Here is a 122,248-nt window from a genome sequence, read left to right as displayed (position 1 = left end):
TCATCCTAAGTTACTTATTTTTTTCATTATTAGTGGTTGTACAATTTAATGTAAGATTATGACAGATTGTTATAAACTAATCTTATATAATAATTATTATTATTATTATTTTAAAATCAAATAACTTCTAAAAATAAATATATTATTTTATTTTTAAATGAAATAAGTTTTAATTGTCTTTATTTTTACTTTTTTTTTTATATCTATCTGATTTCTACATACTTTATATGATAGTTTGATATCGTATGGATTAATTGTTATTGTCATTGTACATTGGTGCAATGAGCTTGACTGAGAAATAGTAAAGACCTTGGTTTAGGGCTTTTCATCGGAATTTGGAAGAAGACAACGAACGAAAAGAGGTAGAATTGGACTACTGATTGCCACATCCCAACCATCAACGTGCATTGCATCTATCCACACACTCACACACCAATTTTGACTTCTGCTACATAAATCCCTTTTCATTTCTATTCTAATTTTCCTTAATAAACCTATTTTTTAAGAGGGTTTAAATCAGTTGTACAGTTACCACTATTGTTAACAAAATTATTCAATAGTTTTTTAAAATAAAAGTTTGAAACTAAATTTTATTATTTCATAAACGATTGTTTGAGTCATATGATAAATAAATATAATATATGAGGTCATTTTCTAAGCCGAATCCCCATTTTGTAACATGCTTAATATTAGGGTTTATAATTACTTTTACATTAGTTCGACCAAGTGACTGGTGATCGGCTCAAACGAGTATTGGCTAGATCCAAGAGTGGGATCCTAAATGGAATTGGCAGGAGATCCAAGAGTAGGATCATCCCTTGTACTGAAAGTCTCCCTAGAGATGTGGAAGACGTGTGTCGTTGAAGTGCAACGATAGTACAAGTAAGGCCACCATTGAATACTCGTGGACGAAAGAAAAAAAATTCTGCTTGAGGGAGAGCGTGACCATGTGGAAGGGATTTTCACTTGAGGGGGAGTGTTGGAATTCAAGTGTGAAGCAAAGTCCCACATTGGTTAGAGTTGGGCATGTTGAGTAATATATAAGTGAGAAAGACCCACCTACCTAATGCCTTAAGGTTTTAGGTTATGTTGTGGTGTCAAGCTCACTTGTATGACTTACTCACTACCCATTGTGTGAAATGCTCCCCCGATGTTAAAAGACTCCCCAACATATATTGGGAAAAACCCAAGTCCCACATCAACTAGAGATTAGGCAGTTGAATAGTATATAAGTGGAAAGCAACCCTCACCTTACAAGCCGGTTTTGTAGGGTTGAGTTAGGCTTAATCCACTATTCTAAGATGGTATCAGAGCCATTTAGATCCACTTTAAAAATGGGTCACCCACCATTGATGCATGCCTCATAGGCATGAGGGGGTGTATTAGGAAAAAAAAACCCAAATCCCGCCAATCCTAGATCATTAAAAAGGGCCACCCACCATTTATCCACGTACCAAGCCCAATAGTGTTGGACGTGAGGGGTTGTATTGGGAAAAACCCAAGTCCCACATCGACTAGAGATTAGACACTTGAATAGTATATAAGTGGAAAGCAACCCTCACCTTACAAGCCGGTTTTGTAGGGTTGAGTTAGGCTTAATCCACTATTTTAAGATGGTATCAGAGCCATTTAGATCCACTTTAAAAATGGGTCACCCACCATTGATGCATGCCTCATAGGCATGAGGGGGTGTATTGGGAAAAACCCAAATCCCGCTAATCCTAGATCATTAAAAAGGGCCACCCACCATTTATCCACGTACCAAGCCCAATAGTGCTGGACGTGAGGGGGTGTATTGGGAAAAATCCAAGTCCCACATCGACTAGAGATTAGGCAGTTGAATAGTATATAAGTGGAAAGCAACCCTCACCTTACAAGCCGGTTTTGTAGGGTTGAGTTAGGCTTAATTCACTATTCTAACAAAATATAATATATAAGGTCATTTTCTAAGCCGAATCCCCATTTTGTAACATGCTTAATATTAGGGTTTATAATTACTTTTACATTAGTGTTTGGGTCAGAGTGACAAAATGCGTTTGAGAAAATAAATTATCTTTATTCTATAATGTCTTATATTCTTATTAAGAAAAAAACTGTTATTTAAAATCGTTCAAAATAGACTCTACTCTAAAGTAATTTTATCATCACATTTCTTTTAAAAAAACACTAATACTAAAATATTTAACACTAATTACATTGTCTCGATCTTTTCAGAACAATATTTTATAAAATTGACTAAACAAATTCAAATAATCAATAAATTTTTTTTAAAAAATAGTCTTTAAAAATAAATTTTAAATATATTTATAATTCTTTAAATTAAAATTTGGTATTTTTAATTTTAGTAAATTGAAAAATCTTATTTTAATTCATATAATTAAATTTCACTAATAAATCCAGGGACCTATCACATTTTTTTAAAATTTTAAATAAGTTAATAACTATATTATAATATAAATAATATATAAAAATAATAATTAATAAAGAACTTATAAAACAAAAAATTTAAGAATTAAATTATATTTTTAATTGTACATATAATTTTAAGTTTATTAATCAATTATTGTTATAATTTAAATTATTTGTAATTATTAAAATAATTAATTTAAATTTTTAATACATAAATATTAAAAATTAACTTCTTTGTGTGTGCACATGCGTATGTCTGTGAGTTTAATACATAAAAATTAAAAATTAACTTCTTTGTGTGTACATGCATATGTTTATATTTGGTCAAAGTGTGTGTGAGTGTGTGTGAGCGTGTCTATACTTGGTCAAAGTGTGTGTGGATGTGCGTGTTTGTACTCGATCAAAGTATGTGTGCTTATATGTGCGTGTATGTGCATGCATGTGTGTGTACCAGGCAGGTATAGGATCAAATGGAAAATTACATATTAATTTAAATCTATACTAGAACCCAATTTCTAAGGTCAAGAAAAACTCCTACTCAAATTTGTACTCGATCAAAGAGGGTTTTTCCCATCAAAACCAAGTCGAGGTCGGATAGATATTCACGAGTGTAAGTTTAGTTGTCATGCCTAAACTTCATCTACTTGTAACATGAAGATTAAAACAAATTTTTTTAAAAATATAAGTCTAGAAAGATCAGTTTTAAATTTGAGAAACAAAAAATAAATTTACTCTAAATTTTAAGAAAATAAAAAATTTATTTAAGTTTGAAATTAACTTATTTTTATTAATATAAGCTTTTATAACATTAAATTAATATTTTTAATGTTTTAATTCTTTGTCTCAACTTAACAGATTCCACTGTAAAATTATTTATAATTTTATTTATTTAGAGATGACTTAACACTACAACAAAATTGGTTATTAACGACAATTATTTAATGACAATAATTTAATTACTGTCATATATAAAAATATTAATGGCTAATATATAATAGCCACTAAAAATGTATTTATATTACACTAAATCTTTGGGCCAGCTATCCCACCTTTTGAGATGCCTCCAACGTAGCGAGGAGATTAGTCACTGCTGTCGGCGGTGGATACTCCAGGGACGAACCAAAAAAAAATATTACACTAAAGTTTACTATTAGCGATAATTATTTATTAAAAAAAATTTAAGTCTCACATCGATTAGAGCTAAGATAATTAAATAGTATATAAGTGAGTAATAACTATTACCTTACAGGTTCATTTTATAGGGTTAACTTCTAATTCACTATTCTAAATTGGTATCAAATCACCCATTATTACCAAATTCAATAGTGTTATAAAACAATTAGATAGCGACTTTCACCTTATAAATCTCACATTTCTTAAGAGACAAGACAATTAAAAAAATAAATTAAAAAATATATAAATAAAAGACAACCCTTATCTTACAAATCTCACATCGAGTAAAGATAAAAAAAAAGTATATGTTATGAATTTAGAAAAGGAAATTATAGGAATAAATTATTTAAAGTAAAGGAGACAATTGAAAAAAATAACTTTTAATAACCTTTAAAATGGCTACTAGAATTGTCACTAAAAAAAATAAGTTTTTCTGACAATTTAGTAGATCTTTACCAGCATTTTATATAAATGCCGGTAATAGTATTAGCGACATTGGATACACCGGCCTTTATTTAAATGCTGGTAAAAATAATAACGGTCATTTATATAATCACTAAATAATAAATTAATTGTCACAAAAAATTAATTTTGGTGTAGTGTAATTGATTCTAAAGTGAGTTTATTTGACTTTTTTTGTGTGTGTGATTTATAGTTCATTTGGGACAAGTGATTTGAGTGTAGGTGAGAAACGCAAATGGATCTCCGAAGAATTATAGAGAAGAGGAGAGTAGAGAAGAGAAGATAAGACTTGTATTTAGTGTAAAAGAAAAGAAAAGAAAAAGTGAGAAGATTAAAATAGTGAAATCATGCATGTCTAAGTGCATCTTTGATTTTGTATCATATATATATATATATATATATATATATATATATATATATATATATATATATATATATATATATATATATAAAAGACGTGATTAATAAAAAGTTATATTATTTATTTCTTCATTAAATTAATGTAAATTTGCTAGAAAAGATGAATCGATATCACTAAATACTTCCATACTAATATGAGAGGATTGAAGGGAAAATACTATACATCAACTCTATTTTATTTTATAGATTACATTCTTCGGGTTTATAGATTACGTTTACATATATATATATATAACATAATCAATTATTTTCAATAATCGTATATACTTTTATAATTTTACTAATTTTTAAATAAATATTTTAATTTAAAAAATGTAAATATAATAATAAATAACTGAAATAAAAATAAAAAAAATACCAATATGTTAAAATTTTATTAATTTCATTTTTAATATAAATTAATTAAAATATGTAAATATAATAATAAATAAAATATTAATAATTTAAATTTTATTAATTTAATATAAATTAATTTTAAAGGACTCAAAGTCTTTGAAGTTGAGAATCTTAGGATCCTTCCCCTAAGATAGTTGGGTAGTTGTGTAGAGGTTCAAAGTCTCTAGAGTTGAGAATGGAAGACTTGAAGTTGTCATGTAGAGTTCTTAGAGGATTTTGTTTTTTTCTTTCTTCTACCTTTACTCTAGGTTATCTGAGGTAAGAAAAGGTCTTAGATGTTATTTGTTGAATTATTCATTGACTGGTTAAATTATACAGCTTTGTTATTGTGTTGTTGTTGACTTGAGAAGTGGTTTCTTGTTCTTAAGATTTTGGTGTTTTGGAGAAGAATTGGTGCATTTGAATTATGTAGTGATTACATAATGTTGTATGCCCTGATGAAATTGAGTTGAGTAGGTTGTAATTGTGTATAATTACTTAGGTAATTCCTTGGATGTTCTCTTTGAGTAGAGGGTTTGTGTGCCCTTTGTACGGCCAGCCAATGAGGTATTATTCCACGTCATCTAGGATATTGAAGATTTGACCAGAAATTGGATCAGATCGGGCCCTTCCCCATGATCCAACAAACCAACCTGAACTTAGGTTCCCCTCTTTTGTCCATTTCGCAAAAGCATGCCATGTCATCTTCTTTCCCTTCACACGTGGCTCCATCTTCTTCTCTTAAGCGAAGGTTGTCTCCTCTCCCGTGATCGTGTTTCCTTCGATCCGCTCTCGCGTCTTTGTTTCCATTTTATTGCCATGGATCTTGTTCTCTTCATCAAATATTGTCTCCCTTACCCTATCTTTGTTTCCATTTGAAAAACATGAAGAGAAGAAGCTGCAAGGTTATTAAGTTGAGCCTTATACTGTTGTTGAATGTTGAGTTGATGAAGAAATTTTAAAGTTAGTTAATTACATTGTTTTCTTACTTACGAACTTATCCTTGCATTTTTCTTGTTGTTGAATTGTGATGATCATACTTGTTATACGAGTAGGACAAGAATAAGTTGGAAGATGAGCACGTTTTGAGAGTCATGCTAGAGAATGACAATGTTTCTTTTGGACTACTATGATGTAACTAGTTTAGAGTTGTCGTTTGACCGACAACTTAGGATATATGTTTTTCAATTAAATTATTATATATGTATGTATATGTTATTGTGTTGTAGTTCCACTAAGAAACTTTTGTGATTTCAATTGAGTATTTCCTTATATGTATAGTGTTACATACATATCCAAAAATCGTTTACATGATAAATCACAAGTAATTAAATTTAAGTTTTTTGTTGTCTAATTTGTTGAACTGTAAAGTGTAAGAATCTGTCAGGTCGTTACATTTTTAATCTATATTTGTCTTTATTATTTTTTTAATATCTATGGTTTAATATATATGATTTTAGTCCTTATATTTAACTTTTTGATTTTTTAATGTTTATTGTTAATTTTTTTTAATATTATCTCTTTTATATTAACATGGTAGGTTTTTTCAATTTTGTGAAGATAAAAAAAATATCTAAAAAATAAAAGTTATATATAAAGTAAAAAAAAATTAATTATCAAAAGACTTAATTTAAAATAAGTTAAACAAAAAAATTAATATAAAAAATATATAATTAAATATCATTATTACGCCAATATAAATTAAAAAATTACAAATATAAAAATTAAAAAGATTTATTTTAAATAATATAAATTAAAAATAATAAATATACAAATTAAATATTTATTTTAAATTATAAATACTAAAATATAAAATGAAATGAAACAAGAAAAAAAAAATATTTTTTAACGAAAGTTAAATTATAAATTGTATTTATTATGTCGCTGTGACGGATTTGCAACAAGCATCAATGGCTTCTGCGTCAGTGTCACGGGAATTATTAAAAATAATAATAAAATTAGGCACTTTCGATCTAAAACAACTTTTCCCTTACTTTTATATTTTATTTTATTTGAATAGTGAAAATTAGCGTTTGATTAGTGTTAAAAAAAGTATTCCCAAACTTTTATTTTATTTTATTTTATTTGAAAAGTGAAAATTAGCTGTTTGATTAGTGTCAAAAAAGTATTCCCAAACATGCACTTAAGCGTTGTAATGTGATGAATTGATATTTACTTTCCGTAAATGCAGAAATTCTTTCCCTGACCAACTGGACCCTGCCACTTGGAACTTTCTATCTCTATCTCATCAAGACTACTGCTTTGACTTTTCAACTATACTCTATCCTAGTTGTTAAGCAGTCCAATCCAACACTGTCCACAATAAATTTATTTATTTTTTAAAAAGAGTGCTTATCTCTAACTTTATGTTTAGAAGAATAGAGTTAACAAAGAAATAAAAGGGAGGGATGATAAATAACTGGGATGAAATAGATAAAAAATAAAAAAATTAAAAAAAAACAACTGTCAGATATGAATCATGTTAGCAATATTTTCACGGTTCTGCCAATTAGATTATTTCAATGAATTCTATATAAAAAATAAAGTTTTTTCGTGGTTATATTTTAATGTTTTTAATGAAAATCCTTTTTTTTTTTTTTAAAAAAAAAAACAGTTATTGATGTCCGTCGTCAACAAAAGTATGGCAACCGGAGATCATTAGATTTGGTATCACATGTCTGAACATAACAAAAGTGGAACAACCGCTTTCACTTTACAGAATGAAAAATGTTTTGTCGACAAGATTGAAGTGTTTTCATTTGAAAAGAAAAATAAAGGTTAAAATCTTAATTTGATCCTTATAATATTTATTTATTTTAATTTTATTTTATTTTAATTTTTAGTTTTAATTTAGTTTTTAATAATTTAAATTATTACAATGTTGGATTTCTGTCCAAATTATTTAAACGGAGTTAATTGTTAGTCACGTGGATGTCATATAAATGTATAGGTGGATGCCAAATTTCTTGAATACACCTGGAACCAGAACGGCCGGTTCTGGTTGCACATGTTATGTGTTAATTTTATATCTGGAATGAGTCATTTCAAATGCAAATTTAACATATCATGAGTGCAGTAGAACAGGCCATTTGATTTTAGAACGGGCCGTTCTAGATTTAGAACGACCCATTCCAAAACGCCAACCACATACGTACGTTCAACAAAATACCGCAATGTGATTCAAAAATTGAAAATAAAAATTCATAACATATCATAAATTCAAAGACAGAAATATGGTTCAGAAACCAAAAACAAAAATTCATAACATAACATATACTAAAAAAGTTCAAAGAAATTACTAAAAAATGAAATCATCTGGATAACGCTGAAGGTGTCAATAATACATCTTATCCACCATATAACACTGAATGACTGATAGGATATCATCATTATCTACCTGTATATGTGGTTGTGTGGTGAAATGTTGGTCATGTGTATCATCTTCCTTTACTTCAGGTTGTATTTCCTCAAGAACAGATTGTTATTGTTGGGGTACATCGTCAATGACTTTAAGGGGAAACACCGTTTCGTTTCATCCTTTACTGTATAGTATCAATTTTGTAGTAAGTGGTTCACTCTAGTTTGACTAACAATGAAATAAAACTTGCTACCATTGTCCTTAGTGATACACTGCATTGTCCTTAATGATACACTGTATAGCCCAAATGTTTAGCAATTGAAGTTATCAACTCCATTTATAATATTACCAAATCCAGTGTTTGAAATGCTTTGTACCTTGGGTCTTTTTCCTTGCACGATTCACAACAATGAACTATAATCATTGACCGTTTTTGTTTGGCATTCTGGAACCAGAACAGCCCGTTCTGAAACTAGAACAGCCCGTTCTGGTTATACTATTGGTGTGTTAATTTTGCATTTGGAATGGCCCGTTCCAGGTGCAAAATTAACACACCAAGAGTGCAACCAGAACGGGCCGTTCTGGTTCTAGGTGTATTCAAGAAATTTGGCATCCACCTATGCATCTATGTGGCATCCACGTGGCTAACAATTAACTCCATTTAAATAATTTGGACGGAAGTCTGAATTGCACTAATTTAAATTATTAGGGACCAAATTGAAACTAAAAATTAAAGTGGGATTAAATTAAAATAAAAAAATATTATAAGAGTCCAAATTAATATTTTATCCAAAAATAAATACAATATATGACATAATGTAATAAGAAAGAAATGAGAGAAATTATAAATGTTAAATGAATGTCCATGTTTATTAGCAAGTACATGGTTCAGATAAAAATTATATTAATTTGCTTAAGTAAAATTTTATATTTGATTTTTTTAATAACTTAATTAAAAAAATTCTACTATAATTAATTTATTCACATTTTCGATGGATATTAATTATTAATAAATTTGAAAAATTAAAATATTTATTAAAGGAAACTTTAAAATATGAATAAAAAGGAGAAAAATACTATTTAACTAGTGCATAGACAATTTTACACAATTATTCAATCATATAATATATATATATATATATATATATATATATATATATATATATATGATAAGTTTGTTATTATTTATAATAATTACCTTAAGAATTATATTAATAATAATTTATTATAAATTGTGTTAATCAAACTTAAAATGAATAACTTATATATGATGAATTTTGATGATTAGAGATGTATAGTTTAGAAGCTCTTGTAGTAGAGTGCAAATTTATAATTTGGTGTTTGTTTTTATTTTGTTACATGTTATTTTATGCATAGATTAAGTGTTAAATCTATACTTAGTTTTTAATTTTTCATTTAGATTGATATTTGATGATGATATAAGGTTTAAAAATGGCTTGAAAAGAGAGTCGATATAAAAAATTGAAATATTAAGTTTTTACTTAAAAATATTGACCTAAATATTAATGAATATATCTTAGGATTAAGAAAAAAAAACTTTGAAAATAATTAAAAGAAAAATACTTTAAAGTTTAATCCTTCCATTAGTTGGAAAAATAATTAAAGAGAGGAAAGGGAGAAACAATTAACACGCAATAATTATATAACACTCACAAAGATAAGTTTTTTTTCTTCATAATCCTATAAAAAATTTAAGCCTATTTATTTTAAGGAAAACATTTTTCCTTTTTCCTTTACATTTGTTATATATATATATATATATATATATATATATATATATATATATATATATATAGAGAGAGAGAGAGAGAGAGAGAGAGAGAGAGAGAGGAAGGATCTATTATTCTAAGAGTAAGTCTACAGGAATAAGTCTACTTAGACTTATTCTATTCAATAATTCATATTTTATATTAAATTTCAATGATCCAACAGTCAATTTAAAGTTCTTAATCCATAGATCAAATATGCAAATTTTTAGAAAATTTGAAAATTATTTGATACTTCATTTCATTAATTTAAATTGACGGATAATCATAAAATCATTTTATACATTGATTTAAATTAATGAAACGAAATAGTTGAATGGTCGTTGGATCGTTAAAATTATATATATATATATATATATATATATATATATATATATATATATATATATATATATATATATATATATATATATATATATATATATATCGTACATCGGGGCTAACTAGCTCAAAGTCGACAAACCTATACCGAAAGAAACCATCGATAAATCAACAATTAAAAGAAAATGAATCATGAAAGTAGAGTATAAAAAGCATGCATTCCTAAAGGTATAACACGCCCCTATTTCACCAAGCTATCTACAACTTGATTCACTTCTCTATAGACATGGTAACAAGTCACTTCATACCTACTACTCTATTCACCTCATGGTAACTTTGTGTATTATATATGTAACATAACTTTTGTACTTTAATAATTTTTCTAAATATTTATCGACAAAGTTAAAATTTATTCTCTAGACATAGTTTGAATTATTTAATAAATAATAGTACATTTACTCTTTATTATGTTAATTTATATTCACAACTTATGTATGAATTTAACTTTACTGATTTTATCATAAAATGATTAGTATAAGGGTGTTTTTAGAAACTACTCTTTGGCAGAAGTATTTTTAGGAATTTTTATAATTTTTTTTATAAATTAAATTTTTAATATTTTAAAATAAATTATTAATAATTAAAAACAATTTCGTGACACAATATAAATCATTTATCTTTAATTTGAAGTATAATTTATATATTTAAAAATATACACTTATATAAATTTTAAACATAATTTATATTTCAAATATAATGTTTATTTATTATATATATAATTTATCATAAATCTTAGTTAAATATCATAAATATCTAGCCTGTAAAATATACAAGTAAAATATTGGTTATTGATATATTTGTGACTAACAGTTAGCTAATAAATAGGGTTAATCATTTTTAATATTTTTGTGAGCATGAATTAATATAGTATCCTTTGGATACTAATCCCATATTCAAGGCCCAGAATGGAAGCCTAGTCTCTATACTTACCCGTTAATAAGTCTTGGAGGGCATTAATAATATTTGGTCCTTTGCCTAACACATATAGGGTATCTTTATATTTGATACTTTCCAGTTTCCATTCTTTCTACTTTAATTAATTTGTAACACATGGCACCACCAGTGACCAGTCCACAGCAAATGCTATATTGATGTTGAAAGTTACCCAAGTCACGTACTTTTCCCCGTGTCAGCGTTGCCAGGTGCACGTGTTGGATATGAGAAAATAAGTGTTACTTATGTATTTTTAGTCGTGTAAATACCACAAAGTTTTTTCTTTTCTCCTAATTAAATTTTCTTTTTTATCCTTCATTTGCATTAAAAATGTATTAGATGTAAGGTAAATTTGGTTTTAATTTTGTGACTTCATTCTTCACGTCAAGTGGAGCGGCTCCATGTAGCTTTTCTGTAAATTTGAGATTAATTTACACGTAGTTCTTGTTCTTCGAAAAAGAAATTGACTATTTTGGTCATATATTATTTATTAAATAAGGAGTATATATAATCCCACTTGAGCAAGAATGCTCTTTCTTACACTTTCTTCACCAACACAGGCAATCTCAGGTCCAAATTATTTATAGTAATCTCAACAAAATCCATACCTAAAGTAAGCAAATAAAAAATGAGAAAATCCCAAAATTTGGGCTGGGTCTAATACCAGTATCATTTGCCTTTTACAGACATTAATTAGCTGAAAACCCACCCTCAAGTTTTCTTCCCTTCTACTCAAGCGTGAATGAAAAAGGAAGCAAAAGCTCCACTTATTCCAACTCTGAAAAATCTCTTCCTCCTAATAAGTTACACCCTCGCTTTCCATTCCTTTCACTCCACATCACAGCCTGTCCAGAACCCTCTTTCTACATGCAACAACTCCTCTATATGTAACTCGCATTTGGTGTGCCAACCTACTCAACATAACCACACAAACAACAAAAGAGAAACACAAACAAACATGAGTCCTACTACGTGGTTTTTTGTGGTGTGTGTTGCGGCAGTGTTGGTGCTTGTGAATGGACAGTCATCAGTGAAGCCGTTGGTGAAGACGGTGAAGGGGAAGAAGGTGTGTGACAAAGGGTGGGAGTGCAAAGGTTGGTCTGCTTATTGCTGCAATGAGACTATCTCTGACTACTTCGAGACCTACCAGTTTGAGAACCTCTTCTCCAAGAGAAACTCTCCAGTGGCACATGCTGTTGGATTCTGGGACTACCGTTCTTTCATCACTGCTGCAGCACTGTATCAGCCTCTTGGCTTTGGCACCACTGGTGGAAAGACCAGTGGCATGAAGGAGGTCGCAGCTTTCCTTGGACATGTTGGAAGCAAGACCTCTTGTGAGTAACACATTAATTCATTCACATATGTTTGTTTTTGCTAACCATGCGAAGTATCTTAAAAAATTTGTTGATAACTAATCTCCGATGAAAAATTTGACTGAGTGAGGTGTCTTCTTTCAACCACGTTTAAGATGGCTGAGTCCAGTTCTATTTAGACCAATTTGATTCAGACAAATGACTTGTTGATTAATTGACATATGTTGTGAATCATGATATGAATATGTGATCATTCATGGGATGACCTTATTCTCTTCATGTTTTTTAATTTGTTGAATTCATGATCTCATTGCATGATCTGAATAATTTAGATATTTCATGTGAGATGATGCAGTAATATACAGGATTTGATTATCTGATTTTGATCTTTAAGTTATTTTGGTTAGGTGTGAGTGGAGATTTGTTTAAAGATCATGAAATTGTGTAGTGACAATTTGTTGGAATAATATTTCAGGTGGTTATGGGGTGGCTACTGGGGGACCCTTGGCCTGGGGCTTGTGCTACAACAAGGAATTGAGTCCTGATAAATTCTACTGCGATGACTACTACAAGTTAACCTACCCTTGCACTCCTGGCGCAGCATACTATGGTCGTGGCGCCATCCCACTTTACTGGTATTCATATAAATATTTAGATCTCTTGAATATCTTAGAGAAATTATTATATGGTCTGAGATTAGGTGATTCTAGCTGATTTTTATGTGACATGTTATTAACTCTTTTTTGGTAAATTGAAAAAATGTAGTTACATGATGTGTAAAAATTGGCCGAGATTACTTTGGTTCCGGATCATGTAATTAATAATTTCCCTTGATCTAGAATTGGACTATCATTAGATCTATTTACTCATTTTCACAAAGTTTGTGTTAATTTGAGATACTGGTTTTGGTTGTGTTCCTAAGAAGGACACAAATGATTTATACAAGTCTCTACATGTTTGTAGAAGTGGTTAATTAGAATCATTTTATGCAAGGATATAGCCAAATTTTGAACAATTCATGATCAAAATCCTCGTGTTTTCTTCCTTGATAACAGGAACTACAATTATGGAAAAGCTGGGGAAGCCTTGAAGGTGGATCTGTTGAACCATCCAGAATACATAGAACAAAATGCCACCCTAGCCTTCCATGCTGCAATATGGCAGTGGATGACCCCACCAGAGAAGCACCTACCTTCACCCCATGATGTGTTTGTTGGCAACTGGAAACCCACCAAGAATGACACATTGTCCAAAAGGGTACCTGGATTTGGTGCCACAATAAATTTGCTCTATGGGGAACAAACTTGTGGCCAGGGACCTGACAACGAGGCCATGAACAACATCGTTTCCCACTATCTTTATTACCTTGATCTCATGGGTGTTGGCAGAGAAGAGGCAGGGCCTAATGAGGTTCTCTCCTGTGCTGAACAAGCTGCTTTTAAGCCCTCTGGCCCACCATCTTCTGCCACAAATTGAGCTTTATTTGGCTGAGATTCTTGGCCGGTCCATTCTTGAATCCTGCAATGTCTTAATAAAGGAGGCAAGTAGAAAAGATATTTCAACTACTTTGGCCTTCACATGAGAGTGAAACGAGCTTGGAGTGGACATTTTCAATAGTTAATTTCTGTATAGATTGTTACTTCGCCATATATCTTGGCTTTTCATGTTTTCTGTCCCTTCTTGTATAATTTGAATATATATTTTGATATATAATGTATACAATTGAATATTTCATCATTAAGGATTGTGAACAATTTTGTTGATATTTGTATGTTGTGCAATCAAAATGATACAAAGTTTCATATGAATGATCACTAGTGAGTTGTGTCAACTCTAGCTTTTCTTCTTGGTCAGCTCATTGGCAAAAGAAGCTTTGAAAATGTGGTCTGAAAAACGCAAAAGCTTTTAGGCCTCCTATTTTAATTGTCAATATTGGTGATTAATGCAACCCTAAGGCACTCATATATGCTTTGGTAAAAGGAGCATTTGAATATGAAAATTTTCTTTAAAAGTCGTGATCCAGAATTTACCCCACGCTCACCTCGGAGTTTCTTAAAATGTTACATGATTGAAATATAAACTTAGTTTAGATTTAAATATATTTTCAGTTGTTTATAGTTGAATATGTTTTTTATTTTTAAAATTTAAAATTAACCTTTAGTCTTGTAATTTAAAAAAGACTTATTTCAATATTTTTTTCAAAGCTTAAATAATTATTTGACCAAGATTTCATAAAGACAAAACTTAGGTAAATTTCTTTTAAGTGTAGTCGATATTTTTTAAAACGTAAGTACATATAAATAAGATTTGCATTATATATAAAAGCAACTTTAATGGGAGTTGCTTGTTCTATGAAGCAACTCAAGTCTCGATTTCTTATCATTGGAGGACTTTGACGTGGCAATATGAGTTGCTTGAAGAAGAGAGAGAGTTGATTCCTCAAGCAACCGTTCCTTACCAGATTTTAAGCAGATCTTATTGAACATATTTGGAAACGTTTTGAAAATAATAATGATGAAAATTAATTTTGTATAATATTTATGTATTTATTATTGCTTTATTTTATTTTTAATATCTACTTATTGTGTATTTTTTCTCATAATTTATTTTTTTCTATTGTAGCGCAATTATCCTTTTTAATAAAAATGTAAATTTAGTCCATAAATGATTAGAAAGAAATTCTAAAAGTTGAATTTCTTAAAGTTTCTTACTATTGAAGTAAATTTGTGTTTGAGTTGCTTAATGTTGATATGACATACTAGGAACCACTTTTTTCATTTTTCAATGCATGAAACAACTCAATAAGTTGCTTGCATTGGAGATGCCCTAAGTGTATATTATTGAGATATAATTCTAATTTTAATGAGAGAACAACATCAACTGTATCTAAGGAATTGTTTCAAAATTTTGTTCATTTCATAATACTTCTAAAAGAGTAGTATTTTACAATTTTTACCTTTGCTTTATGTTGGTCGGTGAAAATATTCTGATTTAAAAGTATAAAAATTTATAAGTAAAGATCTTGATATTTTTTATTTTTATTTTTCCTCCTTTATTAATTTGAAACCCTTCTTATATATATTTTTATTCAAATACTTTTTAGAAATCAAAAATTTTATTTTCTTATGGGATCTAGTTCCTTTAAAGTGAAAGAATTATGATCTAGAGAATAAAGTGTAATAATAACTATTAATTAAAAAAATCAAAAATTAATATTATAATGAATTTTATATTTTATTTTGCAAGAATTTAATTTTATCATAAGTTTATTTTTAGAATAAATAATTATGAGAGTACTTTAATTTTTAAAGTGCACCTTCTCATTTTAAAAGAGTAAAATAATTTCTTGTTATAAAATTTTATAATTTTAATATTTATGTTTTTTTTTATCTTTTTATATATGTTGATAAAATTTTAATTATTATTTTCTAGAAAATATAGCCCACACATGACACTGACAAAAGATCATGTATCCCCTTATTGGCCATGGGCCAAACCCCTGGTACTTTTTTGTTTTTGATATTTAAAACTCCCTGTGCCAATGAACAGAACTATCCAGCTGAAGGTAATAAATAGGGTTCCATAATGCCTGCAGAAACATTTGTTGAGGGCAGAGGCAAGAACATGGGCCTGCCGGGATGAGCAAGTTCTAACCCTATGATACACAAACCATCAAAATAGACATGTGACTAGGATTGTTCCTTAATGTTATTTTGTCAATAATAAAGGTTTTTCAGCATTTTAAAATTATCAACCACAATACCTTATGTCAAATTAGTTTTTAACTTTTATATTGGTTAACTCATGTAATTGGACACTTGAATTTTTTAATCAAAGTTCAAAGTTAAAGATGATAAAAAGATATGTATTTACAGAAAAAGTTTGTTATAAATTTTAAATGAATAATTAAATAAGTGGATGAATAAATAGTAAGATATTCGTATTTTTAGTGCTTGCACTTTAAAAATATTAAAAAATACTCTTAATTTATAAAATAATTTAGTTTAATTTATTTTTTTTATATTGAATATATGTGTTATAAATATTTATTTTCAATACAAATATATATCACAATTTTTTTAGTTTATTTTATTTCATACCTTTTATATAAAATTTAACATTTTAACAAATATTCACAAATACTTACATATATATAAAAAATTTATGAATATCTATTAAATGGATACCAGCACTAAACATGACAAGTAGCAAAGGCTACTACTTATCTTATCACGTTCCATTATCATCTTTAATCGAGTTCTATTTTTGTCTTAGATATAGAGTTGCGATTAAAAATAAAACTTTATAGAGATCAATTAGATGAAAACAAGTTATATTTCCTTATATATAAAAAATTAGCTTTTCTAAGCGCTTACGATGACACTAAATAGAGACATTGGTAACAACAATCTATAAAAAGAATTAGTAAACATGAATGTCATTGTAAAAAGTTATAATTATAAAAACTGTTAATTCAAATGGTTCGACATTTTTACATTTTAATTAAGGATTAAGGTGCAATTCTCAATTTTGACATGGAGTTATAAATATTTTACCCTTATAAAGAAATTCGATGAAAGTGAAATATATCTCATGATTAAAAAAAAAATATATTTATATTTTATTGATTTAGTTTTCCTAATTCTCAGTTTTATCCTTTTATGTAATTGATGTTTATATTGATTTGTCAATTAGTATTTTATCTCATAAAAAAATATTTCAAAAGAATTATTGTAGTCAAATTTTTAAAAAAAATTGAGTCTAGCAAAAAGAACTAATCCATCAAAATATCGTAAATCAATTTTTGAATGCCTTTTAAAAGAGGTTCATATGAGTCTAGCAAAATTGTTTTAAAAATAAAATAACACACTTGCAAAACTAAAATATAAAAGCAGTGATAGAGCTATGTTGAGGACCTGAGGTGGGAAGCCAAGGCCTCCCTCTCCCCTCTCATTTTCCGAAAATGCGTATAAGTTTTCAATAATTTTAAGTATTTCATTTAATTATTGGGACAAAATCTGCGACTAAATAAAAGTTATATAATTCATGTTATAATCATAAATTTGTCTCTATAAAAAATGAATATAAATTAGAATATAAACATTCAAATGTCCAACATGTATAAATAATTAAATAAGTTATCAATTTTAAAGTAGTTTTTCACAAGAGAAGTAGTACACGAAGGAGTTTCCAGTTGAAGATGTTGGGTTCTGCAGGCCCAAAATGCTTGCTTATTGGGTCCAAAATCAGTTGGGCTTCGCCCTCTCCAAAGGACAACTACTAGGAATAGAAAAGGGGCTTGGCCCAACAGGTTCCTCATTTAACGCATCGTTTTAGGTGAGTCTCGTTGATAATATTTAATTCATGCTAACAACTTTTTTTTTTAATAAAATAAAAATAAAAAATTAGTACAAAATTTTGGATTTATATTTTATTTTAGGTATAAAATTAAAGTTATGTTTAGAACTCAATATTTATGTTTGGAGATGATTAATGAACATGTATCTTTTGGATAAAATCTTTTAGTGTTAGTATTGGAGGCAAAATAGTTAGGGAAATTGGATGAATAACCCAGTTTAAAATTATTAGATGCACATGTGAAAAAAAAATTATTGGTAGGATAATATTTTTATTTTTATATTTCTACTTTCTAAATTTATTATTTTAAATTTTGGTGGGTCATACATTATTATATTGGGATTAAGATGAAATAACAAAAACTATATGAAAGAAATATTAGAAAGAATAGTTTTCACCAAGATTGCTTAATTGGAAGAATATTATAAAAATTCTTTCACTTTGAAATTTACAACCTGTTTAAAGAAGTTGTGAGTTTTCAATTTTTAGTTTTAAAATGTAATTTTGAAAATAAAACTTGTTCAAATAAAATAGGATTTAGTTGGCTTCTTTCTTGGTTTTAAATCACTTTCTCTCTAATTTAAAAATACAATTCTAAATTACAATACTTGTAATTAATCTTGTAAGACCTCACTTTACTCCACCTGGCGGTTAAGTAATCACAATTCTATTCAACAAAATTCCTTGTCATTTTAATAATAATAATAATAATAATAATAATAATAACTTGAAAAAAACCATCCATTATCTACTCTTTATTATTGGCTGTTGATTTTTTTAAAGGTTTATTTAGTAATCAAGTAAGATTCTAATAAAATAAATAAAATTTATGGAGCAAATAACTTTCCTAAAAAAATTTTCCACCTTTTTCATCAATTATTTTGAGTTCGTATGAATAGTGAAATAATAAAAAGAATAAAATCAATAAGATATAAATAAAGTATATAAAATTCATTAAATAAAAATAAAGGTGAACAAAATAAATATAATAGTTATACTTGGATAACTGCAAAAGAAATCCAATAATCAAAATCCAAAAAGTTATGGTTGAAAGTAACAAACTAAACGGATTTTGGTCTGCCACTACTTCTTTCAGGGACTTATTTCTGACACCAAATTGTCCACTTGTACATAAAAATCTTTATCATTTTCGAAGACAAAGTATCAAGAACACAATTTTTTTAATATATTTTATTACTCTTGTTGTCTCATTATTACATTTCTCTTTGAGTGTTCTATTTGGTTTCAACATATATATTATTTTCTATATTTTAATTCTTTTAATAAGAATAAAAAACTTTTTAATATTATAATTTGTGTAATTAATATTTTTTTAAAAGAATGTGATTTTTAAAAAAATAAATAATATTATATGGAGGGAATATGCGAGTTTAGCAATGACCTGTAACATCTAGAAGATCAAAATATTTAAAAAAGAAGTGTCGTAGAATAGAATTTAAACTGCATGAATAATACAAAATTTTAATTGGTTATTCAAAGTAATCTTCTTTATAATGGATATCACAATTTCAATCTCTTAACTGCCATGATTTTGATTGACTCGATCTCTCTCTCACACAAAGATGTTCCTTGCAATATTCTTAAACTTGAAGTCCCAATTTTCCATCAAGAAGGACCCCACTTTATTCCATTAGGATATGTATCAGTTAGCACAAACACTTGCATATATATGAAATTGAAAATAGAGAACCAAAAGAATGGAAAATTTAAGGAACATATGATTAGGTAAGTACAACCTTTGAAAAGTCAACTCAATGTTTGGGATTAAAGAAACTAAAAAGTGGCGACCAGTGATGAGATCAAAGTTGATAACTCAAACGATGTAATAATGAATAAATTATTGTTCCTTCAAAGTTTAACATGACTTAACTTGATCTTGTGAGAAAACATCCAATTGGTTAACTAAAAGCAATGTCTTCACGTCACGTTGGTTTTAAGGATAAGAACTTGAAGAAAGGTATACCAGATGATTCAGCAACTACACCATGCTTATACCATGCCACTGTTTGTTCATTTAAACCGTTAGAGCAACAATTTTATGATAAGGTGGATCTGGTTCTCATCTATCATATATCATATATGAATCAACCAAGTAGCCTCTAATGATGGATTTGAATTCAATGGTGCATACATAACATAGCTACTAATATTTTGTTCTAATCCAAAAATCTTGGCAATAAAATCCACACACTCAATGGATAGGATTTGTGGGTGTGGGTGGGTCCACTTTTTTTCTGATCCAGTTGGGTCTGTTCAGGCCCATTACCTTTGCCACCTCTACAATTTATCCGTTCCCTCTTTTCGCTTTCATTAGACAGGCCAACACATCGTGCATGAAATTAGTTGTATATATACGCAAGTGAGTGAATGAACATGATATTGGTAATCACCACAAGAATCTAGATATTTGTATGGTTTTAATTTTTAAATTTGTAGCTAGCGTAACAAATCTACACTAATTATATAGTGAAGTTAAATTACACACATGTTTTGACAAAATAAATATTTCACAATTATTTTGAGTTTATAAGAAAATGGAAAAGGAATCTTCTCTTTCATTTATTAAATTTGGTTCAACGGATGATTGATTACTTTGTGTTGGCTATCCTTCCCTGGAAATGTGGTTCTTATATTCCAACAAATAGAAAGAAAAAAGAACGTGATCCAGATAATATATATACACACATGCACCCATAAATTTTGGATTAATTAATACTTAGGGTTTGGACTCTAAAATTGCTTAGTAAGTTGGCAAACTGAGTTCCTTCACCAAGCTTCCTTCTGCCACACTAATTTTGATAGTAAATTTTATCAGATTCCTTTCGTGACACATGAAAACTAACCATAATTTAATAAAATAAAAATAAAAATAAAAATAAAAACAAAACACGAGGACAACTTTAATTCAGATAAAAATTATCAAATTCCAAAATTTCTAAAAAGGATGTTTCGAAGCCGGAGTGTATCTTGTAATTAGTTATCCTATTTATCCGGTATATATACAGTTTCAGTGTAATTTACGTTCAATCACTTAATTATAATAGAATAATTTTATCCTAAGTCACTATATATAAATTTTCTATAAGCATGTGTTTATAATGTTTTAAGTCAATATAATTGTTTAAGTGAGTGCCTAAATTGTTTTAAATATCTAAAGTTGTTGTTCTAAGTTTTTAAAATTGTTCAAAGTGGGTGCTTAAAATGTTCCAAGTTTCTCTAAATTATTCTAAGAAGATGTCTATATTATTCTAAGTTACTCTTTTTTATATATAAAATTGAGGCTTTGTTGTAACATTTTATCAAACATTTGACGGGCATCCAATGGTTGTTATTTAATATATTATTTTAAATTAAATTATATATTTAAAAAAATCTTTACATAATCAATGAATGGAAATTCAGTAAATTAAAAATATTTTAATATACCTGTTAATTTAAAATATTGTAATAATTATACTTTAGCAATATTAAGTTAAATAAATTAAATTATATATTTTAAGAAATAATGTAATATCTCTTTAAAAAAAAAAAGTAATGTATTCTACTTTTTAGTACTAAAAGGAACATAATATAATACTTACTTCTCTTAAAAGAAAATGATATAATTTACTGTAACCGTATTAAATTAAATTATATATTTTAAAATAAGAGAATAAGATAATGTAATAATTCTTAGTGATGAACTAAATGATTTTATAATAATAATATCAATTAAATACTACCTTAATACTAATATATTATATTTAATAAATATTATAACAGCGGTTTGGTTGAATATTTTTAAAATATTATATTAGTAACATTAATTATATAATACTTTGTTTGTTTTTTTTTAGTTATATGTATAATTATTTCAAAATATATATTTTAAACAATAATTAAAATTATTTTTTAAAACATATAATTAAAATTGGCAGAGTTTATAATATATTTTATCAAATAATAATTAAATATATAAATAAAGAGATAAATTATTAATGCATAATATAATTATATTTATTAAGAGAGAGGAAAGATGAGAGTTGGTATTTTAAAACAAGGAAGGAAAATAATATAATGTTTAAGTCTATATGATAGTACATCAGCATAAATGATGTTTTTGTTCATATATATATATATAGAGAGAGAGTCTTGGTAAATTGATTTAAATTAATTCAAATTGATGGATAATCATAAAATTATTTTATATTAATTTAAATTAATAAAATAAAAAATATAAATTATTTTATATTGATTTAAATATTTTATAAACTTAATTTATGTATTAATTTTTTTTTAAATTTAACTGTTGAATTGTTAAAATTTAATGTAAAGTATAAATTATTAAATAAAGTAAGTTTATCAAAACATACTTTTGAAATAAGTTGATATATATAAACTAACAAAACTTTAAAAAAAATTAGGAAAAGAAAGGATACACAATGATATATATTCTTTGAGTCTAACTAAAAAAAATTATTAACATAAATGGTTTGATACTTATATATGCTTAGGAATGATATATATGAATGTTTAAAGTATGTATTCTAATATGATTTTGATATGCGTGTATGTTGATATGAGAATAGATGACCTTATGGATCAATTAATGGATGATTGTGTGTTTAGTAAGATTGACCTTAATGTTTGATATCATCAAATTGGAGTTGAGGATGAAGATATATACTAGACAGTTTTATACTAAGTTATATAAGTATGCTTTTTGATTGTATGAGTCGAGTTTTCTAGATCCTCTAATTTCTAGCAAAGGTATAACGTAGATTTATCTAAGGTAGAAGTTGTGCTTAAGTAAGAGATACCAAAATCAGTTAGTGAGAGTATGAATTTTTTTAGGTTAGCTTAACTAAAAATTAAAGTTCAATACATGAATAAATTAGAGATATTATTTTATTTTTATAGGAGTTAAAAATACCTCCAATTATAACTCTAAGATAAAAATTAAACTCTAAACTTTAATTAAAAAATATAACCATCAAATTATTGGTATTAACAACTTGATAATAGACAATGTAATATTAGTGTGATTCGAACTCTAAGTTAAGAAGCTAAGATATTTTTACTAAAATTTCCCTATCATTCGGATAGCATTTATGCCTTTTTTTTATTGTCTGTTGTTCCCTTTTTGGTTGGGCTAGAGATCGGTGTTAACTGTGAACACAACACGCATGATGATTGATGAGTTCTCAAACTAAAAACTATTACACGAGAAAAGTTCAACTATAAAAAGGATTTTACCATAATTGCTTGTACTAAGCTTCAAATTGAAGCTTTCCCTCACAAACCAATGGTGCCCATTTGATTTCTTCAAGTTTTGTCATCATTTACCCACTCATGAATATAATTAGATTTTTATGCGTAATTAAAAAAAACACAATAGAGAACAGTGTAATATGTATTTAAATTTCAGTTTGAAATTACATTTAATGAAAAACATACACATTTTAATATTAAAAATAAAAATTCATAAGTGTAACTTTTTTTTTTTTTTTTACCTCTAATTGAGCTAAACTTTTGAACTTTATTATTGTCAAATACACGTATAGTGATTAAAAAATTCCTTTTGTATTGCGTCCAAAGGAAGATGACAAAGGGATGTCATTTAAAGAGAGAAAATATTTGGTAAAATGGAAAGAGAAGGCTTACCGAAAGGGAATTAGAACTTAACTTATCTTGCTCACATAACACGCACAAAAGGCACATGATGATGACTCAAGTTATAATACGTTATCAATTAACATCTCAAAAATTAAAGTTGTTAGAGATGTCACATTCATGCTTTTATATTCGTATTCCTAACATCTTTGAGATGTTATAAAATAATCAACTTTTTTTTGTCACTCCCCCAATTTTATAATCTTAAAAAAGCGTATCATATATGCTCTTTTTTCATAATTAAGGAATATGATAAGTCGAAAAATTTGTTCCATGATTTTTTAAAGAGTAGAAGTTCAATTGGAATGATGAGCCTTCCGAATTAATGAAATATCTTTACAGATATGATTTTATTATATCAAATTAGTTCTTGGTCGGTATGGATTTGGCACGGTGTGCATGAAGAGAAGAGATTGGTGGTTACCATCATATATATATATATATATATATATATATATATATATATATATATATATATATATATATATAAAGATTTATTTGTATTAAGAACAAGTTTAATTAAATTTATTTTTTTCGATAATTTGTATTATACATAAAATTTTAATAATTTAATCAGTAAATTTAAAGTTTTTAAAGTATATATTAAATTTGTAAATTTTTAAAAATTTAAAAATTATTTAATATTTTATTTTATTAATTTAAATTAACGAATAATCATACAAATATTTTATACGTTAATTTATATATTAAAAACTTTAAATTCAATGGTTAAAGCATTGAAATTTAATGTAAAACATTATTGAATGAAGTAAGTTTAGGTAGACTTACTACTGGAGTAAGTGGATCTATCACCTCTATATAAATATGTTTTTATTAATCTTTCAAATTTTTTTAATTTGAAATTAGTTTTTTTGTTTGTTATATTTTAAAAAAAATTGTTTTAGTTTTTATATTCACATTTTGTTAGAAAATATGTCAAATACTGTTGCATAAAATCTTCAACTAATATCTTTATCGGTGAGAACATCACATTAAGTTTAACTAATGTTATATAACTAGTTATGTCAATCTATTACTTTTAGATATATTATTAGTGATTTAAAAGACTAAAATAAAATTTTTAAAAATTATAAGATTAAAAATATTAATTTTAAATTTGAGATATCAAAAATAAATTTATCCTAAATTTATAGGTCAAAAAAATATTTAAGTCAATTTTTTTATGAAAAAATTTAAATTTAAGTAAAATACAATTCAATATAAAACTAGAATCAACTATCAAAGTCTTTAAAAATTTACAGTAAAAATACATAGTTATATTTTATTCTAATTAGTCAATGATCAACCTTTTTAATATTTACTATGAAATTATAAGTTTAAATTTGAATAAACCCTCGTATAAAACTATAATCAATTATTAAATTCTTTCAAAATTTACAATGAAATTACGGATAATTATATTTTATATTATTCATTAGTCAATCATCAACTCCATTAAGTATTTACAATGAAATTATGAATAATTACGTTCTATATTTTTCACTAATAACACATTTAATAAAAAAATAACAGTTAACATAAATGATCACATATATTTTGTTTCTTAACCACTAGAGTTGTTCTAGTTATAAAGATTAAGAGATATTTGGATTAAGATTTTGAAAAACAATTTTAACATGAAAAAGTCTTGTGGATTTTAATGGATTTTAAAATTTTTTGTAAACTTGGATTTTAATCAAGATTTTTAAATTCAAATTCTAATGGATTTTCATGAATTTTGATAAATTTATATTATAAAATTTTAAAAGATTTTATAGATTTTACAGAAAAATATAGATTTGTAATACTACAAAATTTAATAAAAAAAAACAACACAAATAAGAAATAAAAGTAAAACCAACACACTTTTTCTATTTTTTTAACAAATATTTCTCTTTATTTTTTAATAAATAATTGACTTTAATGTTCCCCTAACTAACATTTCATATATCTAAAGTCATATTAGTCTCAATACATTAACATATCCACTTTCAAACACTTGATTGTGAATATGTTTAAAATTATGGTCTTCATTAACGAGTATTATTAAAGATAAAGATTCATCTACTAATTCAATTGAAATTCATTAGAACAACATTCATTGAAAAAAAAAGAAGTTATGTAATGTTACATGGTAATACAAGTTGAGTTTGTATCTTAAATCGTATAAAGGTCTTGTCTTAAAAATTGTGAAACATAATTTAAAAATACTAAATATTTTTTCAATCACATTTCTTAAGAATGTATGGTGTAAATTAAAAACTTTAATTTTATTTTGAGGATTATTACCATGACTTGCAAAGTTTTTTTTAATTTTTTTTTATATATTTCAATACTAAATTTCATTAAAATAAATAGTTAAATTTTAATAATTAAAAAAATTTAACAATGGATAATATTTAATAATACAAAAATTATTTTAAATATTTAATAATTCAAAAAATAAATATTGATAAATTATACATCAATTGATAGATAAAAAAGATATGATAATTAAGAAGAAGAGATAAATGAGAGACGAATAAAAAAAATAGTAAAGAGATAAAGAAGAAAGAGAAAGAGAAGCAAAAAAAGGCAATAGAGATAGAGAAGAAAAAATGAGAAAAAAAAAAGAAGAAGAAGAAGGAGATAAATGGGAGAGATAGATGAAAAGAAAAAGAGATAGAAAAGCAAGAATGACAATATATAGAGAATATGAGTGGAAAAAAAAAGTAGAAATAGAAGGAAAAAAGTCATGCAAAATCTTAAAGGTTTTAATGAGATTGTTTGATGAAAGAATTATAAATAAATTGTACTAAAAAGTCTTATAAATTTCAGTATTTAAAATATTTTAAAATTATATATTTTTGAATATTAATGAACTTTTTTTAAGTAAAAAAATAGTCTTAATTAAATACTATCAGATTTTGATGGATTCCTAATTTTTTTTATTATCTTAATTGAATACCACTAGTTTAATGAAATCTTAAAAAAATTCAAATTGTTATAGTTAAATACCACATGACTTTTTATATTATTTTTTTATTGAATACCACAAATTTTTTTTGCAAAAAAAAAGTTTTGATTGAATGTCATGATTTTTTTTTTTTACTTTCCTTTAATTTTTATTTTCATTTTTTAATGACAATATATTTTAATTAAAACATGTTTATAAATTTTATAATAATTATCGGTACTCACTTTGAGGTGAAATTCTTACTCTATTACTTCTTTCAACTAGCTTATTGTTTACCTTTTTTCTCCTCCCTCGTTGCACACTGAAATTACTTTCTTTTTTAATTTTATATTTTTAAAATTTAAATTATTATGAGTATATTATTATCTTTAAATTCAAATTAAATAATTCAACGAGTTGGTACTGTAATTACATGACATTGTAATTTTGTGGTAATATTCTATCTAGCAAAAAATCTCATGTTCAAAATCCTTCGGACTAGATAGTGATAATAATAGTATTATGAACAAAATTATTAATTTATAATCTAGATGACTAAGAATATTCGTTGTAGGGTAAAAAAGCAAATTAATTTATACATTATAAAATAATAGTGATTATTATTTTTAATTTTAATATTAAATTACATTAATTTTGTTATTAAGATTTTGCTAATAACTTGAAATTCACTTTGAATATTTTTATTACTTTAATTTCTAGCAAATCTTATTATCTTTTAAAATATTATTTTATAATTATATTATTGTCTTCAAATTTGAATCAAATTAAATATTATTATTATTGTGAGACCCCCCGTACGAACTTATTTTCCCCAAACCTTCTTTCACTCTAAGGTCTCACTCACTCTCTTGTTTCTTCTCTTCCTTGCTGACTAAAGGTGGTGGTGCGGAGTAGTCTTGGATCTCTAGCTGAGTGTTCGGAGTCTTCTTTTCTCCCTTTCCGGTCGTTCAAGCTCTCTTCCGTCCCTCTCTTCCGTTCTTCTTGTCCCGAAGCTCAAATTTCTGGATTCAAGGTAAGGGAAGTTAGTTTTATGCTGTGGTTTGGTTAAAAGGGGGTCTGGGGACTCATTTAACCGGCTGAGAATTGATGATTTTGGTTGAGAATTTCTAAAGTTAAGATTTTGGGGTTTTCGGGATTTTTTGAGAAACTTTGAGGAAATTCTTGGATTGTGGTTGCATGTGGAAAATGAGGTATTTTTCTTGATGTTTGATGAGAATGTGACATTTTGGCTGGATTGCATGCTTGTTGGCTGTTAAGATTTGCAGGTTTTGAACAACTTTTCGAACTTGGGGAAGTTACTGATGAGTTCGCGCTGAGCGCTGTTCTTCGCGCCGGGCGCGCGACCACCAGGAGACTCTGTTTAGGCAAGCCCGCCGGGCGCAAGGCTGTGTGCGCTGGGCGAGCTTGCGAATGGGGGTCTCTGGTTGGCCCGCGCCGGGCCTGACTCGAGCTGCGCTGGGCGCGATATCAAGAGTAACATGTTTTTGGGATACTTGGATTGCGCTAAGCGCACTTTTGGACTCGCTGGGCGCGGAGGCTCCTTGGGAGTCTCTGCCAAGGGCACGCTGGGCGCAATTGTGAATTGCGCTGGGCGCGAGACCCTGGTAGGTCTCTGCCTTGCCCACGCTGGGCGCGGGTTAGGCTCCGCTGGGCGCACGAGACTTCTTGAGTCTCTGCCAGACAGGCGCTAAGCGCAATTTGGAATTGCGCCAGGCGCGGGAGAGCCTTGGTGCTCTCGGGTTGAGTCGCGCTGGGCGCAACCTCGAGTGAGCCGGGCGCGCAAGGAGATGATGATCTATAGGTTGTTGACTGTTGAGTTGTGCCGAAATTGTTAATCAATGATGTTATATGCTGAACCAAGCGAATTTGATGAATATGTTGTGATGATTAGGGAATTAAGCTGAGATAAATATGTTAGTTGTATTAGAAGTGTATTGTTGAGCTGGAATCAATGGATTAATAAGAGCAATTATATAGTATAGCGGAATCATAGACCGTTGGGCTGAATTGTAGAAAGTAATAATTTTGTTGAATTGTTGTGCTGTGCTGTGCTGTACTGTGCTGAGATATGCTGGGTTGGGTGATATTATAGCCGCTAAGTCGGTGCTGTTGTTAGCCACACATGTGGTGCTGATTCTAACCGCTAAGGCGGTGCTGTTGTTGCCGCTTTGCGGTGCCGTTATAGCCACTAGAGTGGTGCCGTTGTTGTCGCTTTGCGGTGCCGTTATAGCCACTAGAGTGGTGCCGTTGTTGCCGCTTTGCGGTGCCGTTGTAGTCACTAGAGTGGTGCTGTTGTTGCTGCTAAGCAGTGCTGATATTGCCGCATTGCGGTGTTGATATTGTTGAGTGGTATAAGCTGTACAAGTGTGCTGATTGTATCTGTTGTTATTTATATTGCCAATTACATAATTGTATGATGAATTTTAATTTCACTAGCTTACCCTTCTGTTGTTTTCCATGTTTTTGGACTGCGATGATCATACTATGTATGGGAGCAGGGCAGGAATAGAGGTGCGTCTTGTGGTGAGGTTGGTGGACCTTGCAGCTGTTTTGCTTGGCGATGTGTTGTTTTGCTTGTGGCTACATGGGATAGTAGCATTTGGTTGTATTTTCCTTTAGTACACTTTAACTCTAGTCAGATTGGAACCTTGTATATCTATATATTCTAGATCCTATATTCATATACTTGTTCTATCTGTCTGGTGTTTCGAGTGTGCTATGCCGGGCGTAGTGACCAGTCGGGTCGTTACAATTATATGTTAATTTGATTCATTTAAATAATATAATACAATTACTATAGTAAAATAATCAAATTAAATTATATTAATCATCTAATGCATTTGCAGATATTAAAATGCTAATTAGTTAGATAAATAGTTGAAAGAAAATCTTAAAAATTATTATTCTATGATTTTATAAACTGAAAACAATATTTTTTAAACAAATACTCTATTTATTTTTTAAAGTTTAAACAAAGCAAACGCTTTTTTTTTTTTTTTTTTTTTTTTGGTTTTACGAGGCGTAAAGCATGGAAAATCTATATATAGCTCATGACCATTTGATTGGTTTATCCATATTTACTACAAAAGCAAAGAGACCAAACCATTACGTACACTCATCGTTTTTTTTTTTCCTGATACTTTTTCCTGAAGATGATGCATGTTTCTCCACATTCAGGCACGAATTAATGATTCGCTAATTAATTCATTTGATTTTCGATCCAATCTGATATATATTATGTTTCAATAAATAAAAATGCTCAACTTGGATGATAATATATCACAATCTTTTCCAAAAATTAACATATAACCCCAAGGAATTGCATTAATTCCGTGCTTGATTAAATATTTTGTTAATGTATTGAGACAGTGGTGGCATGTGGAACTCAGAATCTTGCTTCCCAACCTCACATGCTGTACTCTCAAGACAGCCCATTCCTCCTGCTTCATTTTTTTTCTTAATTGACAAAAAATAAAAAAGAAATGTGATATGATGTTCGAAGCTAATTTCAAATATTTTTTTGGTCAATGGCATCAAATTTTAAATTTGAAACGTTTATTAATAAAACTTATTATAGAGAAGCCATATTCTTTGTTCAATCTCAATTATTCTTATTGCGTTTGAAAAGATATGTTTTAATGTTTTATTTGTCTATCCCCTTATCCAATCACATACACAAAATGTCTACATGCTAATTAATAAATATGCACTTCTTAAAGCATGTGGGCCCCTTACAAGTTGGCATAGAAATTATTTTACATGCATGCATATATATGGTCACAACATAATGATATTCAATTGCATTCTTTCTTCCTAGGGTAAGGACTTGCGATGCTTGTAGTTCTCACCCACCTATGAAGAAAAATCAGAGAGAGTTGTTGAAAAAAATCAAATTGAAATGAGGTCCAGTCATTGCGTATTTTTATCTGTATATTAAGAGGTAGCTGAACCAACATTGATGTATATAGTAAAAAAATACATAAAAAAGTCTAGCATATATTCTTCGTAAATACATGCATATGAGATGGAGAAACAGAAGTAATTAAGTATAAAATAAACATGACAAAAACACATATTTTTCTGAAATGGGGTCACGGGTTTTGATCTTCTTTTTATGGTGCTTTAGTCAATTCCAGTAACATCACGGGGGTGAAAGCGTTATTTTTCGTGGATCATAGGTAAACACCCAACAGCTGAGGATTTTGAATAGTCTTCTTCACATGTCATTGTAACTGGTGGAGAGAACTTTCACAAACCATCAAATAGTTTGACTTACGTAGTTTTCCAATGTATTTATGTCAAACAATTATGGTTTGATTAATAGACGAAAGAGAAATAATAGAAATATATTCTTTTTAACAAAACACTAATGCTCTCTATTATTAATTGATTTTTTTTTAAATTATACAAGTCTTAATCTTCATTTAATGATTTAATACATTATTTTTAGTCTCAAAATATTTTATGATTTTTCAATAAAGTTCTTCTAAATTGTTTTTTTACAAGGTCTTTACTTTATTTTTATTTTTTGTAATTTCATCCTAATGGTTAAAAATTTGTTTATAATTTATGTAATCTCATAAAATATTTTTGATATATGTAAAAGATGACACCAAATAATAATCTAATATAGTTATTTATGTATGTAAATATTAAAAATATCTTGTAAGATATTTGAATGATAAATGAATTTCTAATCGCAGACTAAATTATAAATATATATATATATATATATATAAATATGAAATATATAGTAAAAAAAAAGTGTTTGTAACTCGTGGCGGTCAAAATAGCATCCAATATATAGGTAGGTAGGTTGTAAATATATGCACACGAGGAAGCTAGCTATAAATAAGCCACACCTGCGCTCGCGCATGGTACAAGTAAGAAAGCGAGAGATTCTTTAGTCCGGCCGTGAATGTCCATAACTTGCACTTCTCTAAAAGATTAAAAACATCACACACAACACTTTCTCTATTTATTTCTTTATATTTTTTGTTATAAAATATTACGTGTTAAGATTTTTTTAATTGTGTATGATAAATTTATTAATTTAAAAAAAAAACAATTAAGAAGTTTATATATATAATGTTTTGTGATTAGTTAACATTGTAAAAAGTTACATGACCCTTAATTAAATTTTTACACACACATATATATATATATATATATATATATATATATATATATATATATATTTGGGTAGGTTTCTCTTTCTTTATATATCTACCTTCCTAAGTTATGGCATATAGTATATTTTAGTCGATATATTTTAGCATCTAATACCATATACTAGCTAGGCCACAATGGGACCAACCCAGCCACCACCAGTCACCACCCACTGAGTCTAACTGCGCGTTACACTCACTCACTCTCTCATCGCTATTCAAGTTTAGCTCTCAGTCGTTATAAGCTTTATTCATATATAATATAATATATCCAAATGCATACACATAATCGACGTGGAAACCCAATCGTGAAAGCTTCTTTCTGTATGTGCCCCCTTCGTAATTATTCAGGAAATCGGCGGCGTATTTTCACGTTCGGGATTTACTTGTGTATGTCGTTTTTACGTTAGAATATTGAAATTTATTTTACTCATTGCTGGATCATCTCATACCCCTATTCTCCTATACAACCATTTTGTTCGGCTATGATAGTTAATTTTGTCCCTTATGAAATAAAACCAGCATAAATAACCCCCCCTTCTTAATATCTTTCCTAAATGAAAATTTCATTAAAAAAAAAAATCTTATCTGAAAATATTTTATTAAAACATTTTATTTTCTTCCCTGATCGAGTCTCACCCTCGCCCGCTAAGGTAAATATAGAAAATATATCTTAAAGATTAGTTCCAAGTGGTTATAAAAGGTGGTGTACGTTTGGGTTGTGATTTTTTAGGAACTATTGTTGTTGAAATTAACGAATTTTGGGTGTGAAAGATGGATAGAATTAATGAAGTACGTGGAAAAGCAAGGATGAGAGGTGAATTGGTTGAGTGTAGAGTGTAGGAAAGACGCAAGTCCCTCTATATATAGGAGGTGGCACGGAGCGTGAGTCCTCACTCATTCATTCGATTATACCTTCCTCAACATGGGTTGTCGAAACGACAAGAGGCAAGTGGTGGCCATTGTGGTAGTGTTGCTTAGTGTGACAGTGTCCTTGAGCGAAGGGAGGGTGCCCTTTGCATGCGACCCTCGTAACGGGGTCACGAGGGGGTTAAAGTTTTGCAGGACGAACGTGCCGATCCACGTGAGGGTGCAGGACCTCATAGCGAGGCTCTCATTGGCGGAGAAGATTAGGCTGGTGGTGAACAACGCCATCGCCGTGCCCAGGCTCGGCATCCAAGGCTACGAATGGTGGTCCGAGGCTCTGCACGGAGTCTCCAATGTGGGCCCCGGCACCAGGTTCGGTGGGCCCTTCCCTGCCGCCACCATGTTCCCTCAGGTCATCTCAACCGCTGCTTCCTTCAATCAGTCCCTCTGGCGCGAAATTGGACGGGTCAGATTCACTTTCCAATTCTCCTCTTTTTTATTCCATCAACTTTTTCGCTTCATCCATCGCTAACCCTTCCCTTCCTTCGCTCATCCTCATACATTATTTAAAGCAGATTCCTTAGCTCTCTTTTTCGCCCATTCATCATCAAATTAACCATTTATCCACTCAACTTTATGTGCATAATTAGTAATATTCATCATGCCTTTACAATATAATACAGAATCTAGCCAATTGGGTAAATGCATGTCTTTTGCATATACATATATTGTCTTTCATATATGTTACTTTTCTGTGACAAGTGAATTATTCATTACTTTTTTTTATTTATATTTTTATTCTTATATATCCAAATGGGATTTTGCATATATATGAAAATGAATGAAGGGATGATATTTGTGTTACAATTGGGTGATACTGGGCTTCTCGATACTCACTTGTTTTTGCTTGTTTACATGGTAGCTGACGAATTGTGTGTGTCCCAACTACCATGTGCCTTTACATGCATTTGGAATATAATATATATGAAACCTGACAATCAAGTCATTTTAATGGTTTAGAAAATGATGATAATGTTGAAAAATGACAACTTTAATTGTCAGCTACTAGAGGGTAAAACAAGTCCATTACGCCATTGTCTCATTAACTACGAAAGCAACAGCAGCGTCATTAGAAGGAGGTTTTGGTTGTCCTTGTTTCCGGTGGTTATTTTAGTCTATATTCACGTCATTTTAATTATATACGTATTAAGATCGGAATAATAATTAATTACGCTTTTGGTGGTAATTAGTAGATCCTTTTCATACTTAAATGGTCAAATTCTGTTAAATAAGGGTGTCAATATGGAAAAGGTTTTCACATTAAAATTAATTACGGTTAGTAAAATATAGAAATCAATGAATCATCTTAATTTTGCATGCTTGAAGTTGTTTTAAGGAAGAGTGAAAAATCATCTTCTCTACTTTCATTAATTATTGGTTTGGTGCATGAATAATTGAACAAACACTATAGGTGTTTGATGTTGCCCACCAACACCTTGCAAAACCTTGCGTCGACCATTCCACTACGTCTTTTTTCTTTTCTTTTTCGTCTTGGTCCCGGCGCTATATATACATGCATATGTAGGATGCTTTTATGGCTCATCATAATTAAGTTGCATTTGTTGTAACAATCAGACCCCAGAAATAGTCTAGCTAATTTAGCCAAAGTTGATATATATGTCGATATATATATATATATATATATATATATATATATATATATATATTATGTTAGATTATATATTATTGGTGGAGTAGTGAAAAAGTCCTTCTCTTAAGATAAAGTGATGTTGGGAAAGAAAAACCATTCGATATTCGATGAAAGATATTAGTTAGACGTAGTGCCATTTGGATTCCAGAAAATGTCAAAAATGGGGTGTTTCGTTTGTCTTTTAGTGTCAAAAATAACTTTATATTATTCCGGTTGGTAGTTTAGCTAAATGACATAGAGAATATGAACCAATAACAAGACTTTTCTTCTCAGAATAAGAAAATAATCTATTAAACCAGAATAATTCTGGCAATTAGACACAATCACAGTGACAGAGCCAGAATTAGGAGACATGCATATTAAGGTAGCAAACAAAAATCTCTTTGTAAACATATTTTAAAAAAATAATTGAAGGAACTACACAGTCTCTCTTCTTTATAATTGTTACTCGCCGCCGTCATGCACGGCTAGCTAGTTGTAGTGTATATATATACGTTGAAATAATAATTAAAAAGATAAAAATCTGAATAAAATTAATTTAATTGATTTAATGATTACCTAATTAATCATGTATATGCAGGTGGTGTCTGATGAAGCAAGAGCAATGTACAACGGTGGACAGGCTGGTTTGACGTATTGGAGTCCTAATGTGAACATTTTCCGTGACCCACGGTGGGGCCGCGGCCAAGAAACTCCCGGAGAAGACCCAACTTTGGCGGCAAAGTACGCCGCCAGCTATGTCCGAGGACTCCAGGGTGACGGCGCCGGAAACCGCCTTAAGGTTGCTGCTTGCTGCAAACACTACACTGCTTATGATCTTGATAACTGGAATGGTGTAGACAGATTTCATTTCAACGCTAAGGTATATCGAGGTTTTATTTCCATAATATTTATTATAAATATTAATATTAAATATTAGTAAAATTTTAATTATGATTAAGAAAAGATAATTAAAATATAAAAAAACATACATGAAAGTGCATGTAAGTTTTGTCTTATTATTTTTTATTCTTAGAAATAGCCTACAAGATTTTTTTTTTCTTCTTATTTAGTGTTATTATAATTGTGAATTGGTTGGTTAAGCTAGCTATGAGTGCATTTTTCATGTGCGTCCATGCGTTCTTGAATAGTCATTTACTCCACATGGATATACAGCCATGTAATACATGGCTATCTATCTATATGCTGAGGAAGCAAGGCTATATATAGTGGATCTACCTTCGGATTTTGTACCTTACCATTTCCTACATTCAAATAAGTTGTTATGTATGATGCAAGAGAAGAACAAAACCATGTTTCACTAAAGTGGAAGTTATGCAAGTTGTCGATGACAGGGACTTGAGGCCACTTGCAAAGTTGTTAGGATAAGTGACAGCGATGCCATTCAAACTAACAAATCAGCACTTGCGCACCGTAGGAAATAGGAATAATAAGCCCCTTTATTTTCCCTGCCATTCATTATGGTATCCCCTGTGGACGTGACTTTCATGGAAAAGTGGGAATATGGTTTACCTATAACTAGCCAAAATAAATGTACCTAGTTTGGTTGTGGCCACCTGGGCCCAAATTAAAACCATGGACCCAAATTAAAATGGTTTGGGCTATTGGTGCACGTGCAGGTGAGCAAGCAGGATTTGGAGGACACTTATGATGTACCATTTAAAGCATGCCTGCTGGAAGGGCAAGTGGCCAGTGTGATGTGCTCCTACAATCAGGTGAATGGCAAGCCCACGTGTGCTGATCCTGATCTCCTTCGCAACACCATCCGTGGCCAATGGCGCCTCAATGGGTAAGCCCAATATACTTTTTTTTTCCATCACTATTTTTGTTTTTAACCAATTTTGTCATTTGTGACATCTTTCTTGTTATGCAAAATAGGTACATTGTTTCGGACTGTGATTCAGTTGGAGTTTTCTATGACAACCAACACTACACAAGAACACCAGAAGAGGCAGCCGCAGAAGCAATTAAAGCGGGCCTGGACTTGGATTGTGGCCCATTCCTGGCAATCCACACCGATGCTGCCATTAGGAAGGGACTCATTTCGGAAAACGATCTTAACCTTGCCTTAGCCAACCTTATTACGGTCCAAATGAGATTGGGTATGTTCGACGGCGAACCATCGGCCCAACCATACGGAAACTTGGGCCCGAGAGACGTGTGTACCCCGGCCCATCAACAACTGGCCCTTGAAGCAGCTAGAGAGAGTATAGTGTTGTTACAAAACAAAGGAAACTCGCTACCACTATCCCCTACGCGACACCGTCTCGTAGGAGTTATTGGGCCCAATTCGGACGCTACTGTTACAATGATAGGGAACTATGCTGGTTAGTTAATGAATAATGATCACTAATTTAACCCTTTTTTTTTTTTTTTTTTCTCATTATAAATCAAAGATCACATTTCTTAATTCTTATTTAAAAAAAAAAAAATATTTGTAATTTGTTTTAGGATTGGCATGTGGTTATACGACCCCTGTGCAAGGGATAGCGAGGTATGTGAAGACCGCACATCAAGTGGGGTGTAGGAATGTGGCTTGTAGGGGGAACGAACTATTTGGAGCTGCGGAAACTGTAGCTAGGGAGGTTGATGCGACTGTGTTAGTAATGGGGCTTGACCAGTCCATAGAAGCGGAAACACGAGACAGGGTTGGGCTACTCTTACCAGGCTTTCAACAAGAGCTTGTGGGTAGGGTGGCCAGGGCCGCTAGGGGCCCAGTTATCCTGGTGATCATGTCTGGTGGCCCAGTTGATGTCTCCTTTGCCGTAAAGGATCCAAAGATTAGTGGCATCTTGTGGGCTGGTTATCCAGGGCAGGCTGGTGGAACTGCCATAGCTGATGTGATCTTTGGTACAAGTAACCCAGGTAAATTAGTCCCACACCACACCATTAGTCCATTATAGTAGAAAATGGAAGTAGGAAGAATGTTATTTATGGATTGGGGTTGTATTGTAGGAGGAAGGTTACCGATGACATGGTACCCAGAGAGTTACTTGGCTAAAGTGCCGATGACAAACATGGACATGAGAGCAAACCCAGCAACAGGGTACCCAGGAAGAACCTACAGATTCTACAAAGGCCCAGTAGTGTTTCCTTTTGGACACGGGCTAAGCTACTCAAGGTTCAGGCACACCTTAGCCCTTGCTCCAAAACAAGTCTCAGTGCTCCAAGCCTTGACAAACTCAACCCTTTCAAGCAAAGCAGTGAGGGTGAGTCACGCCAATTGCGATGACGAGGCATTGGAGATGGAGTTCCACGTTGACGTCCAAAACGAAGGCTCAATGGATGGGACCCACACCCTTCTCGTATTCTCGAAACCACCACCGGGAAAATGGGCCGCCATTAAACACTTGGTGGGCTTCCACAAGGCCCATGTTCCTGCGGGCTCCAACCAACGAGTCCAGGTTCGTGTTCATGTGTGCAAGCACTTATCCGTGGTGGACCAGTTTGGGATTCGAAGAATCCCAAGTGGTGAACATGAACTCCACATTGGAGATGTCAAACATTCCGTTTCTGTCCAAACTCTGCAACAAATCAAGCACTGAAACATGGATTCATAAGGTGTCAAGCAAATTTGACACATTCAACTACTTTTGCAAATAGCAAAAGAAATATATATCAAGAATTGAAAAAAGTTGTTACGTGTATGCAAATGTAAAATAAAGATATTATATATATAGTTGACACATGTAATTTGTAAACCAAATAATAGTGGCAAGTGTATTATTATTGATGCTTCATATGTTCTAAAAGGCTTTTAATTTTGAACAAGTTCTTTTTTGTTGTTTTTCCTCATTCCATTGGCCACCACATTAAAAGAAAATAAATTCTTAAAAACGATTTTCAATTAAAAAAGTAAAATGAAAATAATAGCTCGAGTAAAATATCTCTCAAAAGTTGACCTATACTTATATATACTTATTGATGTTAGTGGTTGTTTTTTTGTTGTGGGTTACTTGCTGCTACCAAAGGTTTTCACTTAATGGAAACTTCATGCATTAAAATCTTAAAATGGATTATTATTTGAAAAATCAAAGGCTAATTTATATCCCAATGGTAAAGTATCAGCGTCACGTGTACTAGCAATTAATTAAGAAGGGATAACGATAGGACTATAGGGGTTGGTCTATGATTTTGTATGGATTAAATCGATCATCCAATTATTTTAAAGAGCATTATATAACTATCTCCACAACCTCGCATTTAATAAAATAGAGAGTAAAATGAGAGCGTGATGCAAGTTTGTGGGCCTTTGACAAGAGGCCACTGTACGAAATTTTATAATTTTCACAAATATATATATATATTTATCACTTTCTCTATCAAATAAATGACCCTTTACGTTTTGCCGGACTCAAAAAAATTGTTACCATGTTTTATATTAATTGATCAAACTACTTGTATGCTAAAACATTATAAACAACACAAAATTTGTTTTTGTAATATCTTGATCAACATTATTAAAATTAACAAACTCAAATCATTTCATTTATCTTAAAATATCGATCATAATAATTGTTTAGACAATTCTCTCCATTAATATCTCAATTGAATTAACTTTGATAAAGACACTCAAATCATATCTTAACAAGGTACACACTCTTTCTATTTAAACTCATCACAAGAAGTTCTTCTTCAAGTATATTTATCTTTGCTCATTCTTTTGAATTTGAACCGACTTAAACATTAAACTTTTTACAAGTACCCTCGGTGTGATCTTATTCTTTACTCATGGATCTTCTCCAATGTGGTCAGCAAAGCCCACCCTGAGGGTAGTTTAAAAATGCAGTTTTCTAAGATCCCTGGTTGAGAAGGGTCCAATTTTATTTTATTTCAAACTCTCATATTAGAAGAAACAAAAATAGAAAATATTTCTTGTTTTATTTTCATACATATTAACACTCTCAACTCATTTTATATTTTGTAAACCTTTTTAATTAAAAGTAAGATTACACGTTCATATATACTTTAATTGTTATATATTCAATTTTTTATTTACGAAAAAAAAGTTGTCATTCAACTTCATACTGAACAATAATAATGAAAAAAAATATGATTCTTTTTAAATACTCTCTAAGTTTAGTGTATTAAAAAAAATGAAATTTGAACTTAATCAAATATATACTTAATACTTGAAGAAACTATTTTATGTTGTAGAAAAAGAAAAATAGTTTGATAAAAGTACAAAATAGTTGGAATGAAAAATTTTGTTGAAAATTAACCTATGTTGCACTTGTACCGAATTATTAATTCACTTTACATCTCTGCTAATTTATCAAGTCAAATTAACTTTGCACTATTAGATAACTTTTAGTTTAAAAGGGAAATAATTTATAGATATAATAACACAAATGAATTCATAGGCGGGAAAGTGTCGGTAATGTGGATTACTTGCACATGAGAAAATTGTACGTTGGAGGAATGAGATGGACCAAATGATGTTGAAAGCCTAACGTCTTAAACTAAAACATCCAATGGCTACAAAGATCTCAGTCCCTCTTCTTCCCCATTTCATTTTTAAAACTAATCCCACGAGAACAATAATTTAATTCAATTTGGTCACAGTTAATTGTCTTTAGTCACTTGAGAAAATAAAAATTCCAAAAGAAAATGAAATTTGTGCTAACTAGCCATTAGAAAACACCCACGTAAATGAAAGTGTTGGGGACTGGATATTTGACAATAAAGATCCAAATTTAAATTATTATTATCATTATTCCTTTTGGTGCCTTATTTCTTAGCCTCTCTTGGTATAAATGTAATCTCTTGGCATGCGTAGTGGATTCATATTCTTATCTAACCTTCTCACTCAAACTCCTTCTACCCTCATTCTCTCTACTTTCTCTTCCTTGCATCTCTACCTTCCTCTTACCACAAGGTAATTATCAACATCATCTCTTTTATCTCTTTCTTCCCTTTTTTTTTTGTGTGTTTTTCATTGGACATATAATTGGGCATGCCCTTACACCATTTGCTTGGAATTGGAACTAACTAGTTCTTCCTTGTGTTGTTTGGGAGAGTGCCTTGTTCTTTCTTTCTAAGCTCTTTTTTGCCCCCTCTTCTCCTTTCAAGCAAATTAATTAAAGGTTACATTTCTTAGATTGATAATACTAATAGTCTAACTTTGAATATTAGTTTCTGATTTGTTTGGTTTTGTTGAATAGGTAAACAACGGAGATGGCAGGGTGCGAAAAAGAAGACTATTTCACTGCCCCCAATGCTGAGGTATACGTAACCAAACTCCAACCATTAATTCACCCTTTATTATTATTTTATTTTACTTTTCAGTGGCTAACAAGTACTAGACTCGTTTTTTGGGTCCTTAATTTATTTTCCTCGTAATATCGCAACATTATTATATACGACACAGAAATTTGAAAACAGTTGCGTCGTTTCATGGTACGATGAATTAGGAAAACGAAGGTTTCCTTTGACGGCAAAGCTAACTAGTGTTAAATTACAATTAGCAATCAAAACGGCGAACAAGGTGAATCCTATGTGTGTGTGTGGTATGGCATTAATTTGCAAATTCGTAACATAACTACCTAACGTAAAAATAATGATATCAAAAATTAAAGGAGAATCACACGGAAAATCTAATTGTCCTATTTCTAATACATCGACATAACAGCACATGTCTATTTTCCTTGGTGTACATTACGTTGTACCCGTGTACTGTTTTTTTTTCATCATTGTTGTACCATGTACTTTTGTGACATTTATCATATGATTATGGGTACGTAAGTTTTTTTTTTTAATATATATATTTTTTTAATTTCTGGAGATTATTGATTGTCTAATTAGGTTACAGTCATATCAAACAAATTATTCCGGGAAATAGAGACTATTTTGTCCTTTTTCGTTTCTTTTGAACACTATATAGGTGATAAATGAGAGTGTTACAATTGTTTTATTTATTTTGATGTGTTTTTATTTTACTTTTACAATTGCTCGTCAATGAGATACACGTAATTAAATTGTTAATTGGAATTTATCTTATTATGTTTAGTTGAATTGAAGATATTTTAGGGGTGCTCCAAAATTGTCGGTTACTCGGTTTTATGCCTTAAGGTGTCCCTACCTAAAGTGATCCCACGACACATCTTACAAAACTCACTATGAAAAACAAAACAAGCCTAACTGGCTTTTGGTCTGTCAAGCAAATCATGTGAACTTCGTTTTCTCCCAAACATGAGGTTCTCATGGCCATCATTGATTCGTTTTTTCCCCTTTTTTTTAAAAATGAACATAATTAAGGTCTTCTAGAATATTCTCTTTCCCCACCCACGTGAAAGGATTTTCTTTCTGAATTGTGCGAATGTTTCACACTCTTTTGAAGTTGATGATATCAAAGGGTGGATTGGATTAGGTTATAATTAGGTTAAAGATAGAATTAGTCAAATGCATACTTTTATCATAAGCATCTCATGAAGTCGCTCAAGCATATTAAGGACTGGTTTTATGCAAAGAAAAACATAACAATTAAGACCTAGTCTTAGTTGACAAATATGTAATTTGAACTTGTTGGATTACTTTCTTACATGTAATTAGGATTCAAATTAATGAAGGATCCAATTGCATAACGTCTTGGGTAAAATCATTTTCCACTAGAGAAATATTGACTGTTTTATAATGAATACTTTTTCTTGCACCAATATCATGATTTTTCTTATTACAGTTCTATTTTTTAATTAGTTTTTTTATTTAGCCACAATCGTTAATTTTACAATATACCATTCTTTTTTGTTTCTTTTGGTTTGGTTTAACAATTATTTAATATCAGACAACATCCGCGGGAAAGTACGGTAGGCTTGCCCCAAAGAAGAAGCCTTTGATATCAAAAGTAAGCCCATAATAGAAAAATATTTTTTTTTTCTTCATACAATATATCACCCATTATTAATTTACCTTCTTCTTTACAAGTTCCAATTGTACCTAATTTAATTTAATTATTTATGCTTGTTCTTTTGACTAAAAGGATAATGAAAGGGCATTCTTTGATTCAGCTGACTGGGCATTATGCAAGGTATATTTGAATTTGATATGTCAAAACACATAAATGACTTCTGATGATGTCCTACAACCATTATCAAATTGAATGCTGAAATGTATACCAATTAAACCTGTTTCAATAATATTTTTCATAAATATAATTTTTTTGGGTATATAATCTCAACAGCAAGGTGCTGGAGTGAATCAACAATCTACAACAGCCGTGGAGACACTGCAACCAAAACTACAGGTACATGAAGTTTTAGTGCTAGCTATTGAGTTTTAAAAGAATCTTTAATTTTGCTTTAAATTTTAACCATTTTTCCTCTATTTTTTTTTTTTGAAACAGAGAACTCCACATCAGCAGCTTCCTCCAAGGCGACCTACATGCACACCTGGCTAAGATAATTTTGTTAATTACTCTAATATAATATGTAATGCTCTCAATTTAATAAAATTTTAGTAGTATTTGCATTACTGAATTATATATTCTATGCTTGTATTCAGTAATTGTTCATCCATTGTAATGCAAGGAGAGTAGCTTTAATAAGCAGAACAAGGATTTGCTCAGTCAATTTTACTATTCCAAAACTCATGATTTTCCTGATCATGATCTGATGTATATTACAATTTACCTCATGTTTTCTACTATTAACAGTTCAATAAAAACTTCATTTCAATTCCCTTTTGTTTCTTCCATTCGATTTGTTGGACGACATGACATTCCATTCCTGTAAAGACTAGGGCATGTAATCGATCAATTGATTTAGCCTCCAAGATTTTCCTTGCATTCGGAGAAAAATTTTCGCTTATGCCATAACACTTGGTGGCGAAATCTTTAAGGTTATCTATCTTAATGAAGTTATTTACTTTTATTATGTTTTAATTATAAAGAGCACCAACATTTCAAGTTTAAAATTAGATACAGCCCTAATAAATAGAAGAAAAAATTATATAAAAAAAGAGGATTTGATTACTCTCACGTGAAGATTATAATTTTTTAATAATTATATTATTAGTATAAAATATTTATTAATTTTATTAATAATTACTTTTTATTGAAATACTTGATTGATCATCTTAAGTGAATTCGTCTTTAATTACATTTTTTTCATCTATAATACTCAAATTAATTTTAACCTTTAATTATAAGTAAAGAAAATATTAAAAAAGTGTAACAAGTACTTTAATTCTAATATAGTGAAGCTATGTGAATAACTAAGTCTTTTTTCTTTTATTCAATAAAATTAATAATACAAAAATTTAAATCTAAGATCATATATATATATATATATTATTTAAAAATATTATGACCAATCCCACCTACTTTAAGCTATAAATTAAGACCAAGATCGGGTTATAATGAGGTCCATAAAAAAAAACGTAATTTTCTCATTATTAAATAAATATTATTTTTAACCAGGCATAAAATATTTACAACCAAAATACCAAATGCCAGAGGGGCTACAAATTGTATTTAATCTTCTTTCCTCTCAGCCAACCTCGATGTGGATATAATAATGCTCAGTACTACTATGGAAAAAAAAAAAAAAAAAAAAACAAAGAATCCAACACAATTATAGAAACAAGATCAAACCTTGTAAAGTAACAATTAGGTGAAGTAAAAGGTGGTCTGAAACCTCTTGATGGTTACCTCTGAGAGTTCACACATACTGGCTAGTCTCAAGCGAATTTGATGTAACCTTCCTATTCAACAAGTTTATAATTAAAAAAAATAAAATAAAAATTATCGAGCCACATTTTATAATAACATAATATTTATTATTAAAAATTATTTTTATTTATATTATAGGTATAATATATATTAATATATTATTAAAAAGTGTAAATATAAATTATAATAACACATAATATATATTATTAAATATTATTTAAAATCAATATTAAAATTATGCATAATTATATTTTAAGTAGATTTATATTTACATATATTCTATAACAACACTTTTTACATATCATTATCGTACACAATTAATCAATTGAAAATTGTTACTAAAAGATTAGCAACTTATTGGAACAAAACATTCATAGCAATTCTTAAAAATCTAACAAAGGACTAAACATGAAAACTAGGTTGAATTTGCATAGAAAGACAAACTTATCTCAAATAGTAAGCACTATATAAACTTTTTCATAAACATTTTAAAAAATTAATTCTCTTTTCAAAAATTAAAATTAATTTATGTACTTTAATTTTATAAAAGGTTTTCATCTAACTTCTCTATGTGTATAAGTTATTTTCAACAATTATAAAAATTATTTTATTTGTTATTTTCTTTTTTTATAAGTTTTTTTTTGGGTTTATTTCATAGTATTTGTTTGAGAGGATATTTTATCAGGATTCTTTTATAAGGTTATTACACAAACATACTCCACAATAATGAGATATTGTCCGCTTTGGATCTAAACCCTCTTACATTGGAATATGTGTGTACTTTATAAGTTGTTATTTTTTCACTTATTTTATCGATGTAGGATTGTATCCCAATAATCTTCTCCTCAAACAAGGAACCTATGAGGGTTATGAGGGTTGTTAGCGCGGCTTTAAGGGGATATTTTATGAGGTTATTACACAAGCATACTCCACAATGATGAAATATTGTCCGTTTTAGACCAAAACTCTCACAATTTTACTTTTAGTCATTATCCAAAAAGTTTTTCTAACATTAGAGTATGTGTGTACTTTATAAACTCTTATTTTTTTCTTCTTATTTTATCGATGGAACTTGTTTGTATCCCAACAATTATGAGGAGTTATGAGAGTTGTTACCGCATACAACCTTACGATTTATAAATTAATAAAAAATATTTTTATCAAAAACTAATTTATTCTCTTAAAGATATTTAGGCATATTTCTAACATTTTTTATATAAATATTTATTTAAAATTTAATATATTATTTCTTAACTAATTTTTTTTTATAAATCTCTTTGCCATCCTTTAATATTTTTATAATTTAATTTTCAAAATTAGTAATCAAAGAAATATGAGAATTTCAAGGTGTTTAGATTTAAAACTGATAGATACAGATTGTGACATAAAACGGGTATCTAATGTAATATTTGTTCACTATGAAGATATAAAAAAATATTTTTTCAATTTTTATGAATTCTAATCATACTTATAACAGCAAAAAAAATAATATTAAAAAAACACTACATTACAATTTTTTTTAAAAATTTGAAGAGCTAATTAAAATTTTAAAAAAAATTCAAGAAATATCTATTAAACTTTTAAATAATCACTAAAATTAGTCTAATAATTAAATGGAGAGAAATTAAAATAATTAAAAACATGAAAATTTAAATTTTATTCTGATTATAATTATCTTTATAATTTTTCTTATATTAAAAAAAGCTTTAAATAATAACTAAGCACATGAGTTGTCCAATTACCGTACCAATCAATCATCAGAATTTTCATTGCAAATGGAGACTGAAGCTGATAAGTTTTTCAAATCATCAAATAACTCGTACGTACTCCTATCCTGGGAATCTCTTCCTTCATCTTTGTTTCGTACCCAATCATTATGACACCAATCACCCATGTGGGCTAAACTGTTTGGACCCATCTAAAATATCGTGCCAAAATTTCATACTCTCTTAATTCTATATACGTATTTTCCTAGCCATTCTTTTTTCGAAACCTGTTTGCATTGGGTTTGTATGTCTCCCATATAAGGTCCCTTCACCATGTAGAGAAAATTTAAGGATTCCACTTATTATTGTCCATCACAAACCCAAACTCTATATCTGCATTTTAAGGTATTATACCAAATTAACAAGTTTTTTTCCCCCAACATGATAGGAGATTTCTTGTCGATAAATAAGATAACATAGTTGTATATAGCTGGAAGCAATTATAAGAAGCCTTCACTTTGGGTCCGTTTGCCTAGAAGGCTTAAATTAAACCACTCGGCTAGCATAGCTGACATCTTGATGACTAACTCAAGTTATCTTTTTCTTATCTTCATAACCTCTTCCACAAAAATGATCTTAATTGAATACTCCTAACTATTATTAACACTTTCATTGTCATTTGGAAGAAAGATATATAGAAAATACAATGACAAGCTAGTCACAAAATTCAAGATTACAATTGTCCATATATACCTTTCTAGATGGCTAATATTTTTATCATAGAAACTATGATAGGTTACTAATTAGCAACTACCTTTTTATATAAGTGATAATGTCAATTTTTATTTATAATTATTCGTCATTCTATATTAATAAAATTAACTTTTTTTTTTTTAGTTTTTTATCTAACTTAATCTTTTTTTTTGGTAATTATTTTTTGTAATTAATTAGAATTTGGTTATTACCAATTAATTATATCACTGATTTCTTTTTTGTCTAACATTTAATTAGGAAGTGAATTTGGAGCACGTCAAGTAAGAGAGGACACATGGAAGTGAAAAAAAGAAGTCCTCTTTGAAGATTACACAGCATTGGGTGCTACTCTACTCACGCTCGACGTCATCTTGGCAAAACAAACCTGTTTTGTTAGTGTTGGACGCCACTTTGCCTACACTCAATGCCATCTTGTCAGAGAGGCCTCCTTTTTCATTTGTGTGCTCGTGCCTGGTGTAGGTTAGTTTACATCATGCGTCATTTTTATTACATGACACTTTTTGACACACTTTATCCCTCTCTCTTTTAGGGGTTTGGAGCATTCATCACTTTGGACGAGTTTGGAGGATTTTGGAGTGTTACTAGGGCTTTCTTCACCTCCTTCAACCTTCTCCTTAGCTCTCCATCTTTCATCATTGATCTTATTTTCTTTTTTGTATTCTTTGTGACAATGAGGAACTATGTCATTCTTGTTAGGATTAAATGTAACTAACTAAACTCATGTTATTTGTACTAATTACACACACACACACACACATATATATATATACACACCCACACAAACATACACACACACACACACATATATATATAAGTCTTATTTCAATGTTAGTATTTTATTTCTAATCTTAATGCTTGTTATGGAGTGATCGACTATAGCTTGTTATTTAATTTATTAGGTATTGAAAAATATCTTTTGTAATTTTGAACTGGAACAAAATATCTAATAAAACTTGTATCTAAGAATAAAACTTGACTCATTAGTTATTTTAAACCCTTTTTATTAAGAGTTAATCACCTATACACTGTCAGTGTAAAGTTTTTTTACACTAGCAATCAATTATATCTCTTAATTGTGTCATGTCATTGTAAAAACATTTACTTTCTTCATGTCACTAGCACTGGTCGACGTAAATTTATGTCGGACATGGTGTAATCCGACGTAAAATCTCGAGTCTATTTTTTACCATTTCAAGCCCTTTTTTACGTCGGCCATAGGGCATGTCCGACGTAAATTTACGTCGTTTGTCACAAGCGACGTAAATTTACGTCTCCCGCATTAACGTCGGAGTCTTTTCTGACGTAAAATCCTTAAAATAGCCGACGTTAAAGACCCCTTTTGTACTAGTGTTTTCGGGATTTAGTCTTTTGTTATACTTGTTTAATCTATTATTTTATGTGATCTCTAATTGAAAATGATTTTTAAAATTTGGAATCAAATACACCTTAAATCTTCATAGAAATATATATACGAGAAAACAAAAAATAAAGATTTAGTTAATTTCTCCTAACAAAAAAAATGCACTTTTATTTATTCCCTCCTGACCATTTTGTGTTTGAATTTTGAACTCTAAAAGTAGGAAGGTAAAAAAAAAATGTTCATATATAAAATTATTCATGTTTTGAAATAAGTTATTAATAAATAAAATTGATGATTATTGATTGGGTCTTCATCAATTGACTAGGATTGCTCATATAGGGTTGATGGTTTTCATTGTATATTCTTCAAGCAATACTGACATATCATTTGGAGATGACATATGGAAGATGGTGGCTGAGGCTTTTATTATGGGTTATTTCAATCCAAAAATATCTGAAACTTTGATATAGTACTCATCCCAAAGGTGGACAATCCAACAAGCTTTAAAGAATTTAGGCCTATAAGTTTGTGTAACACAATCTACAAAATGATTAATAAGGTCTTCATGAATTGATTTAGACCTATGTTAAACAATCTTATTGGGCCTCTCCAAAACAATTTCCTACCTGGAAGAGGTACAATAAATAATGTAATTATTCTACAAGAAATTATCCATATCATGAATATATAAGTCAAAGAAGAAAAAAGGTGGCATGACTTTCAAGATCAACCTTGAGAAGGCATAGGATCTCATGAACTATTCTTTTTTTTTTTTTTTTAAGGTTAAATACCTATTTTGGTCTTTTATAATCTTTTTTTGTTTCAATGTAGTCCCATTTTTATTTTTGGTCTCAATTTGGTCCCAAACTAATTAATTAGTTTCAATTTAGTCTCAAATTAATTAATTGATTTCAATGTGGACTTCCGTCCAAATTATTTAAATGGAGTTAACTTTTGGGCACGTGGATGCCACGTAGATGCATACGTGGATGCCACGTGGATGCCATGTGAATGACAATTTTTTTTAAAACACCTGGACCCAGAACGACCCGTTCTGAAACCGAAACGGGTCGTTCTAGTTGCACTTTTGATGTGTCAATTTTACATCCGGAACGACCCGTTCCAGGTGCAAAATTAACACACCAAAAGTGCAACTAGAAAGGCCCGTTCCGGTTTTAGAATGAGCCGTTCCAGTTTCATTTTTTTTATATATAAAATATTAATAATTTTATAAAATATATATTATTAATTATATTTTAATTATGTTGTTATATCTAATAAAATAAATATATTAATATTTTTTTATATTTTATTTTATTATGTTTATCATATTAATTTTTATCATTTTATTCCTCTAATTTTAAATAAGTTGCAAAAAATTATAAAGTGATACTTAAATATTTCTTCAAACAGAAAGAGAAAAAGAAAAAATTATTACTCTATTTATAAAACAATTGTATTTTATAAAAATAAGTAATTTTAAAATTTTTACTATAAAAAAATATTTTTCAAAATTATTATATTTTTTAATAAAATTAATAAAGAATATTGGTTTAATTGCATTTTTTATCCCTCAAGTATTACAATTGTGCAGTTTTGATCCACAAGATTTTAATTGGGTAATTTTAGTCCTTAAAGAATTGCAATTAACGATTTTGGTCCTTCAATTTTTAATTGAACAATTTTAGTCCCTTGAATATCATAATAGTACGATTTTAGTTTCTCCCATTAAAAATTAATAATAAATATATATCATTTGATACATTAAAAAAATTATAATATATGGTAATTTAAATAAGCAAAAAATTATATAGTTTTAAAACATTATATATATATATATATTAAAATTTTCAAATTATTAAATTTTTAATGAGAAAGACTAAAATTGCACAATTATGATATTTGAGATATTAAAATTGTTCAATTAAAAATTGTGAGACTAAAATTACACAACTAAAATCTTTTAAGGACTGAAATTACTCAATTAAAATATTAGGGATCAAAATTGCATAATTATAATACTTGAGCGATCAAAAACACAATTAAGCAAGCCGTTCTGAATCCAGAACGGCCCGTTCTGCTGCACTGGTGGTGTGTTAATTTTCGCATCTGAAACGGCCCGTTTCAATTACAAAATTAACACACGAAGAGTGCAACCAGAACGGCCCGTTCTGGTTTCAGAACGGGCCGTTCTGGGTCCAGGTGTTTTCAAAAAAATTGACATCCACGTGGCATCCACGTGGCATCCACGTATGCATCTACGTGGCATCCGCGTGCCCAAAAGTTAACTCCATTTAAATAATTTGAACGAAAGTCCCACATTAAATCCAATTAATTAATTTAGGACTAAATTGAAACCAATTAATTAGTTTGGGACTAAATTGAGACCAAAAATAAAAGTGGGACTACATTGAAACAAAAAAAGATTATAAGGGACTAATATAGGGTTTTAGCCTCTTTTTTTTTTTTTGAGTCTTAAGGATTTTGGATTTCCTAATATTACTGTTTCGTTGGTTATGCATTGTGTAATTGCATCCAAACCTATTACTTTCATGAAATGGACAAGGAATTCCAATTTTTGGACCTAATCAAGGCTTAAGACAAGTATATCTACTGTCTTCATATTTATTCGTGATCTATATGAAAAAGCTCTCCCTGACAATCATAGATGCAGTTCGAGCTAGACTATGGAAACCCGTGCAAGTTAAGAAGGGTAATCTATCCATCTCCCATCTTTTCTTTTCCAATGATGTTTTATTGTTTGGCAAAGCTAGTAATACCCAAGCTCAGGCCTTGAAAAAAATATTTGCTTGTTTTGTTGCACAGTCTAGACTAAACATAAACTTGGCCAAGTCATGAGTATTTTTCTCTAAAGGTGTTCCTTGCCAGACAATGGAGAACATAAACTCTATTTCTTTGATTCATTGAGCTCTTTCTATGGGGAAATACTTGGGTTTCCTAATGTTCCAAGGAAGATTTCGCAAAGAGGACTTTATGTTCATTCTTGAAAAAATGTGCACCAAGCTAGCATCGTGGAAACAAAGACTTTTAAATAAAGAAGGACATGCTACACTTACTACATCTATATTCTATACTAAATGTCATGCCTTTATATGTTATGCAATTGTTCTGGATCCTCAAAATGTTTTCTCGGTGATGGATAACACTACTAGAAATTTTATATGGAAAGGAAATGAAAATAAAGGTATTCACTTGGTTAGAATAAAATCTCTCTTCCAAATTAACATGGAGGCCTTGGGATAAAAAATGCATGAGAAGCCACTACTGTCCTACTAAAGAAACTCGCTTTGAATATTCAAAATCACTCCTCGAAACTTTAGGTACAAGTTTGCCAAGCTAAATATTTTTGACATCGAGAATTCATGCAATGTAACCTTCCTAAAGGCTCGTACATTTGGAACTCTATTGTCTAGGTCAGAAATAGCTTGCAAGACAAATACAAATTACGTGTCAACAAAGGAGTCATACCTTTTTGGTATACACCTTGGGCAAAGTGTGGGCCCATATGTGAAAAGGTTGCATATTTACACATACATGATTTGACTCTAACTATCAAAGATATCTTTGTGGAGAATGAATGGCATCTCAAAAGTTTATTCACTTAAATCCCAGAAGAAGTACAAAACACTATCCTTTATCTTAAGAATGAAGTAGAAGATGTTTTTATTTGGAAGGATAAGTTAAACGGGGTCTATACAGCTTAAACTGGATATGGTTGGCTAATTTCCCATTGTTTGTCTACTAGAAAAAATTGGAGTTGGATTTGGAAAATTAAAGCACTAGAATAAAATCAAACTCCCATCTGGCTTATATATCTTCCATGATTTAGTCCCCATAATGAAGCTTTTTAACCATCGAGATATGGTTCTATATTAGCCTTGTGTTGCATATGCAAACAATATGAAGAAACTATTTTACACTATTTTAAAGATTGTGAGCCAACAAAAATATTTTGGGAAGAGCTGGGTTTTAGACATCCTCAATTCTTTACCGTCAACCATGCCAAGCAGTGGCTGGAATAAAAGACACACAAAACCCACAAATTATGGTTTCTAGTAGGATCATGGTGGACCTACCGGGCTCACAACTTTTTTGTGTTTGAAAGGAAGGAAATCCCTTTCTACCAACTTAAGATAAACGCTACCACTCTAGTAGAAACCATTAAGAATACTTTTTATTGTTGCACCAACAACACAAGAACTGTAATGCATATAAAATGGCATGATAAGGTAACTGAAGAAGTAGTTGTGCATGTTGACAAAAGTTGTATCAATAACAAACCAGGTTCAACGGGCTAATTTGCAAAGTTGATGGCTTATGGCTAATAGGGTTTGCAAGATCACTAGGTATGTCAAATATCCTACACACTTAGCTAAAAGCTATTTGGTAAGGGTTTTTCCATGCGTGGAACCTTGGTCACAGCTAGATAATATGTTATTCAGTCTCTATTCATGCCTTACAGCTAGTCAAAGATGGGAACAATACCTTTCACACTCAAGCCCCTTTAATTTCTAGTATTAGAGAGATCACTAGGAGAAATTGGAAAGTAAGATGTTGTCCCAAGCTTCGAGAAGGCAACCAATGCATTGATACTTGTTGCAACCGAGATCGCAGCGAAAATAAATTTATAAATTAAAAAATGAGCCGCCACCAATGTTATTTTTTACGAAAAAATATCGAAAAAACTATAAAGTATAAAATAGTCTACGAAAACTAGATTTTTGAGTTCGGGAGTCGATTACGTGTGAGGAAGATATTAGCACCTCACAACGTTCGTCCTAAAACAATTATCTTTAATTAATTAAACAAATTATTTATAGCTTATAAAATATTTATCTTACCGTAAATTAATTAACTATAATGATCAAATGTATTTATTTAACTAATGCATTAAAATTATTATTGTTATGTAAAAAGGAATATAATATATTTTTATTTTTTATTTTTTTGGCTCAACAAAATTTATTTTTTGCTCTTAAGTATCTCCATGTGTAATGAAGAATCAGAGTCACGCAGTTTTATATAGAAAATATTTGTGTGTTGATATTTTTTAATTAATTTTTAAATTTAGGATTTTTGAACTGTCTCAGCTCAATTCAATAAATATTTAACTTTAATTATAATCATTGTTATCAAAATTATTGTTACTATGATATTTTCTTAAAATATTTGTTGTTGAATATTTTCATTTTTGGGAAATAAAATCTAAAGATATCAAGTTGTCACAACTTGTATCTTAAATTTAAAGGTTAAAAAGATGTCACATCTAATTAATCATTCTTAAAATAAATTCTTTTATATAATAATTTTGAATACTTATGTTGAATATTGTGGTAATATTTTGATATTTAATTATGCATTTTTGAATAAAAAAACTTTAAGATAATAAGTTGTCACAACTTACATCCTTAAGTTTTAGGATTAAAAGAATGTCACATTCAATTAATTTCCCTTTTGATAGATATAATTAATACTAATATTGATAAGAGAATATGACAATAATTATTATTATTATTATTATTGTTTAAATGGATTAAAAAAATTATGTAAATATCTAATACATTTATATAAATAAATAACTTAATTAAATAAGATCAATTAAGCTAATTTTGTTAAAACAATAAACAAATACCATATCTAATATTAAGGGAATGCCACATAAAAATAATATTTTTAAGAAGATAGATATTAATAATATTAATGATGATAAAAAGTATTATTATAATAATAATAATAATAATAATTATTATTATTATTATTATTATTATTAAGGTTACGTAATAACCTAATATAAAATTACGTAAGAATCTATTATATATATTAATTACGTATACTACTTGTTATATATATGTATATAATATTATTATAATTATAATTATAAAATATTTTAGTAAAATATATTATCTGATTACTCTTTTTTTTTTTTAAAATAAAATAAAATAAAATAGTTAGTTAGTTATCTTGATGTGCTTCCACTTGGAATGCACATGGATGCTTCACACCTTCACGGAATTTCTTGGATGAATCTTCAAGGAATGGAGACGCCTCAAAGGTGCAAGGTGACCTAAGCTTGCATACAAGCTAAGTCCAAAGAAGACTAGGGTTCCTAGCTCTACAAAGAGAAGCACTCAAGGAGGGTAGAGTTAGGAATTCAAGGTGACTTCGGTGGAGATGAATTTTAAGAGAGAAACTCATCAATATATCCAAAGTAACTACAAGTCTCGGCCATATAGAATATATAGGGAAAATTAGGTTAAAGTGAACCATGGGTTAGCCTAAAGTTAAGTGAAACCATGGTATGGTTACTTAACCTTAGGCGCCCAAAATTTGAATTCAAAATTCAAATTTTGGGAGCCAAACCCGGAACCTCCCATGTGCTCATCATTTGGAATGTGATTAGCTTTTCATTTGAGTTGCATTTAGGTCACACCATGTGCATGTGTGCACATGGCCGAAATGCATATCAAATGCAAAGCTAATTACATTCTAATGATAATTCACATGCAACCTTAATTAACCCTAAATTCCAATGACCTCTAAATGTAAATCCTAAGCTACATGGCCGGAAATACAAGGCCCAAAAGAAAATACAAGGCACTAAGGCCCAATCCTACACTATCCCTAATCTAATGGGCTTGAGACAAAGCCCAACAAAATAAAGTGATGGGCCTTCCTTGGGCTTGGGCCCACTCTTCATGCATCCTTCTTGCCATAGCCCTCGTAGTTGGGCCCTTAGCCCATGAGCCTCCTCCATCATCCCTCCCTCTTGAAGAGGATTTGTCCTCAAATCCAAAGCATCCTCCTCTTGGCTAGCTAGTCCTGAAAAAAAGATATAGATCAGAGACATTGAAACTAGAACTAACACCATATGCAAAAGGGAGATCTAGGACATAAGCATTGTTATTGATTTTCCTAAGGATTTGAAAAGGACCATCTCCTCTAGGACTAAGTTTTGACTTTCTTTTGGAAGGAAACCTATCCTTCCTAAGGTGGAGCCAAACCCAGTCACCTTCATTGAAGATAACTTCCTTCCTACCCTTATTATTATATTTTTGGTATTTTTCTGTTTGGGATTGAATATGATCTCTAACCCTCTCATGTAATTTCTTGACAAACTCAGCCCTAGATGTGTCTTCTTTATGAATAAAGGAAGCAACATCAGGTAGGGGTAATAAATCCAATGGAGTAAGAGGATTAAACCCATAAACAATCTCAAAAGGAGACATGTTAGTGGTCTTGTGAACCACCCTATTATAGGCAAACTCCACATGAGAGAGATAGTCATCCCATGACTTTTTATTGCCTTTGAGGATTGCCCTCAACATAGTCCCTAGAGACCTATTCACTACCTCAGTTTGCCCATCAGTTTGGGGATGACATGTGGTAGAAAATAGAAGTTTAGTTCCTAGCCTTGCCCAAAGAGTTTTCCAAAAATGGCTAAGAAACTTAACATCTCTATCTGAGACTATAGTTTTGGGTAACCCATGTAGTCTCACTATTTCTTGAAAGAATAATTTAGCAATGTGACTTGCATCATCCACTTTGTGGCATGGAATAAAGTGTGCCATTTTGCTAAAACGATCCACAACCACAAAGATGGAATCCTTTCCTCTTTGGGTTCTAGGCAATCCAAGGATAAAATCCATGGAAACATCTACCCAAGGAGAAGAGGATATGGGCAAGGGGGTGTATAGCCCATGAGGTTTGGTGGTAGACTTTGCTTGTAAACAAGCAATGCAACTACTACAAAACCTTTGGACATCTCGTTTCATATGAGGCCAAAAGAATTTCTCTCTCAAAAGTGAAAGAGTTTTCTCAATTCCAAAATGCCCCATGAGCCCACCCTTATGGCTCTCCTTAACCAAGAGTTTCTTAATAGATCCTTGGGGTATACAAAGTTTGTTTTCTTTAAAAAGATACCCCTCAGAAATATAGTACCCTTGATAAGATTTTTGAATACATAAGGAATAAAAGTTAGCAAAATCAAGGTCTTTCTCATACAACTCCTTGATGTCATCAAACCCTAGTATTTGAGAACCTAGGGTGTTCAATAAAACATGTCTTCTTGACAAAGCATCAGCTACTACATTTGTAGAGCCCTTTTTATATTTGATGACATATGGAAATTGCTCAAGGTACTCAACCCATTTTTCATGCCTTTTATTTAATTTATGTTGACCCTTCAAATATTTAAGTGATTCATGATCACTATGGATGACAAATTCCTTGGTCACAAGATAATGTTCCCAAGTTTGAAGGGTACGAACTAAAGCATATAACTCCTTGTCATAGGTAGGGTAGTTCAAGGCAGCCCCATGAAGTTTTTCACTGAAATAAGCTATGGGGTGACCACTTTGTAACAACACAGCTCCTATGCCAAGACCTGAAGCATCACATTCTAGCTCAAAAGTTTTAGAAAAATCAGGCAAAGCTAGAACGGGTGCTTGAGTAAGTTTATGCTTAAGCTCTTGAAAAGCTAAATTATGTTTTTCCTTCCATTCAAAGGCCACATCCTTCTTCACCAACTCATTGAGAGGTGAAGCTAATATAGAGAAGTTAGGAACAAATCTTCTATAAAAGCTTGCCAAACCATGGAAGCTCCTAACTTCACTAACATTAGTAGGAATAGGCCATTGTTGGATGGCTTTGATTTTCTCGGGTTCCACATGAACCCCATTTTTGCTTACCACAAATCCTAAAAAAATAACATTATCCACACAAAAAGTGCACTTGTCCACATTGGCAAACAAGTGATTGTCCTTAAGGACAAGAAAGACTTGTCTTAGGTGATCCACATGATCACTTAGACTTTTGCTATAGATTAAAATATCATCAAAATAAACAACTACAAATCTCTCAATGCAATCCCTAAGGGCATGATTCATCAGCCTCATGAATGTGCTAGGTGCATTAGTAAGCCCAAAAGGCATTACTAACCATTCATATAGTCCAAACTTAGTCTTAAAAGCGGTTTTCCACTCATCACCTTCCTTGATTCGAATTTGGTGATATCCACTCTTAAGATCTACCTTGGAAAATATGGATGAGCCATGCAATTCATCAAGCATGTCATCAAGCCTAGGAATTGGGTGCCTATATTTTATTGTGATGTTGTTGATGGCTCTACAGTCACAACACATCCTCCATTTTCCATCTTTTTTTGGCACCAAAATGACTGGTACAGCACAAGGGCTTAGACTCTTTTGAATCCAACCCTTCTCCAACAACTCTTGTACTTGCTTCTCTATCTCTTTGGTCTCTTGTGGGTTGGTCCTATAGGCTGGCCTATTTGGAAGGCTAGCCCCAGGCACAAGATCTATTTGATGCTCTATTCCCCTAAAAGGTGGAAGTCCAATTGGACCTTCCTTAGGAAATATATCACCAAATTCTTTCAAAAGATTTTTTACCTCAAGAGGTAGAGAAGTTTCCAAAGAAGATGTGGCAGTGCAAGTTAGTGTTCCTCTACAAATGAGGATATGAGAAGATGGTTCAATAAAGAGAGAAGTTTTGAGTAAAGGTTTTGATTTAAAACTCTCTTCTTGAACTATCTCTAGAGAGGGAACACTAGTCTCTCTAGAATCCTCTTTTTCATCAATTTTTAGAAGTTTTTTTTTTCAACTTTTTTTTGTTTTCCTTTTTCTTGCTCACGTTTGGCCTTCATTTGTACTTGATCTTCTATCACTTGTGAAGGTGATAAAGGATGAAACACAAACTTTTTACCCTTATGTGTGAAAGTTATTTTATTAGTTAGGCCATCATGATGAGTTTGTTTATCAAATTGCATTGCCTACCTAATAAAATATGACAAGCTTCCATGAGAACTACATCACATTTAACTTTATCTTGATAGTTCCCAATAGAAAACTCTACTTCCACTTGTTGGTTGACTACCATATCCCCATCATCATTAAGCCAATGAAGTTGATAAGGTTTGGGATGAGATGTAGTAGTGAAGTCCAACTTCTCAACCATCCTAGTGCTACAACAATTGCACCAAGATCCACTATCCACTATGAGAGAACAAGCCTTGTTTGAAATGTTACATCTTGTATGAAAGATATTCTCTTTTTGGGATTGTGTATCACTAGGTTGGTTATTGATATGGGTGGAAAAACGGGCCAGCCCGTCCCGTTTTGGCCCGCCCCGCCAATGGCCCGCCAAAAACGGGTCGGGCCGGGCTGGCCCACCAATGAAAAACGGGCTGAAAATGCTGCCCGCCCCGCCTAAGGATGGGTTGAAAATACTTAACCTTAGGCGCCCAAAATTTGAATTCAAAATTCAAATTTTGGGAGCCAAACCCGGAACCTCCCATGTGCTCATCGTTTGGAATGTGATTAGCTTTTCATTTGAGTTGCATTTAGGTCACACCATGTGCATGTGTGCACATGGCCGAAATGCATATCAAATGCAAAGCTAATTACATTCTAATGATAATTCACATGCAACCTTAATTAACCCTAAATTCCAATGACCTCTAAATGTAAATCCTAAGCTACATGGCCGGAAATACAAGGCCCAAAAGAAAATACAAGGCACTAAGGCCCAATCCTACACTATCCCTAATCTAATGGGCTTGAGACAAAGCCCAACAAAATAAAGTGATGGGCCTTCCTTGGACTTGGACCCACTCTTCATGCATCCTTCTTGCCATAGCCCTAGTAGTTGGGCCCTTAGCTCATGAGCCTCCTCCATCATTAAATGGGCTTAACCCATATGCTGGACCAAAATAATTAATTAATTGTTTGTTGAACTAATGGGCTTAACCCATATGCAGGCCGAAAATGGAAAGAAAAAAAAGGGAATCAGATGGCACTTGGCCATTTCACTAGAACCCTAAAAATAGAAAAGGGTGAGGGGAGTGGGGGAGGCTCTACTAGGATTTTGCGCTCAGCCTCCCTCCATGGACATTGATGGCGCGGCGGACGCCGCCATGGCGTCGTCGTAGCTAAGGTGGTTGGCGGTCATGCGAAGGGAAGGAGAAGACGGCTAAAGAGAGGAACAGAGGACGGCAGAAGGTTATGACTACCACCGGAAGTCGTTTTCGACGGTGGTGTGCGGTGGTGTTATGACGGTTTGTCTGTGTGGTGACTCCTCGTAAAGGCGCGCAACAAGGGTGAGAGGAAGAAGATAAAGGAGTGCAATCGCCGCCACCGAAAATCGTCTCCGACAGCGGCGCACGGCGGCGTTCACAGGAACCATCATCTAGTCGCGTTTCCTGGTATATTTCACTCACTGTTGTTTTTTTATTTTGTTTTTATTTTTTCATTGCGGCTGGATTTTTACTTGCTGGTTCAAAGGGGAAGGGATTGATTCACAGTAAGATTAAATATTGAGTTGCATACGTATTATTTTCAAAAAAAGAGAAAAAAATGACCCTATACAGAAAAAGATTAGAGAAAATATTGATACCCAAATTTGATTGCACGTTGCTTTTATTCTGCTTCCTTGTTCTACTTGCTTGTTGCTTGAGCTCTCTTACTCTTGATCCTTGGTTCTCTCTATTTTTACAATTTTCTCTGCCCCCTTTTGTTCATGTTCTGTTCTATTATATACAAACTCACTATTGTTTTAAATTGTTCTTTGACAGTTGGTCCAAGCTCATGCTTTTGGAAGCATATATGGCAGAAGTATGCTCTTGGGGACATGTTGGTGGCTAGGGCAGAGGAGCTCAGCAAGCTTGTTGGAAGAGAAATAACCGTACAGAAAAGTGTAGGATGGCAGAAATTTTGGGTGCAAAGGAAAAGATTATTTTGTTATTTTCTTGTCTTTTTCTGATTTTCTTTTATTATTTTTTATTTATTATTTATGCTTATTGTGTGTATTTTTTGAGTTTAAATCTAGTTTGTAAATTATTTGTTCTTGAATCATTAATTTGAAAATTTTGGGAAATAAATTAGTAGAAAAATTAGTGGGATAAAAATTGGTGTTTACAAATACTCTTGCCAAAATGGAAGTTCAATTGAATGAGAGAATCAAAAGATTTGAATCTCCTTCGATGGAGATTATCATTTTTTGTTAGCAGATTGCCAAGGAATAAAGTTCACTAGAGTGTGAGCTTGGTCTTTTTTTGCTTTTGAACTTTCTTGATTTTTTTTTCTTTTTTAAGTCCATGTACCAAAAAAAATTGATTAGGAGTCAAACCCTTTTTGATTTTCAAATATGACTTGGATAAAATTTTCCTTTTGTTTAAGTTTTCCCTTTTTCACAAATAAAATTTTGCTTACTTGCTACAAGATTTATGCGATTTGACAAATGTTACTCTTGGTCAAATTTGGAGATTGTTTAGCCTTTTCATTTCTTACACATGATTTAGTTTATACTGGTAAAAAAAGGATTAAACAAAGATGGCCTACTATGTGATTGTAGTGGTCTAGGTAGTGGAGAACTATAATTGTATTTTTTCTAACACAAGTTTTGAGCAACAAGTTATTATGCAGGATTTAAAGTTCACAGTTTGAACTTGGTTGAAAAACTATCCAAAAGGGTTTACATATTAATTTTTACAATGATATTAAATCTAACATCACTCTGAATCTCAAGATGGGAATTGAAATTAGGTGATATAATATCATTCAATGTGTGAATGTCATTCAACATGATATAATTTCTTTTAAAATGGGAGTTTAATCATACTTAGAGAGATTGACTTGTTGAGAAAGGAATGTTACTCATGAGTTGCTATTCAAATTGTCTTTAGCAGCATATATGCATATCAACACTTATGTCAAATACTCTAAAGGCGAATTCCAAAGGAAAGAAAGGTGGTAAATAAGAGGTTTCTTTTTTGTGCCTATATGTAAAGATGAATTTATGTTAATATGTAATTTGTACTTATTCTAGACAAATTACATCTAACTTGAAGAGGGTGTTAGAAAATTTTCTTTTTCCATCACTTGTAAACACTACTAGAAAAATTAAAATTAGAGAGGGAAAAAATTCGTCACTAAACTTCATAAAATCCGTCACAAATAAGTTGGTACCTCTTATATATATCTTGATTAATACATCTTTCTTTGCTCATAAAAAAAATTCCTTATCTAAGATTAAGTTTCTTAAATTGGTGCAAAATTGGAAGAATTATATTTAAAACTCAAATTAAAATATTAAAATAATAACAAAATGTGAATAATTAAGGCAAAATCTAACATGAATCTCTAAAAAAAATGTACTAATTTCTTTATAAATACATTATTGTTGCTTCATTCCACATAACACACCATTGTCATGGGTGTGATGTAAAGTAATTATAAAGTTGAAACTTAAATGCCAAAATTTTAAAAGTTATAAAGAAAATATATTTGCGATGCCAGTAAGTTTTTATATATTTTTAAATGTCAATTTCAAATCAAAACATATTTAGTTAAAATGAAGTTAACTTAATTTTTAACTTAATATTGAAACATTTTTAATTCAATTCTTAATCCTAAGAAAGGTAGTTTTAATTTTTTTATTTTTAATTATAAAAGTAAATCCTTTATTTTATGTTTTTCCTTTTAAAAGAATAATATATATATATATATATATATATATATATATATATATATATATATATATATATATATATATTATTGTCTCTATCATCCCAAGACTATGATTAATACCATTGCTTCTGTTACTACGTACTATATTTTTTTCATTATTGTCTTAGTAGCTGCCCCTAATCATCCTTTTTGTCGCTGCAACTACCATCATGTTAATTCTACGTACCAATGCCTCAAATATAACGCTAAATGACTCTGAATAAGGAAACAGTGAGTGATTTTTATGGTTTGAATTTAAATTTGGCATTAATTAAAATTTGAAAACACAATGTGTTAAAAAAAAGGTTATATGATGGAAGGCTAATTTTAATTTTTAAAATTTGAAAATAAAAATTGACAATCACTCCAAGCAAAAAAACAAACACTATGTTAAACATTTTGAAATTACAAGAATTAACTAAAAACTTCATCAAAATACAATTAATTAAGGATCAAGTTACTAATATAATCATTTGTTATTATATCAAAACAGAGAGGCATGAAAGGTGGTAAAATATTTAATTAATTTCTAAGATCACATTATTATAAGAAATATTATATATAGTGATATACAAAAAATAAATATAATATGTTTGTAAATCTATTAGACATATATTTACAAATAATTTTAGTGTTTATTTTGAATTAGATTAAACATATATTATGTTTTACCATAATTTATATCTTCACTTTTTTTAACAATTATGAAAATATAATTATTTGTAATAGTAATTTTTAGTAATAAGTATTGTATCATATTAAGGTTACTATAGAATTTTTTTTTTTGTAATGTATTAATTTTAATGTGCATTCATGGGGAACTTCGAGAATCTACTCCTGTATATATAGCTATCTAGTGAATGAAATTAATTCCATAAACTATATCCCACTGATTCATTGTTAAAAAAACAATTGCAAAATTATGAAACGGAAAGCTAGCAAAAACTTGTGGTTAATAAATAAGCAAACGCAATTGTTTTTCCACAAGCAACAAAATGTTACCCAAGCTTGTTAGGAAAGTATTACAACCAATGGTTGGTTTGATTTATTGGACTGATCACATAGAGAAGTTGGTGGCTTACACTTCAACTGCTACCATGTCCTTATTTTTTCAAGTCTTGTCTTTCATTAATTTTAATCGCGACTCGTAGCAAACCCTTTGACTAGTTTCCCTCTCTAATGATATTCACCCAACATTTACACCCATTATTGTGTGTCTCATTCATTCCACTTAATTATATTGAGCCGTTTATTCTGTTGGAGGTTAAGCCTAATTAGAAAAACACATGCATGCAAGGAAAAGGAATGTTCGTGAGCACCCTCACTGTATTATGTTGATTAAAAAAATGAATGGTAGTGGTTGGTAAAGTTAGCAACTAATTAACTTTTTCTTGTAGTAATGTGCAAACGCGTGTAACGTTGCATTGCTATATAATGAGCTCCGATTCAATTCTTTTCTAATATGAAATTTGGATCGTACGTAATTAAGTTTGGATGATGGCATTCCGAGTTGGTGTTAGGCGTTGGATCTTAACTTTTGCTCTCCTTTACGTTTGTATATTCGGGAAAAACTTTGGTATGTTATCAACCACACTAGATGAAACTTTTTTTTTATAATTTTTTTTTTGTGTGTGTGTAACGCATTAAGATATAATTTGTCAGGAAATGCTGATGAGGATGAGTCGGAGGGCCAGACAGGTGGTGGTGGGTTCGGTGGTGTGGGGGCTGGTATAGGTGGTGCTGGGGGCGGAGTTGGTGGTGGTGTTGGGACCGGAGCTGGCGGTGGTGGGTTTGGAGCTGGCGGTGGTGGGCTTGGAGCTGGTGGTGGTATTGGTGGGTTTGGAGCCGGTGGTAGTGGTGCCGGTGGTGGTGGTGGTGGTGGTGGTGGTGGGGTTGGTGACCCTTCTCAAATTTTCTCCAAAGCCTTGCTCTGTTTTAATGATAAAAATGTGAGTGCCATTTCTACAATCTGATTTTTATGATTACCTTTTAAGGGAGAAATTAATAAGTGGTATTAAGAGAAAATTAAAAACTTTAACATAATGTTACATAAAAATTAGTTTAAATTAGATATAGTGTAGAACTATCTAATAATTTATGTTTATTATAAAAGTAAAGCAATATATTGATATTTTGGATTACGACTCTTTAAATCAAGTCCAAGCTATATATCAAACTCTAATTTTTAATTATGAAAAATAATTGTTGAAAAACTTGTTTTAACTTTGGTTACAGTTTTTTTTTTTAACTTTAACTTTATACTTGTTTTATGTCTTTTTACCACTTTTTTTTATTGCATTGATTACTTTTTATTTCTTCACTTATACGTTAATAGAGAATTAGAAGTATATTATTTTTTCCATACAAAAATACCAATAATATTTATTGAAAATTTTCATATTCAATCTCTATCGTGTGTGAAAATCTTTTAGATTAGTAACGGTCAAAATATAAAAAACAAGATTAATTTTAAACTCGATAAATCAACGGATACCCGTAAGAGAACACAAAAAATAATTAAAATTTAGTCAAATTATAGTTTATCTCCCCTTAACATTGGTCGAAAGATAGGCCTTATACAAGTGGCAAAGTGTGGATATCTATTTCTTTAGAGTATACACTACCTCATGCATGTGTAACGTGATCCTTGTGAGTGCATGCAAATGATGCAATGCAAGGCACAGCTGCTACTATATACAACGTGCAATTTGAAACATTTAACGCACCAATTTGAGTTTCTTAATTTCTTCTACCTTTTTTACATAATGTTGTCATACATGTATATATCGAAGACACAGATTAAAAATATTTGTGATAGTGTTTGGTATTTTGGTTTGGTTTCAGATTTATCGGAGCTGTGAAGAGTCGTGTAGATTGAGCGAGAATGGGAACCTGAATGTGCCTGCAGAGAAAACTGATATATTCTGCCAAGGGCCATGTCTGTCGGAGACAAACTTGGTTCTGAGTTGCCTGGATAACGTTTTCAGCAACTTCGTATTTTACAACAAGGCAACCATACAAGACATCAGGAAAACAATTGAAGCTGGATGTGGCTATGGCCCTCAAAGAGGTTTCGTATTTTACTTTATTTTAACTTGATGGAATTTAGTCCATGTAAAATTTTGGATTGTGATAAATGGGGGGTTGAAACGATGCAGGAGACTTCAATGTGGCTGAGCACATTCAGGCTGACGAAAGCAAAGCTTCAAAGGCTAATAGACATAATGTTGCAATGGGACTTGCTACCATCGCCATCGGACGCGCTCTATTGCCTCTCTTTTTCACATAATATTGCGTTTATGTGAATCACAATTACTACTCATGCTTACCACTTACTCATATAAGGGAAATATTTTAGGTTATGTCATGTACTTGTATTATATATATGTGTGTGGAACACGTTTGTGATATATAAACCTTTTAAGTATAGGAAATAAATTTTAACCCACAATTAAAAAAGTATTAGAAAACATTTATATATATATATATATATATATATATATATATATATATATATATATATATGAGGGAAGTTATAATTACACCAGTGTAAGTTTTACTAAGTATTACACCACTCAATAACTTTATATTAAATGTAAATTTTGTAAATTCAACCGTTAGATTAAAAGTTTATATCACTTTATACGTGTATATCAAATTTTGTCAAAATTGAACAACTTAAAGGCAATCAAAATGTTCATATTTTAGTGTATTTTGAAATGAATATATTACGTCAATTTTGTTTTATAAAAATGAAGTATCAAATCATCTTGCATTAATATAAAATTTTGTATATATGATCTAAAATATATGAACTTTCAATCTAACGGTTGGATTTACAAAATTCACATTTAATATAAATTTATTAAGCGGTGTAATACTTAGTAAAAGTTATACCGGTGCAATTATAACCTCTCATATATATATATATATATATAAATTTTGATACTGCTTTTGTTTTCTTTTCCTTTTGTGGGGAGGAGGGCTTTCATATTTAATATTTAGAAAAATTGCGTGAAATTTTCTTAAGGTATGTTTAAATGAGTGATATGTTTCTTTTAGTTTTTAATTGAACTTTAATCTTTCTTATTTATTTATTTAAGTGATACATACACTCTCTTATATAAGATAATATTATTTATCCATTATTAATAAAAAATAAGTTATTAATAATGCAAGTGTCAACAACTGAATGAGATTTGATCATTTACTCAATTTTAACTCTCAAATTATATTTTAAATATCATACAAGTTGTGATTTATAAAATATATCAATTTCAAGAAATAATTTTAAAAAATGTGTTAAAAAATTATTGTTTTCAAAATTGATGAAAGTGAAAATTTTTATTAAAAAAAAACATAGCATTGTACATTATTTAAAAACATGATAGATGCGTATATTGACAGAATATGAGTCAATTTTTATTTATTTTTTCTTTTTTTACTTTAACTAATAATATTATTCTAAAAAAGATGAGTAATTTTTAAAAATAAAGGAGAGTTGAATATCATTTAAACAAACCATTAGTGCAATTTCCCTTAATAGTTTGATGCTGCTCGATGGATGATTTGTATTTCTCTTGGCCCATGATGGGTATATAAATTGAGCCATTTGGACAAAACTCTTTAGCTTCATGATGTATTCACTTTTTTTCAAAAAAAAAACCACAATACACCTCTTTTATTTTTTTTTTAAAATCCTAAAATATCCATATTTTTTATTCTTTAATTTCTTAATGTTACACCTCCAACTTTCAATTTACTACTTTCTTCTTCTTTTTCACACACCTCTTTTCTTCTCTTTATCGGTTTTCACATGCATCATCTTGTCTTCCTCCAATTTCTCACATATTGCATTAAACATTCTCTCGATTTTTACATTAATCTTTTCTCCCTTCACCTCTTTCACTTTTGCACATGTACCCAAACTGTAGAATTGATACATGACAACATTGTAGGTATGTGTGGTTTCCTCGACAGTTTCTACTAAACTAGATACACATTTTTTTCTTCTAACTTCCTCCTCTCCTTTAACTTCTTCAAAAACTTTAACTTTAAATTTAGTGTTATGAAAAAGATATTTTGGAACATTAATTTCACTATTCTAGAGTACTTTTCTGTAGTGTTCTAAAAATAGTGTTCAGAGTGTGTTTTTACATACTTCCAGAAAAATACTTTTTGAAATTACGTAAAATAATACTTACAGAAAGTACTTTCCAAAATAGTAAAGTTAATGCTTTGGAAAGTACTTTTCATAATAGTAAAATTAATGTTCTAAAAAGTATTTTCTAAAAGTATTTTTTTACATAATTCTGGATAGTACTTTCTAGAATACTAAATTTACTGTTCCAAAAAAGTACTTTCCAAAAGTATAATCCAATTTTGGAAAATGTTTTTAGTGACTAATTTTACTATTTCAAAAAGTACTTTCTAAAACACTAAAATTATTTGATGTTGTATTTTTTAGATGTGTAAATGGGGGAATTGTTTGAATAAAAAAATGCACATTTGAATTAGCACTTTCAATATTGTCAAAAAAGTCACACGCGCCTATAATGTTGTCGAAAACTAATTATACACTCCTGATGCATGTGAAAATTAAAAGAGGAGAGAAAAAAGATAATAATGAGAAAATTGATAGAGGAGGGGAGAAAGAATAATGTAAAACTAAAAGAATTGAGACTACTTACTAAAATAGGTGGAGGTGGAGGAAATGTAACAAAATGCATGTGAAAACTGAAAAAAAGAGGGAAGGAGATCTGTAAAAAAGAAGAAAAAAATACTAAATTGAATATTAAAAATGTAAAATTAAAAATTATAAAATTAAGAATATTTAAAAAAAATTAAAAAGAAAAAAGAGGTGTACTTATAAATAAATAAATAAAAAGTGTATATATATATATATATATAAAATACAAATAAAATAAAAATGCGAACTCTTTATTAGATTGGGCTTAATCAGAATATAACAAATGTACCCAAATACCCAACCAAGAAGACAAGTCTTCATAAATGTAAACACCCAAAACAAAGGTAGCTGGTTATTCTTGCATGAGAGATTTAAAAATGTTAAATGGGGGCATTCCGAGAATCGAACTCGGGACCTCTCGCACCCAAAGCGAGAATCATACCACTAGACCAAATGCCCACTATTGATAAAGTGAATATTGTATAGTAATTCGTTTTTGAACATAAGTCCAACTTTCCGTTTGAGACGCACTTGAGATCAAATTTTTTTTCTAAGATGCCTTATTACAAAACTTATGATTTACATTAATTTGAGTGCACATTTCAATTATTTTTGACGATTTAAAATTAATTTTATCAATATAAATTCTACTCAAATTTAAAATAAATACACATGATATATAGCTGTGCAAAATGCAAATTGATTCAGTAGCAAGGCAAAAGCATATCCAAATTTGATTATTGAAGTTAACTTTCATTCAATTTTTAAAAAGAAAATTATCGTCTTTAGTTAAAATATCCCAAATTAAGTTAAATAAAACCCACACTACTAAACTAAAATTAGAGTATTTAAATTTTCTTTTACCCTACCACGAATACCTCCTCCATCCACACGCCAAAGATAAGTTGAGATTAGTTGAACCCAAGAAACCAAGCATGCACAAAGTCGAATTCACCACACAATTGTGCCTAATTTCAAAGAGGTACTACGCTGTACAAAGCAACTGAAGGTGGTATCCATATATGTCAAGTGAAAAGCAGCAGCCTCTATCACAAAAAGTTATAGTTATAGACTTGATCATGCTATTTCTATGAATCAATAAGACAATACACAATAGCAAACAGCCGCAAAATCAATCATTAAGGTGTTTTACATTTGCAAGATTTCAGTGACAACATCATCAACCAAAGAATTAAAAATTTGGTCCACAACCTCTGATCCGAGTTCAAAAGCATCAATCTCATAATCTAGCCATCTTCCATACTGGCTGCTCATGTCCTTGTCCACAAGCTCATCAACCATTGAATCTCCCATTCCACTCCAACCTGTGATCTCCTTGTACACATCTTCTGCCAACCATTCTTTTCTTTTCACCATTTCAAACCCTTTGCTCCACATTCTGTATCCTCCCCCTACATAACGCCTGCATCTCAAGTCCAAGCATTCACTCACACAATCAAATGTAACTTTCCTTCTCATCATAGACTCGTCGTCGCACTTAAACCCTCCCTTGCGGCCTTCCAACTGGTTGAATAGATGAGAGTTCATAACCTCGCTAGCTTGTCCAAGGGAAAAGTCAATATACATCAACTCAACATTACACAATATGTCTTTCACATAGTCCAACTCCCATGTTTTGGAGCCTCCAAACCTTGTGACAGAAAATGTACTTGTGTGCTTCTTCTTCACTATGTTCCCAGCTGATGTTGAAGAAGCTGAATCAGATAACTCTGCATCAGATTCACAAGGATAGAACTTCCTTGAAAAATTCAAGCTATGAACTTCTTGAGTTTGAACAGACGAGCACAGCTTACTTCCTGAAAGTAGATATATATTAGCACTCCTGGGTAATGAAATAAGTAATTCCAAAATAGGTAATTAAATGCCCATATTTAAGCACAAAACTACCTTCTGTACTAGTAACATCCGTACTGAATGAAGATTCACAGCTTTCAATTGAAAAAGAAGGCTCGAGAACAGAGATTGGACTTGGGTGGCGGCAATTGAGTAACTGTGGTTCCATCTCATCAATCTGTAAACAACTTTGAGTTAATCACCTACTCGATATGGCAGAAAATCATAAGAATATGCCCATAAGTTGGTATATGGGTGGTTGATTATTGAATACAATGGAATTATTACTAGTTACAGCCTGTAATTTTAATCACATTTTATTTTAACAACCCAAACTTGATTTTACATTAACAGCATAATAAGAGTCGTTTATCACATGATTTAACCAATTATCACAATCGACTAATATGGACTTAGACATGGTTCACTAAGCTCAAATCTGAAATAAATACAGGCAAAAAGTGCTGTTTATATCTTCAAACCAGCTGCAACATAAGACTACAGAGAAATAGTAGAACAGGTAAGTGCCTGAGATCACTCTAACCCACAAATGAATTCTTCCAAGCACCAAAGATGATAAAACCAAGGCCAAAGTTAGATGCATTAAATAGTCTAAGAATTTGACTGATCATTTTACTTAATTCAGAAAACTGCATTTCTCTAGGAAAAACTAAGTTAATTGCAGGCAATTTACTTGAATCTTTTGAAGTATACTAACTAGTAACTATGAAGTGAAATGCCCATTTGTGGTAACGAAACAAATGTTAAAGAAAAAAGAAAAAAAGCAGCACCAAAGAATAATAAAATCAGTTTTTTAGTAACTAGGTAGAAATTAACACAAATCAAAACTATGTTTACCTGTAATTATTTACTTTTTACAAAAAAATAATTCCATAGGGAAACAGACGATGAATCTGTTTTTTTTTTATTTTTTTATTTATACGGATGATTTTTTTAACAAGAAACAGAAAAGCTTAACATCTATTGGTTAGGCCATTTAACAAGTGACCCTATACAGTTCTGACTGACATGCTTAAATGATAAATACAAAAAAAAAAAGGGCAAAGGAATTAAAGGATTGTTACATACCCATGAGTTATGCTTCAATGATAATTCAAGAGGACCGGCAGAGGAGATGTCTGAATCATAGTTGCTGCTTAACACATCTTGGTCTTTTTTCTGTTGCAACTTTAGGTCGAGGTTAACCATATTAAGGCCGGTTACTTGATCAACTGACATTGGTGCACTAGTGGCAGGGTGCCTCATTTTAGAAGAGTCATGACAAGTGGTTTCCATACATGTTAATTCCCTCAACTTCTGTTCCAATAAGATACCTAAGGCATCACCACCAATCACATTGTATCCAACTGGAGATCTTGTGTTTTCTGGATCAAGCAACACTCGTTTAATGCGTTGATCCAAGGAAAGACCATTATTATTCTGGCCAGCTTGTCCAGGTGTCTCAAAACCTGGATTGCTCCTTGTTAATGGAGTGGTAAATGTAAATGAAACTACATCCATGTCTTTCTTTTTAACTTCTTCGCCCCAACTATGTTGTTTATTACTCACAAGGTTAGACTTAACAGGCTTCTGAGTTTTTTCAATGAACAAATTGTCCACAACCCTATCATTCCAGTCCTTGTCAGTAGATCTTTTCTTTCTAGGAAAATTGTTTGTGCTGGTATACAAAACTTCCTTTTCACTATCTGTCACCTCCATTGATGACTTTCTGGAACCAACTTTAGATTTTGCAACAGATTTATTACTAGAGCTTCTATGGCGTCCATAAGGGGAATCTGCAGTGGAAACTTTCCTAATGTGTGAATTGGTAACCAATGGCTTTGATGGTACTTTGTCTTTGTCAATTGAATAATTCTGTTTCAGATTATTCTGTCTGAGCGCACCAGATGAATTCTGACCAGAAGATTTCTTATGCAAATTCTTCTGAACATTATTTGCCTTCATTGGTTGATTGGATTTAACATCTGAATGCTCTTTATGGCCCATTGAACTTCTGCCACCAGTCAAACTCAAACCTTCCCTTCTTTGAACATTCACTTTCGCTTGAATTGCAAGTGAAATGGACTTCCCCTTATTCTTCATAGAAGAAGTTTCTTCCTCATGTGTAGGAGATTTGATGGATGTATCCGCAGAGCCATTCCAGCTTCTGTTCAAAGACTGTCCTTTTAGATACTTGGCAGCATTTGATTCGGCTGATCTTTGAGAAGATTCTAAAAGCCTAGTAGTTCTTTGAGAAAATTCTCTTTTCTCTTTCAGATCTCGAGTTCTAGAGGTCATGGAGGATGGTCCAATTAAAGGTCCTTTTTGTGAAGCCTCCACCTTATCCTTAAGATCTCTAACTCTCAATGGTGTTGATGATGAAACTAGAGGTGTCTTAGCCTTGGTACTGGCTTGGGATCCAGGCTCAATAATTCTTGCTGCAGCCTCCATTATATAAGCAGCATTATTGGTAGGAACAAAGCCAGGACCCTTAATGGGGGACAAAAGTTTATGGTGTGTAACAGGAATTGATTTAGCTGATTTTGGAGGCAATACTTCTGTTTGGAACTTTTCAATTGGCCTGGTAAGGGCCTTTTGCGGCTTTGGCTCCATGAAGTTCCTAGAAGAGCCCTCAGCCTTTTCAACCATGAAATTCCTAGAAGATCCCTCAACCTTTTCAACCAGCTTTCCAGAATATGGGGTCTGATGGTCATGCTGGTTGTTCTTGAAGTACTGAGCGTCTTGAAGGGATCGGGTATCAAAATATGGGGTAGAATAAGGATCAGAAAAACTGGAAGGAGGCAAGGAATCTAATCCCATAAGCCTGGCAACAACACCAGGGGCCCTTGTTCCACATGCTTCATCATCTGTTACAGAAGAAGCATAACTATGATCACAACTTCCTCTAACACTTGCTCCTACTCCATTTTCATCTTCATCAACCTAAAAGAATTAAACAAGTAACTATCAAATTTTATAACAACATATTTAAATAGATAGCAGGAGATAGTGATATTGCTACCAGATAGGAGGACTGTGACAATGCCATACTGTAATCGACTTTTTTTCCATGTTTTAAATGCTCTGCAAGTGATTTAGACAAAAATTACCAACAGCAAAACACCAAATGACTAGAAACTTTTGGTATCAGTAATGCAAAACAATAGACAAGAGATATAAAAAAATGCTATTGTATATTCTATGCATACAGTAAATTTACCTGGCAAGTCTGACTTGGTAGCAAATAATTTCTTACGAGATTTTGAGGTCCAGTCGAACAACTGGAAAAAACCACCAACATAACCTCCTCCACTTTTCGTCCCTTCTTTTTCAACTCCCATTTTTGAAGCAGAATTCAGTAAACCTTCCAGAAGCAATTATAACAAAGCCTTATCCCACTAGGTGAGGTTGGGTACATGAATTACACGATGTCATTCAGCTCAATTAAAGACAGAAAACCTTCAAGACACATCAGGAAAAAACTGCTAGTCAAATAAAAATTATACAAAGATTGCACAAGGTAACTCATTATAATCTGAGGGAAAAAGGTGTATATTATTCATATCGGAACATTAATACGGAACAGAATAATACACCACATGGTTTTAAATTACGGCCTGTACCGCAATTGCGGCCACCCACAATGTAAAGGTTTTTTTGACTCAATGACTCCCCTTGACAGCAATTGTGACGAAACTACAACCACAATTAGAAACATGATTCACCATTAATTAACTGATGCAATCTAAACCAAAACACTTCAAACAAACACACACCAAAATTGCAATAGTATGATTCTCTGTATCTCTAGATCTCCATTGGAAGAAAGCAATCAGATACTAGTATACAAACCCTAATCCACTTCATAGTTGATATTTGCTTACCTTCAAATCTCCTTTGACTGAACCAACCAGACAATCAAGAGTCAAATCTACCAAACAAATAAAATTCTCACAACTTTCCTGATGTTATTAAACTTTAGAAGTTTAAAATAGCCAGGTTCATAAATGAATCAAGTACAAAATTCTAAAGATCCATAGTAAAAATTTTAGCTGGGATCAAATGTGTATATGGTAATCCTAATGTAAATGGGTGAGGGGGGTTGGGACTATTTGATAAAATGAAGGTTTTGTAGATCTTGAGTAATTTTAGAAAAGCCCAAGCCTTATACAGTGTATTCATGGATTCAAATGTAAATAGAGGCATGTACAAACTGTGCTTATACACAGGCATTACTTCTCGCCCAAATGAATCTGATTCAAACTCGTTTCCCATCTATGAAATGATTCTCATCAGCCAAACAACGAATAACACCAAATTCAGGCTATTCAAAACATAAGAACTTAAACTGAATCCAAACACTAAAAATAACGTACACGATGACAATAAGAGTACCAATAGGGGCGAAAATAAAGTGGCCAAACTCAAACGCAAATCTGAAAGGAAGAAGCCAATGTCAAAAACCCATTAAAGGAAATGAAGAAAAGATGCAAACTTTGGCGTTGGAGGGAGGACTTACGTTGAAACAATGAGTTGGGTCAGCTAAGAATTTGAGTGAAGTGAAAGGGAAGAAGCAAGCACCCACCGCAAGAGCTTTTTTTTTTTTTTTTCCACGGTGAAAGACCAAGGCTATGCTATGGATAATCAAATCACAGAGAAGTTGAAGCAAAATGGGAAAAATTTCGGGACTGAGAGAGAAGGGTACGGAGTGAAGGAATAGAGAGAGAAAGACACAGTTTGAAGTGCTAATAAATGGAGACATAGAAAGAGAATTTTCGTTGCATGAAGAAGTAATTGAAAAAGTTTGCATTAAAATTTAAAAAATTCTTAATTTGAAATTTTGTTTGTATTATAAAAATGGGGTGAGTTTATAACGTCTCTCTCGAGAGGGATGGGATTTCAAATTCAGAACGGGGAAAAAGGTGGTCCAAGGAGCTTGATAACGTCACTGGACCCATCTATTCCGAGGAGTGGTTCACCAATTCTTGGATGACACGTGTATCATTGTCCTCTTTCAATGCGCCTTTCAAAATATAAGTTCACAACCAGAGTCCATATGGTAAGCAACAATGGTTCACAAAATAATAAATGAAAAAAATACATCCTAATCTATATAGAATTATAGATGACCTTAGGTGATCCACAATGAATTCGAATGAACTATTTTTATCTAAAATTTTAATATAATTATTTATTTTAATTTGAATTTATTCTTATTAACACGTGATAATATTATGTCAAATTGGTTTGTTGATATAATACATCTATTTAAACATATAAACATAGTTAAATTGTAACATTAAAGTATAAATTACCATTAAATATATTTACAATATTTACTAGTCTAATGACTTGTGTTATACACGAATATTAAGTTCATAATTTTGTATAAAAAAATTATATTATTATGATTTTTAGTATAATTTTTTACTTTATAATTATATATATATATATATATAAAGGTGGGAAACAAGTTACTTGAATAGTAATTCTGAATAAAATTACTTCACTCAAGTAATACGTACATGTTGAATTTTAATGTGATGAAGTATATTCATGTAACGAAATATTAAATAGCTTTCAATTTTTTTAAAGATTTGTAAACTTGATTTATTTAATAAAAAATTCTTTTAATTTAATAGTTGGATCATTGAAATTTAACATATATTTGAGTTATTGAGTGAAGTAATTTTACCGAGTTACTCTTAGGAAGTTTTTGGTGGAGAGAAGTTTTTTCATATCCAATATCATGATTGTTAGGAATTACAAATCCTGAAAATCATGATTCTTGAAAATAACTAAAATATGTTTGGTTATTTATAAAAGTTTCTAGAAACGTTCATATATGATTCTTGAAAATTATAAAATTTTATGTTAGGTTACAATGGTATATTTTTGGATTTATAATTATTTTTTACAAAAATATTATTATTAAAATAAACTCAGTATATATATTTATTTACTTAAATCTTATTAAAAATATGATGTTAAACTATTTTAAAAAGTTGAAAACTAATTAAAATTATTTAAATATAGAATTCGACAAAAAAAAAGGATTATAAGAAGAATAAGAATATATTATTTTATTTCATTCAAATAAAAATAAATAAATAAGTGTTAATAAATATCATTAAAACATAGAAACAAAAAAGATTTTAATAATATTATTATTAAAATTAACAAGATCAATAAATAATGAGATACAAGAAAGAAAGAGACAGAGATATGGTAAGGGGAGAGAGAGAAAGGAGGGGAAGAGGGAGAGAGAAGAAGAGAGGAAAAAAGGAAGAGAGGGAGTGAGAGTGAGAGAGATAGAGAGCGAGAAAAAGAAATAGAAGGAGAAAGAGAAAAAAAAAGGGAATGAGAGAAAGAGAAACAGAAGCAAAGCAAAGAGAGAAACTTTTTGTTTTAAAAAGGGGTCATTGTGGTCTTTTTATATACATAAAAAATTTTCTTTAACTTAGGAAAGTTGAATTCCCACCCTCTGTGAGAATTTTTTGTGAGAAAGTGGGATAAAAATGGTCCCAAAAAGCTATATTCCTGGGATATTTTTTTAAATAGTTACCAAATATGAGAAACTAAGGGGATGTTTGGTAAGGGAGGGATTTTTTCATATTTAGAAATCATTATTCCCATGATTTGTAATTTCCAATAATCATGATTCTTGGGAATAACTAAAATATGTTTGGTTACTCATAAAGATTCCTATTAATATTCATATAGGATTTTCAAAAATTAAATATTTTCATGTTTGGTTACACTACTATATTCTTGGGAATATTAATATTTTTTACAAAAATATCCTTTATTAAAATAAACTTATTAGATATATTTATTTACTCAAATCTTATTACAAATATGATATTAACCTATTTTTAAAAAGTTAAAAAACATATATTTCATTTCATTCAAATAAATAAATTAAAAGGTTTTAACACATACCATTAAACTATAGAAAAATGACAAACTTTAAAAGTATTATTAAAATTGATAAGGTCGATAAATAATAAAATACAAGAAAGAGAGAGAAATAAAGATATGAGAAGGAGAAAGAGAGAGAGAAATTGGGAGTGAGAGTGAGAGAGAGGGAGTGACATTGAAAGAGACAATGAGAGAGAGTGGGAGAAAGAGAGGTAAAAGGAGAAAGCGAGAGAGAGAGAGATAGAGAGTGACATTGAAAGAGACAAGGAGAGAGGGGGGAGAAAAGAGAGATAGAATGAGAAAGGGAGGGAGAGAGATGGAAAGGGAGAAAGAAAGAAAGGGGAGTGAGAGAGGGATAAAGAGAAATAGAAGGGGGGAGAGAGAGGGAGGGAGAGGGAGAGGGGAAGAGGGGGGTGAGATAGATAGAGAGAGAGAGAGAGAGAAAGGTATATTTTTTGTTTTAAAAAAAGATACTGTGGTCTTTTTATATGCATTCAAATTTTCTCTTAACCGAGGAAAGTTGGATTCCCACCTCCCCTCATGAGAATATTTTTGTAGGAAAATAGGGTAAAAATGATTTTTGAGAAACAACGTTCCTGGAATCTTTTTTTTTAAAAATAGCTATCAAATATAGGAAATTAAGATTCTTACTTTAAGATTATCAAAAATGTAAAAATATTTCGCATACCAAATACCCCCTAAGATTCTCGCTTTAAGATTCTTCCAAAAATGTAAAAATATTTTGCGTACCAAACATTTTCTTATATAAAGTTATGAATATTAGTATATATTCAGATAAATTTATATTTCTAAGGATTAAATATGTTTTTAATCTTAAAACTTTTGTCAATTTTTACTTGTTTTCTTGAACAAATTTCATTTGATTTTAGTCTCCAATTTTTTTCTCCATGAATAAAAAATCTTAAAGCCAAAGACCAAAAATGGTAACAAAAAGGAAATTTTAAGGACTATAGGTAAAAAAACTTGAAAAAAAAAATTAAGAATTAAAATCAAATAAAAAAATATGTTTTTAGTGAATTGAGGAAAACATAGAAGAAGAAAAAAACAACTAGAGGAAGAGGGAGCTCACCTGGGTGTGAAGAAAATGTAAACTTCAAAAAGAGAAACATATGCAAAAAGTAAAAGAATGTTAGAAAAGATGGTTGATTCAAAAGGGAGGTGAATTAGATTTTAAAAATTACTCTTAACTTTTTTGGATAAAAACTTATCTAAAGACTTTCTACTTGAACCAATTGATTTTAAACCAAAGTGAAATGGATTGTTAAAAACACTTATTAATGTAAGTCAGATTTTAACTACCTTACATGCAATATCCAAGACATAAGAAACATATTAACAAACATGTAGTCAGATTAATAAGAAAGTAAATTCAAGTTATTAAAGGATAAAATAAGCTTGCACAACAATCTATATTGGTTCAACCACTTTCATTAATGACCTACATCCAATCCCCAAACAATCCAATTGAGTATTTTCATTATTCTTTAATTTAAGAAGTTTTATCATCTCTCCTCATATATATATATATATATATATATGAAGAGGGTTCAAACGACATCGGTGTAACTTTTACTAAGTGTTACACTGCTCAATAATTTTATATTAAATGTGAATTTTGAAAATCTAACCGTTAGATTGAAAGTTCATATCTCTTAGATCATATATATCAAATTTTATATTAATCTAAGATGATTTGATACTTCATTCTCATAAAACAAAATTGACGTAATATATACATTTCAAAATATACTAAAATATGAACACTTTGATTACCTTCAAGTTATTGTTCAATTTTAACAAAATTTGACATATATGATCTAAGAGATATGAACTTTCAATCTAATATATGGTTAGATTTTCAAAATTCACATTTAATATAAAGTTATTAAGCAGTGTAACACTTAGTAAAAGTTACACCGGTGTCGTTTGAACTCTCCTATATATATATATATATATATATATATATATATGTATGTATGTATGTATGTATGTGCGCGTGTGATTTGTACCAAAGAGAGAAAGAGTATGAATATAGAACATTAAGGGTGTCAAACACCTCAACCCAATTCATTACATCCATTACATTGGGTTGAAAGCCTGAACTCAACTCAACCCCATGATAGGTTAGCAGGTTGGGTTGAGTTGACCCACCAACCCATTAAAAAAGATTTCATACAAAGCATTTTTTTTCCATTTTATTTGTCTTAAGATTTTGTCAAATACAATTAAAAAAGAAAAAATATATTACAAAACTAGTAATGATTCAAATGTTAAATGGGAACACATACTCAATAAATTCATTAGTAACATTAAAATAAGTTCAACAATGTTAAAATAACTCCAAAATTTCACAAATAAGTTCATCAACAATAATACAAAAAGGCCACAATACATCTACAAATAAAATGTTTGTAAATTCATAAACACAAGTTTAAGAAGAAAATAGGTGAATCCAACAGGTCAACCAATCTCAACTTGTCCTTTAATTTATTGGGTTAGGGAAGTGTGTAGGTTGAAATGTTCAACCTAAACTAACCTTTTGGGTATATTTTATTGGTTAATTCATTGGGTTGAATTGGTTTTTGACAACTTTAAATGAAATAATTGAGAAAATGTGAAAGGTGAATCTTGCTCCAAAATGTAAAAAGTGAATATATAAAGACAATATATATTTTTTAATGTTTTACAAATCAACTATATCATAAATTAATTATCTAAAACAATCCTTTATATATTAAGCACAAAGCATTATTTTATGCGAAATTATTTTTAAGAACTTTTCTTGGATGAGAAGATATGTAAAAAACTTTTTAGCTAATTTAATTTTTATTTATCATAATTATTTATGAATTAAATATTAATATTTTAAAATAAATTATCAATATTTAAAAATAATTTTGTGCTAAAATATAAATTATTTATCATAAAACTAAAATATAGTTCATATATTTACAAATTTCTATTATACAAATTTTAAATATATTTTATATATTTAAATATAGTGTATATAATTTATTATAAGTTTTAATTATATATAATAAACATATTTGTTTATTACACATACTAACATTATAATATTTTTAAAATAAATACAACACTAAAATTTCTAGTTTATAATAAAATAGTAATATTATGAATTTATTTTTATGTTATGACAATTAAATATAAACTTTTTAGTATTTTGATAAGAAAATTTTGGCATTGACATGATTAATCAAAGTCAGGTTTATTTTTCCTTCATAGCTATAAAATTACAAATGAGTAATTACAGCAATTAAATGATAAAATTTAAATTATTCATTTTACTTTATATATATATATGTAAAATTAATTAAAAATATAGATCAATGGATTTTTTAAGTTTTATTTAGGTCAATAGAAAAAATGATATTAAATTTAGTTTCTTATTCTTAATTTCTAAAATTCAATCCCGAATTTGTCCCCGTGGATCGAGATTGCTCCTATTTTATTTTTTTTTACTAGTATTTTAGTTTGTATAATATACAAATTATATATAATTAAAAATTATAATAAATTATATACGACTAAATATTATATTTAAATATGTAATATATATTTAAAATTTGTATAATAAATATTTTTAAAATATTAAATTTAATTCATAAATAATTATATATCTTTTTAGTGATTCTTTTAATTTTTTTAATCTAATTTAATTTAATTTTATCATAATTACTTATGAATTAAATTTAATTTTTGAAAACAAATTATTAATAAATAAAAATAATTTTGTCCTAAAAATTTTATCGTCAAAGAAAAATTTTTAAAAACACTTTTATATAAAATAATCATTCATGTTTAATATATAAGAGTTTGATTTTTAATTTTAAATAATATATTTTTTTAAAAAAAAAGGAAAGGAAAGAAAAAAAGTAATATGTTGTACATTATATGTGTGTTAATTTTTAACCCTTCAAAGTTAACTCTTAATTGAATTTTACTTTTAGCAAAGGGTACATGTTTACTAAATATTTAAGATTAAATTATATTTTTTTATCGTTTTATAATTTATATTTTGTAATTTTAATCTCTTTTAATTGTTTATTTTTGTTTCATTTTATCAATTGATGATTAATTGACTATTGATTGATAATGACGAGATATTAATATTGACATAACTTAATGATATATCACTTTGATAGTAATTTGGTAACTCACATAAACTATTCAAATGACACTTTAGTGATGTCATGATATGACAAAGAACTATGATATTTTTAAAAAATAATAATAAGTGATTTTATTGGAATTAAAACTCATTTTTCTTGTTATAACTTTTACTATTTAAACAACTAAGACAGTTAACTTTTATTTTTATAACTTGAACACTATATTAACTTTCACCATGTATATTTATTGTATAAAAAATAAATTAAATAATAATTATATAATTAATTTATTATTAATAACAGTATTTTTATTGAATAAAATTATTATTTATTAATTTTAAACTACATTAACATTAAATAAGGAATTTAAAAAAGTAATTAACTTAGACAATAGTGTTATATATAAAGTGTTCAATTTATAATAAAAAAATGTTAAGTGGCTTGATAGTTTAAATGGTGAAAGTTATATTGTAATTCATGGGTTGTTGTTTTTATAAGGTCTCTTTTCACCAATTTTTAAATATTTACATTTTTTTTTGTCATGTTAGTTCCACGTTTCTGATCTATGCTATTATTAGAGTGTTACATTAGTATGTGAGTAATCACAACTTGTATCACAGGTAATATTATAACATTAATATCATGGCATCATCAATTAATGATAAACATTGATAGAGGGAACCACAATTATGTAATTGAAAAATTTGAGGATTAAAATTCCATAATTAAAAATGAAAGGATCAAAATTTTGGATAAAAAATTATAATAGTGACTAAAAGTATCATTTAAATTTAGTTAATATTTAATTAAATTAAGGATTTATAAGACCTTATTATATTAGTCTTTTAGAATAAAAGACATAAATCTTTACATAAAAAAATATAAATATAAAGATAAAATTAATGCATAATTATAATTAAATATATATTAAAAGATTTATTAGTAATATATTTTAAATATTAACAATTTATTATTGAATTAAAAACTAACTTTTAATATATTGCATTGGTATAATTAATTTAAGCATTTTCTCAATATCACTACATAAATTTGAGTATTTGATATCGGTGAAATGCATTGTCCATTGTACAACACAAACCAAATTCTGATAAAAAGAAATAAAAGAGCGAAGTATGCATTTGAATTCGAATAGACAAAATTGTGAAAACCATACAAGAAAAATTAAGATGAGGCACAAAAACTAAGGCAAAAATGATACGATAAACTTTGGAATTGAATTACCAAAGCAAAAACTTTGTAATAAAATCATGTACGTGCCCAATAACTTGTTAAACAAAGTTTCTCGTTATCTTAATTACTTTCCTAGGCTATTAGCAGCCATGGGTCTTCTTCCCATACTTGTTCTTCATCAACAATTGGATCCTTGTCATTGAACCCTTCACTTCTTTCTCCGTTACACAACACTTGCTCTTTCCCACGCGTCTTGTCCTCTTCATCTCCGACTCCGTCCCCTTCAAATATTTTTTATAGCCAGAAATTGCCATTGATGATGGTGTTTCGCTTGTATGTCGACGACGCATATTCTTGCATTGCATGCCCCAATTGCTTACGTACCCATGTCCCACATAATGACCACACTCCATCTCCTCCATCTTCATCGACCTTCCGCCGCTGGTGATGATCGCGGCAAGGCATGACTGATGATGGAGGAGGAGGTGAGAGATTTTATTTTTTTTGTGGTGAGGATTGATATGTGTTTTAGAAGTTTATATGGTGTGGAAAAAAATTCTAAAAATAATAATATTAAAAAGATAACATGTTTAATTAAACTTAGTCAATGGTTCTAATCTTGCATTGAGATTTGATTTTAGAATAGTTTAGTAAAGATAAATAAGGAATGTTGAAGCTGATATTTTTATAAAGTTAAAAAAAAAAAAAAAAAAAAGTAAACCTTGTTTTAGAAGTACAAAACAAATGTTGCAACTTGCAAATGGTATTTGAAGGAAATAAGGTGTTTTTGACGAAATATAGAACATGAATGGAGGACTACCGACAGTGCCTTGGGAACTAGGGAACATAGTTAGAAAGGGTGGACCTTGAATTTCTCTGGTTTTTTTATTTTTATTTTTTATTTCTATACTTATTTTTAGGAATTTCTCCTTCTCTATAGAGATTTTCGACTGTGTTCACTATTTTCCTCCCTAAAGGAGTAAAGGGTACTTCAAGGTCGTATTTATCGTTTGGTCAACCTTATCTATATATGAAGAAGCAATGCTCTTCATCATTTGGATGATGCATGACTTTGAAGACATTAAAAATCACCTTCTAATCATGAAATTGAGGCATGAGTTGTTGTCGTATACACATCAACAAAGTCTATACTTGTGGCTATGAATGGGCTTCCCAAAATGAGAAGAGCTTTCCACTGTCTCCTCTATGTTAATTATAATTAAGAAAAGTTAGCAACAAAACTCAATGTGTACTTTTAATTAAACATTTTCCATAATCTTGTAAGGATGACTAATAGATCAATTTGCTAGTGGAAGCAGGGCCATCTAAATTACACAAAGTTTTTCAAATAAAGGCATAAGGTTGATGCTTGCCTCTAATGCACAAAGTTTTCCAAATTAATGAATGTTCCCTATAACTCAAAATATTGTAAAGCTACATAGATCCCTAACTTCAGAAGTAGCCAACGCTGCAAAATGGCACTGCGCCCCTTATTTAATGCAATTGTTTAATCCTTAACTCTCATTTTCATTGTGAGGATCTCTATCATAAATTTAACATAGGTAGACATTTAGTCCTATATCTCTACAAATGAGATGCTAATGGACAAACTCTTGAAGATATCCAAGAAACTTGCTAATTGTCCATTATTATCCTTCATCTTCCTTAGATATGGGTAGAGAAGTTTAACATAGGTCTAAATTGTTAATGGATATAAATAAATTGAATTTTTTCAATGAAATTTTAACAGATATAAATAGTTTTAATTCATCCATCCATTATAAGATGAATTAACAAAATTTATCCACTCCATTTATTTGCCATCCATAACCTCTATATAAGTATAATTTAATTGAACAAAAAGTAAATCTCCCTTGAACCTTCTATTTTTAAAGTAAGGATTATATAAGTTATCATTACACATATTTATAATTTCTTTATGTATATGTATATATTATTTATTTATTAATTCATGATATATGTATGCATTAATAAGAACTAATGATACTTTTTGCGCACAAAATATATTCTATTTTAGATTAAAAAAATTTCTTACAAACAGCTAGTTTACATGCTTCATTTTTAGTGATATTTAACTCAACCAATTTAGGTTTCTATTGACCCTAGTAGTTAATTGAAAACACAATTTTAATTAAGTTCCAAAATATATATAAAAAATAATAAGACAAACTAAAAGTAATTTCCACAAAGTTAAATTTAATTAGAGGAATATGCAATGTAAAAGGTTTTGGAGATGTTATTGTCTTTACAAAGTTCTCGCATTCTCTTGGAATCTTTTAATGAATCGTTTACCAAGAAGGTTAAAATGTTAAATCTTTATTTATTATTGAAACGTGATTACAAACTTTAAGGAAGTCTATCGTATTTTTGTGTGGTAAAAGGTGAAATGTGGACATCTTTTTCTTCTTTGGCCTTGTTATGTGTCACATTCGTTTGGTCTTTTCTATATGCTTGGCTTGGTTTTTCAGTTGCAATTTCATCTAATGTTGTCAATAATTATCCATAGAAAAATTGCTTAATCCTTCAAAAGGATAAGCCGATAAACAAGTCGAACACAATAATAAAAGTCGTACAATAAAATCAATGGATAAAAATTTATTGAGTCGATGGATGATTCGGTTATCAGTATTAAAGGGTATAGCTAGCATAACTCTTATCCATATATCTTCACGAGTAATTAGAGAAAAAAGGTTTGACAACTTATCATATTGGTTTGCTGAATGCCTGAATGTGATACCAATCACATTGACTCTCAACTTAACACAGATTCACAAGTTCGACCCAAGTTCTCATGAATTATGCAAGATTCATATGGATCCATATCCTCTTTGATGCTCATCACCAAAATATCATCAACAATCTGGAAAGTGATTAAGAGCTTGTATCCCCTATGGCACCTTCAAAATCACCATATCAAGGCCTGCACTACACTGATCTTGGTAATGTTAGCAAGCGTCAGAATTATCAAATCGCTTTATGGGATTGTCCCATCTCAGGTACTATACTTGAAAAAAAGTAAGATGCAACTTGAAAATAAGAAAAACAAAAAACAAGAAGAGAAAAAAAAATTAGCAAAAATATGTTTAAACAAGTTGAAATCTACGCCGTTTATTTTGATTTTATTTAATTCTTTCATTTTTTTCTAATAAGACACTTCTCTCATACAATTTATAATAATATATTAAAAAAAATACTTTTTTTAGTATCTATATTTTTATAGATTATTATATCTTTATATTATATTTTTTTCACTAATTTTTAATAAATATATATATAAAATAATTGTTTTTTTTTAAATAATAACTATCAATTTTTTTTAGAATTTTTTTTTATGAAGACACGATACTTTTTTCTTGTTAATATATTAATATGTCACATAATATACATACACATACATACATACATACATATATGTGTGTGTGTATGTGTGATCAATATATGTTGACACCATATGTCAAAATTAATGAAATTATCTTTTTAATAATTTTTTGTAGAATTCAAATGTAATCGATTCAATTGCAAAATTATATCATATTACACTTGTAATCATCACCAACACATGCAACCATTATCACTAGCAACACTATTGTCATTGTGATAACTACCACTTATATTATCATAGTCGCCATATAACAACAATGACAACGAGGACATTGATTGTAGTAGAGGTGACAATTACCATTATTACCACCATCATTAGTATTGTTATCACCATTTTTAAAATGTTTCAATTTTTATATAAATTAATAAATTCCTAACATAGTGTTTAATTGGAGGAGAATGAAAAGAAAAGGGAAAATAAGGAATTTGAAAAAAAAATATTCTTGTTTTTTGTTCAATTTTTAGGATTATCTAATTTAAAATTCCCTCCAATATTGAGGTGATTTGTAGGAGAATGAATAGATTTTAAAATATTTTTAATATAATGTGTAAAATATCCTTATTTATGTTATTAAATTTAAAGATACAAAAGTAATCTGATTTACCAACATTAAAGATAAAAAAGTAATCTGATTTTTAAAATTTCTCCCTTCTCCTTATGAAATAAATAAGAAAAAACCCCAAGCGTGTGGTTCAGCGGTAGGGGTTGATCCACGCTTAAGCAAGGTCAGGAGTTCGAATCCTGCCTTGTGTATGCAGCTGCGTTAAATCTTGGGGGCAACTATCTCACCCTTTGAGGTGCCTCCAACGTAATAATAAATAAGAAAAGAGATTCTCTTCATTAGAAAAGATGACTAATTCAAAATGGGTAAATTGGGTTTTAAAAAGATTCTTACAATACCTTCCTTGTTGGATAAAAACTTTTCTTAATATTTTCAACCAAATCAATTGACCTTAACCTAATTGGAATAGATGCATTGAAAATTCACTACAAGAAAAATGCTGATTTCCGATGGAAATTTCCGACGGAAATAGGTAAATTTCCGACGGATTTTGCTTTTTTCGATGGATTTTCGACGGATTTCAATCCGTCGGAAAAAGTGGCGTCGGAAAAAAAATCTGTCGGAAATAATTTTTCCGATGGAATTTTCTGACAGAAAATTCTGTCGGAAATTTCCAACGGAAAAATCCGTCAGAAATTGCTAATTAATTTTTTTTTTTTTAATTTTAATAAATTTATTAATGTAACAACTCTCATATTTGGCCTCTCAAGGGTTCTATTTTACAATATTTCACTGTTTAGCGTGTTTTATTCTTACTTGTGCAATTTCTGGGAGACTTCCCAAAAGGTCACCCATCCCAGTACTACTCCAGGTCAAGCACGCTTAACTGTGAAGTTATGATGAGTAAGCTACCGAAATATCTATGTATGTTGTCTGTGACACCCTCTACCCCAACACATTAATAAACATAAACTATATTTATAAAAGATTTTCATAAAATGATATAAAATAATAAGTATCATAAGGTAGAAGATGCACATTCATAATTCATACACATAAATATTAAACTCAAGAAGTTATTATAAAACAAAGATTATAAATTAATCCCAGTAAAGGTGGCAGTGCCTCCTAGTTAGGAATCAATTTATAATTTATTAAATTACACAAGAAAAGAAAATATTTTTAGAACAAGAAAGACATAAGAGAAATCCTAGCTAAACCCGATGTCACATCCTATCAGAGCATGCCCCAAGAAGCCTTTAGGCCTCATCACCAACATCCTCATGATGATGATCACCTGCAACAAAAATTTAAACATATACAAAAAAAAAAATAACAAGGGAGTGAGAAACATCTCACTCAGTTGTAGATGAAGAAATAAAAGTTAAATAGCACACACACATAATCATTATCATATATAATAATTATTTATCATACAATGATGTCATAGACTCAACTCATAAATATATGCATGTGGCGCCATACGGAAGTTCACATATCATCATTGGTGACCCTAAGGCACACCTAGTTAGCATATCGTGGGTGACTCAAAGGTACACCTTGTTAGTCGTGGGTATGCGGCCTCAGCGGCACACCTGGAGTATATATGCATATGATGCATGTCATACAATCATAAACTTAACATTTAACATGTTACAGAATTTCCTATAATATACCATATCATAAGCATAATTCATACTTATATTATATTTTATTAATCCAATAGTCCAAAAGTCCAATAATTCAATAGTCCCATAGTCCAAAGGTTCAATAGTCCAATAGTCCATTGTCCAACAGTCCAACAGTTCAACAGTCCAAAGGTCATTAAGTCAAGGGTCCAATAGTTCAAAGGTCTTTAGGGATCATATAATTTATATTTCATGGTATAATTAAATCCTTAAGTAAAATAGGAAGCTTAATGAAAATAAGGAGGCTCGGCCTTCCATTTAGATAATAAAGTCTAAATTTATAAGTTAATAGGAGGCTTAGTCTTCTATTCAATGAATATTTTAGAATAGTAAAAGTGAAGTTATCCATTAATTATAATTATTAATTACCGCAACAAGAAAATCAAGTAGTACAAATAAAACACAGTAATAATGTATATTCAAATAATCAAACAACAAACAAGGGATCGGGAGCCAATCCAACAAACAGACTATTTAACAATTATTTCTACACCCCCAAGCAAGGTTTCCCACTCCCCCCTTACCTGGATAAATAGGAATTTGGGCAGAATCTACTCTCTTTCTCCTTAAACCGGAACCGGAACTAGAGCAGAACCTTCTCTATTCTCCTCCTCTTTTCACAACCTAGGCAGAACCTTCTCTCTTATTTTCTCTTTCTATCTCTCTAGAATTCCTTCTCTCTAAACTTTTCTTCTCCCTAGTTATGAATTTTCAAAATCCTTAGGTCCCTATTTATAGAATTTATGAAGTTACTATGCACTATGCACTATTCATTAAAATAATATTATAAGTTACTATGCACTATGCACTATTCATTATTATATTCAAATTAATTATAATTTTGAAACTTCAAACGTCCGCAGCCCCCGAAAACGCAGCCTTTCACTATGCATACATAGTAAAACACTATTCATAAATACGTATACGTAAATAGTAAAATACGTATACATAAATAGTAAAATACGTATATGTAAATAGTAAAATACATATACATGAATAGTAAAATACGGAAATAAAATACTTATTCACATAATAAATAACTCTTTTCATTTGAATAAAATTTTGGGATATTACATTTCTCCCCTCCTTTAAGAAATTTCGTCCCCGAAATTTTCCTGAAATAGAAAAGGATAATCTTCACGCATCTTGCTTTCTAACTCCCAAGTAGCACTTTCTTCAAAATGTCCTCCCCAAACGACCTTAACCAAAGGAATTTCCTTTCCTCTTAGTTGTTTCACCCTCGTATCATCAATTCTTAAAGGAACTGTTTCATAGGTGAGATTATCTTTCAATTGAACATTGTCAGACTCGATGATATGGGAAGGATCATGGACATATTTTCTGAGTTGGGAAACATGAAAGACATTATGAAGATTTGAAAGAGATGGGGGTAAGGCAATTTGATAGGCTACTTCACCAATTCTTTTAAGGATTTGATAAGGACCAATGAAACGTGGAGTAAGCTTACGCGATTTTAGTGCTCTGCCTACTCCTGTCCAAGGAGTAACTTTAAGGAATACATGATCACCTTCATTAAACTCAAGGTCCTTTCTCCTCTTATCACTGTAACTCTTCTGCCTACTCTGAGCTGCTCTCATTCTCTCCTGGATCATCTTAACTTGTTCAGTAGTTTGTTGAACTATCTCAGGTCCTAAGATAGCATTCTCTCCAGGTTCTACCCAACACAAGGGTGTTCTACATCTCCTACCATATAGAGCTTCATAGGGTGCCATCCCAATACTGGAATGGTAGCTATTGTTGTAGGTAAATTCTATCAAAGGTAGGAAACTATCCCAACTACCCCCATGTTCTAAGATGCAAGCTCTCAACAAGTCTTCCAAAGATTGAATAGTTCTTTCGGTTTGGCCATCTGTTTGGGGATGGTAGGCTGAACTCAATCTAAGCTTAGTGCCTAGAGCCTCATGTAAACTGTCCCAAAATCTAGAAGTAAACCTAGGATCTCTGTCAGAAACTATACTAGTAGGAACCCCATGTAATCTCACAATCTCACTTATGTACAACTTGGTTAGTCTCTCCAAAGAGTATCTAATGTTAATGGGAATAAAATGGGCAGACTTAGTCAATCTATCTACAATAACCCATATAGCATCTAAGTTTTTCGTAGTTTTAGGTAATCCAACTATGAAATCCATAGAGATGCTATCCCATTTCCATACAGGCACATCCAAAGGTTGCATCAAACCTGAAGGTTTTTGGTGTTCTACCTTAGCTTTTTGACATACTAGGCAGGCATACACAAATTCCTCCACTTCCTTCTTCATCTTAGGCCACCAAAACATCTTCTTAAGGTCTTGGTACATCTTAGTGGCTCCAGGATGAATACTAAGGCTACTCCTATGTCCTTCTTCAAGAATTGTTCTCTTAAGTTCAGGCACACCAGGAATACACAACCTATCCCTAAATCTCAATACTCCATCTATTCCAATTCTAAATTCACTTTCCACACCTTGATTCAACTTCTCAGCTTGACTCAATAAGAAAGGATCTACCTTCTGACCATTTCTAATTTCATCTATCAAGTTATTAGTCACCTTCAAGGTTCCCAACCTAATACTCTTAGAGGTTAGTTCACACCCTAAACTCATATCCCTAAATTCCTCAATCATGTGCAATTCCCTCATCATTAAAGAAGAAATTCTCAAGGATTTCTTAACTCAAAGCGTCAGCTACCACATTAGCTTTGCCTGGGTGATAGTTCAACTGAAAGTCATAATCCTTAAGAAACTCTAACCATCTTCTCTGTCTCATATTTAATTCCTTTTGGTCAAACAAGTACTTAAGGCTTTTATGATCACTAAACACCTCAAATCTAGATCCAAACAAGTAGTGTCTCCACAACTTAAGCACAAATACTATTGCAGCTAACTCAAGATCATGGGTAGGATAGTTTTGCTCATGGGTTTTAAGTTGTCTAGACGCATAGGCTACTACCCTTCTCTCCTGCATAAGTACTCCACCTAAACCTGATTTGGAAGCATCACAAAATACCTCAAAAGTCTTGCTAGGGTCAGGTAATACTAACACAGGGGCACTAGTTAGTCTTCTCTTAAGTTCTTGAAAACTCTCTTCACACTTAGAGTCCCACACAAAAGGTTGGTTTTTCCTAGTCAATTTGGTCAAAGGTAAAGCTAATTTAGAAAAACCCTCTATAAATCTCCTATAATACCCAGCTAGTCCTAGAAAACTCCTAATCTCAAAAACTGACTTAGGTGTTTTCCATTCAAGAACCGCCTCTACCTTAGAAGGATCTACAGCTATTCCATCCTTGGATATCACATGCCCTAGAAAATTTACACTCTCCAACCAAAATTCACATTTTGCCAATTTAGCATACAACTGTTTCTCCTTAAGGGTTTGAAGAACGATCCTAAGGTGCTCAGCATGCTCCTCCCTATTCTTAGAATACACTAGGATATCATCTATGAAGACCACTACAAATCTATCCAAGTAAGGGTGAAAGATCCTATTCATGTAGTCCATGAAAACACTAGGTGCATTAGTCACACCAAAAGGCATCACTAAATACTCATAGTGCCCATAGCGGGTCCTAAAAGCAGTCTTTGGGATATCCTCGGATTTCACTCGGATTTGATGATAACCTGATCTCAAATCTATCTTACTAAACACACAAGCCCCAACTAGCTGGTCCATAAGGTCATCTATTCTAGGCAATGGATACTTATTCTTAATGGTTACCTTATTCAATTGTCTATAATCTATGCACAATCTCATGCTCCCATCTTTCTTCTTGACCAATAGAACAGGCGCTCCCCAAGGTGAAACACTAGGCCTAATGAATTGTTTCTCTTGTAGTTCCTCTATCTGTTTCTTAAGCTCAACTAACTCTTTAGGAGACATCCTATAGGGTGCTATAGATATGGGTGCGGTACCTGGCACTAAGTCTATACTGAACTCAATCTCTCTCTCAGGTGGTAAACTAGACACATCCTTAGGAAATACTTCTGGAAATTCTCTCACTAAGGGAATCTCATCTAGCTTATTCTCAGTCTCAACTGTTAATGAAGATAAGATCATGTATACCCTTTCATTTTCCTTTAAACAAGTTTTAATGTTAGAAGCACTAAGAAATTCCGTACTCTTACATTCACAAAATGAAATGGATTTATCAAAGCAATTTAAAAGAACATGGTGAGAAGATAGCCAATCCATACCAAGGATTACATCTAATTGACTAAGAGGCAGACAGATTAAGTCAACTAGAAACTGTTTATCAGAAATTGTCAAAGGGCATTTTAAACACACTAGGGATGTAGTTACAGAACCATTAGTAGGGGTTTCAACAACTAAATCAAAATTTAACAAAGACACAGGCAATTTCAGTTTTTGGACACAAGAGATGGAAATAAAGGAATGAGTTGCACCAGAATCAAATAGTACAACAAAAGGAGTCTCAGCTATGAAACAAGTACCTTGTATCAAATTTTCTGACTGAGCAGCTTCAACACCACTAAGAGCAAATACTCTTCCTACAGTCTTTGGTCGTTCGGTTTGCGATCCTGATCCAACGACACGTGTTCTTGGTGGTTCAGAACATTGAGTGCTAATATGTCCTTTACCACTACAGTTGAAACAGGTAATCTCCTTGTCACGACATTCTGACTTGTTATGACCAACACGTCCACACTTCCCACATCTCCCTGAAAAAGTAGATCCTCCAACACTTCCAGTAGTATTTACAGTGGTTCCTCTAGTAAAGGACTTACTTCTATTATTAATAGTCATATTCCCTTGAAATCTTGTAGGGTTGGAATAAGGCTTACTTCTACTAGAAGTATTAGAATTCACTGTACGAGCAGGGCCTCCAGCTCCTTTATAGAAAGCAGCACGAGCACGGTTGTCACGATCATAAATACTGCACTTATTGACCAGAGTGGGAAAATGATATATCTCCTGATAATTGATTGCTGTTTTCACTTCAGGACGCAGACCATTTACAAACTTTATGCATTTGGCCCTTTCCCCACCTTCACCATGATAGTGTGTACAGTAGCGGACCAAAGCATCAAACTTTGCAGCATATACCTCTACTGTATCGTTTCCTTGTTTTAGTTCAAGAAATTCCATTTCCTTCCTACTCCTTACATCATCTGAAAAATATTTTTCAAGAAAGACCCTCTTGAAGTTCTCCCAATTCAAATGTACGCCTCCATCAATTATCCTCCGAAGTGCTCCTTCCCACCAAAAGTAAGCATCAGCTGTCAGCATGAAGGTGGCTAGCTTCACTCTCTCTGTAAGGGGACAATCCATAACATTAAAGATTTTCTCGATCTCTGATAACCAATTCATGGCGGCATCTGGGTCATAACCTCCTTTGAAAGTGGGTGGATTATTCCTCTGAAATTGCTCCAACCAGTTAGGAGCAACTCCATTCATATTATTGTTGTTCATAGCTTGGGCTAATGCTTGGAGAGCATCAGCAATCGCACGATCATTTCTACCAGCCATATTCTAAAGAAATAATACAATTAATAGACATAGGCAAACATCATATCAACATAATAGATCTCACAATCAATTCATTTATCAATAAATATAGTAGACACATAACTCACGGCCGATAAAATCGACCTGCTCTGATACCACTAAATGTGACACCCTCTACCCCAACACATTAATAAACATAAACTATATTTATAAAAGATTTTCATAAAATGATATAAAATAATAAGTATCATAAGGTAGAAGATGCACATTCATAATTCATACACATAAATATTAAACTCAAGAAGTTATTATAAAACAAAGATTATAAATTAATCCCAGTAAAGGTGGCAGTGCCTCCTAGTTAGGAATCAATTTATAATTTATTAAATTACACAAGAAAAGAAAATATTTTTAGAACAAGAAAGACATAAGAGAAATCCTAGCTAAACCCGATGTCACATCCTATCAGAGCATGCCCCAAGAAGCCTTTAGGCCTCATCACCAACATCCTCATGATGATGATCACCTGCAACAAAAATTTAAACATATACAAAAAAAAAAATAACAAGGGAGTGAGAAACATCTCACTCAGTTGTAGATGAAGAAATAAAAGTTAAATAGCACACACACATAATCATTATCATATATAATAATTATTTATCATACAATGATGTCATAGACTCAACTCATAAATATATGCATGTGGCGCCATACGGAAGTTCACATATCATCATTGGTGACCCTAAGGCACACCTAGTTAGCATATCGTGGGTGACTCAAAGGTACACCTTGTTAGTCGTGGGTATGCGGCCTCAGCGGCACACCTGGAGTATATATGCATATGATGCATGTCATACAATCATAAACTTAACATTTAACATGTTACAGAATTTCCTATAATATACCATATCATAAGCATAATTCATACTTATATTATATTTTATTAATCCAATAGTCCAAAAGTCCAATAATTCAATAGTCCCATAGTCCAAAGGTTCAATAGTCCAATAGTCCATTGTCCAACAGTCCAACAGTTCAACAGTCCAAAGGTCATTAAGTCAAGGGTCCAATAGTTCAAAGGTCTTTAGGGATCATATAATTTATATTTCATGGTATAATTAAATCCTTAAGTAAAATAGGAAGCTTAATGAAAATAAGGAGGCTCGGCCTTCCATTTAGATAATAAAGTCTAAATTTATAAGTTAATAGGAGGCTTAGTCTTCTATTCAATGAATATTTTAGAATAGTAAAAGTGAAGTTATCCATTAATTATAATTATTAATTACCGCAACAAGAAAATCAAGTAGTACAAATAAAACACAGTAATAATGTATATTCAAATAATCAAACAACAAACAAGGGATCGGGAGCCAATCCAACAAACAGACTATTTAACAATTATTTCTACACCCCCAAGCAAGGTTTCCCACTCCCCCCTTACCTGGATAAATAGGAATTTGGGCAGAATCTACTCTCTTTCTCCTTAAACCGGAACCGGAACTAGAGCAGAACCTTCTCTATTCTCCTCCTCTTTTCACAACCTAGGCAGAACCTTCTCTCTTATTTTCTCTTTCTATCTCTCTAGAATTCCTTCTCTCTAAACTTTTCTTCTCCCTAGTTATGAATTTTCAAAATCCTTAGGTCCCTATTTATAGAATTTATGAAGTTACTATGCACTATGCACTATTCATTAAAATAATATTATAAGTTACTATGCACTATGCACTATTCATTATTATATTCAAATTAATTATAATTTTGAAACTTCAAACGTCCGCAGCCCCCGAAAACGCAGCCTTTCACTATGCATACATAGTAAAACACTATTCATAAATACGTATACGTAAATAGTAAAATACGTATACATAAATAGTAAAATACGTATATGTAAATAGTAAAATACATATACATGAATAGTAAAATACGGAAATAAAATACTTATTCACATAATAAATAACTCTTTTCATTTGAATAAAATTTTGGGATATTACATTGTCAGTATAACTTGTACAAATTAATTCATTTAAGTCATCCTCAAATATACAATCTCATATTTGTACTATAATAATAATATATAATAATTTTATATTAGGAATAATAATAATAATAATAATAATAATATATTTAATTATTCTTTATTTATATGTACTTACTTTTATAATTAACATCTACTTATTTTTATTTAAAATTATAATTTAAATTATTTAATTTTATAATTTATAATGATAATATAATTTATAAAATTATAAATATTTATTTATTACATACTTATAAATTAAATTTTAATATTTTAAATAAATTATTAATTAATTTAATATATTTATTTACCTTAAATCAAACATATAAAATTTAAAAAATGTATTTATCCTTATTTTTTTTTTCTAATTATCAACTATTAATAAAATACTAACTTAAAATCTTATCTAATTATATATAATATTTTCATATCAAATTTAAAACCAGATATTAGTTATACAAAAATATTAAGATCATATAGTAAATTGTCAATAAGATTTTAGTTAAATAATTTAAAATAATTAATATTTCAATTATATTGTTAATTAGCAAATAATTTATTCCAAAACTAATTAATTTTTTATATTAATTATTAGTAAAATTTAATAACTTTTAATTTAAATTAATTGGATCGATGAAATTCAACACACCATGAGTTATTGAGCGGAATAACTTTACCAAGAGTTATTTTGTAAGTTATCTTAAATCAAACATATAAAATTCAAATAATGTATTTATCCATGTTTTATTTTTTAATTATCAACCATTAATAAAATACTAACTTAAAATCTTATCTAATTATATCATAATATTTTCATATCAAATTTAAAACCACTTCTTACATTTTCGACAAATATAAATTTGTCTGAAATATTCTATCAATAATATAACTTTTCTTACAAAAATTTTCTCATCAAAAATATAATTTTTTTGACAGATTTAATTTTGTTTTATAAAAAATCATCTTCGATTAATATAACATTTTGTATATATGATTTAAGAGTAAAAGATTTTCAATTTATCGGTTGAATTTACAAAATTCACATTTAATATAAAGTTATTGAGCGGTGTAACACTTAGTAAAATTTATACCATTGTAATTATAGCTCCCCTCATGTATATGTGTATATATATATATATATATATATATATATATATATATATATGTGTGTGTGTGTGTGTGTGTGTGTGTGTCTATATATATATATATGATTTAAGAGTAAAAAATTTTCAATTTAACGGTTGAATTTACAAAATTCACATTTAATATAAAGTTATTGAGCGGTGTAACACTTAGTAAAATTTATACCATTGTAATTATAACTCCCCTCATATATATATATATATATATATATATATATATATATATATATATATATATATATATTAAATGCGACTTTTACAATGTATTACACCGCTCAATAACTTTATATTAAATGTGAATTTGGTAAATCCAACTGTTAGATTGAAAGTTCATATCTCTTATAGATTATATATACAAAACTTTATATTAATCCAAGATGATTTGATACTTCATTTTTATAAAACAAAATTGATGTAATATATTCATTTCAAAATACACTAAAATATGAACAGTTGGATTATCTTCCAGTTGTTGTTCAATTTTAACAAAATTTGATATACACGTATAAAGTGATATGAACTTTCAATTTAACGGTTGGATTTACAAAATTCACATTTAATATAAAGTTATAGAGCGGCATAATACTTAGTAAAAATTACACCGGTATAATTATAACCCCTTATATTATATATATATATATATATATATATATATATATATATATATATATATACACACACACATACATATATATACAGCGACAGCTGCACATTTGGAATAGTGAGGCACTTGCCCTCACTACTATTTGACATATACATAATTTTTTATCTAAAAAAATAATATTTTAAAAAATAAAAATTATATTCTAATAAAATAAATATATAGATTCAGAAAAAATGTTTATTTATTTGATATCTGTCAAATTTTTTAAGGAAATTAATTCTCATGTGATAAAAAAAAATTTCTTAATAATGAATTAATTTTTAAAAAAAGTTTAATTATAATATATATATGTATATATATATATATATATGTCTTAATATTCACATATATAATGTAATATATTAAAACAAATAATTTTTTGATAAAATAAAATTTGTAGCATGCATGTTTTTCTTTTGTGTTTTTTATTTATTGTATACGTTGATTGAAAAAATCAAAATAGTAAAATTGTATACATTGATTAAAAAAATCAAAATAAGAAAAATCATAAGATTTATATTCCATTTAGAATTGTTATTATAAGATATATTTTAAAATAAATTATCATCTAAAAATATATATTAGATATTAAAAACATATTTATATCATAAATAAATTAAACTTTATTTTTATAAATTTAACATATAGATTTTTATATTTTTAATAGTGTTAAATTATTATAAAATAAGTCTATATGATTGTAGTTCTACCCAAATATTTAAAAATTATCTATGATAGATAAATAAGTCACACTTAAAATATATATTTTTAAAGAAAGTTAGGTTCAAATCAAGTAAATTATAATAAAATATAGTATAACCTAATTTATTTTCATCTTTAATACTAATCGTAGATATAAAAAACTTGTAATAAATAATTATAATATATATTTATACCTTTAAAAGATATATAAAATTTTTAATACTACAAATATATATAAGAAATTAAAAATAATAAATTAAAAAAAAGAAATTAAAAAAAGAAATTAAAAATATAAATTAAAAATAAGATTTTCGACGGAAAATTTCGTCGGAAATTTCTGACAGAAAATTCGTCGGAAATTTTCTGGCAGAAATTTCCGATGGATTTATTTTTCCGTCGAAAATTTCTAATGGAATTTTCCATCGGAAAGTTTCTGTCGGAAATTTTCGACGGATTTATATTTCCGTCGAAAATTTCCGACGGATCCATATCCTTCGAAAATTTTCCGTCGGAAATTTACATTTTTCTTGTAGTGATTAAACTATGCAAATCTTAATCAAAATACTCTACATGATATGCTTTTGATTTAATACATAGATTAATGAACATTTATTCAAATTAAACAAGCAAGTAAAATACAATTAAGGGTAAGAGAAGTTTGCCGAAAGATTTATGTTGGTTCAACTACAACTACTATGACCTTCATTTAGTCCCTAACCAACCTAATTGGGTATTTCTACTAATTTTTAATATCCAAAGATTTACAATCACAAATCATGTGCAAATAACTTCAAAAAATTAAAGACACCCACTTCTTGAATCCCAAGAAGCAACCATTGTAGAAATCTACTACAAGAAACCTTTCTAACTTGAGAAACCTACTCAAGAAACAAAGCAAGAATAAGGAAATATATCACCTGATATATAGAACATATTGAACAAGTAAAAAACTAAACCGCAAAATCCAAACACTTCATGTAGATTAATGATAATGATTCAATTTCTTTGATTCATGATAGAAGAAACTTCAATAGGTAAAACTTACTTTTTCAAACCCTTCTATCAAAAAATATCATCTCAAAAGCTCACTTAGATGTTTAGAAAATGTAAAATATGAGTTACTCAAAATTCTGAAAATGAGATTTGTTATATAGAGTTTTCTTTATGAGATAATAAATTATTTTAATGTATAGTCAATTATTTTGAAGAATGATCAATTATTTTTATGAATAATTGATTATTTTGTGATTCACAAATATGGAAACTCATTAAGAACAATTTAATAGATTATTTTGAAGGATAATCAGTTATTTTCAAAATCTATTGTGAAATAATCGATTATTTTGCCAAATAATCTATTATTTCTGTAATTATTTTTAGATTACTTAAAAAAATAGGGTAAATAATTAATTAAATTTAAAGATAATTGATTATTTGAGTTAAAAAGTCAATACTTCAATTTCTCACCCTAGTTCTTATTCAAATCAATTTTAAACTTCAAAATTACTAATCTAAATCATAAATAATCAACTTACATGTAGATTATCTAACTAACTAATGATTTAACACTAAAGCAAAAAATTAAGCATGCACAAAGTAAAAACACAAAACACAAAACACAAATTACAAGTTGCACTCTTAACACCAAGAGGCTTATATTATACGTTACATTTGTGATCATCAAAACATAAGAGCCTTAACTTGATATTCATCAACACCCTCTTCTCCCGTTTTCTCAACTAAACAAAATTTATAACTTTTTCCCTCCCTTCTCTTCCCCTTTCTTCCCTTATCTATTAAAATTTATTTCTTTTCCTCCTTCGAATCAAATGGACCTTAATAGATAATAATTAAACTTATAATTTTTATTTGGCTAAATTATACTTTTGGTTCTTTATCTTATTTTTGAAATTCATTTTGGTGATTTATCTATTAAAATATTTATGTTGGTTCTTTATATTTTATATTTGGATCAATTTGATCATTTTAAAACAATGGTCATTTTCAATTTTGCAGCATAATTTTTAACTAATTTTTTGGTTGACTCAAGACATAAACTTGAACGTTAGATTCATCCATATGAAAATCATGAAATACAATTGATAATTGTCATATATGTAAACAATTTTTATTCAATTTAAGTAAAATATATCTTATGCTTTTAAATCTTAATTTTTTCCACAAAATACTTAATTAAGAGTTAATTTTATTTTATGATATAATTGTTAATATTAGGTATTGTTAATATTTTCCTTTGTTGAAATGTGACACAGGTAGAATGTAATTTAGGAAGTTAGAAATTTAAAAGGAAAACCATCACTCCAATAAGATCTAATGGATGTTCTCTAAGCAAGCCAAATTTGCTTAAAGCACCTAACCGCTCGCTTTAAGTGAGCTAAGTCAAAGATTACATATGAGTGATCAAGTTAGCTCGCTTAAGTTAGTATATATAATGCTTGCTCTAAGCGAGAAAAATTTGCTCAAAGCAACTAAAGTATAGCTTGAAATGAACCAAGTTAGACAATGGAAAATGGTTATTGCTCGCTTAAGCGAGCAAGTCACTAGTGGAAAATAAGGATACTACGTCACCCATTTTACGTCGGACATATAAACACCCGACATAATAAAAACGCGGTGGCAAGGTTCGTAAATTTAGTTAAATTATTTACGTCGAACCTTTTAGGGTCCGACGTAAATTTTAACATCTACGTCGGCTATGTATAGTGTCCGACGTAGATGTTACAATTTACGTCGGACCAACTAGGACCGACGTAAATAATCCACTCCCATGTATTAAAAAGAACTTCACGCATGGAGAGATTTCAAAAATTTAAACCGAAACTCATCTCCCGCACGTTGTGCAATGGAGGCCAACGAGAAATCCCTCCGCCTCCTCCTCAAATCGTGGTTCTTCGTTCATCTACATCTTGCAACAAGGTACCCATTTCCTCCTTTCTTTGTTTTCTTCACTTGACAATGTTTTCTTACTGAAAAAAATGGATTTTTTCATGTTTAAGGTTGCATTTGTCCTCGTGAGGGTCTTTAAGGTAACCCATCTTCTTCTATTTACTACTTTCTTTGTGCATTCTGAGTTTTTGAAGCTGAAGAAGGAAGTGGTGAAGTCCAGGTTGTAGAACGGGCCGTTCTGTTTGGAGAACGGGCCGTTCTGCTTGCAGTTGTTTTTCTTTTTCTTTTTTTTTTATAAATTTTTTACAACTTTTTACGTCGGACCTTGTAATGTCCGACGTAAATTTACGTCAGTTTTTGAACCCCGACGTAAATTTACGTCTCCCACTTCGACGTCAGAGCTTTTTCCGACGTAAAACCCCCTAAAATGGCCGACGTAAAATATACATTCTGTACTAGTGAGTTGCTTGTTCTAAGCTAGTGAAATCCGCTCAAAGCAATCATAGGAATGCCTTGAGCGAGTCAAGTCAAAGAGCACCTCTGGATGGTCAAACAAGCTCACTCAAAGCGAGTTACATGGTCGTTCTGAGTAAGAGTCCACAAATAAAAGCTTGTTATAGATGTTATAAAATAAGGTTCTTAAGAGGTCCCATACTCATACTTTTTACGAACATAATTTTAGAAAGATTAGAAAGAGTTCTTATAAGGTCATTTTTTTAATCACAGATCAATCAAAGGTCACTCTTTTATTGTGTAATCCTTAGCCATGAGCGGTTAAATATCTATTATTGGAGATTGAGCCAACTACTATAACTATGTAATTTCTTTTGTTTTTATTCAATAAAGTTTTCTTTTCAATTAATCATTTACCTTATGCTTAATACTTGTTGTGGCCTAGATCAAGCTATGCATGCTTTTAAAATTTTTAATTGAGGTTGAAAAATTCTTTTAAAATTACGATATAAGTAAAATGTTGTTAAGAATATAATAAATCTTATCAATCAACTTTTGGTCTCTGATCATAATGCAAGTTGTTTAACAAAAATTACTAAAGAATTGAGATTTTCCTTAAATAATTTAAAATTTCTCGCCTAAATATTTAAGATTTTAATATAATTGTGGACTGTTAAATTAACTATATAATTGAATGAAAATTTAATAGGAATTGCATGGAATAAATACATAAATTCAAATTATTTATAATTTACTAAATTCTTCTACTTGCATAAATTTTTTACATTTCATGGTAAAAAAAAGTTCTTAATTTTTATTAATTCATTTGTTTAGTACCAATATTTAGTTAAACAATTATAACTCAAGTCATCATGAATTCAACAATTTAAACTTTTTTATTCAATTTACTACCTATAATAATTGTATATCTCTCAAACACGTAACAAGAATTGACTTTTGAATCTAAAATTGTATCATTCTGATTTTCATAAATTAAAATAATAAAAGTTTTTAATTACTTAAAAAAATTAAATATTTAATGAACTAAAGTTTAAAAATTATATAATACTTCTTTATGTTAATTCAAGTTAAAGTTTATTTTTATATAAAAGTATATTATATATTTATTTAAATATGTATAATAAAATAGTATATAATTTTTAAATTTTAAAAACTTTATTTATTTTAATTTGATAATTTAATCATTAAAATTTAATTAGATAATAAATTATTAAATGTTATAAGCCTAACATATTTAGTATGAGTGTAAGCGTGTGTAATTTAGAGTTGCGAACAAATTTATATCTCAAACTTGAACCGGGCTTACTATATATTAGAAAGAGAAAAAGAAAAAAATTGCATACGTGGGAGACCGTAAATACCTTTGCCTTCAACTTGTTGGCTTCAACGTACTTCAAGGACCTCCTCAAAATCCTTTGCAAGCTTCTAGGAAAGGTCCAAAAATGCAGGCTAAACCCATAGACAAGACAGTGTTAGCATAGAAAAACAGACCCTAACCAGAGGAAGCTAGGCTCAACCCCACTGGAATAGAGATGGCAAGGGTCAACCCTGAGAAGTTAAAGAAGAATCGGAGGTACTTACTATTTTTGCGATTTTTAGTTAAATTAAAAGATAAAACTATAAAAGTAACTTCTACCTTTACTTTCAAATTAATGCCGTATTTTCAATTTCAATCTTAAAATAACTTTCAGGTATAAAGAGGAAAAAAAATAACTTGGATCTATCTCAGTTTGGAAAGAATTATACAAACATGTCTTAAATATCGTACCATCATATATATCAGAAGAAAAGAATGCAAAGAAGCTTCTAAATGACCAAATTAAAGTCTTACAAGAAGCAACAACTAGTTGATTTTTATTCCCAATAAGACCATCGTCTTGAAATCACAACATTAATTTTTCAAAAAAGCAACAAGCAAACATGTTTTACTGTCACCAAAATGCATATACACGAATTTCTCCCTTTCAAATAATAATAAATAAAAAAAAGGTTATAAATTCAAATTGAAACACATACTTGGGAGGCGACGTACAACATGATCGTTATTTATTCACAAAAGGATAGTAGAATATAAATACATGCGAATATCGTATAGAATTGATAATAAGAAGAAAATATATATGAAGAATTATACATGTAGAGGTGTGTAAGTAAGTAGGATTTATTTGGTTGAGATGGAAATTACACATCCCTATCTAGTGAAAAGGATAAGCACAAAAGTTGTACTGGGTAGATAGGGCATGGTTTTGATCCAAATTCAAGTTCTCCTCCACCTGACTAATTCTTTGTCCCTGAATTTGGAAGATGTGTTAGCCAAACTCAAGTTAAGATCAACATCATCACTACCATTATCATCACCATTATCATTACCATCCATTGGTCTCACAAATCTAACCCCATGATGAGCGTCGTCCCACGATAGCCAAGGTCCACGTGGACAAACCAACGGTCCCGATCCACCGTGCGGAAGCATGATGGCGTTAGGTGAAGGTGGTGTGAAGCGTTGGTTATGGCGATAGGTTCCGAAGGGTGAAAGTGCTGTTTTTTTGCGTTCTCTCTTGTGCGCGTTTTGGTGGCCACCCAGCGCTTGAGAATTGGCGAATTCGCGGAAGCAGAAATGGCATTTGAATCTCTTAATGTCGACTTCATAGTCATAGTCAGGTGGGGTTAGTGGGATACCGAACAGCTTTAACGTTCTGGAAGAAGAAGCTTTACCCTCAATGCTCTCATCTATAGGGTTTTCTGATGCACTCATCTTCCTTCACTCCTAATTATATCTCCTTCGCTCTGCATATATATATATATATATATATATATATATATATATATATATATATATATATATATATATATATATATATATATATTTCAAAGTTAACAAATAATAACTTATAATTATTAAAATATATTAAGTCAACTTTTCATACCTCATTCCAAACTTTAAAATCATTAGGTTAAAAAGGTTAACACTAGATACTTTTTTCTTTATGTAAACAATGTGAAGAGAGAAACGATAAAAAGTTGTTAAAATAAGTAATTTGTGTCTTTCAATAAAAATGACATTATTATTATGCATATTCTACAATAATATTAGGAGGGTTAAGACATTTTATGTTTCTAATAATTATATATAGATAAAATATTAGAAAGTTGTGTATAATAATTTAGATAGAATATAATTTATTTTTATATCTGAGAGGTATGATAGTCCAATAAAAAGAGAAGATCAAAAGTAGTTACATATCTATCTTTTTATAATAAATATTTTCAATATAAATGACATTATTATATATGTAGTGACACATACATTTTATAATAATATTAGAGAGGTTAAGGTACTTCATATCTCTAATAATTATACACAGACAAAATATTAGAAAGTTGTGAATAATTATTTAGAAAAAATATAATTTTTTTTTACATCCGAGAGATACAGTGGTCTACTAAGTAAAGATATAAAAAAAAAAACAGTTACATACCTATCCTCTTTATAATAGGTATAGATAATACTTATTATTAAAAATTATTTTAATTATTTAAAATATAAATATATTAATATATTATTAAAAAAATATAGATATAAATTATAATGATACATAATATATATTATTAATCTCATTAAAAATTAATATTAAAATTATATATAATTATATATCAAATAAATTTATATTCACATATTTTATATTTATAATAACATTTTTATACGTCAATCTATGTGACATATAAATTTCTTGATTAAAGAACGACCGAAATTGCAACTAAGAGTATTACTTTGCCTCGGATATACTGAGTCAGAGAAAGGATTGTCTAGGTTTCAAATAAAAGCCTCCATAGATGGGACAAAACTAACCCTCACTAATTTATGTAAATTGCAACATTGTTACAAGTTTTGTGGATAAAGTTTTTATGTGACACCGCATAAAAAGAAAATTGATTTGAGCACAAACCATATATATATATATATAATTGGCATAAGGAGTGTAAAATTTTGTATTTTAAAATAAAAACAGAAATATTCATATCAGTAGCGGTGTGGATCACCTAACTTCGAGTTGTTTCAGTTTAGTGTGATTTTGTGTTATAAGTATATATTTACATTAATTTACTTGAACATAATTACTTTTCATGAAAATTACTTGTAATCTTAAAAAAAAAATACATACATATGAGAGACAATATATATTTTTTGTATTTTTCAATTTTTTAAGAGGTAATATTCTTTCATATATAGTCCATAATTAAACATGAAAGACTAACTTTCACTCAAATTATCTATAAATCGACTCTTTTTATATTTTTTTTATATATATGTATATAGTTAATGACTTAGACATTATTATATGTCTCCAAATACTCACTCGTGCAGGTTTTGGTTCCTTGTTTTATTACAATAATAATAACATTCGTTGGCTTTAAGGAAAAAAAAATATTTAAGAGACAGATTCTTCACTAATAACACTAAATATACAAAAAGAAAAACACATTTTCTTCCTTTGAAAGTATGATACACAGCACAATATGTTTTATGCCTGTAAAAAACCAATGGTACAAATTCAGGTATGTGCGTATCTCGATCTATAGAGAGATTCATTACAAAATAATTGTTATATTTTGGACCCGCATACTTTATAATAATATAATATTTATTATTAAACCAATTTTTATACTGTTGGATCATCGTAGGAAGACAGTGTGACAAAAGTGCTTCAACTTCAATCCATATATTTGTTTTTAAAACTTTGGTTGACTGGTAATTTATACTTATTCAAATATAAATTATTATCTAATCTAGAGTAAGTGGAATGATGTAGTAGAAATGGAAAATAAATGAATCGGATAAAAAATATTTAGATAGATTATGATGGATTGAATAAAAAACAATTCATTAATTTGTTTAAATTCATTAAAAAATCACATAACAATCTAATCTATTTAAAGTATAAAAATATCCTTTATTGCAAATAACAACATAATCAGTTTCTTTCTCATTTACATCTTCCTTCAGTCTTCTTCAGCAATGGATAATGTTGTCTTTGCCGTATCCCAAGCTAAGTCGGTTTTCCGTGTAAAGAAAATTAAAAGTCAGTTTTGAAAAAAAAAAGTAAAAATAAAGAAAAGGTCAATAAAAATTTAGGTGTTGGATTTGGAATCTGAAAGAATCATGAGAAATCTACATATATTCAAACTTAATTTCCCATCAAACTGTAGTAAAACATGATAGACAAAGGAACTCCTAAGTGTAGTATGAGTTGTAAAAAAGTAAGGGTGTTTATAAGAAATTTTTATTGAAGCAAAAATTGTAAAAATATAGTATGAGTTGCTTAAGAGTAGGGAAGGCTAGTAAGTAGTTATGCCTTTGACATTGATATGGGATTTTTTTTTTTTATCAAATAGTTATCTTTAAAATTTGATAAGTTGTTAAGTGAATTTTGTCAATTATTTTTAGGTTGTTACATCTCCTCTCTTTGCAACATATAACATATAGCTAGCGTGTTTGGTACATATTAAAGTACGAGGAGAACAATATAGGATAAACATTAATAAATTATTGAAATTTGTTTACTCTATATCTGAATAAATTATTATTAATTATCTTAATAAAAATAATAGTGATATTAATAATAGTGATGATTGTAGCACTGTAATTTATATTATTGTTTATTTAATTTTATTAAGTATATGATTTATGTTGATATGTTATTTTAAAATTTTAAAATTTTAAGAATTAAGGTATTATTATTAGTTTAATTCTTAGAGGGTTGTTTTAAGTTGAGATTAAGTTGGCCAAGTTTAGAAAAAAGATATATAAGATTTTTTTAAAATTTAAACTTCATAAATTTATTTCTTAAGAATTTTATAGAGAGGTTTTAAAGAGATAGACTCTTGAGTAAAAGAGATCGTTCTTTCTTCTTACTTCATAAAATCATTCTAATCTTCTCCTGAAGCTCAAATTGTAGAAGTTGAGTTATGATTTGAAACTTAGAGTGCTAGGAATCAAGTTTGGTGTTGTCGTACAACGAGAGCTCGAGAGGTCTTGTTCTTCATCATTTTTCTTCTTTCTCCTCATCTTTGGGAGAATTGAGGTAAAAGAAGCTTGTAGTTTAATCTTCTATGTTGTATGGGTTGATTTTGTTGTGTTTATTCATGTCTTGGATAGTTTTGGTGTTGAATTTAAGAGATAGAACCTTGGTGTCCTTAATTTTGGGGTTTTTTTTTCCTTAAGAAAGAAAAATTGGCGATCCTTGATCTTTTTATGGTTGCATGATGAGTTGATTCTCTTGAAATTTGAGTTGTGGGTGTTGGGGGGGGTTCTTGCTTGAGAAAGAAAAAATGGTGGTCCTTGATCATTTATGGATGTATGTGTTGATTCTCTTGAAATTTGAGGGAGGGGTGTGTGTAGGTGGGTGGGTGGGGTGAATGTGGGGGGGTGATCATGCTAAAATGAAAAGAGAATTATTAATTTAGTTTTTGGCTGATCATGTTGAAATGAAGAAAGAATTGTGTATGTGGGGGGAGGGGTTGATCATGTTGAAATGAAAACATAATTGTGTGTAGGGGGTTGATCATGCTGAATGAAAAGAGAATTTTGTATGTGTGTCTACATGAATTGGTTTGTGAAATCTTTAGGTTTCTTTGTGTTTTTGAGCAATTAGAGATTTGGGAGGACTCAAATTACGATTATGCAGAGTGCAAAAATCGTCATTGCATAAGACGCAACATCATAGTGTCAAGCATGAATGATTCAAAAGCTCTTTGTCTCATCGATGTCGAGTGTGAGATGATTGGCATCGGATATTAGTGAGTTAAAGGCTCTCTTCCTCGTTAACATTAGGCGTGGGGTGAATGATGTCTAACATTAGTAAGTTAAAGACTCTCTATCTCACTAATGTCCAACGTAGCATGAGTGGCGTTGAATGTGGAATGCTCAAAGACTTTATCTCATTTTCGTTGGGCGTAAGAGGATTGGCACTAAGTGTGAGTGAGGTAGAGACTCTCTATCCTATTAACGTCGAATGTGGAATGAGGGGCGTCAGGCATTAACCACTAGGTGCAAGTTTGATCACATCGAGTGTGAGTATGTTGAAATGAATATGAGAAATCGTTATTGCGTGTTGTGTTGTAAATGCGTGAGAAATATGTTCTTGTGTAGTGTTGTGTTGTAATATGCATGAGACATGTTGTAGTATTGAATTATGTTGATAAGGTGCATGATGCACGATGTTGAATTGTGTTGTGAACTTAGGACTAGAGGAGAGATGTTGTTTTTATAAGTTTAAATATCCCATTTTATGGATATGTGTTGTGGTGCTTTAAGAGCCCAATTGTTGAAAAACTCATCTTGAGTATTGTTGTCTCTTAAGGTAGAGTATTGTGTCTCTTCTAAGTCCTTAGTTTATACTAGATGGGGGTCAAATCAAGTCATTCTAGTTTAGAAGTAACTAATTGAGTAAAATATGAAGTCGAGGGGTAGAATCCTTAATTGATTATCGAAAAGGTGCGTGATATCACAAAGATAATTAGCGGGTTATACCCATATATGACTTGTTAATACATATGTCAATATCATGGTGGGTCCATACCCAAACTATGTTATACTTGAGACAGATACTAAACTTTCCTAGTTTAAGTGACAAAATCCAAGAAATCGTGTTATGTAGTGGATTAATATCTAGATTATTTGTTGTTAATTTAGCAAGCAAAAAAGAACGTGTTGTTAAGTTGATTTGTCAAGATCAAACTACTATTCACTTGTATTGTAAGAAATCTCTTAATTGAAATGTGTAATAACGCATTGTGTTGCCGTGTTGTCATGTTGTTTAAGTTGCAGCGTTGTTAAGTTGTTATGTCGCGAGTTATTGTGTTGTTTGTGTTGAAAAGTTGTATTATTAATATGTTAATTTAGTATGCTAGTAAATTATATAGATATGTTATAATAGTTGGAATGTTGACATGTTGTTAAATTGTATTGCATGTTAATCTGTGTTGTTAAACTGAACTTTTGGCTGTATGTTATTTTATGTTGATAATAATGGGTGTTATATTGAAAAATATAAATAAATTAATATTTTGTATTACGGATGAAATAAAAACAAATATTATATTTAGAAAAAAAAAACACTTAACTGAAATTAAATGTTCAAATGAAGAAAGCATAAAAGCACCTAGAGAACTAAAAGGGAACTAATGAAAAGAAAGCTAACTAATAAAAAAAATGTCAACAATTAAAAAAATTAGAATCGTCTGTTAAAATTGTAAGATACTTTTATTCCTCAGAGTCCTCATTTATACCTAGGTATACAATTAGTTGTCAATTAAGTGTGACATGATTTATTAATTGGTAGATAATTTTATTCTTTGAATACGTAATTAAAAGTTTAATCTTTAACTTTTGTATATGAAAAAAATAATTTTTGGAAAAAATTAATCCTTATTTAAACTTGAAATTACTAAATATATTTTATTAAGTTTTTAAAGCATTAGTGTTTTATAATCTTATTATTTTTCTTAAAAAAATACTGATCCTTATGAATTCTTAAAAATTTAAATATGTCTTTAGTTTTAAAATTTCAAAGTATATAACTTTTTTGAGTATGATTAAATTTAAATTTTATATTTTTAATCTCAAAATATATATAAAAATATATTATTATAGTCTCTGTTTAAATATCATTAGCAAATATGTTAAATAAAACTCATCTATGGTTAAATCTGATGCATAAAATTTTTATACTAGTGTCTTTCTTAGATTCACAAAAAAAAAAAACTTCTCTATTAATAAAAATATCATATTAAATCAATTAATTTTATATAATTATTTCAATATGTGATTATTAATTATATTAGTCTTAAAGACCTAAAACAATATTTTTAAAATTATTAGAACTAAAAATAAATAAATTTGAAAAAAAATATCTACAATTTAAAAGACTAAAATAGTAAATTTTTTATATTAAAAAAACTAAAAATATAAATTTTAAATTTAGTTTACCGAAACATAATCAAGTCATTCTTAAATGTGTGGAAACTCTTATCAGTGTAATTGTCTTTTTCTTTTTATGTAAAAAAAATGAATTAAATATTGAGACACATACTTTTGTACTGGCTTCATGCAAACAGTTTGCGTACTATATATATATATATTTATTTATTTATAATATAAGGTTGGTGATTTTCCTATACTCTTGAAAATGTTCCCTTGCTTTATGGGATATGATCACTCCCAAAAGGTGACATTGATTTAGATCATGAGAATATTGCAATGTTTCCAGTTTCCACTAATAACGATAAAAATAAAAGCCAATTCAAAGCACTCAAAAGGAAATCTAGATATTCATGTGGGGGACGCCCTTCCAGGAATTGCCTTCATATATCGATCATGTTCATGGCACAAAGATACTTAATAATACTCACTCATTTAGTAATATTTGTTGAATTTGTCGGAAACAAATTATAATTAAATTCTTCATCGTTTATATTTTTATAATTTAGTCTCCATCTATTCATAATCTATAAAGTTTCAGACAACGACGGATTCACGTTCAACGTAGTGGGTGCAGTTGTTCCACTAAAATTTTGTTCATTTTCATTTTATATAAAATATTAATTATTTTTATAAAATATATATTATTAAATATATTTTAATTATCTTATTATGTTTAATATAATAAAATATATTAATATTTTATTTTATAAAATTATCTTAATTTTTTATGAAGAAAAAATTTACTTACTCTAAAAGTAAGTCTTGATAGATCTACTCTATTCAATAACTAATATTTTATATCAAAATTTTAAAAATCTAACTGTTAAATTAACAATTTTTAATGTATAAATTAAGTTTATAAATTTTTAAAAAAAATAAAAATCATATGATACTTCACTAGATAGAATCAACATAACATATAAAATATTTTTTTTATAATTATCCACCAATTTAAATTAATGAAATGAAATATTAAATAAATTTTAATTTTTTAAAAAATTTTAAAAATTTGATCTATACATTAAAGACTTTTAATTAATTGGATGAATACTTGATGTAAAACATGAATTATTTAATGGAATAAGTCTATCAATCCCTTCTTATTTTTTATTATTATAATATACTTTTATTTTTACTAAAAGATTTATTACTTCTTTACTTATTAAATGTGTCATAATTTAGTTTACTAATGTCAATTATTTTTTAATTTTTATTTTATTTTTTAACCCTTTGGTCATGAGAGGATCTAAATTAGGAGAGGATCTAAACTAAGAGGAATGAGAGTAATTGTCATAATTTTTTTTTTAACTTAAACATATTTAAATAAAGACATTTACTCCTATAAAAAAAAGTAGACATTGCTCTCATAAAATATTTCTATTTTAAATGAGTTTAGAAATTTAGAAAATACGTAAAGAAAATAAATTGATAATTTTATTATTTTTATCCTATTAACTTTTACCATTTTATTCCTCTAATATTAAATAAGTCATAAAAAAACCTATAAAGTAATACTTAAATATAATCTCATATAAAAAGAAAAAAAAATTATCACTCTATTTATAAGATAATTTAATTTATTAAATAAGATATTTTAAATTTTTTACCACAAAAATATATTTTTCAAAAAATTATTAATTTTTTAATAAAATTGATACAAAATATTTTATTGCCCCTACTTAATAAATTTTTTGGATCCGTTACTAGTTTCACAACATATTTTTAATATTTGTATACTGAATAATATATTAAATTAGTACTCTATCATTATTCATATAAGAATATTTTATAAATTTTTCTGAATTGTAAATAAATTTTAAATTTTTGAATATTAAATTATAAAATATAAAAGAATTTTTTTTAATTTAAGATCATAGTTGAACGATCCTAAAAGGTTGATGTACCAACTACCAACTAAACTAAAAAAAATGGTTGATTCATTAATTTATTAGACTTTAGCTACAAATTGGATCACAATTATAACATTTTTTTTATCCTTAGCGATCAGTTCCGATCGGTTTTGTCTCTGGTTTTCGATCAAATTGGTATCAATAAGTAATATATCTCTTTATGAGAAAATTATTTAATTTTATTAAAATTTTGAGAATTAAATAATTAACATCAAGATTAAAATTGTCAATTCATATGTGTATAAAGTAACCAATCGAGTAAAGTATAAGATTGGAGACTTAGGCTCTAACTAAGTACTTAAAGGACGTAGTATTTGTAGGATAATATAATTGACAGGTTAATTTCATAGGGACTTAGTTATGGAAGCTAATGTCGTGGTAGACTCACACTTAAGTTATTCTACCTTAACATAAATACTAATTAAACTTTCTAGTTTAAGTGAAAAAAATTGAGATACTATATTGTTATCAATTGGTATCCAAATTGATTGTTAATCTAACAAGTATAAAAAAATCGTATTGATTCGATAGGATCAAACACTACTAGATTTTAATCTTTTAGTAAACATTTGTTAAAATACTACTATATATTAAATAAATGTTATTTTGTAACACTTTTTTTTGAAAAATGTTATTATAGATAGAGTAACATTTTTTATTTCAATATTATTCTTTTTAACTATTTTCAAAATCAAAGTCCCATATCAAGTAAAAAAAATTTACATAAGTTATTTTGTAACATTTTTTTGAAAAATGTTACTATAATTGCTTCTAAAATCAAAGTCTCACATCGAGTCAAAAAAAATATTTCTCTTATATCTAATTGTAACCCATAATTAAAGTCCCACATCGAATAGATTAATGACTTATAAAGAGTATATATACTCATATAGTTATATTTATGATAAATGAAATTTGATATTCTATATATAATTAGTAGTGACTAACTAAAAATGTCTTTCCCTAAAAATCTAAGGAACTCTTAGAAGTTTAGGAGACATAAAAATATAATAATTGATAGTAATATTTAAATTAAAATTAATTATTATTTTATAAGATTAACTAAATATTGGCAACATCATTAAAATGTTACAAAAAATTATTAAAATGTTACAAAAATACTACTTTGGTAACATTTAAAAAATGTTACCTAATTATGCAAAAATGTTATTAAAAGTCTTTAGCAACATGGACTATATACAACATTTGATAATATGTTGCTAAAACAAATTAGCAACATTTATACATAATTAAGTAACATTTTTCAAATGTTGCTAAATACCATTTGTGTTGTAGTGAAACTACTTAAACTTTTCACCTTTGTTGTAAGAGATCTCTATATATAGGTGCATGCATAAAGACACATGTAGTTGAAGTGTTATGTATATGATGTGGTGATTTTGGTGTTATTCACATGTTGTGTGATAATGTTGTTAATGGCATAATTGTGGTGTAAGTTGATATGTTGTTAATCCATGAGGTGTATGTTGTGTAGTTTACATGTTGGTTTTTGTAGTATAACTGTTTTACTACTATACTTACTATATGTTTATTATTTTGAATACTAGTTTACTCTTTCATGTTTTCTTGTGGTTAGACTGCGATAATCATATTTACATGGGAATAAAGTAAGGATAGGTTGGAGGCGTTTGGAGAGTTGAGAGACATGATAGATGGTGATGTAGCTTGATGTTACCGTTGTATATGTGATATAGTGTTGTTTAAGCAATAACTTAAGTTACACTACAATTGTTTCTTTTGGATAAATGTATATACATATATGTGTATAAGATAGATTGTTGTTCGAAGAGGAACATTCTTATTTTTAGTGTCACATGCACCTTCAAGAATTGCTTATATGTTAATCTTGGTAATTATTTATGTTTTTCGTTACTGGTAATTGAATCATTAAGTATAAAAAGCATGACAGATTAAGACAAAATTACCATCCATAAACCTAATAATTTATTTACTACTAACTATCAATTTAAATAAAAACAAAATATTAATAACTCTATTTAATCTTATTTCATCTCATTTTCTTCTTATATTTTTTTAATCACATCTTTCATATCATATTTATCACCTTTTCTTATATTTTTTTTTCTCATTCATATTTTTCTGTTTAGAGAAGTATCCTCCTCTGAATTCTATGATTCTATCCAATTCATTATAAAATTGTGCAAATGCTTAGCATTTTCAAAAAAAAAAAAGAAAAAAGTGAGAGAGGTGGCTAGGGGACGAAAAATATTGCCGACAGCAGAATAAGAAGATGGGACTGCCTAGGCACGGATCTTCGAAATATCTAATAAAATGGCCATTGTTGTTGTACGAAAAATGATATGTAATAATTATGCAAAATTGACCCAAGTATTGGCAGATATGATATGATTTAAAGCATACATGTTGCAAAATAATGCCGATGAAATCAAGAGGATCAAACAATGTTTTGAATTACTAAGAAGTTTTCAGCCATGATTTTGTTGATCCAATTGACGAAAAAAATTATTGAACTCCAATTAAATTAACAAAATTCAAAATTTAATCATTTATAATTTTATCCTTCTTTTAGCGTATATTTAGGATATCCCTTAATCATAACAAATCTCTTTAACTCATTCAAATATACTTTAACAAGTTCCGAGTTTTTAATTGTTTATTTTTAAATGTGAATTTGAAAATAAAACATTTTTATTGAAATAGAGTTGAATTAATTTCAAATTTAATTTCAAATACTCTAAGATTATTTTTTAAAACTGAAAGCAAGTAGTTTAAATTTTTTGTTTTTAATTTTTATTGTCATTACCATCATTATTATCGCAACTATATATATATATATATATATATATATATATATATATATATATATTATTGTCACTCGAATCAAAATCATTATAGTCACAATAATATTTATACCTATAATTTCATTACTATTACAAATATAAGTCACCTTAGTTATTATCTCCAATTTTTACTCTTATTCATTTCTTTAATTATCACCATCACTTTTTCATATACTTTGTTCACGGCTATTATCAACATCTTCCCTCCATGCACATTGTTATCATTAATTGTTAATCTCACTATCATTATTGATTGTTTTCGTTACCACATCCTTATCTTATCACCATCACATCTTTTTACCTTGCAATACCAATTTTATTACTACTCATTATTATCACTAATTATTATTGTAGTTGTTGTTAGTATTGTCAACACCATGGTAATTGGTTGTCATTATCACAACTCTTTACACCATAATTACCTTTATTATTACTGAAAACTATTATCTTGAACACAAATATTATGGTCACAAGTGTTTTTTATTTTATTTTATTTTTACTTAAATCCAATGTAACTTAACCATGATTATCTTTAATTAGTTAGATGTATCAAAAAAGAATCCAAATTCAATTAAAACTTATAATTCTAGATTCTAATTTCTTGCGCAACCTAAACATAAGATTTGTGATTTCAAGTCAACTTCAATTCTAATATAATAGGAATTCAACTTACAATTCTAAACTAGAACTCAAAAAATATCTTTTTATAATTGGCATGATTGCTTAAATTAATTTGAATTTTCCCTTTCATTTTAATAGAAAACATATCATTTTCTTAGAGCACCCACTTTGGACACATTCTTTGTAATATCAACAAAACTTTTGAACTATGGTATTTAATAATTATCAAATATGTTAATATTTTTTTTATTTAATATAGACAATTATTTAACATATCTTATGTTTTAGAGTCCTATTTTTTTTAAAAAAATAATATTCTAATTTTGTTCAGTTATTTAGCATATCTTATGTTTTAGAGTCCTATTTTTTATACTTTTTTTTGTTGAGTTTTGAGATACAAGGAGGAAAAGCTAATGACAAAGGAACTAACTTAGAAGCATTCACTTAAAATGAGAGAGAAACACACTTTGAGTGACTTCATGCTCGCACAAAGCGAACCATTTAAGCTATTTGAGCAAACTAATATAACAATGCAACCATGGATATGTCATCAAGCTTACTTATAACTGAGTCAACTTGTAGCTTAAGCAGACCTGTGCGAAAAGAGCTCACTTAAGACATTATAAAATTAGATTGAGAAATGTAGCAACTTGCTTCATTTTTTAGTATTACTTATAGAGATTAGAGAGTGATAATGATAGCCTTGTAATCATAGATCTTTCAATGATCTTCATTTTTATTTGTGAGCGAATTCTTTAGCCATGAGCGGCTCAGTTCTCTATTGTCGGGATTGATGTAACTACCATATTCCATGTAATTCTTTCATATTCTTATCCAATAAAGATTTTTAATTAGTTAATTGTTATTTTTCTATTTTTAATGAATGTTTTGATTTAACTACCCTCAGCATGATCCCATAGAATTAATTGAGATTGAGAAACCACTTTAAAGCTACAATATGAAGAATAACACTAATAACTTACTACTAGGAATATGATAAGTCTTATTAGTCAATTTTTATGTCTCGATCCTAATACGGGTTGCTTAACAATTGAGATTTCTCTTAAATAACTTAGAATTTCTCGTCTAAGAGATTAGGGTTAAAATATATTTGTTGGCTATTGAATTAACTTAATAATTACTAAAATTGAATAATAATTGGGAAAGATACATGTGCTAACATCTTTTATTCATTAGATTTCAATTCTTATTTTTAATTTGTCTTCTTATTCTTGAAACCCTAAAAATACATTCTTTATTTTTTATGCATTCTTAAAGAAAATATTTCTTTTTTATTTTCCTTAATTAGCATTAAATTATATTCATCAATCATAGTGCAAGTTCTGGTGGATATAATACTTGGAATTTTATCCATTTTACTACTTGTGATAATTGGTACACTTACCAAATCTAACAATATTTAACTTTGGTCAACAAGATTTTAGTGTAGTAGTTTTGATGCCCAAAACAATCATAATACTTATTATTGTCATTGATTCTTAATAAAATAAAATAAAAATATACTTTTGGAAACCTCTAGCAAATTTTTCCTTAAAAACATTTATCTATGATTGATTAAGAATTGTTCATACATTGTAAATCTAACTTCAAATTAAGATTGTGCGATCACACAATCTTCGTATTTCATCACACATAATATTTTCCTAGTCAACTTGGGTTTTGGGAGATAATGTTGAAACTTGGGACTTTAATATAGAACCATCAATGGTTGGAAGAGATTGCATTATTTTTTTTTTCCCTTTTATGTAGAATGGTGACAAAAAGATTTGAACATAAAATCTTTTGTACTATATGCCTCCTCCCCCAATTTGGCAAACCTTATAGGTAAGTTACTGAAAATTCAATCCATAATGTTTTGATATTATAAATGATTTTTTGAGTGAAAGATGTTACTATCTCCATTCTATAATAGTGTCATTTTATTAGGTTATTTTACACAAACTAAGAAAATCCAATAAATGGATGAAAGAGAATAGTGATTTTACAAAATTAATCTTATAATTAATTTTCGTTGCTATAAACGATGCAACAAAATAACTATGTGGAAAAAAGAAAGACACTAGAAAAGGGGTTGAATAGTATCAATAAAAACTTGCACTTTTCAAGTAGTGAAGTAGTAACGCTAACAGTAAAAAGTGCTAGAGAATAGGGGGACGAAATACAAGGTATTTTTATATTGGTTCATCTCAAACGTCGAGACTATGTCCAGTTCTAAATCCAATTAGATTGAGTTCCACTATCTTAAATAAGATACAATTATTCTTTCAGCAAACCACGTCTAACTCAAACCTAAGTATTCTTTGAATTGTCTATTCAAGTAATCTACCTAAGTATTCTTTTTCATATAAAGCCTCTCCAAGCTTCAATACCAAGTATTCTTTTACAATCAGACCTTTATATGCTCAAACAAATATTCTTTTACATGCAACTACCTCTCTAGGCTCAACCCTATAATGTAGAGTTACTAAGGTTTATAAGTTATTTCATCTTCCTATCAAGATGTGATACAACAGTTTAAGTACAAAGAGCTTTATAGAAAGAATTTAAATATGTTTATTACAAAATGTTTTTCCAAAAAAAGGTTATCTTTTCTTTTTGGTCATAAAGTTTCTTATATATTAGCTTAGATGAAGATGATTGTTGCAAAACCTTGAAGGTTCCTCACAAGCTTGTTTTGTCTACCTTTGTTACAGGTTCCTTGATATGAGAAGTATCTATTGATGCATAAAATGCTTGTATTAAATGTATTTCACCAAATTGTCACTTCTTATCTGATTAAAGAAGCCTACTTATCAACTTTTGGGATACCAAAAAAACTATCTATAGCGTGTGTCAGCAAGGAGCATGTTTTGCATCGACTTTTACTGACTTTCTCTGTGATTTCAAGGATCCACTTATCTTTGGTTTTTGCACAAAACATGACTTCATTCACTTTAATAGATTTGTGAGTTTCAAAAAGTTTTCTTAGTTCGATTTGTTAAGGAATCAATTAGACATACAACAAGTAGTCATTAGTCATTGTAAAAGATATGCATTTAAAACTTTATGGAGTCAGATTGTGTGCTTCGTTTAATTACACATCGTTTGTCTAACATTTTACGTCTTATGCTTCGTCTAATTTGTATTTTGCAACAAATAATTTCTCTTAGAAAAATGTTCTATTTGTTAACATTAAAGCTTAAAAGCTTGAGGAATCCAAGATTGTATTTTAAATTAACAACCATGTTATAAAGGATATTATGAGGGATACAAATGAAAAATGGTCATTAATACTATATAGAAAAGCCTACATAACACTTATTTTTTAGACTTATTTTTTATTCAAATTTGATATTTATTATGGGACAAAGGGAGTAATAAATAAAAACTTTAACATTATACTTTCTATAATACTATATATGTGGTTTTGCACCTTATTGATCTATTATATGATTTATGATGTTTGATTATGAATTATTGTAATTGATGTTATTTTAGAGCTCTAAGGGTCAAGGAATCCTTGATAGTTAAGTTGTTGGTGAGGTAATTTTAATTAGAGTCAAGTTGACATAGCTTAATGAATGATATATAAGGTTTTTTCTTAAGACACGAACCTTGTAAACTCATATCTTAAGAAAAGTATAGAGAAGTTAGAGAAAGGGAATATGAAGTTAAAGAAATTCTTTCTTCTTCTATTTCTAATGATTCTTTCTAAACGCTTCCTTCAACTAATTTGAGACGATAGAGTTGAAGATTCAAGTTTTCAAAGCTAAGAATATTCTCAAGTAAAGAGTTGCACAAGGTTTTGAGTTCTTCATCCTCTTTCCTCACCTTTTCTCTTTTTGGAGCAATTCAAGTTAAGGGAAGTTTGTTGATTGAAGTTGTTGAGTCTTAGTTATTGAATTTTTCTTGTAATCTTATACTTTGATGGCTGAGTTGATTAAATTCATGGGTTGATGATGATGCTTAAAAAGTTGTTATTGATGGTGCCTTATAGGATTATGATGAATTTGGTGTTAGATGCTTTCATGTCGTGTATGTTGTTAAAAATGTGTTTTGTGTGTTGATTGCATGTTAAAATTTGAATTTCATGTTGGATTGGTCTAGTATTTGTGTAGATTTGAGCCAAATGAAGATTTTACCAAGTGCAAAAATCTTCATCAAGCTAGATACATCTTCATGGCATCGGGTGTGACTCAAGTTAAGGGTCCTCTACCCTAATCACGGCGGGCGTGGGATTGGTAGCATTGGGTGTGGGTTAGTAATCAACTGTCTTACTTTAGTCACACCAGGCATGGAAATGAGAGGCATCGAGTGTGATTCTTCGAACGACTCTTTGACTTGATGATGCCAGGAGTAGGTTGAGAGGCATCAAGCGTGACTAAGGTAGTGACCCATTGCTTGGATGGCCTCTAACACACGTTTAGTGGCACCGGACGTAAGTCAAACAGAGACTCCCTTCCTGAATGAGGCCAATAGTAAGATTATCTACGCCAAGCATAATTGACTCAAAGGTTCTTAACCTTATCCACATTGGTTGTAGGTGATTCAACGTCGACATGGGCGAGCCAGAGGCTCTTTTCCCTGATGACACTGGGAATACGGAGAATGGCCTTAGGCGTGGTTTGTTGGATGAAAATCTTGTTAAAAATTGCTTAAGTGTTGAGAACATATAAAGTGCTTCTTACATGCCATATGATATATGACTTTAAATCATTATGCATTGTTATAGGATAATGTGCAGTGATGTTTTAAGTTGCTAAGTTGTAAGTTGATAATTATTTGAAGTTGTTAAGTTGTTAGACATGTGATGAAATGATATGTGTCTTAGTTGAGATACATAAAAACTAAAGAAAGGTAAAACATTTTAGAAATTAAAATATCCTATTTATAGGATATAAGTTGTGGTGCTTAGAAAAACCAAAGTTGGGAAACCTTCAATGAGTAGTTGGCTCCTGAATGAGAAAGTGTTTTTAGTTGCCTCCTTGCCTCATCTAGATTTGATGGAACTGTATGGGAGTTGTAATATTCATTTTTTAAAGGGGTATTTTTGTAATTTTTATATGACATTTTTGCAATTTTATTAAAGTTTGAGGGGTAAATGGGTAACTTGGAACGGGCTGTTCCAAAATTGGAACGGGCCGTTCCAAGCAATAAAAAGACACTAAATTTTTAAGTTTGGAACGGGCTCAGGACGGGCCGTTCCAACAAGGAGAACGGGCCGTTCTGATTTTTGGAACGGGCCGTTCCGGAGGGAGAACGAGTCGTTCCAAAGGGAGAACAGGTCATTCTGCTGAAATTGAGAACGGGCCGTTCTAGTTTTGGAACGGGCTGTTCCAGTTCAAAATTTTACGTGGATTTTTCAGGCCGAAAACGGGCGTTTCGCTTTTGGAACGGGCCGTTCCGGGTATGAGGGGCAAAAATGCTATAAATAGGGGCCTTGGGGTGTTGGAAATGCATGCCTTGAGAGAGAAGAATTCCTAGAGAGAGAAAGAGGAGAGAGAGAGAGAAAGGGAGAGGAGGAGAAAGAAAAGAGGAAAGAGAGGATGAAGAATCCAGTAGAGGAGGTTCTGCTAGGGGAGAGAAAAGAGGAGGGAGAGGAGGAGGTTCTGCTCGAGTTTCGGTTCTTGTTTAAGGAGAGAGAGGAGGAGATTCTGCCCGAGTTTCAGTTCAGGTTTATCCAAGTAAGGGTAGTACTTATAAGACTTAATCTAGTATGTATGAGCATGATAGGGATAATATAACTTTTAATATGCTATTTTGTTTATATGAAGATTGTCATTTGTTTAAGTTGATGATTGTTTTAGGTGTTTAATTATTCATGTTACTATATTGAATGATTTGGTATGGTTATGGAAAAGTTTGTATGTAATTATGGAATATGTTATGTATGTGTGGTTTGGAAAGCTAATAGGACTTAGAGGAGTAAGATTATGGTATGGATTAGATCTCTTGGTGAGATCAGGATATAATCTTTGGAAAAATATGGAATTTGAGAATCCCATGGTGAGGATTCCAATATGGAACTTTTCCAAAGGTTATATAATAAACCACTTCAGATGTTAGGTGGATTCTGAAGTACTCCTCTAAGTATTCTATTTGCTACCGGTATGGGTCCAGGCTGAGTCATACCGATGGATGAGGTGGCCACGATCACCAGGATTACGTGACGACGTAATCCAACTGTATATTTTCCATGAGAGGTTAGGCTTGAGACATGGGTTGATGACATGTTTCACCGTATCAACACTTGGTTTAGATGTGTTGAGGCCAACATTTGGTTTGGATGTGTTGGTTACATCATGGATTATACAGTGGTGTGACTTTGTTTGGAATGTCGAATATGTATACATATGGTATGGATTGTATAAATTGGTTATGGATTCTTTATTATCATAAAATATGTATGCATTGGCATGGATGTATATATACATTAAATTTTGGATTGATATATATTTAGCTTGGAAATGACTTGTTGGTCTGGATAAATACTGTGGATAAATATCTATTTAATGATATTTTATTATGATGTACTATGATTGGTTTTATATGTGCTAACCCTTATATTTCCATGATGTGGACTGTGATGATCTCACTATGTGGGGGAGCAAATCAGGTGTGAGGCTTTGGGATAACAAGGAGTCTTTTGGATAGCTGCTTTGAGAAGTGGCTAGGTTTAGAGCTTGACCAGCACCTAGGGTGTCTTATTTTGATGTCTTCATGACGTTGTAATTATATTACCTTTTTGGATTACTGTATAACTTTACTGAGGATAATGACTTTATTATAAAAATATGTTATATATTTTGGAAACAATTTTATATGTTATTGTATATTTACACTCTAGCGTAGCTGACCCTTGTTCTATTTTCTTTAATATATATTATTTATCTTTGGTTGGTTCTGGATGTGACGGCCTAGGGTGGGTCGTTACAGGAGTTAGATCGAGCCATATGTGTATAAAGTGACCGTAAGGTATGAAGTCGAGGATTAAAATTATTAATCGATTATTGGAAAGGTACGTGGTATTTAGAGAGTAGTTGACATGTTAATCCAATAAGATGCTTTGTTATGCATGCTAAAGTTGTGGTTGACTCACAACCCAAGTTGTTATACTCTAACAATGGTACTAGACTTTCCTAGTTTAAATGACAAAACCTAATAAATCAATTTTGACCACCATGCTAGCTAATGTTTCTAATTTGATAAACTAGCCATTATTTTTGGTTTTTTTACCAGTCGTTGTAATTTGATAAGGTCAAGCCACTTAAACTGTTCATCCTAGTTGTAGGAGATCTCTATATTAGTTGCCATGAGTGATGGCGCATTAATTGTTCAATTATTTAGCAGTTGTTATTAGTTGTTTAACAATTTCTCAGTTGTTTAATTATTGTTATTAGTTGTTTAGCTATTGCGTTGTTGTGTTTGTAGTTGATCATTTTTTTATCATCTATTTTAAGTTGTTTATATAATGACTACTTGTTAGTTGATTTTTATCATTTGTTTCTATAAATCATTGGTGGATGATTTAAGTTGATATTACAATCAAGTTAAGTACTTAGCTATTTATATTGATTTTTTCATAAGTTTATCCTTTCTTTTTCTTGTGGTTGGACTATAATGATCATACTTAGTATCCGAACAATGCAAGATTAGTTTGGATGGTTTGACTATTGGTGGAAGGTCATATTGGTGATGACCTAATTTTGGTGATACTATTTTGATGTAGTATGGTTTTTTATAAACGTT

The 122,248-nt window shown here is 29.6% G+C and overlaps 6 protein-coding genes, 1 long non-coding RNA gene and 1 other non-coding gene across 15 annotated transcripts; 5 read left to right on the top strand and 3 right to left on the bottom strand.

The window, feature by feature from the left end:
- Positions 1-12,025: 12,025 nt before the first annotated feature.
- LOC109814963 (chitinase-like protein 2) lies at positions 12,026-14,376 on the top strand. The gene is made up of 3 exons (XM_020379505.3): positions 12,026-12,632; positions 13,087-13,246; positions 13,667-14,376. Exons 1-3 carry the CDS (start codon positions 12,041-12,043, stop codon positions 14,085-14,087), a joined length of 1,173 nt encoding a protein of 390 aa, XP_020235094.2. The 5' UTR covers positions 12,026-12,040; the 3' UTR covers positions 14,088-14,376.
- Positions 14,377-32,349: 17,973 nt separating this feature from the next.
- Positions 32,350-38,084, top strand: LOC109814966 (beta-D-xylosidase 1). 2 transcript variants are annotated; one of them, XM_020379507.3, is made up of 6 exons: positions 32,350-33,099; positions 34,925-35,206; positions 35,964-36,133; positions 36,223-36,671; positions 36,796-37,209; positions 37,300-38,084. In XM_020379507.3, exons 1-6 carry the CDS (start codon positions 32,692-32,694, stop codon positions 37,887-37,889), a joined length of 2,313 nt encoding a protein of 770 aa, XP_020235096.2. In that variant the 5' UTR covers positions 32,350-32,691; the 3' UTR covers positions 37,890-38,084. The 2 variants fall into 2 exon arrangements, with proteins under 2 accessions (XP_020235096.2, XP_020235097.2); XM_020379508.3 differs by lacking the exon at positions 32,350-33,099 and adding an exon at positions 34,381-34,708.
- Positions 38,085-40,068: 1,984 nt separating this feature from the next.
- LOC109814977 (cAMP-regulated phosphoprotein 19-related protein) lies at positions 40,069-43,020 on the top strand. 2 transcript variants are annotated; one of them, XM_020379526.3, is made up of 6 exons: positions 40,069-40,222; positions 40,509-40,569; positions 42,128-42,187; positions 42,323-42,370; positions 42,524-42,586; positions 42,686-43,020. In XM_020379526.3, exons 2-6 carry the CDS (start codon positions 40,522-40,524, stop codon positions 42,737-42,739), a joined length of 273 nt encoding a protein of 90 aa, XP_020235115.1. In that variant the 5' UTR covers positions 40,069-40,222; positions 40,509-40,521; the 3' UTR covers positions 42,740-43,020. The 2 variants fall into 2 exon arrangements, with proteins under 2 accessions (XP_020235115.1, XP_020235116.1); XM_020379527.3 differs by lacking the exon at positions 40,069-40,222 and adding an exon at positions 40,283-40,430.
- Positions 43,021-58,332: 15,312 nt separating this feature from the next.
- LOC114916959 (uncharacterized) lies at positions 58,333-59,736 on the top strand. The gene is made up of 2 exons (XR_003805628.2): positions 58,333-59,090; positions 59,460-59,736. It is a non-coding gene; the product is annotated as an uncharacterized LOC114916959 (long non-coding RNA).
- A 2,971-nt stretch (positions 59,737-62,707) lies between these two features.
- On the top strand, positions 62,708-64,862 carry LOC109814986 (Glycine-rich protein family). Its single transcript, XM_020379541.3, has 4 exons — positions 62,708-62,968; positions 63,055-63,341; positions 64,237-64,462; positions 64,551-64,862. Exons 1-4 carry the CDS (start codon positions 62,887-62,889, stop codon positions 64,679-64,681), a joined length of 726 nt encoding a protein of 241 aa, XP_020235130.1. The 5' UTR covers positions 62,708-62,886; the 3' UTR covers positions 64,682-64,862.
- Positions 64,863-67,468: 2,606 nt separating this feature from the next.
- Positions 67,469-67,540, bottom strand: TRNAP-UGG (transfer RNA proline (anticodon UGG)). The gene has a single exon. It is a non-coding gene; the product is annotated as a tRNA-Pro (tRNA).
- A 537-nt stretch (positions 67,541-68,077) lies between these two features.
- Positions 68,078-73,723, bottom strand: LOC109814979 (uncharacterized). Of its 6 annotated transcripts, none has more exons than XM_020379530.2 (8): positions 73,455-73,723; positions 73,312-73,371; positions 72,559-72,631; positions 72,156-72,394; positions 71,958-72,019; positions 70,025-71,878; positions 68,990-69,113; positions 68,078-68,898 (listed from the first exon to the last, which is right to left on the bottom strand). In XM_020379530.2, the coding sequence occupies exons 4-8, from the start codon at positions 72,274-72,276 to the stop codon at positions 68,231-68,233; spliced, it is 2,829 nt and encodes a 942-aa protein (XP_020235119.1). In that variant the 5' UTR covers positions 72,277-72,394; positions 72,559-72,631; positions 73,312-73,371; positions 73,455-73,723; the 3' UTR covers positions 68,078-68,230. The 6 variants fall into 6 exon arrangements, with proteins under 6 accessions (XP_020235119.1, XP_020235121.1, XP_020235118.1 ...); XM_020379532.2 differs by having other exon boundaries at positions 72,578-72,631; XM_020379529.2 differs by having other exon boundaries at positions 72,559-73,371.
- A 28,676-nt stretch (positions 73,724-102,399) lies between these two features.
- LOC109814970 (zinc finger protein 6) lies at positions 102,400-102,897 on the bottom strand. Its single transcript, XM_020379516.1, has one exon. It carries the CDS (start codon positions 102,895-102,897, stop codon positions 102,400-102,402), a length of 498 nt encoding a protein of 165 aa, XP_020235105.1.
- Between the last annotated feature and the right edge of the window lie 19,351 nt (positions 102,898-122,248).

Source organism: Cajanus cajan, chromosome 1, assembly GCF_000230855.2.
Source record: "Cajanus cajan strain Asha chromosome 1, NIPB_CcT2T_4, whole genome shotgun sequence".
Lineage (NCBI taxonomy): Eukaryota > Viridiplantae > Streptophyta > Magnoliopsida > Fabales > Fabaceae > Cajanus > Cajanus cajan.
The sequence above is the reverse complement of the archived record's forward strand: the minus strand, read 5'-3'. Positions and strand labels throughout refer to the sequence as shown.

What these genes read in the sequence shown, in the direction of transcription:
- LOC109814963 (XM_020379505.3), top strand. Translation starts at nt 12,041, where the DNA reads ATGAAAAAGGAAGCAAAAGCTCCACTTATTCCAACTCTGAAAAATCTC. An exon ending in TGTTGGAAGCAAGACCTCTT is followed by an intron (nt 12,633 to 13,086) that starts GTGAGTAACACA and finishes ATAATATTTCAG; the next exon opens with GTGGTTATGGGGTGGCTACT. An exon ending in GGCGCCATCCCACTTTACTG is followed by an intron (nt 13,247 to 13,666) that starts GTATTCATATAA and finishes CCTTGATAACAG; the next exon opens with GAACTACAATTATGGAAAAG.
- LOC109814966 (XM_020379507.3), top strand. Translation starts at nt 32,692, where the DNA reads ATGGGTTGTCGAAACGACAAGAGGCAAGTGGTGGCCATTGTGGTAGTG. An exon ending in GATTTCATTTCAACGCTAAG is followed by an intron (nt 35,207 to 35,963) that starts GTATATCGAGGT and finishes GTGCACGTGCAG; the next exon opens with GTGAGCAAGCAGGATTTGGA. An exon ending in AATGATAGGGAACTATGCTG is followed by an intron (nt 36,672 to 36,795) that starts GTTAGTTAATGA and finishes AATTTGTTTTAG; the next exon opens with GATTGGCATGTGGTTATACG.
- LOC109814986 (XM_020379541.3), top strand. Translation starts at nt 62,887, where the DNA reads ATGATGGCATTCCGAGTTGGTGTTAGGCGTTGGATCTTAACTTTTGCT. An exon ending in TATATTCGGGAAAAACTTTG is followed by an intron (nt 62,969 to 63,054) that starts GTATGTTATCAA and finishes ATAATTTGTCAG; the next exon opens with GAAATGCTGATGAGGATGAG. An exon ending in TGGCTATGGCCCTCAAAGAG is followed by an intron (nt 64,463 to 64,550) that starts GTTTCGTATTTT and finishes GAAACGATGCAG; the next exon opens with GAGACTTCAATGTGGCTGAG.
- LOC109814977 (XM_020379526.3), top strand. Translation starts at nt 40,522, where the DNA reads ATGGCAGGGTGCGAAAAAGAAGACTATTTCACTGCCCCCAATGCTGAG. An exon ending in AGAAGCCTTTGATATCAAAA is followed by an intron (nt 42,188 to 42,322) that starts GTAAGCCCATAA and finishes TTTGACTAAAAG; the next exon opens with GATAATGAAAGGGCATTCTT. An exon ending in CTGACTGGGCATTATGCAAG is followed by an intron (nt 42,371 to 42,523) that starts GTATATTTGAAT and finishes TAATCTCAACAG; the next exon opens with CAAGGTGCTGGAGTGAATCA.
- LOC109814979 (XM_020379529.2), bottom strand. Translation starts at nt 72,276, where the DNA reads ATGGGAGTTGAAAAAGAAGGGACGAAAAGTGGAGGAGGTTATGTTGGT. An exon ending in TGTCACAGTCCTCCTATCTG is followed by an intron (nt 71,879 to 71,957) that starts GTAGCAATATCA and finishes TAATTCTTTTAG; the next exon opens with GTTGATGAAGATGAAAATGG. An exon ending in CATTGAAGCATAACTCATGG is followed by an intron (nt 69,114 to 70,024) that starts GTATGTAACAAT and finishes AGTTGTTTACAG; the next exon opens with ATTGATGAGATGGAACCACA.
- LOC109814970 (XM_020379516.1), bottom strand. Translation starts at nt 102,897, where the DNA reads ATGAGTGCATCAGAAAACCCTATAGATGAGAGCATTGAGGGTAAAGCT.